This window comes from Chrysemys picta, chromosome 3, assembly GCF_011386835.1.
Source record: "Chrysemys picta bellii isolate R12L10 chromosome 3, ASM1138683v2, whole genome shotgun sequence".
Classification (NCBI taxonomy): Eukaryota; Metazoa; Chordata; order Testudines; family Emydidae; genus Chrysemys; species Chrysemys picta.
Window position 1 is genome coordinate 101,026,555 of NC_088793.1, and position 144,179 is coordinate 101,170,733.

Genomic DNA, 144,179 nt, shown 5'->3' on the forward strand with positions numbered 1-144,179 from the left:
TGCCCACTGAGGTGAGTCGGGGGTGGAAGTGTCACTCCCTCCCTGCCCTCCCGGGGGCTAGCACAGGCCCTGCCATGCAGGGCTGGCATGAGACGCCTGGCTTTGCTGCTCCCACCTCCCCTCCAGGTCCCCCTAGGGATGTACACCCTGCAGCTTGAAAACCTCTGCACTAAAGCAGTATCTCGAGCTATTACGCTGCCTTTTCTGGGACTGTAGCGAACTGTTAGCAGAAAATATCCCAGTAGAGGAGCTCCTGTGGAGGGTGGTGCTGCACCTGAGAGCAAAGCAAGGCCAGCTTCAAAAGCCAGACAACGAGACATGCGGGCAGGGGACTGGACTCGATGACCTCTCGAGGTCCCTTCCAGTCCTATAATCTATGAATCTATGAGACAAGACTGGCCCCGAAAACCTTCCTCTCCTCCTGCTGGGACTGAAACCAGGGAGTAAAGAGTTAACACTGTGGCAGGGGTCCCTTTACCAGGAAAGACGGGAGGAGCAGTTCCCATCGTCTTCAGCTTGACTGAAGCCCCCCGCTATGTCTCTGCTTCATTGTGTCCAGAGCTGGGGGGCAGGGGCTGCAGGGGAAGCCTGGCTTTTCCAGCCGCAAAGGAAAGCAGCGTGACTCTCCCTGGTAACCACCCTCCTCCGCCCGCGTCTGTTCTGAGCCACGTTATCTCATTCCCGCAGGCGCGACGCGTTTAGCCACTTGGGACAGGGGGTGGAGGGCGGAAGGGCACGGAGTGGGGCGCCGCGTCCTCCTCGGTGAGAGGCGAGCAGAAAACGGGGCAGCGTAAAGAGGCGCGGAGGGAAACGCCGCCTAATACCAACGGCACCCACAATGCAAGACAGCCGCGGGCCAGGAAGCCGCATTGGTTGGAGAGGGAGAGCGGGGGAAGCCGCCAGGCGTGCTCCTGGCCAGCAGGGAGGCGGGGCCGGCCGGGGGCTGCTCTGTCACCCTATTAATAGCGGCGTCCGAAGACAGCGCCGCTGGCCAGAGCCGCGGGGACCATGGAGGGAGACGGGGACGCCAAGGGGAGCCTGCCCGGGAAGCGCAGCCTCAGCCACGGAGCGGAGCAGCAGGCGGCGGCTGTGCCCATGATCCCAGCCATGGAGCTCGCCCAGGAGCCGGAGAAAGCAGCGCTTAGCGGCAAAAGCAAGAACCCCAACACCTATACAGTGCTCTCCCTGGTAAGAGGCGAGCGAGGTGCTAGGGGCTCTGGGACAGGTGCCTCTAGGGGGCCGGGTCCCGCTGCTCTGCAGAGGGAGCCACGAATAGCCACAGGTAGGACTTTAGTCCCCTGCTGCAGCTTCCTGGTGCTCCCCTGCTACACTGGCCATAAGGAGCAGGGCAGCCCCGTTTATTGGTTACAAAGCCCCCCCCCCCCCACCCCCCCGTGAGAGCTGAAATTCTGCAGAGGAATAAAAAAGCTTGCTGCTGAGCAACCTCCGCTCCTCTGTCTTTGATTCAGCACCATTCCCCCCTCAACGAGCAATTAAACCATAACATTAAAGAACACATAACGAGGTGGTGCTTTAATGTGCATGGCTGATGGAGCCAGTGTGGGTAAGTTAGATATACCCAGGCAGAAATGCCAAGTGCCTCACTTTATCTTGCATTCATTTAACTCTGGATTTAAAAACATCTTGTGCGAAGGGATTTGCCATGTGCTTCAACAGGGAATTAAAAAAAAAAAACTTCTGTCACAAGCTGAGCTCCTTGTAGTCGGAGAACAGGAGGCTGAGCCATGAACTGGGGTTCTAATAGTTGCTCTACTCATTGCCTGACTTTAGGGGAGTCAGTCAGAGCTCTCCAGGGCCAACCGGGAAATTGACCCATTGTTGACAATGGTTGTCTGCGGTGGGTCATCCTGTTCTGTAAACGGTTCAACTGTTGGGAGGCACGGAACAGTTTTCAGCACTACCGACTCTTCAAGAACACTCCGAGTGGTAGTGCTGAAAACAGTTTCATCCTGCCTCGATTAGTAGTCCAGCGAGTGTTACACAGTTCTATCAGAAATTATTTTATCTTCTATTTTTATACGTAATAGCCTATCTGAAAGAGATTTCCCCCCCCCCCATCTATTTTCCCTGTTGCATTTAATAGCACTCATTTTCACTGCTTCCTCTCTGAACTCGGTTGGTTTTTCCCTGTTGTGGGTGTTTGGCAATGCAACCTGGGAGAGGAAAACAGACAAAACTGTGACTGAAAAATTTGTAGTGGACCAGAAGGTGCAATACCAGAAACTACTTTTAAATTAATTTTTGAAGTTATGCCAATTAGAAGTTTATGGTGTCCCTTGAAACCATTTTCAGTCCTGTTTCAGGGAGACCCATTGCTGAGAGTGGTTGTTAGTAATGTGTCAGTTCCCTAGTACAGTTGCATCTCCCCTGTTCTCATTTTTGCCATCTGTACAATGAAGATAATAATAACATTCATACCTCACAGGGTTGTTATGAGGCTAAAATGATTAATGTATATAAAGAGCTTTGGCATCCTTGGGAGGAAGGCACTATAGAAATACAAAATATTGCTTTTGCTTGTGTGTGCATAAGCAGTAATTTTTTAGTACAGTATGTTAAGGCCTACAGCTTTGAGGTACCTTTTCAAATATATATATGAACTTGCACCCTCTTTGATAATTAGTGCTAACATACAAACACTGCTGACACTTTAAAATGAACTGTGTGCCACCTCACAATTGCCTTTAAAAATCTTTAGCTGTTAGCTGTACATTGATCATATGCATACCTGTCTGATGTGTGAACTGTGCATAATCACTTGAGTCTTTTTAAGTCTTGTCGTAGGTAGTGTAATTATATTATATGCTAAATTCACCCCAGAGTTTTGGGCAATTTTTTCTGCTGTAGAACTTACTGGCAACCCCACTGTGAAAAGCCTTCTCTGTGTGTGTGTGATGGAGGGGGGAAGGAGGTGTGGCACTGGAAGGTGGTTACAGCCATACTCTGGGGTTAACTATAGAAGGTCAGCACAGCCCCAAAATTGCTTGGTGCTTGCTGGAAAGGGCTGATGGTAAAAACTTGGCTCACTTTTTCAAGGCACCTGAGTCAAAGCAGGGACTTGAACCTAGCTCTCCCACATCCCATGTGCATATCCTAACCACCAGCTTGTCGCATATGTTGGGGTGTGTGGGTGTCCTCTCATTCTGTTTTGACTCCTGTTCAATCTATTCCACTTTACATTAATAATTAAATATTAATTGGTCCAGAGAAGAAGACACTGACTGTGTACTCCAGTGGTTATGGCATTCACCTAGAACAGAGGTTCTCAAACTGTGGTCCATGGACCACCAGTGGTCCACGGATAGTTCCATCTAAGGTGCATGCCTGGGTGGCCGCACACAAGAGAATGACAAGCCACCCACCTAGATTAGTGGAGCTGCGCAGTCGTGGCTCCACTAATTAGGTGCCTGGACCCTGGAGAAGATGCACATGTAAGGTGAGGTGGTGGCCTGGGGGAAATACGGGGTAAGTAGGAGGGGGCAATGGGGTGAGAAGGGGTGGGGGGACATGCAGGGCTGCGGCGGCCAGAGAAAGAGGCAACTTTTCCTAGCTCCAGGGTTGCAGCTGCCAGGGAGAGACAACCCTCCTTCCCAGCCTCAGCTCGGGGGCTGCTGTGGCAGGGGTGAGAGGGCACATCCATCGCATTAGAAAGGTAAGACTACTGATAATAAAATATGAGTTGTGTGCTTTTATTTGTAGTACAAAATAACCTTAATTATTATTAAGGTTTTTTTTTATATAGTGCTTTTATCCAAAGCGCTTTGCAATAGTTAGCTAACGGTACAAACAACATTTGGAAAGATCATTAAGTGGTCCCAGATGAAGACCCTGCTCTCAATCAGGTGTCTAACTTGTGTGATACTCGCTATTGTATTATCTATTTTTGTTTTTTTTTCATAGAAACATTTCATAACATTTCTGTTCTGTCCTAATGCCGAATGGGAACATTTTTGATATCTCAACATTTTTCATGGAGTGGGAAAACTTTCCCACCCAGTTCTATGCTTACCAGCTTTGGTGAACAAGGATGGACCTAAACATGCTTGAAGGTAACGTGTGCTTAAGTGCTCTGCTAAATCAGAGCCCTATTTGCTCAAGCAGTGTTTTCCCTCAGACTTGTCACAGTATTCATCCCTCGCTGAGGATTACATACATAGAGAGTCTGAAATTTTAAATGAAGCATTTTTGAGTAATCCAAGCACAGATATAATTTTGGGTTTTTTAAAATCTCTTTAAAAATATGACTTGCCCTTCACATTTGCTGCTGTTGCTGACACTCTGATAACTCAGAATAGTCACACACAATTTACAAAACTTTCCAAAAAAATGGGGGTGATGTTAGACTGAGAAAAAGCATGAGTATTTGTAGCCAAAGGGTCCTGAAAAGTGGTGTTAGAAATGAAAGTCTCTCCCTTAAACATGGCTATAATGGAGAGATTGTGTCTCTCCAGTGCTTTTAGGGAGAATATTTCTAGTTGTAGATGTAACAATATGTGTAATGATTTCATACCCAGCTGTGCTAGGATTTTTATAAATACTGAACAATGCATTTGATTCAGGACTGATGATCAGAGAGCACTTGCATTAAGGTTTTCGCTTCTTCAGAAAGCAACAGGGCTCATTTACATTCTCCTCTCTCTAGCTTCAGGTTACTCCCACAGATGTCAATGGGAGTTGTGCATACATAGGGCATCATGTGGCTTGCCCCAGTCACAAGAGTGCAAGGCCCAAATTACAGAAGAACTGCATAGGTTCTGTGTGGAGGGGAACAGGCTATGGGGACTCTACCTGTGGGGTTGGGGTGGTGGTTTTACAAGCCCTTATAAGATGCAGAGCAGTACTTAGCAAAGGCACGCCATACAGGAATGTACAGTGGCTGATGGAGGTTTGTGGACAGAATAAAAAGTGGTGTGGAGTTACACCTCCGTGAACTGGGACTGTATTTGGTTCATTGACTATAAATGTGGGGAGTTCTGTGCTTTGGATGAAAAATATCTCACATGGACCATCCATATGAACCTGAGTTGGAAATGGTCTTTAGCATAAATAGAGGGCCAGATCCTTGGCTGGTGTGAATTGATGTATTCTCTTGACTTCTATGGATGTATGTCAGTTTTCTCTAGTTGAAGATCTGGCCCAAAGAGTGAAAAAGTTGTTGACTAGTGGCCAGATCATTCTGTCCACTAATGGACTCAGAGGACTCGGATCAGGGTGGAGGGGGAAAAAATGGGGAGAGACACACTTCTGTGGCATTGTTCCCCTTCCCACCCATTGGTGAAAATCAAGTCTCCATGCTTTTTATTGATCTGTCACCTGCCTTTGATACCATTGATTATGAGTTGTTGTTGACTTGCCTGCACACCCTGATCGGGCTGCTCTTCAGTGGCTTCATTGTTTTCTTTCAGAGAGATCTCCATGGGTAATTGTGGGCAATTGCTCTTCTTCCCAAAAAGCTCTCAAGTGTGGTGTGCCACAGGGTGCCATTCTGTCACCTTGCTCCTGAAATAGAATTATTCTACTTAACTGCCAGGGGGCAAATTTGTCACGTACACATGGGAGATAGAAGAAGGGCAATATGCAGCGTCAACTATATCTTAACTCAGGAAGTTCCTTCGAGAGGAAATGTAGCCAAACTCCAAACCTGGAGACAATGGAACTTTCTGTGCCTGCGTCCTGTAGATAACTAACTGCTTGGTTTGCAAAATAACACAAGGGGGAAGCAAGTAGATGAACAATAAGGGGTCATAAGAGGGGCAGATTCATGTAGCTTGCTAATTATTTATGGTAATGATAGCAAATTTTGGCCAATCATAGAGCGATAGATTATCATAGTCAACTGCATATAATGCTTAGGTGTAAGTGTTTTCTTTGTTCTTGCTGACTTATGAGCTCAAACCCAATTGCAATTGAAATAAACGGATCGCCCCTCCCGGGGCTCCTTGCTTGATTAGCTGTGTCTGTCTCTCCTTATTCCTCAGCTGGAATGGACAGGAATTTCTATGACACTCCTGAGTCCTGTACAACATGTATATGGACCATTAATAAGGTTAATGAGACCTGAGGTTTGTGTCTTCAGTTTGCTGATGATACCCAACTGTATGTCTCAGTCTCCACCAACTCAGATGATGTGCCTCAATCAGTGTCTACCAGGATGAGGGTGAGCTGGCTGAGGCTCAATCCTGACAAGAATTAAGTGATAATGGTGCTTTGAGGGAAACAGATTGAAGAAATGGCAGAAATAATAGCCTCTTTGAGGGAGTTCATCTACCATTAGTGAGCAGGGCTGGAAACTCAGTGAACTCTAGACCACAAGTTACAATTTGATGATCATACTGCAGCAGTAATCCAGTCAGCTTTTTGCCACCTATGTCTGGGTAGGTGGCTGCAGCCTTTCATTTAGGATGCAGACCTTGCCATTGTTACCTCAAAATTAAACTATTGCAACGTGCTCTACATGGGGCTGCATCTTAAAAACATTTGGCGATTGAAGCTAGTACAGACTGTGGTGGCTTGTTTACTAAGAGCATCTTGCTGGGAGCACATGATATCAACTCTCAACCTTTACTAGCTGCCTGTTGGTCTCTGGGTTTAGGGGGTTGGTTATGACCTATGAGGCTCTCAGTGGCCTAAAACCGGCTAGCCTAAAGGATTACCTCTCTTCCTATACCATACTGACACAGCTCAGGTCAGCATAGAACAAGTTGGATCTCTCTCATTAAAACAGAATAGGTGGCAGCATGCTCTCTGTGAAGGATCTGGCACTCTGGAACTTGCTTCCTCCCGCCATGGTCCAAAGTAGCTCAAATCTGGTGACCTTCTGGGCATTAGGCAAAAGATACCTCTTTGCTAGGGAATTTGGAGAGGGCCAAGGGTGTGCTTCCCAGGACGATGAAGGGTGGAAAAGATGGGGTTTTGTTGGAATACTAAATGTGTAGGTTGCTTAGAATCTTGTATAGGCATCTTTTTAATTATTATTTAAATCAAATTAAATAAATATCACACAGAAGACCTTCCATGAGAACCCAGTGGGGAAGGGAAGGAGTTGGGGATTGCTAGGTCTTCCCCTAGAAATCCATGGAAAAAACGTATGTAACCTAGTGTTAAGATTATGCTGTCAGGTTGATTATTTTCTTTCCCCCACTGCAATTGGGGATGCACTGGGGGTCACAACCAATGGAGGTGTACATGGGAGGTTACTGTGACTGGGTGAGCCAGGAAGCAGCACAGGGGCTCCAAAGAAATGTCCTTGGCCTCTCACAGAGCACCTGAGTTTGGGTAGATCTTTGGACTGAGTTCTAATTCTATGGGGAAGCCTCTCCAAGGAGGATCATCACACAGAAACCGAAGTCCAAACTATGGATTTTCCAGTCCTGCACTTAAAACCGACCTACACAATGTGTCTTGGTACTTAATAATTTAGAAGTAAGAAAAAACACGATTGTGAGGAGTCACATTGGGTTTGAGCCAAAAGTCCACTGAAATCATTGGGAATTCTCCTCTCTCTAGCTACTGCCATTGACTTCAGTGGGCTTTGAATTATGCCCTTGGGGTATAATTGTCAGTTCTGCTCCAGTAGCTCTGATTAGAAGATTCAACAAAAGCAACCCAGAGGCAGTGTGATACAATGTTTAGGGGACAGGGCTGGGGCTCAGGAGACCTGGATTCTAGTTTGGCTCTGCCACTGACCTCCTGTGTGATCCAAGGAATGGAAAACCTACCTTATGGGAGGAGACTCAAAGAGCTTGGCTTGTTCAGGCTAACCAAAAGAAGGCTATAGGGAGATACAATTGCTCTCTATAAATACATCAGAGGGTTAAATACCAGGGAGGGAGAGGAGTTACTTAAATTAAACACCAATATGGACACAAGAACAAATGGATATAAACTGGCCATCAAGTTTAGGCTCGAAATTAGATGAAGGTTTCTAGCCATCAGAGGAGTGAAGTTCTGGAACATCCTTCCAAGGGGAGCAGTGGGGGCAAAAAACCTGACTGGCTTTAGGACTGAGCGTGATAAGTTTATGGAGGTAATGGTATGATGGGACTGCCTACGATGGCATGTGGCCCATCAGCGACTGCCAGGAGCAAAAATCCCCAACTGCTGGAGATGGGACACTAGATGGGGAGAGCTCTGAGTTACTACAGAGAATTCTTTCCCAGGTATTTGCCTGATGGGTCTTGCCCACATGCTCAGAGTCTAACTGATTGCCATATTTGGGGTCGAGAAGGAATTTCCCCCCAGGTCAGATTGGCTGAGACCCTGGGGATTTTTTTGCCTTCCTCTAAAGCGGTGGTTTCCAGACTTGTTCCACCGCTTGTGCTGGCGGGCCGGGCCGGTTTGTTTACCTGCTGCGTCCACAGGTTCGGCCGATCATGGCTCCCAGTGGCCGCGATTCGCTGCAGCAGGCCAACGGGAGCTGCTGGAAGTGGCAGCCAGTACGTCCCTCGGTCCGCGCCACTTCCAGCAGCTCCCATTGGCCTGGAGCAGCGAACCGTGGCCACTGGGGAGCCGCGATCGGCCAAACCTGCGGATGCGGCAGGTAAACAAACCAGCCCGGCCCGCCAGGGGCTTTCCCTGCACAAGCAGCGGAACAAGTTTGGGAACCACTGCTCTACAGCAAGAGTCACGGGTCACTTGCAGATTTAAACTACTGTAAATAGTGAATTCTAACTTGAAGTCTTTAAACCATGATTTGAAGACTTCAGTCACTCAGCCAGAGGTTAGGGATCTATTACAGGAGTGGGTGAAGTTCTGTGGCCTGCAGTGTACATGATCACAATGATCCCTTCTGACTTTAAAGTCTATGAGTGAGTCTGTGAATCTTGGGCAAGTCACTTCCCCTCTGAGAATCTGTTTCCACTCCTGTCCTTTGTCTGTCTTGTCTTTTTTTTTACTGCAAGTTCTTTGGGACAAGGACACTCATACTATAGGTTTGTACAGTGCCTAGCACAATGGGCCCCTGCTTTCCGGTGGGGCTTTCAGGGGCTACTTCAATACAATACATAATATTAATAGTAATGTTGTTGATGTCCACAAAATTTCTAAAGGATGCCCCTGAAAAGTAATAAGTAGACAAAATAGAAGGTCAGAGTAACTAATGCTGGGATACCAAATGGAGTTTAAAATTGCTATTTCAGACTACCCATTAAACCTCCAGGATATGCTGAATTTTGAAATTCTATGTGCTCTTATTGGGGGGGGTCTCAGTTAAAAATATTGCTGGTCTCCTGAAGTATTCTTTTATTTTGCAAGTAACGTGAATAGCAATATGTTGGAACAAGGACATTATGTAATAATTTTTTTGCCTTTGTTTTTGCAACATGACAACTTTCCTGCTTCAACAATAATTTTATGTTTGAATTTTAAAGGTGTTCATTTTTTTTATTGTAAAAAAAATAAATAAAAAGTACCAGTTTCAAATTGAATGGGTCTGCCGATTCCTTTTTTATTATATTCCCCAACATGTCTACGTACACTGTTACCCACTCTATTTAATTAAAATGAGAAAATCTTAACTTTTAGGAGTTTTAAGAACACAGTCACTTTTGATTTTGTTTTTCTGGTAATCTCATTTTCCAAAGGTGGCTTTGAATATAACATAGCCTATAGAATTTGTTTTAGCTCCTCATTAAGCTTATAGAAATCGTGTGTGTGGTGTACAATTTCTATTCTTTTGGATAAGAAGGTGTGTGTGTGTGTGGTGGGTATTGGAGTTGGGTGTTGGAGAGACAAGAAGTTAAAGAGTAAACTTTCTCCTTCAGAGCAGGGAAAATCTAGGAAAGCTAATTGTTCCTCTAAGTTATGACCCTTTTTAGCTCTATTTATTTTTCAGTTTTTACTTGCTCAAATGAAATAGCTTTCCCACATATCTGATGGTAAAGGGCAAGTACTGATGCAAAGTTGAAACATTATTTGAAGGAGTACTGCTTAGAGCTGGGGCTTTGTTTATATTTAGAAAGTTGATTGGTTCATTGGATAGGGTATTAGTCTGGGTTCCGTTTCCTGCTCTGCCCCAGCCTTCATGTATGACTGTGGGAAAATTAGTCACTTAGTCTCTCTGAGTATGTCTACGCAGCAGTAAAAGATTCATGGCACAGTGATGGCTGGCCCAGGTCAGCTGACCCTAGGGTGACCAGATGACAGAAGTGAAATATCGGAACGCGGGGGGTGGAGCAAAAAAAAACCAAAAAACCACTGCCGGAGAACAGGGGGTAAAATTGGCGGGGGTGGGCCAGGGAGGCGCGGCAGCCAGCAACAACAAACCCCCGATTCGTTTTGTATAGTGGGACTCGGGAGGTACTTTTCAACCTAACATATACCCCAACACACCTATGACTGAGACTCTGCTCCTCTCAGACTGGTCCTCCTCTCCTCTGGTCCTCCTCTTCACATTTTTAAGCCTTCGTTGTTTAGCAGAGAGCAGAAACCAAAGCCCCACACACAGCCACTCTGTTCAGGAGAACACACAGCAGTACTTGTGTATATCAACAAGAGCCACTCAATCTGTGGTGCATTTACAAATGCCTCCTTCCACCCAGATCCCCTCCCTTCCAGGGGAAGAGACTTCAGCTCTGGAAAGAGCGATTGCTGGGTCTGCAAGACTGCCCTAACTCCAGAGAGCTCCTCCGCCCCCAGAGGAGGGCAGGGCAGGCAGCATGGCTAGGGGGCTGCTCCTTTAAACCCCATCCCGGACTGGAGGCTTTTGGAACCGGGGTGCCAGAGGAAAGGGGGCCGAGCAGGTGAGCAGTTACCTAGAGCGAGTGGCCGTTGGCTCCGGAGCAACGCAAGCTGCTGTTGCTCAGCTACAAACTGAGCCGGGCTACCATCCCTGCCCCCCACCCAGCAACCAGAGCCGCCCTCCAAAGAGCTCCCTCCACTGGGTGGGGGCAAGGGCAGGGGTGCTCTCTGCCCGCTGCCGGCGCCTACAAGCCCCGCCCCTGCCTCTGCGTGCCTGGGGAGTGGGGCTGCAGCACTCTGCAGGCTCCTGCCGGCCGGTGCCGGGAGCTCAGCTGCGCTGCCCCAGGGCCCGGAAGAAGCGGGGAGCGGCGCCGGCTTGCCGCGGTCCCCCAATATCGGGACATAAAGTGTGTCCCGACCAATGTAAGGTTGGAACATGGGACAAGTCCCCTAAAATCGGGACTGGCCCGGTAATATCGGGACGTCTGGTCACCCTAGCTGACCCAGGCTCATAGGGTTTTAAAATTGCAGTGTAGACATTCAGGCTTGGGCTGGAGCCTGGGCTCTGACACTGTGTGAGGTGGGAGGGTCTCAGAGGCCAGGCTTCAGCCCAAGCCTGAACGTTTATACTGCTATTTTTGGCCCTGCAGCTGGAGCCCTGTGAGCCGGAGTTAGCTGACCAGCTGACCTGGGCTCTGAGACTTGGTGCCGCTCTACAAGGCAGCACAAATGGAGGGAGGGGAGACAGCATGGCAGAGAGAAACAGACACACACACACCGTGTGTGTGAGAGAGACACGCATTGCCCCTGTAAGCATGCTGACCCCACTCTAAGTACACTGCCTTTTTAAGTAGATCAGCATGTTGAGACAGCAGCTGCTGCCAGCAAATTCCCTCCATCCTGAGCACTGTCCTGTGTTCCCCCCCACCTTCACCCCCTGCTCTGTGGAGATCCGGTAAAGGAGCTGGGGGGAGGGTAGGAGGGGAAGGAAGGGGGACACCCTGACATTAGCACCCTTCTTCCCTCTTTCCCTCCCCCCCCCCCCTGCACAGCAAGCAGGAGGCTCCCGGGAGCAGCTCCAAGGCAGAGGATAGGAGCAGCACATGGCAGTGGGCGGAGGGACACCTGAACTGCTGGCAATTGATAGCCTTCTGGGCGGCTGCCTCACAGGGAACTTAGGGGAGCTGATAGGGGGGCTGCCGGCCCACCCTGGTTCCAAACCCCCACCAGCTAGCTGCAACCGGCTGCTCTTTCTGCAAGCAGTGGACAAAGCAGGCAGCTGCCAAACAGCGTTATAAGGGAGCATTGCGCAACTTTAAACGTGCTTGTTCTCTAATTGATCAGCAATGTAACAACGTTAACCGGGGCAACATTAAGTGAGGAGTTACTGTACATAATTTTATGCTGGAAATTCATGTAGTAATCTTAGTAACTGCTGGTGGATTTAAGTCATCAATTTAGGAAGTAGAAGCAATAGTTTTTGATGACCGGTCACACAGCATGAAAAGCTAACTATGTGTAGCGAATCCTTGAAATAATAGTCACAGTTAACTGTTGTTGAACAATCCAGATGTGGAAATGTGTTCTCATACACTATTTGTCTAGATAACAGTGATAAAACTGCCTGTGTTTTGTCCATATTAAAACTCCTATAATTCTTACTGTTAGTGGAGCTGCACTGGTGTTAGAAATGGTGGGAAATTTTAGGAAAAAATGACTAATGTAGAGAAGACTGTTTTGCCATAGAGCACTGTTTTACCATCTGAGTCATTGGCCTAACTGTATAAACTCTTTGAGAGAGGCAAAATAGGTGAGGTAATATCTTTCTTGGACCAGCTTCTGTCCGTGGAAAGTTCAAGCTTTCAAGATACACAGAGCTCTTATTCAGGTCTGGGGAAGGAAGCTGAGCTAAAAACAAGTTGGAACAGATTCAGGGTGGATTTGATTTGAATCATGATTTAAATCACTAGTCAGGAAAACTTGATTTAATCGTGGATTGTTACATAAAAGTGCATTCTTGTTGGTTGTTATAACCTTAATACATATTCTTCACAACTCAGAGATAGATGTAGGTTTCATTTTTAGAAGGTACACATTATACATTTTTAAAGTGATTTATTTTGAAAACTTTTCAGATTAGTTTTACAGCTATAGCAGAAAATGAATGATTGTTTGGTTATTTCAGATATTTATGAAGTCATTGGAATGTGGAGGATTTTCTTGCCATGCTGTGTTAGGAGGAGAACATGACCAGATAGACATTTAAATTGTTTTATTTAACTAATACAACAACGTTATGTATTCTGGATTTTTTTCTTCAACAGCAAACATAATATTTTAACAAAACACGCATATGAATTTTTGAATTTAAACATTCAAGTTTTTTAAAATCAGGTTTGTTTTTGTTAAAATTGTTTTTAACTAAAATGTTAATGGAATATTTAAAAAACAAAACAAAAAAAAATTAAATTGACTGTCAGCCAGGTAAACATGAGAAACTTAAAATATTGGTTTCTGCAGCTAACTCAGTTGTCTTCACCTTCATTTTCCTGTTTGTTCATAATCTGGAAAAGAAAAACAAGCTTTCTTGCTTTTTCAGATCCCAAACATTTTCTCAGTTTGGAACGAATTAGCCCAAAGGAAGAAAATATTCTACACGGACAGAAGAAGCTCCTGCTGTTAAAAGTAATATCACTTTAGCAGTCTCTCAATCCAACTGCTTACGTGACTTCCACCAGTTCACTGGTGTGACTTTCTTTAAAACATCATCAGCAAACATATATTTCTTGAATGGTTCACCCTTAGCTCTGAAGTTTTATAGTTGGCATTATGGAGGGATGATTGCTGGCTGTCTATGTCATAGCCAACTCCTCTTCTTCGTCAGTTAAGGTTTGACTCTGGTACCGAGTATTGAGAATATTTGCAAGAAAATGAGCTGGAGATAGTGCTTGTCCCATTTGTTTTTTTTTAATGCTTGTAATTTAACTCTGTCATTGCATATTACTCTTTTAAAGATCTGACTCAGTTCCTTCCAATAAAACAGTTATTTCCCTGCATTTTGTTCGAGGCTACAAAAATAGGTTTCAGGGTACTCGGCATGTGTTCAACATGTCTCTTAAGCCCAATATTGAGACCTTTGGCTGTGATAGTGCCATCTATTTTTTCACAATTTTGTTCACAAACTATCATCAGATTAGGCCAGTTCTTAATATAGTGCTCAAAACAATCCACTATTGAGTGCCATCACACATCTTGTAGGAGAGTTAGCTTGGTTCCTCCCACTTTTTTCAGAGCAGCTTCTGCAAAGTGGTTGTTATGGAAGTATTTTGCAATTTCAACAACATTAGCCTTTATTTCTGGAACACTGAAGTCTTTGGCTAGGAGGTGCATCAACTGAGCACTGCAGCCGTATGTTACTAGCTTGGGACTCTCTTCACTCTCTTCTAAACAATTTCTTTTCATCTTGGATACATTCGCAGCATTGTCTGTGACCAAGCTGCTTACTAGACATTTGATATTTTTCCCCCCACAGATTGTTATAGCTTTTACTGCCACTTCTTGTCAGTATTCTGCTGTTTGTGCATTTCCTGATGTATCCATTGTTTCTGTAAGGAAGACATTCCCTTCTTTTGTTGTCACACAAGCACATACAACAGGATCATTGCGGACATTGCTCCACCCATCAAGACTCGGGTTAATAATTACCCTCTAGGCCTTTTGCACACTGCTCAATTTCTCTTTCATACACTTTATCCAGCAATTTGCCTGCGACATCTGTTCCGTTGGGTGGACTGTATCCTGGTCTTATTGACTGAACCATGTTAATGAAGTGTGGGTTCTCAATCATACGGAAAGGAGAGTTTGTTGCATAAACAAACCAGGCAATTTTTTCATCAATTACCTCTTTTTGTAATCTGCTGGTTCTTATCACAAACTTATCTAAAGTTGTTTCTGGATGATGGAGATTTTTTTTTTCCTTTTTGCTACAGGTGATCTACTGTGACTATGTGACATACATGATGTGACTGAAACACTATGATTGGCAGATAACTCTGAAACTATAGAAAATGATAGTGATCTTGAAGGTGGAGAGTCTTCAGAATCCTGTATGTTGAGGATGTACAAAATAAGTCAATGCAGTTATTTAATTATTATTACCATACTGCTCATTTAGTATTACTCATTGCATTCACTGACACTCAGTGCTACTTTAAAGGTGAAATTGTAAAAGGAAGATCTACCAATTTCAGCTATTTATTTTTTATCACAACTGCATCTAAAATGACAGTACCATAGAGTAACAACTATATTTTTTGCTCAAACATGAGGATTCAAGAATAACCAGAGGGAAGACAGGCAGTCCTTAAGAAAGAAGTATGAAATAAAAAAAGTTTACCAACCTGAAGATCCTGCATGTTCAGACATGTTCCTTTCATCATCTTCAACGTAGCTTCCTCCTGAGAAGGGAAACTTCTCATGATGTTGTTTCATTTGGGCAATCATGCCTTGCATTTCATTGTTGCACTGTTTGCATTTTGCATGGCAAGCCTGTCTTACCCACAGGTAGAGGAACTTCATTAAAATATTCTCACACTGGGTCTCTTTTATGGACTGCTGTCTTTATAGGTTTTCCCTTCTAGTGAGAGAATGGTATGGTAGATCTCAAATCAATGAAGGCTGTACTCAGAAAGACCTCAAGACTTCTGGAATATGCTGCTCAAACAGTTTCACTTTTGTTTCTACTGCCTGTCCCTCCCTTCTCAAATTTATCTCCAGACTTCTTCTCCTTGTCCAATCTTCTATTCATTGAACTCTTGAAACTTTGCACTTTTAGAGAGAGGTAAGGGATTGACTCCGTGTACACAAATTTGCAGAGGGACAATAGAGTTGAGGTCTGTTATTTCTCACCTCTCTATATTATTTATTTAAAAACATTTTTGCTGTTAAGAAGCATGTTATCTGTGGAGAGACAAATCCAAAGTTTGAGAACGGCAAAACTAAGCATCTCTGATGGTATCTTCTAGACTGAGCACTGAGTCCCATTGGGTAGATAGAAAGATTAACCTAAATAATCTATACAGAAGCCCCAAATCGATGAACCATTAGGACTCTTTTACAAAACTTTTTTTAAACATTACATGAATATATTGTCTCATATTATAGAATTAGAATTTATAATCCCTATTCCATGATGAGATATCTTTGAGCAATAATGTATCTTAATTAAAACTATATTTAGATAGGTTTTTTTCCTCAAAAAGCATTTTATCAAAAGAATCCAATTTAAATAAATAAAAATCCGATTTAAAAAACAAAATCATTGATTTTTTTTTTTATCCACCCTGGACAGATTGTTGAGCAGAAGGGGAAACACAAGTGGGAGGTGGTCATTTGAAAGGAAGTGAGCAATTGGGGGTTAGATTGTTATGTATAAAGGGTTTGACGTGGGCAATTAAGGGTATCAGGCAGTGTGGTGTGTTGTAATGAGCCATGAAACCACTGTTTAAATCCTTTGAGTAAGGCCATGTCTACAGTACCACTTTTGTCAGCAAAACTTATGTCACTCAGGGGTGTGAAAAAACACTCTCCTAAGCCATATACGTTTCGCCCCCATATGTGGTAGTGTGCACAGCGTTATGTTGGTAAGAGAGCTTCTCCCGCCAGCATAGCACTGCCTGTAGGGGTCTGTTTAATTATGTTGACAGGAGAGGCCTCTCCCATTGGCATAGAGCAGCTACATGAGAGATCTTCCAGTGACGCAGCTGCATCAGTTCAACTGTGCTGCTGTAAGATCTCTGGTGTATACATAGCCTTAATCAGAGAAATAGGGGGCAGGGGAAATGAGAGGGGTGGACAAGGTGGGTGAGGTAATATCTTTTATTGGGCCCACGAACTCCACAGAGCTCTTCTTCAGCTCTGTAGGTGTACAAGTTTCATGATGTAATCATAAAAAACCAAGAGAAAAGCACAATAGCAGCATTTTAGAATGCCTCTTACATAGGGGTGCCAACAGTCCCTTATAACAAGGGACGTCCCCTATTTTTTCATCTCTGTGCGACAAGATCAGGAGTTGCTGAGCTTCAAAAAGCAGCAAGAAACACCCCAGTGAGTGTAGGTGAGTACTGTTTATTATTAATAAATACAATTAATAATAATTATAATATTGGTAGGAGGGGTGGGGCAGGAGTGCTAAGAAAACAGTCCCATGTTTTTGAAATACAGTGTTGGAAATACATAAGGCTATATTTCTAGAGTATTTTATTAATGTGCAGTGTAATAATATATAGGATCAAAATCACTTATTATATATGCAAAACACGGCAAGGTTCAAACTAAGAAGGAATGTGGTGGGCCAGATCTGAGGCCCTGCTCTGGCTGTTTTGCTGTGCTCTGGCAATGCAAAGTGGCCAACCCCGCTCCACAGGGATTCTACCTTTGTCCTCAGTGGGTATAGACCAGCTGTAGTGGTGCCTATACCATACTTTTGGCCTCTGGGCGGTGGGGGGGATGACCAAAGGAATTCCTATGGTTTGCCGATGCCCTGCTACTAGAATGACCCCTGGGGATTATGGACAGCTGGATGTACTATAAATCAGAACAACCTTCAGGCTTATGCTGGAGACTGGTTTTAGGACAAGAAGAGTGTAACGGTGACTTAAGGCCACATTTCCTGTTACTTCTGCCTCCATTCATGCACAGAATGCAGCTTGGCTGGACTAGAGGTATAGGCTCAGCGTAGGACTGGCAGTACATTTACACATGCTGCTATGTATTATGTTATAACTATTGAAAGTAGGTGGTATGCAATGCTCTGTTTATTCTTTGGTTATGATTCACTATTGTTGGAATTTAGGGTGACCAGCTGTGTCTGGTTTTCAACCGGAACATCTGTCAAAAAGGGACCTTGGCGGCTCCAGTCAGCACCGCCGACTGGGCCATTACAAATCTGGTTGGTGGTGCTGTTGACCTAAAGCAGGCTAGTCCCTACCTGTTCTGGCTCCGTGCTGCACCCCGGAAGTGGCCAGCAGGTCCGGCTCCTAGGTGGGAGGGCCATGGGGCTCGGTGCTGCCTGAGCTCTGGCTCCGCACTCCCGTTGGCCGGGAACCACTGCCAATGGGATCTGCAGGGGTGGTGCCTGCGGGCAAGAGCAGTGCACAGAGCTACCTGAGTGCCTCCGCCTAGAAACTGGCAGGAAGCCTGCCTTAGCCCTCACCGCTGCGCCGCTGACTAGGAGCTGATGAAGGTAAGCCTGTGCCCCAATCCCCTGCCCCAGCCTAGAGCCCCCTCCCATATCCTGAACCCCTCTGCCCCACCCCCCCAGCCTGCAGCCCCCTCCTGCACCCCAAACCTATATCCCCAGCCCCGCCCCAGAGCCCACCCCCCCGACGGAGCTCTCACCCCCCCGGACCCCAACTCCCTGCCTCAACCTGCAGCCCATTCCCACACCCTGAAATCAGTTTGTCATCTCTCTGGCTGCCAAAGCTGTCTCTGACGTCTCTGTGTTTAAGTATGTAGAAATCTTTGTATGTCAGTAAAAAGAAGAACAGGAGGACTTGTGGCACAGACTAACACGGCTGCTACTCTGAAACCTTTGTATGTCAGTGTCTCCCACAGGTAAATGTAAAGAAATGCCCCATCATACGAAAAGTTATCACTCATTGGTAAACTCCCTAAAGGCTGTTTATAATGGCTCACAATGACTTCAGGTACTTTTTAAGGGTTCTTCCCCCTTGAATGACCTTAGGTGGAAATAGCGTGCAATAATAGTCTTGGAATGTTCAGTTTAGATGCTAATAATAGTTTTGGGAGTGTTAAGTTTAGATGCCAAGACTCCATGTTTCTTTGTGAAACAGAACTAACAACTATGTACATCTGTTAAAATAACCCTCCCTTTTCAGTTCAAAGGAGGTTGTAGACATGCAAACTTCAGCTTGCGCCTGATGTTTTTGCATATTGCTGTAAAGATAATCCAGCCACTTCAAATGCATTGCTTTAGGGCAGTCGTTCTTAACCTTTACTGCAGCCTGCACCCCTTTGGTTCTCAAAATACGTTCTCACACCACTTATCAAAAATTAAAATGTTCTCACACCCCTTAAACCTAAAAATATGTTCTCGCACCCCTTAAACCTAGATATTTTTGTTTGTATATTCCAGTAATCGTTAAAAAATGTATAATGTTAATAAATACATAGGTTTGATGAAACAAAGTAGTTGTACTTACATGCCTGAGCTTAATTTGTGTTTTCAATGACTTACCTTCTAAAAATATCTGGCATGTCTCGCACCCCCAGAAAGGGAATCTTGCACCCCCAGGGGGTGCGTGCACCCCAGGTTAAGAACCACTGCTTTAAGGTAACCAGGATTACCAAATGTGTAGCTCCCACACCTCTGATTTGCAAGTGCTCTCTAGTGGTCAGACAGAATCAGTGTGTTGACTTTAACACCTGACCTCCAACCTCACACTCTCTCCGTTCCCAAGATGATAGATTAAAAGTAGACATTTAATATGGGCCAACAGGGGAATATGTCTGAAGATGCTTAAGAAAAATACTTAGAAACCTGAAATAAATATAAAATATTACATTTACAACTGTTTGATACATTAATCCAGGGCTTCTCAAATTTAATTGCACTGCGACCCACTTCTGACAAACAAAAATTATTACAGGACCCCAGGAAAGGGGACCAAAGCCTGAGGCCCTCTTCCTTTCCCCCCCCCCCCCCCACCATGCCTTGGCAAGCGCTGAAGCTTGAGGGCTTCAGCCCTGGGAGATGGGGCTTGGTCTTTAGCTTCAGCCCCAGGCCCCAGCAAGTTTAACGACAGCCCTGACGACCCCATTAAAATGGGGTCATGACCCACATTGGGGTCCCGATCCACAGTTTATCTAAAGAGTGGGTGTTCAGTGAACTACCCAGTTCTGACACAATATAGGACTGCCCCTCCCTACACATCTCTGTGGCTCATATGCCTTTTCACCTAACTTCAGTTCAGTAAATTTGATTGGTATGATGCAGATGTTGCCAAAGAATACAGAGAATACAGAACTATCAAGTATCTTCCTGTTTTGCGATATAAAACTGTTGAGCCATCCATCCATTCAATCTCCTTTCGGAAGTTACAATGAAGACAGATAGACTTTGCTTTGTGTTAAACAGGTAACTCCCCAGCTTCTTCTACACAACATGATCATTAAAGGCTACCTCTCTTCTATGGCAGGTTGCAGAACAGGTTTTCCTCTTTGATATGACTTATTTCTTATTCTTATTTGTTTCTTATTAATAATTTCTATTGTGCTATGTTTGTATTTATATTTTACGGATAAATAAAAGACATGCTACCTTCCCCAAAGAACTTGCAATATTAAGTTCCACCTGATGTGTGCTACACTGATATCACAAAGCAGTGAAAACCTAGTGGATCTCCCCTTCTCAGGATTTCACAAGTGTTGGGGAATTCTCTGGGTGGTGTAGAGCTGGCATAGGAGAGAGGATGAGACCCTCCGGACTAGCCCATATAGAGATGGCATGACATCTGGAGACAGTAAACCATGGAAAACAAGGATTAAATAAATGAGGCTACTTTGTTAATTATGCTTGTCTTGGTTGGAAGGCTGGGGTTGAACTGGGGAGAGGTTGAGTTTTGCTGGGGACAAAAACACTGAGAAAGAGGAAAGACTTTAGGGTAGAGAGTGAGAGGACCATTAGGTACATGGTAGGTACAGGAAGTAAGGAAGGACAATAGAGGGAGAGTGGGGAGTTGGAAGGGGAGGGAAGGAGACATTTATTTCAAAATGACTATAATTAACTATGGTTTTAGCAGATTTCTTGGGATTGGAATCAGGATGGGAAATACTAGAGAGCTGTCAGCGCAAAAGAAGGGGTAGAAGAGAAAAGTGGAGAGAGAGAGGAGGAAAGATAGAGGGGTAGTGCTAGGACAGGGCAAAAGAGAGTGAGATTCTGAATGAACAGGGAAGCAAAGGAAGTGTGGCAGGGGGCAAGCAATGGTGAGAAACTTCTCTGTAAATCACCCAGTAGGACACTGTCTGGAATCAGGACTTGCAGCTGAACCTGAGACCAGCTAGCTGACCTACAGCCAAACACCCTGATCAACCAGACTTCCTGAGAGGCATCACCAGGTCTGCTCTTAAGCCCAGCACCAGCCCAGGCTGGTGGCTGCTCAACATTTACTCCTGTAGCTGCGATCACTTCTGTGCTTGCCTTGTTCCTAGCCATACTGCTGCCCTGCCCCAGCCCACTCCAGCCCTGCTTGTTTCCTGACTCTGGCTCTGACACTCAGCTTTGACTCCTGGTTCCTGACCTGGCTTTCATCATTAGGCATGACCACCCACTGCTTGGCCCATGATAGTGGTGCTCTGGTTCAGGATGGATAAGCTCCTTGGAATTCCAGGGTGTCATGTCTGCAATATTCACATTATCCCTATCTTAGTCTCTGTTCCTGCTTCTTTGGAGTCCATGGTGAAACTCCCATTGACTTCAGTTCTGCAGAATCAGGTTCTTAGTGAGTGACATATGCAAAACTGCTGCCTAATCGTGGTGTCACTATGCCATCTGTCAAACTCAAAATAAGGATCTTTCCAAATGTCTTCTGGATTACAGCTTTTGCATCTATCCAATCATCTGTTGACAACACCCATCATGTTTATAGGCTAAGGCTTTTCCTGTGTCCTCCCACATAGAGGAAGCAGTGAGATGACAGAGATTCATCCTTAGAGGAAATATTGTTTTGTTCCAAAACAAACGCATACAAATGCCTTAAAAAAAAACAGCATATTTTTCTTACTGTCCCGTTTTGTTTTGAAAACTTTCTCAAATACTGTTTATCATAGCAACTCTCTCTGGCATTTCAGCTAAATTATATCTGGAAATTACAGGACATGACAAGGTCAAGGGGCACTTCCACTGATGCCAAGCTCTGTTTTTTTTTTAAACTTTATTTACCTTCTGCTTTTGACTAGATTCATATGATGCTTCTCCCCAACAACCAAACCCCCCCCCTTTTTTTTTTTAATTTTCTTTATATTTTTGGAATCTTTAGTTCTCATGAAAGGTGCTAATTTGACAACTCTGTACACTGTTTATCCAGAGACCAGCCACAGGGAGCCATAGTGTCCTGGCAGTGAGCCTCAACCCTGATCTGGAGACAGCATCTTGATGAGTAAGAGAGCTGTTCAGGGGCCTTGCCTGTCTGGTCCTTGGCCTCTCTGCTGAGATTGCCCTAATGATGGCAGTTTTGTGGGTGTTATGAGACCTTTTCCTCAGGCAATGCAGTGGGGACTAAAACTTGGCCATAAGTGGTATACTGAGTAGCAATTGTAAATGTTGAGGAAATGGGGGCATGATCCAAAGCCCACTGAAGCCAGTGAAAAGGCTCCTATCGTCTTCAGTAGTCAGACTCTTAATTCAGATCCACATAAGTTACTAAATATTAGGGGATAAGAATTATCTTTGGCTGTGTTGGAGTTGGCTGGCAGTTTGTGGGTGAAATGTCCCATTACCAAGCTACTGAGACATCCAGCCCTTTTCAGCAAGCCTTACTTTTAAGCTATGGGAAGAAATACAGTAGCCTTAGGATTCTGTAATAGAAATGATTGCTATACAACATCACAGGCATGAAAAAGTGCTTTTTTTATGATGGTGTAACTTAAAAAGATAGAGACTAATTCAAAAAAGCCCAGTAAATAAATATCCAAGGTGATGGGTGAATGCAAGTTTGCAGATCCTCAGTTGGTATAAATTAGCGTAGTTCACCAGCTGAGGATCTGGCCCAAGTGTTTTTCCATGCTATGTATTTACTGTGAGTTTCTGGCTTGTCTTAAACAGAAAACTATTTTTGTAATGTGTTTGTGGTTTGTGGTGCTGTGAAGCTGCCCAAATTTGGCATGCCTGAGGACCCCAGAACATGAATCAGTGCGATTCAACAGTAACATTACTATTTGAGTTAGACTTCCTGACCACAGTGAAGGACTCATTTACTTTGGTGACCAGGATCATATTGTGGGTACTGCTTGTTAAGATGCGTTCTAGTCATATTATTTGGAGGTACAAGATGGGGCGGTTAGCTGCCAAAATAACACCAATGATTTGTGGATCGTGTTGTGGTATTTATGCCTCGTCTAGGTTTTATCTAAACATCTTCAGGTTGTTTTTTTTACAATTACAGAATTGTAATATTACCACTTTAGAGCTGGCGGTCCTGCACTTACATTTGTTTTGTAGTATGGCTTTGATGCCACAATTAAATCGATTGATTGTTTCTAAATGTTTCTTTTAATTGAATATGGACTTGTATTGTCTGTTAAGTGTCATTAGTCAGGGGCTGTGTAATTCTGGCATATACTGTACTGCATCCACGTATTCTTTTTTAATGTTGTTTCTTAATAGATTGGACATCATAAATCCAGAGTGATCTCTGAATTTTTGTAAAGGGAAATCATGCTTCACCAATAACCTAGAATTCTTTGAGGGGGGTCGACAAGCATGTGGACAAGGGAGATCAAGTGGATATAGTGTACTTAGATTTTCAGAAATCCTTTGCAAGGTCCCTCACCAAAGGCTCTTAGGCAAAGTAAGCTGTCACGGGATAAAAAGGAAAGTCCTCTCATGGATCAGTAATTAGTTAAAAGATAGGAAACAAAGGGTAGGAATATATGATCAGTTTTCAGAATGGAGAGAAGTAAATCGTGTCCCCTGGGGGTCTATACTGGAACTAGTACTGTTCAACATATTCATAAATGATTTGGAAAAAGGGGTAAAGAGTGAGGTGGTAAATTTTGCAGATGATACAAAACTACTTAAGATAGTTAAGTCCAAAGCAGACTACGAAGAGCTACAAAGGCATCTCAAAAAACTGAGTGACTGAGCAACAAAATGGCAGATGAAATTCGGGGTTCATAAATGTAAAGTAGTGCACATTGGAAAACACAATCCCAACTATACATATAAAATGATGGGGTCTAAATTAGCTGTTACCACTCAAGAAAGATCTTGGAGTCATTGTGGATAGTTCTCTTAAAATATCCACTCAATGTGCAGCGGCAGTCAAAAAAGCTAACAGAATGTTAGGAATCATTAGGAAAGGGATAGATAATAAGACAGAAAATATCATATTGCCTCTGTTTAAATCCATGGTACGCCCACATCTTGAATACTGAATGCAGATCTGGTCTCCCCAGCTCAAAAAAGATATTGGAATAGGAAAAGGTTCAGAAAAGGGCAACAAAAATGATTAGGGGTATGGAACGGCTTCTGTATGAGGAGAGAGTAAAAAGACTGGGACTTTTCAGCTTGGAAAAGAGACGACTAAGAGGGTATATGATAGAGGTCTATAAAATCATGTCTGGTGTGGAGAAAGTAAAGAAGGAAGTGTTGTTTACTCCTCAACACAAGAACTAAGGGTCACCAACTGAAATTAACAGGCAGCGTGTTTAAAATAAACAAAAGGAAGTATTTCTTCACACAATGCACTGTCAACCTGTGGAACTCTTTTCCGGAGGATGTTGGGAAGGCGCATACTATAACAGGGTTCAAAAAAGAACTAGATAAGTTCATGGAGGATAGGTCCATCAATGACTATTAGCCAGAATGGGCAGCGATAGTGTCCCTAGTGTCTCTGTTTCCCAGAAGCTGGGAATGGGCAACAGGATGGACCACTTGATTACTTGTTCTGTTCATTTCCTCTGAAGCACCTGGCATTGGCCGCTGTCGGAAGACAGGATACTGGGCTAGATGGACCTTTGGTCTGACACAGTATGGCCATTCTTATATTATTCTACAAATTCAAGGGGTTGCCTTCCTACTGACTGTGTTACCTGTTACTCGAATATCTATAGCTAACTATAAAAATGTTTTTCTTTTAGTTAAAGAGCTCATAGTTAACTGAGCCATGAGCTTGTAAAGTATTGAAAAGATTTTCATCACAGCATAATACATAAATAATCCATAACGTTAGAGTGCAAAGGACTAATTCTGTAACTTGTTTCCTTGACGACTACTCCCCTCCCACAAAGCAGAGTTTCATCAAGTAGATAAAGGCTACTCTTTACCTGAAATATTTACATGAAATTTGAGACTGTTTCCTAAAACTTTTTTCCCCTTCTGTTTTCCACCTGTTCTTGCCACCCCAAAGCATTTTCTGAAGTAAAGATATTTTTATTGGCACATTGTTGCCTTAAACTGTTTTCCTTTCCAGTGTTCAATGTGCAGCACATTATTATGCTATTTACTAGTGCACTTACGGAGTTGATGGGTTCCCTCTAATTAGTATAGAGTTGATAGATGATAATATATGCACTTTTCTTAAAGATTTTATGGACCTGATCCAATGCTCAGTGAAGTTAGTGGGACTCTCTGGACTCAAATGGATATTGTACCTGGCCCTAAATATTTGCGCATCCACCACATAAATCTTGAGTGATAAAGAAGAGTTGTAATTCATTGAGGATCCAAAATCAAAATGTATGAAATGGGCTGTGGTCAATCAAGTCTGACACCTCACAGTAGGTTACCACATTTCAGGCTAACACTAGTAATAGTAACTAGGAAGTGGAAAGGCTTGTTATGCCTAAAAAGAATAAATAAATGGAATACTTAGTCTTTGTTAAAGGACATGCTGCTTTTGAGGTTTATGGCCAATGGGATAGCTTAGCTGCCAATGTTTTAACACCCTAACGGGAGGAGCGGATGGAATGAAGAGACCCTAAAATGATGGATTTTGTAAAACTGGAAATTAAGAAGCTGTTATGGCAAACCAGCTAACCTGTGTATAACTCATAGCAGTTTAACGAGAGACATTGCAATTGTAATCAGGACAATTGACTTGTGTGTGGATATCAAATAAATGTTAATTAGGCTAGCAACCTCTAATTCAGGGGTCGGCAACCTTTGGCACCCGGCCTATCAGGGTAAAGCTGCTGGTGGGCTGGGCCAGTTTGTTTATCTGGAGCGTTTGCAGGCATGGAGCCCTGCAGCTCCCACTGGCCACGGTTCGCTGTTCTTGGCCAATGGGAGCTGCGGGAAGTGGCGCAGGCTGAGGGATGTGCTAGCCACAGCTTTCAAAAGCTCCCATTGGCTGGGAACAGTGAACCGTGGCCAGTGGGAGCTGCGGGGCTCCGTGACTGCGGACGCTCCAGATAAACAAACCGGCCTGGCCCGCCAGAGGCTTTACCCTGATGGGCTGGGTATCAAAGGTTGCCGACCTCTGCTCTAACCAATTTGCTTGTATTGGTAAGAATCAGAGTAGATACTAAGTGTATTTGTCTGAGGTTACCTACTTCCTGTTATAAGAAACTAAATTAGCTTGTAGATGCTAAGTCCCTTTCATGTCTTAATTGCCTTTATATTATTCATGTGATTGTGTTCAGTTAACCTGAAGATCAAAGATGTGAGACACTGCAGGAAACTCATAATATTACCTATAGCAGGGGTCAGCAACCTTTCAGAAGTGGTGTGCCTAGTCTTCATTTATTCACTCTAATTTAAGGTTTCATGTGCCAGTAATACATTTTAACATTTTTAGAAGGTCTTTCTATAAGTCTATAATGTATAGTGAAACTATTGTTGTATGTAAAGTAAATAAGGTTTTTAAAATGTTTAAGAAACTTCATTTAAAATTAAATTAAAATGCAGAGTACCCCGGATCGGTGGCCAGGACCTGGGTAGTGTGAGTGCCACTGAAAATCAGCACGTGTGCCATAGGTTGCCTACCCCTGACCTATAGTGTCTTCAGCTTCTCTATCCCTGTTATAATGAATGACAGGCAGTTCCCATATATAAACCAGTGTAACTAGATTACCTGTGTATGCGTAGGAAATGGAATGTTAACTTCAAAGGATGGGTCAGTGTGTGCTCAACAAAAAAGGAGCTACAGTCACATGCTGTGCTCAAAACACTTGACAGCCTATTTCAGCTACAAAAAAGAAACCTCTGGCCTGATTCTGCATCTCTAGTATGCTGACCTTTAAACAGTAAAGTTTAAGATGTGGGACTAAGATCTTCCAAGAAGTTACTTGGAATACCCTGGAAAATGCATGGAAAGCCTCTAACAGACTCTACATTCTGACCTGTTGAAATGAAATTGGATTCTGACCTGTTGAAATGATTCAAGAGAGACTTTTGTGCAAACCAGAAAAGTCACCATCAATGCTACAATTCTGATCTGAGAACTTGGCAATCTCTTGTAACGTACATGATTCTTTAACCATTCAATAATTCTTTTTTTCCCTTTTATTAATACATCTTTAGTTAGTTACTAAGGGTTGGCTGACAGTAGGGGAGAAAGAAAAATTGAACTCTTGCCATTACAGGGGCTGGCTCTGTCCCCACTGGAGCGGGAGGGGTCTCGGGCAGAAGGGGTGGGGTGGGGGTCAGCGTGCCCAGCCAGCCCATCTGAGCTGCCTGGCCCGCGCCGCCTGGGGCTCCAGCAGCGATTTAAAGGGCTTGGGGCTCTGGCTGCTGCCATAGTAGCAGCAGCGGCGGCCAGAGCCCCGGGCCCTTTTAAATCGCTGGTCCTGGGGCAGCTGCAACTTTTGCCTGCCCCCACCATGTTTAAAGCCTTCTAGGGGAAGGGTGGGCAAAAGGGGCAACGACATTAAAGTGCTGTCACGGCAGCGCTTTAAAGTCAGCTGTATGAGCCGCTACCGGTACTCTTTTTACCGGTACACTGTACCGGCCCGTACCGCCTTACTTTCACCCCTGGCTGACCACATAATATTTGGGTAAGATTTGAAATACATATTGACCTGGGGGTAAGTGTCTGATCCTTTGGGAATGGTAGAACCTCATGTATGGTGAATTGGGTTTTCAATAACCTCTCATCATATAAGACCAGTTTGTCTGGATGGGAATGAAGGGCTGGAATGCCTAAAGGGGACTGCATTTTAGCTTCTGGTAAACCAGTGTGGTTCTACAGAACCCCGGTTACTGACTTGATTAATCTAATTATAGAATAAATCACCAATTTTTGGTATGTGTCTGCCCTGTTTCTTGCAGTCTGCCCTGAGTGTGGCATTCTCAGTGTCTTCCATTTGAGGCACCAGTCACAGAAGCATTTAAAAGTCAACTTTTTCATTTTGGGGAAGGAAAAGCATTGTAAGCAATTGACATAGGACAGTATCTGGTCCTAATATTTTTATAAGGAAGATGAAAGAAGTAAAGGCCCTGTCCTGTAATCTTGATTTATGTGAATGGTCTCATTGAAATCAACAGGATTACTTGCACAAGTAAAGGCTACTTGTGTGAGTAATGGCTATGGGATTGGTCTCCTAATCTGTAAATTTATCAGCTTCTGCAGGCTTGTATGACTTAATATAGACTGGATAATTAAATTTTCATTACCTAAAAGAGGGGTTTCAAAATGACCTACAGTGACATTTAACTCCGTTTTTATTTTCTTTCCTATATTACAGGTACTGTCTGCCTGTGTGCTAACCATAATCCTAGGATGTATATTTGGACTGAAGCCTAGCTGTTTAAGAGATGGTAAGTAATGTGATTCTCCAATATAAATAGTCTGAGCAATTCCTTTTTAAAATTCATCAGGAGGTTATCAGAGAATCATCCTTATGTTGCAGGGAAAGACAGTTGTGTGCCTTACCTGAAGTAGTTTCAATTGCCAGCACCTTAGTCCGAGGACTTGCCTGTGGGAATTCCTGTGGGTCTCTGCTAGTTCATTGGTGTCTTTCCCTTTCACACACCCCTCCCCCGTCCCTCCCACTATAAGGTTTGCTCAGAGAGGAGACTGGGAGGTTGTATTCTAGGAACTGGAACAAATGAGGAAACAATTTGACTAGTGAAATGAGTAAATCCTCCATCAAAGAAATCCAAGAGGGAGTGGATTGTGACAGATTCTGACCAGACTCAGAACACAGAAATGCCATTGAGTTGAGTGTAAGGCCTTTTCCAGCTCAGGCAATAATCCTGTGATGATATTTACCCTGATACTCCAATTACTGTTAAATCCCCACTGGAATCTGTTTGATATTGTTCTACCATTTTACTCAGGCTTTGCAGAGAGAAACAGGATTTTTTTCGTGACCGATTAATTGATCAGCAGAAGGAGATGAGGTGGACACTTGTTTCAGCAGTTGACTTCCATCCTCTATTTGTCTTTCTCTTTTAGTAACTGTGAAATACTTATATCAGACCTTGTAGATGGGGGTTAGTACATGTGATTTTATTTATGAGTAAATAAAGCAGCTACCTATATACACCTCTACCCCGATATAACGCGACCCGATATAACATGAATTCGGATATAACACATTAAAGCAGTGCTCCGGGGGGGAGGGGGCGGGACTGCGCACTCCGGCGGATCAAAGCAAGTTCGATATAACGCAGTTTCACCTATAATGCGATAAGATTTTTTTGGCTCCTGAAGACAGTGTTATATCGAGGTAGAGGTGTGTGTGTGTGTATGTGTGTGTGTGTATGTGTGTATATATATATATATATATATCACCATGATATCTAACTTTAGGCAACCACAGGATATTGGAAAACTAGAATAAACACATCTATCTAAATAGTGGTACAATAAAGCTGTGTCATTTCCTACAATGATCTTGATCTTATTGATGTTCTAGGCATATTGACCAATTCAGGATTAATGTTTAGCCATTGACATCTAAATTCCCACCTCGTATTCCCTACCAGCATCCTAATAGCCACACACTGCTTGTTTGAAAGAAACAATAGAAAAGACATGAAGGAATGTTAATCATAATACTTTTAGTCCTTAATCATACCCCTATCTGGAATAATTATAATGGTACAAAGTCTGTATCTAGAGCAAGTGCTAGTTTTCTGTCCTTTGCAAATATTTAGATCTTGTTACCATTGTTGTTTGAGTTCTGCCCTACTTTTTGCTAATAGCTGCTAAGTTCCTAATACTGAGATTACTGAAAGTAATGACACTGTCCAATATTTCAGTCAAAACTTGCAAAGGCCGTTGCTTTGAGAGGACATTTGGAAGCTGCCGCTGTGATGGAGATTGCGTCGAACTTGGAAATTGCTGCTTAGATTTCCAGGAAGCATGTATACAGCCAGGTAAGAGTGAAAACATTGGGGAGACAAAGGGAAGCAGTTACATCATCTACTTTATAAATTACTGCCACCGGCGGGAGTGCTAGTGAAGACAGGTCATCATCAGCTCCTGGCTGTTTAAACACCATGTTGCTGAGACCTGCTGTAAGAACACTGTGGTTAAAATGCCATTGATCTGTCTATGCTAGTGATTCCACGATTGCTTTCATTGATGAAGCATATGGTTACTAATATTTTAATTTTATTATTATTATGGCAGCAAACCTGTATCTGGCACAGGCAGCACTGGCTGGCATGGGGGGAAACATGGGAGGGCCCCTCCCATTCTCTGCTCCTTTATGCCCACTCCCCACCCAAATGAAAAAGGAAGCACATAGAAGCTCTGGGGAGACTGCTCTCCCTCCCCGCTAGAGCTGAGCAGTAATGGGACTTTCCATTCATTGAAAAATTCTGAGATTTTGAAGTATTTTTGTTCCATAGCAAAACATCTCAGATTTTTATGTGCAGTAGCTGCCTGGCCCAGCAGCCGCCCAGTGGCCCTAGAGAGCGACATGTGCCTGATTCAGGAAAACACCTGAAAAAAACCTGATACAAACTATGAGCTTGATCTGGCTTTCATTCCAGTAACCAAGAGTTTCACCATTGACAATAGTGAGAATAGGATTGGGCACTGTGGCCTCGATTCAGGAAAGCACTTTAACATGTGCTCCATCACTACTCAGGACAGCTCTTGAACTGAACCATTATGGGAAGGCCGGATTAAGCGTGCTTGCTATGAAAGATATAAATTGCCACTACTTTGGGAAATCCATACAAGGCTGCCTTTTATTGTCCTTCTTGATCTGTGGCAATATAATGATACAATGTCATGGTATCACTTATAAGTGGCTGTTATTGCTTTGTGCTCTGTTATGCATGTGTGGACTCCTTAAAACTCATCTTTGCTTGTGGATCAGGAGGCAGAATTTAGCCCTTAATTTTTACATTACTCTTGCATGTAGACCTTACCTTAGACCTTAGTCCATCCTGTGCTTTGCTGCACATTGGGATACCCACATTTGCCATCCTGGCCTGTCAACTGCCCTTCTCTCCAAATCTCCCCATTTCATGAGGTGCTTGATGTCATTCAGAACTGTTCGTTTCCATGTTATTCATGGTCTTCCTCTCTTTCTTCTTGCGTTTTCTGGCTTTCATTCAAGAGCGGTGTTTGGTAAGCGTTCTTTTTCCATTCTCAGCACATGTCCCAGCCACTGATGTCTTCTTTTGTAGATTATTTGTGAGAGGATACCTTGTTCAGTCATTTTTATGACTTCTTCATTCGTCTTCCTATCTCTGTTATTCCCAATATTCTTCTCAGACATTTGTGATGAAATGCATCCAGCTTTTGCATATCTTTCTTGGTAAGTTGCCATGTCTCACAGCTTTATGTTGTGATGGCGATAACAAATGCTTTGTACACCATTCAGTTTTGTCTTGAGGGAGATGTTTTTGAGTTGCCAGATGTTTTTGAGTCTTCCAAATGCAGCGTTTGCCTTCCCGATTCTTCTACTTATTTCCTCGGAACTAGTACCATCTTGTCCACCTTCTCCAGTTTCTCTTCTTCCATTTTGATTTCTGTCCTTATAGTCCCCATTAACATGACTTTACATTTCTTTGCATTGTATCTCAAACCTATCTTCTCCATTACTTCTTTTACTTGGTTTGTGCATTTCACTGATCAGAGCAATGTTGTCAGCAAAGTCTAGATCAAATAGCCTTGAATTGTTCCATTTTAGGCCATACGTAACAGTGTCATATTGTTTTAATCCATGGTTGATGACTAGCATAACAAAAAAGGAGACAGGATGCACCCCTGCCTTACACCTGTCTTGATGCTGAATGGATTACTCAATCCATTTTCCATTTTAATGCAGCATTTTGAGTTGGTGTAGAATGCCTTTATAATGTTAATTAATTTTGTTGGAATTCCTTATTGTTCCATAATTTTCCACATTGTTTCTCTGTTTACACTATCAAATGAAATTGATGGCAAGACTGCCTTGGAATTCAGTTGTGTTCTCAATAATCCGTCTCAGGGTGAAAATAGCGTTTGTGCCCAATCTCCCTTGTTTAAATGCAGATTGTTGTTCACATAGGATGGTGCCAGTGCTGATCCCAAGCCCGGATCAGAAAGGAGGAGGGTTGGTCAATGGGGCGGCTTCCCGTCACCGTTGATATATTTAAAAAAAAAAAAAAGTTCTAGCTACAGAGACTACTCACATAAACCTGCGTGTAGACAAGAACTAAAAATTGTACTTTTTGCATTTGATTTCTGCTTGTAGCTCATATATGGACCTGCAATAAGTTCCGGTGTGGAGAGAAGAGGCGGCCAGAGAATCGTTGCTCCTGTTCAGATGATTGTGTGGAAAACAAAGATTGTTGTGTCAATTATTATATAGTTTGCCAAGGTAAATTCCCATCTTACCTTCCCAACCACACCCTTCTTGTTTGAAAGGAACAATAGAAAAGTTACAAAGCAATGTTAATTGTAACACTTTTAGTCCTTAGTCATACTGTTAACAGGAATAATGATAACAGTACAAAACTTGTATCTAGAGCATGCCCTAGTTTTCTCATTTTTTTCAAATCGTTAGATTTTGTTACCATTGTTGCTTGACTTCTGGCCAACTTTTGCTAATGGCTGCTAAGTTCTTACTACTAAGATTACTACAAGTAATGATGATGCCACCTGAGAAGTCCTGGCCTTTCATCCTAACGGTGTGAAAACTGAAAGAAATATTTTTTGCCCCCCACCCCCCTTTTTAGAAATTGTGATGGACATTTAGCAGATCAATTTTATTTAATTTAATATGAGAACTTGTACAATATTTCTTAATGTGACTGTACCTATTTTAGGAGCGAAAAGTTGGGTTGAAGAAAAATGTGAGGACATTAATGAACCCCAGTGCCCATCAGGGTAAGGATGGTCTCTCTCTATTTGGAAGTTTGCATTTAAAACAATATTTTTAAGAGTAATGTTATCTCAGTTTACAATCAATCAAACCACTCCTTACCTTATAATAGTAATTATATTCCATTATTATTTATAGTGTACCAGTAACATTACAAATATAGTTGTTTTTATTGGTAAAAGGTTCAATATACAAGCACCATTTTATAACAATCTCCCATAAATGTCCAATCCTGTAAGGTGCTGGGTGCTCACTTCTTCCATCTCAGAATCATGCCGCATTGGGTCTTTTAAGGTAACAAATTTCTTGCTGTGGTATAAATGGTAGATATTCCAGGCTTTTGAACTAAAAACAATTGTGCTCTGTGCAACCAGCTAGAGAGGCATGGGGGGTCAATTGAAGTATTATTCAGGGCTGTCAAGTGTCATGCATCTTGCATGCCCTGTCATCCCTGCCTGCAGCTCAGCCTGAATCTTACCTCTGGCTGACCTGTAAACTGCAGCAGCAGTGGGCCCTTTTGGGTGCTAGAGGCAACTGTGAAGCATGGAGACGGGAAGCCAGGTGGCCCATAGGACTCCTGTGGCTGCTTTCCCAGTGGGAATTGAGCATGGAGGGGTCAAGCAGTGATGAGAGGAAATTAAGGGGTGGCAGCAGCAGCTAGTATCCCCAGTGGCAGGGCCAGAAGGTAATGGGACTCAGTACTGACTCCAGCCAGACACAGCTGCCCTCCCAGACAGCACAACCCCAGCACCCTTCAACTCCTACTACAGACCTACCCCAGTGCCGCCTAAGCAGTAGTCAGGCAACTACCCAACTACCCTATACATGCTCCAGCACCCACCAACTCCAGCACCCTAGAATCCATCCACCTAATCCAGCAACCCCAGCTGCTGTCCCTATAAGCATTAGGTTTTGGGCAGTTCCATGTTCTACATACCACCACTGCTAGGTGGAAGGTGTATTGACCATACGTGGAATTTTATGATCATATGCAAATTATCTACAGTATGCAAATTAGTTCCTTAAAAATGTGCATAAAATGTCACCATATGGAGCTGCCAAGATTTGTGTAGCTTCTATAGTTCTTATAGGCTGATCAGAAGCCAGAGCAATGGCATAAAACATAGGAGCTACCATTTATGGTTTGTGCTTTTTGTTCTGGCAGTTTTGAGTTTACTGCATGGAAGGAATGCTCAGCTAGAGACTTTTACCAAACTAGTGTCAATTGGTGTTCAACCAGAAACTCTTCCATAAAACCCAGTCCAGAAAGGTGATGTGTGTTCTAGTTTGAGTCAGACAGACAGAGCCCCCCACCAATGATAACAAATGAAAACTGCATGCCCCATTCCTAGAGTGGGGATAAACAAGAATGCAAGTGCATCTTGCTCAGCGCTCACTTTGAGCTAATAGAATTGCTCTTGGGTCTCTACAACAACTGGACTTTTTTGTATTTTGAGTGTATGTCAAAGTGTTTCCTAATGTACCGTTACTTACTTGGTGTTTCCTTGTCATACTTGCATATTTTGTGCTTTTAAATCACTCTTAATTCTTTGTTTTGGGTTGCATTGGGTGGGTTCTGATGGTCCAGAGTAGAATAAGGCTCTGATCCTACAAATACTTAACATGTGCTTAACGTTACTCACCTGAGTAATCCCACAGACTTCAACGGGACTGATCACATGCTTAGAGTTAAGCATGTATTGAAGTCTTTGCAGGATTTGGGCCTACATGATTTATGCAAAGGCATAAATTATTTTTTTCTGAAAAGAAAAATCCTTGTCTTTTCCTGTGGTGGTGGAGAAAGAATGTGTCGGATATCCTTAAGTTTCAGGTTAGGCTATCTCAAGGGGGCAAGATATATAAATACCAATCTTTTCTCTGGCTGATTCAGAGAAGGGATTTGAATCCACATCTCTTACCTCTAAGGTGAGTGCCTTAATCAGGCTATAGAGTTACTCTTGCTATTTGGCACAATTGACTTTTAAGCATTTATACAAAGTTGACCAACTCCAACGGGAGCGAGAGCAATCAATTAACTGCAGAATGACCTGTTAAGAGTGCTGTCCTGGAAGAGAGAAGATCTGAGTTCAAGTCTCTGCCCCAGAGTGGGCTTTAAACCCCCATTTATCATGGCCTAGGCAAGTATGTTAACCATTGGGCTAAACCTTATAAAAGAGCTGCAAGACAAACTTTGCTGACCTTGAAAAACTTTTCTCCAGCAGAAACCATCAGGTCAAATTTATGAATAGTTTCTAGTCGACTGGAACTGCATTTTTCAGCAAACAAATGAAAAATTTCTGCCCATCTGTAATTGTGAACATTAATGAGTATCTGTTTAGCTCTTTACACTGGAAAAGCAGTGTAAAGATATTAAATTCCATGTTTTTCTTTTACTCTCTTATTTCTAATTGTTCAGGTTTGCAAAACCCCCAGTTTTGTTGTTTTCTTTGGATGGCTTCAGAGCAGAGTATTTGCACACCTGGGGTGGACTTCTTCCTGTTATTAGCAAATTACGTGAGTAGATTCTCTGTCCAAGCAATAACATGACACTTAATTAGAAAAATCTAAGCTGTCCATTGTTTTAAGAGTACAAGGAGAACTCTTTTAAACACTTCACCAGGAGCTGGCCAAGTATTCTTTGGGCTCTCAGTGAGAGACTGAATATGGTTGAGCAGCCCTTTCTGTGGTTGAGCAGTGATAGTTTTGCAAAATAAAAAAGCAGTTAGATGTGATGTTTTGACTCCATACCATTTCTGAAGTATGATTTAGCCTGTAGAGTGACTTGTATTTAGATGGGGAGGTGACAAAATAATGGAAAGAGGGGTAGAAAGTATTTAAATATTTTGAGAAGGAAAGCGGGGTGGAGAAAATATGAGAAATGACTAATAAAATGCAAGAGCTGATGCATGGAGTAGGAAAATGATGATATTTGAGGGAGGAGTTTCATTTTGTTAAATGAATGAGTGACTAGAAGCGGCCATAGTCTTAGTGCTTTTTTCAACAGGTTTTGTGGTGTTTTACAGAATATAAAGTTTAGTTGTTTTCTTTTTTTTTAAAGCCCAAGGTTTTTATCCCTTATAAGGATAATTGAAACATAAGGCATACAACCAAACTCTTGACCACTTGTAAAAATTCCATGGTACTTCTTGCCTGATAGCAATGTCAGGCTTGCTGTGCTGTCCAAATTACAATCTGGAGTGACTACATTCTGTTTATCTAAAAATAACAAATGAAAACATTCTCTCCTTAGATATTAAAAATGTATACACTTGGACTGAGATTGAGATGGAAATAGGAGATAGACTTGTTGAAAGTCTCTGGGTAAGGATAAAAGGGGTAAAAAACAAGTGATGTCATGGTAGGGGTCTATTACAGACCACCTAACCAGGAAGAAGAGGTGAATGAGGCTTTTTTTAAACAGCTAACAAAATCATCCAAAGCACAGGACTTGATGGTGATGGGGGACTTTAACTAACCAGACATCTGTTGGGAAAATAACACAGCAGGGCACAGATTATCCAACAAGTTATTGGAATGTATTGGAGACAATTTTTTATTTCAGAAGGTGGAGACAGCTATCAGGGGAGAGGCTGTTCTAGATTTGATTTTTGACAAATAGGGAGGAAGTAGTTGAAAATTTGAAAGTGGAAGGCAGCTTGAGTGAAAGTGATCATGAAATGATAGAGTTCATGATTCTAAGGAATGGTAGGAGGGAGAACAGCAAAATAAAAACAATTGATTTCAAGAAGGCAGACTTTAGCAAACTCAGGGAGTTGGTAGGTAAGATCCCATGGGAACCAAGTCTAAGGGGAAAAACAATAGAAGACAGTTGGCAGGTTTTCAAAGAAACATTAAGTGCACAAGAGCAAACTATCCCACTGCGTAGGAAAGATAGGAAGTATGGCAAGAAACCACCCTGTCTTAACCAGGAGATCTTCAATGATCTAAAAATCAAAAAAGAGTCCTACAAAAAGTAGAAACTAGGTCAAGTTACAAGGGATGAATATAAACAAATAACACAAGTATGTAGGGACAAAATTAGAAATGCCAAGGCACAAAACGAGATCAAACTAGCTAGAGACATAAAGGGTAACAAGAAAACATTCTACAAATACATTAGAAGCAAGAGTAACGGGCCTACCCTGTCCTTGGTCTTCCTCAATGAGCGCGGAAAAATAGCAACAGGAAATGTGGAAGGTGCTTAATGACTTCTTTGGCTTGGTCTACACTACCCCCCTAATTCGAACTAAGGTACGCAACTTCAGCTACGTGAATAACGTAGCTGAAGTCGAAGTACCTTAGTTCGAACTTACCTTGGTCCACACTCGGCAGGCAGGCTCCCCCGTCGACTCCGCGGTACTCCTCTCGCCGAGCTGGAGTACCGCAGTCGACGGCAAGCACTTCCGGGTTCGACTTATCGCGTCCAGACTAGACGCGATAAGTCGAACCCAGAACTTCGATTTCCAGCCGTCGAACTAGCTGGTAAGTGTAGCCAAGGCCTTTGTTTCGGTTTTCACCAAGAAGGTTGGTGGTGATTGGATGTCTAATGTAGTGAATGCCAGTGAAAATGAGGTAGGGTCAGAAGAGGCTTAAAATAGGGAAAGAACAAGTTAAAATTTACTTGGACAAATTAGATGTTTTCAAGTCACCAGGGCCTGATGAAATGCATCCTAGAATACTCAAGGAGCTGACTGAGGAGATGTCTGAGCCTTAGTGATTATCTTTGAGAAGTCCTGGAAGATGGGAGAGATTCCAGAAGACTGGATAAGGGTAAATATAGTGCCTATCTATAAAAAGGGAAATAAGGACAACCCAGGTAATTACAGACCAATCAGCTTAACTTCTGTACCCAGAAAGATAATGGAGCAAGTAATTAAGCAATCAGTTTGCAAACATCTAGAAGTTAATAATGTGATTAAGTAACCGTCAGCATGGATTTGTCAAAAATAAATCATGTCAAACAACCTGATAGCTTTCTGTGACAGGGTAACAAGTCTTGTGGATGCGTGCATGTGTGTGTGTGTGTGTGTGGGGGGGGGACGGGGGAGGGAGCGGTAGGTGTGGTATATCTTGATTTTAGTAAAGCTTTTGATACTGTCCCGCATGACCTTCTCATAAATAAACTAGGGAAATTGAACCTAGATGGAACTACTATAAGGTGGGTGCAAAACTGGTTGGAAAACCATTCCCAGAAGCATAGTTATCAGTGGTTCACAGTCATGCTGGAAGGGTATAATGAGTGGGGTCCCACAGGGATCAGTTCTGGGTTCGGTTCTGTTCAATATCTTCATCAATGATTTAAATAATGGCATAGAGAGTACACTTATAACATTTGTGGATGATACAAAGCTGGGAGGGGTTGCAAGTACTTTGGAGGATAGGATTAAAATTCAAAATGATCTGGACAAACTGGAGAAATGATCTGAAGTAAATAGGATGAAATTCAATAAGGACAAATGCAAAGTATTCCATTTAGGAAGGAACAATCAGTTGCACACATAAAAAATGGGAAATAACTGCCTATGAAGGAGTACTGTGGAAAGGAATCTGGGGGTCATAGTGGATCACAAGCTAAATATGAGTCAACAGTGTAACACACTGTTGCAAAAAAAAAAAAAAGCAAACATCCTTCTGGGATGTATTAGCAGGAGTGTTGTAAGCAAGACATGAGAAGTAATTCTTCTGCTCTATTCCACGCTGATTAGGCCTCATCTGGAGTATTGTGTCCTGTTCTGGGCACCACATTTCAGGAAGGATGTGGACAAATTGGAGAGAATCTAGAGAAGAGCAACAAAAATGATTAAAGGTCTAGAAAACATGACCTATGAGGGAAGATTGAAAAAAATGGGGTTGTTTAGTATAGAGAAGAGAAGACTGAAAGGGAACATAACCGTTCTCAAGTATGTAAAAGGTTGTTACAGGGAGGAGGAGGAAGAAAAATTGTTTTTCTTAACTTCTGAGGTAGGACAAGAAGCAATGGGCTTAAATTGCAGCAAGGGCAGTTTAGGTTGGACATTAAGAAAAACTTCCTAACTGTCAGGGTAGTTAAGCACTGGAATACATTGCCTAGAGAAGTTGTGGAATCTCCATCATTGGAGATTTTTAAGAGCATGTTAGATAAAAACCTGTCAGGAATGCTCTAGATAATTAGCCCTGCCACAAGTGCAGGTGACTGGACTAGATGACCTCTCAAGGTCCCTTCCAGTTCTATGATATTCATCACAATGAGAGCTGACTGGAGGGTGACAATTCCATATCACAGCAACTTTCAAAGTTTTGAAAATGTTTCAATTTTGTACTGAACCAAATCAAAATCTTTCAAACACTTTAGTGAAATAGAATTATGTCAAAAAGTCCAGTTTTGATTAAAAGCTGAGCTTTTTTAAGGTCCAGGGCACTCCTGATGAGAGGGACTAACTTTCACATTCTCTAGTGGGTACTGGCCTGAGATGTGGGTGATCCAGGTTTGAGCCTGCTTTGCCTGACTCAGAGCAGAGCTTTTCATCCCAGATCACTCTGAATCGGACAGAGCGGGCTTGAAGTTGGGTCTCCCACATCCCAGGCCAGTGCCATGCCATCAAGCTAGTGAGGGCAAGAGTTAGTCTGTCTCTGGTCACTTTGGACCAGAGAGCCTTGGACCTTGGAAATGTTGTGACCAGCTGAAGTCACATCCTATTATGTAAAATAGTGTGGGGATGTTGTTCAGCGATAGACACCTTTTACCTTATTGGTGTCTGCATTTAATTTGCAGGTTAAATGATTTATGGTATGTATATGCTGGGATGTGGAATATAGCCCAATTTTGGCTGTCAATGCATGGGGGCACAAGGAGGAGAGGATATGATGCAAGGAGCCTTAGCCTCTCCTTCATGCCCTGTGCAGAGGACAGCCACAGTATGGATAGGGAGTGCAAGCCCTGTGCTAGCCAGGAGCCAGCAGTAGCACTATCTGACCCAAAGGGGGATGAAGTTGGGGTAAACAGGCCTCACCTCCACATTGACCAGCAGAGCTGGGCCAGCACGAGAGAGGAGATACATAATGGACCCTTTCAAAGTTTGAAGCTCCTGATGTAGTGTGCACAACTGTGGGCCCTTGGAGGAATTCTGGCAGAGTGTCTTCATCTGCTACTGTTACAACAATGACTACTCAGCTTCTCCATGATTTAGTCAAAGGACTGAAGCCTGATGAAAGCCATTGATGTCAATGGCAAGAATCCCATTGATTTAAGTGGTCTTTGATTTTGGCCTATAGTTTGTAATGAAACATTCTGGAATGGTAGGTGCTATATGTAAATTATTGTCATTTAATATTGTAAATCAATGTGTTGCTAACTTAATTTATTAAGCGTGTTATGAAAATAATAGCACCACATAGCCTCTGATCTGGCAAATAGTTACACACAGGAGTAACTATGCAGGTCAATAGTACTATTGGAACTACTCATGCATATGTATTTGCAGGACTGGGACCCATGGATATAAAATTCCTATTCATTCCACTTAAGAGTTAAGATTTAAATAGCCAAATTGGGGTCATTAGAAGCCCCCATAGAACAATGTCTCTGTAGCATTCATTATTAGATATGGGGAAAAACATATTTTTTTCTACTTTATTTTTGTAACTAAGATGTTATTAAAATATGTATAATTACTGTTGTGAGTGGACACAAATGCTAGGTCCATGTGTTACTAAGCCAACTGGGTTTGGGCTGAGACTAGTCATTGTTCCTAGCTCTGGTCTCTAGGGCATACACCCAGGCTCTAACCTTTTTTCTGAGCCCTTCCTTAGGACATGGGACTCCACGTTCCAGCTGCCTCAGACCTCCCAGGCCTCCTAGTTGCTTGCACACACTCCCTCAGAGTTCCACCTAGCTATGGGCACTGTGGCTTCTAGTTTAACCACCACAGGACAACATAGCAGGAAAGCAAAGAACACAGGCTTAGCAAAGAAATTTCTTAACCACAGTCACTTTACTCTTTAACAGCACTAAAGCGACAGATCTTTGCAAATTCATAAGTCTGAGATGCACTCTCCCCTAGATTGATCTCACCCCTTCTATGAGTCCGAGGTCTTGTCTGCATTTCAGGCTAGCCAGATTTCCTCTTCCTCCAGCAGTCTTCTTGCATGTGGTGATAGATGGCCCTACTCACAGAGAAGCCCTCTTTTATAAAGTCTTGCTTCCTTTTTGGCCATGTGCTCCACTGCTATGCTTATCCCTTCACCCTCTGGGCTCTTGTGTAGAGAGTCCATTGTTCCTTGGCAATAGGCTGGTAACTGAAAGACCCTCAGTGGCCCTAGATTGTTGTCTTGATGGCTTCTTAGAGATCACATCTTTCCTGGGCAGGGTAGCTTACTAGAATACATTGCAATAAGCTTGCTTTGAGCAAGGTTAGACATGAGTTCATCATATAACAAAAAAATGGATGTCCTAATCCAAAATGGAGGTGACAAATTGGAGTTCACAGTTTGACCCAGATATATCCCACTCTGTCACATGTACATTTTGGTTTGGGAAAAGGGGGTTGCATATTTCTTTTGACTCTTCAATACATCAATTTTCAAACAAATCCTCTTTTTGTCTTCAACTTTATCTGGCTTTGAAATATGGGAAGTGAGCCAAGTAAGATAGAAGACAAAGTAAAGTCCTTGCCAAAATCCCCATGGATTTTGGTTAACAAATCCTGAAGATTTATATTTTCAGGCTTTAGAAAAATAGCATCTGGGGAGACAGCTAGGACAAGTTTGGAAATGCTTGAAGGGGTCGCTATGTCCCAGAGCACCAGAAAGACTTGGTAGGGAGGATGCCTTTTATTATACTCTAAAAAAGGAATATTATGATTTTTAGGAGAGGGTTTGGCCTGTTCTTATTTTATCTAAATTTGTTTTTCTCCAGTTGGTGCCTAGTCCAGAGCACATTGAAAGCAACATGAGACTTTTTCCAGTGGATTCAATGTATCTTAGATCAGGTTCAGCGGAAGTAGCAAAATAACATGTTGGATATAAAGATTTCTTGAACTCTGCCACCATCTATACTATACTGAACGTATGGGAGAGAATGATCCAAAGTGCATGCATAGATTACAGAGCAGAAAATCAATCTGATGAATCATTAACTTTATGCTTATCTTTATCCTTTACACAAGGGGTAGGCAACCTATGGCACGGCACGCGAGCTGATTTTCAGTGGCACACTCACTGCCAGGGTCCTGGCCACTGGTCCGGAGGGCTCTGCATTTTAATTTAATTTTAAATGAAGCTTCTTAAACATTTTAAAAACCTTATTTACTTTACATACAACAATAGTTTAGTTATGTATTATAGACTTATAGAAAGAGACCTTCTAAAACATTAAAATGTATTACTGGCATGTGAAACCTTAAATTAGAGTGACTAAATGAAGACTTGGCACACCACTTCTGAAAGGTTGCCAACCCCTGCTTTACACAAAACTTTTGGTCTTTGTGTGGTATTTTTTTTATACTTTAGTGAGGGTTATTGTCCTAATTTTCAGAAGAAGAGAACACCTATTTAGGTGCTTGAGTATAGATTTAGGCAACTTGCTTAAGGAATCCAAATTTGACCATTTTGGCCTAACAGGAATGACTTTTCATTCTAATATATATTGTCAGTGATTTTTTTTTTTTAAAAAGAGACCCGCAATTCTATGTCAAGAACATAAGTTTGAGGTTATGCCTAGAGAACATGATAAACACTCCCTTTTATGGGATGTGTATATAAACTGAAAGCAAAGTAAATCGCAATTTGTGACATACCCTTAAGAGAACTGGGGCAACACAGCATTTATAGCCTTCAGTCAAAAGCTACTTTGCTTCTGGGAACTCCCAGACTGAAATCATTATTAGTGCTCACACTGCACAGCACTCTCACCAGCTGCCAGATCAGTGTTCTAATTGGAACAGCATAACTTCTTTGGTCATTCCTGTATACATTTGCACCAGATATTGTTCAAAAGGCCTGATTCTGTGACAATTGACTTCAGTGATCGAAGATCAGCCCCATAAGGAGTATCTAGAATGCATTTCTACCACTAGCTGTTAAGTCAAATGTGACTTGTTCATTTCTGACAAATACAGTAGCTCCTCAATTAAAGTCATCGCAGTTAATGTTGTTTCGTTGTTATGTTGCTGATCAATTAGGGAACATGCTCATTTAAAGTTGTGCAGTGCTCCCTTATAATGTTGTTTGGCAGCTGCCTGCTTTGTCCACTGCTTGCAGGAAGAGCAGCCCGTTGCAGCTAGCTGGTGGGGGCTTGGAACCAGGGTGGGCCGGCAGCCCCCCATCAGCTCCCCACTCCCCTAAGTTCCCTGTGCAGCAGCCACCCAGCAGGCTACCAGTTGCCAGCAGTTCAGCTGTCTCTTCCCCCACTGCCATGTGCTGCTCTTGCCTTCTGCCTTGGAGCTGCTCCTGGGAGCCTCCTGCTTGCTGTGCAGGGGACGGGGGAAGAGGAGGGCTAATGTCAGGGTGTCCGCCTCTCCCCCTATTCCTTCCCGCCCCGCTCCATATAGAGCAGGGTGGGGACAGGATGGGGCTCAGGACAGAGAGAGCTTGTTGGCTGCAGCTGCTGTCTCAACTTCCTGATCTTTTTAGAGGCAGTGTACTTAGAGTGGTGTCAGCGTACTTAAAGGGGCAATGTGCATCTCTCTCTCTCTCTCTCTCTCTCTCTCTCTCCCACACACAGGCTGTGTTTCTCTGTCTCTGTCTGCCATGCTGTCTCCCCTCCTTCCATTTGTGCTGCCTTGTAGAGTATGAGGCTACATTAACAACAGCGTGTTAACCCTTGAGGGCTCAGCCGAATGCTATTCCATCATTTAGCAGTAAGGCATTCCCTGGGAAATATCGCACCCTCTTCCACCCTCTAACTTCACCACCTCCATCAAGCTTCACAATCATCATTGCTGTGTACAATATTAAATTGTTTGTTTAAAACTTATTGTGTGTGTGTGTATATATATACAGTATATATAGTTTTTTTGTCTAGTGAAAAAAATTTCCCTGGGACCTAACCCCCGCCCCCATTTACATTAATTCTTATGGGGAAATTGGATTCGCTTAACATCATTTCGCTTAAAGTCGCATTTTTCAGGAACATAACTACAACGTTAAGCAGGGAGTTACTGTATGAATTCTAGAATGTTGAAGAGTGCAAACTCTACAGGGGTATGATTTTTAAAAGTGAATGTATACATAGTTGAGTCTTGTGAAATTTTTTCACTTTTGTAACTTTACATTTTTCCCCCTAGAAAAATGTGGAACATACACTCCCAACATGAGACCAGTGTATCCAACAAAAACGTTCCCCAATCACTACACCATTGTCACAGTAAGAACTTCTGTGTTTTTCTCTCTAGAAGATACATTGTTCTGAATTTATTCAATTCCAGGGGAAACAGGATTTGTGGATTATTAAACCCAAGAAGAACAATACTTAAGATTTCCCACAGGACTATGAAAATGTAGATTCCACACTTTTCTTCTTTTCTCTTCATGCTAAGAGCTGGCTTAATGTGTGACAATCACTATATAAAGACTACTTATGCCTGGTTAGATTAACTTGATCCTGATAATTAATAAAAACTATCCAATACCAGGTGTAAGAATTCCTGTGGCATTATAAATTAGTATGCTTCTTCACTTTGTGCATTGGTATGAATTTGGCATAATCCGCTGAATCACAGTTTTGGCCAGGGGAGTAGAAGCAAGCTAGGTTCTTTTATCATTCCTTTTCTTTGGGAAGATATGTGCCTTATGCCCCTCCCATGGAACAGAAATTGTGACATTAAGTAAACATAGATGAGGTCTGAAATGGAACCAGCAATCTGAATATCTCATGAGTTTTGAAGGTGTGAGGAGATCTAAGGCTGTCTGGGATTCAAATCTGGTTCAGAAGCAGCCCAAGGGTGGAAGGTGTCACAAACAACTGATCTCTAAAGTTTCTCCCATCTTGAATATATACAGGAGAAAATAAACCATTTTTTTTTAAAAAAAGCTTCCAAAACTGGATTGTGTCTTACTGCCTTCTATGGTATATCAGCAGACTCCTTTGAGCTTCATGGTCAGAGAGTTTAGAACTCAAATTAAGACTGATGGAATCACAGCCTCACTGCCTTCTGCTCCTGACTCATCAGTGCTGTTGCCTCTTTGGGTGGCATGGCAGTGGATGCTGTTATGTGCACAGTCTCTGGATCTCTACTTATTTTTTAAAAAGTTGTTTAATGCCCCCCTCCCCACAAGACACACACTCCCAAATTTGAAGAGGTGACCTGGTAGAAAGAGTTTTGCTCTGTCACCGTGTAATGGGGTCTCCCCTAACCTGGCATCAGACCATCCTCTGCCTCAGTTCTCCCACTCTTATGAAAGCTGGGGAACTAACTCTCCAGATAGTGTGTAAATAAAGCTCCCCACTGTCACTATGCCATTCCTTTTTCTGAGGCATGTATTTATTCAATCACAAACACAGTTCAACATCAATCAAAATAGGTAAACCAGGCACACAGCAGGTATCCCCAGTCTGGCCTTTCACCTAGCTGGAGTGGTAAGCTCCCTTCCGGCTCCTTTCTCTGTCACAGGGTCTCCTCAGAAGCCTCCCTACTCCTTGCAGCTCCCCACCATTGAGCTACTTGTTGGTCTGTTATCTTATGGAGGCATCTAGTCACAGGTGGGGATCCTCCCAACTGCTTCATGAACTCCATCCCATTCTGTGGCAAACCAGCTGTGCTACCCTTAAGATGTCAGGCTAAGGTTATGCCTTCCATTTAGGCTCTGTTTTGCCTAAATGCCTTTAAAAGAGCATAAGAGAAAACTATAGCAAGTAGGCTATAAATTCAGCCAGAAGAGGTCAAGCCAAATTCAGACTTAGTGTAAGTTAATAGACTTGCATCCACTTACACAAAGTCTGAAAAATGCTGCATTACCTTTGAGAAGTGTCAGTCTGTATTTGATCTTTGTAGCAGTGAAATGTGACCCTGTTAGATCGTTCTGTGACTTGTGGCATTTATAGTGACGTATACATAAGGATTTCTATAAAAAAGATTTTCTTTTTTATACAATGGCACAATCTTAATTGTAGGGGCTGTATCCAGAATCCCATGGTATAATTGATAACAAGATCTACGACCCCCATAGAAATGTTTCCTTCATGCTTAGAACTGAAGAGAAGTTTAATCCGCAGTGGTACCAAGGACAGCCTGTAAGTATTAATAACTAATATACTGCTATGAGACAAAAGAGATAGTGGTTATGTTGTTTAGTTATTTCTCAGGAAAATGGTGATACTGAGAAACAATGTTACAGAGAAAACAACAAGGAGTCCTTGTGGCACCTTAGAGACTAAAAAACTTATTTGGGCATAAGTTTTTGGGGGCTAAAACCCAGACTGGGAGTGGTTGGGTCATTACAAAACCTAAACTTAATTTCCCCAATACTAATTTCTCCCTACTGTTTCTCACACCTTCTTGTCAATTGTCTGTAATGGGCCACTCTCTTACCACTTCAAAAGTTATTTTTCCTCCCTTGGTATCCTGCTGTTAATTGATTTATCTCATTAGACTGACCTCACACTTGGTAAAGCATCCCTCATCCTGTCATGTTTTTATACCTGCTCCTGTATTTTTCACTTCATCCATCTGATGAAGTGGGTTCTAGCCCACGAAAGCTTATGCCCAAATAAATTTGTTAGTCTCTAAGGTGCCACAAGGACTCCTCGTTGTTTTTGCTGATACAGACTAACATGGCTACCACTCTGAAAAAAGTTACAGAGAGCATTTCCAAGGCAGCCAAGAAGCGGTCACTGAGCATAACTACATGATTACATTGTTGCAGCTGTAAAATGGATTTGAAATAGCTTACATATAAACTGCAATAATGAAAAAAATAGGTGGCAGGATTTTTGTTAATTATCTTATTTATATGATTTTATGGCAATTATCCCCGTTTAGAACATTTTCATTATTTTCAGCCCCCTCTCCAGCCCCCCTCCAAAAACTATAATTCTGTAGAATGGTTCCAGTCCAAGATCCCTGTGGATCCTAAGTGGGAAAGGCATCTTGGTACAGTCCAACTCCTCGAATACTGAGAGCTTGAAAAGTCATCTAGCATTTTCACACACTCCAGCTGCAGTGACCCAAAGATTCCCACCCTTCCTCCTTTGCTCTTTTCTGCCTGGGAAATAATGCATTAGAAAGAACTAAAACTAACAGTTTGTGTGTGTTTTTTGCCTTTCTTTTTTCCATTTCTCTGGCTTTTATGTCTGTCTCTAACTCTTCTCTCTCCATCCTCTGTCTCTTGCCATTTCTTCCTCCCCTCCAGCCTATGCTACTTATCTTCCCTTCACTAGGTCTCCCATTTATCATCCTCTCCCAACTTAGTTTCAGCTTCCTCTTTTCACCCAACTTGCCATATTATTGCCAACCTAAACATTCAAAAATCATGAATTAGGCCTCAAAAAATCATGATCTTGGCTTAAAAATCACGAGATTTTTCAAAAAAATACGTTTTTGGTTTTTATTTGCCTTTTGGGTTTTGAATCTTTAGGTTATTCTCAGGTCACCTTTTCAAGCTTTTCTCCACAACCATGAATGCTAGAACTTTGTTTTTTTTTTAAATGAAAGTGGAAATTCTCGTGAAATAACAGAACTCCAGGAGCTAGGGCTTTATGACAAACACTAAATAATTATACTTGTCCTCATCCCACAGATCTGGCTGACAGCTATGCATCAAGGTCTAAAAGCTGGTACATTCTTCTGGCCTGGATCAGATGTGAGAATTAATGGAACTTTTCCAGACTTGTATAGAAAGTACAATGGGTATGTAAAACATCATGTTTTGTGTGTGTGTGTGTGTGTTTGTGTGTGCCTTTGGTAGAGCAATAAATTAGGGGAGAGGTAATCAATTATTTTATGTCAAGGTCCACATGTCTTGGTCATGGTCCAGACTCCAGAGAAAATAATACAAAAATAATAACAATAATGATGATGATGATAATAAGTAAATAAAAAGATTTCGAAGTCTGTTCAAAAGCATCTGGCGGTCCGGAGTTGGCTCGTGGTCTGCCCATTGACTACCCTTGAATTAGAGTGCGAGAGAAATAAAACATGTAGGTTGGTTCTGCTTCCTTTCCTGGTTTGGATCAGCTTTCACAAAACGATAGATGACAGACAGAGGATAAATATCTTCCTGCTTACTAATACAGTCCTGCACATTGTGAAAAAGCAGAATCCCACTAGCCAGAGCCTGCATTTTCCATGATGCATGTTGTGTAACTGGCTGAAGAACCTATTATGCTATAACATGGTATGGAAAAGTATGTTTATAGGAGAGGTATGCAAAAAAATTGCCATTTGAATCTGGTGATGCTTTGATGTCTTCTATTTACACTTAGTGCAAATATTTCACAAATACCTAGATTCTAACATTGATCACTCAATCTGAGCTCTTCCCTTACATGAAGTGGGAAAATCTTTACATGATATTGTCTATGTACTTGAAAAACTATGTAATGAGATAGTTATGGGAAACATTGCACTGTCAAATTAACCTTATTGCAAGTTTTCAAGGTATTTCACAGTAAGGCAGTAGCCTTTATGGTCAACTGTTAATCATACCTATGAATAAACATTTCTCTGCAGTGGAAAAATTATGTGCATTTGAGAATCATCATTAATAATATCAAAATCTTCCCTGAGGTCCTCAATCTTCTTCTTCTCAGGTCCTATTTTTCTTGTCAGGTAGATTCTTACTGTTGGTTGCTTGTGGGACATTCTACATGTTTCTCCAGCTAGTTGAACAGGATCACTTGGAATTGCATTGTGTCATTCAAGCTACAACTGTCATCAGCAACAAGTGGTGCTGCCTCAGTAACATATAGGCTGTTTTTAGTGGGTGTATACTAATCTATGATTGTCAGTCTACTTCAGAGTTTTGATTCCAGATTTTACCTATGTATGGTCATTATAAACTTGGCATCTGGGCTCACATTATAAACACCAGGATGGTTTTAAAAATATGGTATATGGGACAAATCCTTCTCTTCTTATGTGAGCATGCCTGGTGAAATCAGTAGAATTGCTTGTATGAGGAAGGCAGGCAAGATTTAGGGCCTTATCCAAACTCATGGAAGTTAGAGACTCCTGTTGACTTCAATGGGCTTTAGATCAGGCCCTTAGCCTTGTATTGGTAAAATTTGCCATCATTGTAGTACTCCAAATAATTAATCTAGATATATTTAAAGGATATCCAACTTTAATGTTGCCAAGTGATTTCAATTATGGTTGTTGAAATGAAGACAGGTTTCGTAATTCACATGAACATAATTTTCAGTTCTTTGAAATACAGTTGCTATTGTATTGTTCTGATACAGTTCAATCCCATTTGAAGAAAGGGTGATAGCTATTCTTCATTGGCTGCAGTTACCTAAAGATGAAAGGTAGGTATTAAATTTCAAATGTAAAGTTCGTGTTTACAGTGTTAGAATAATGAAATAATAATTAACAAATACAATGCAATGTAAATGTTGTTTATATTTAATATAATACCTTGTGTGCATTATTTCAATAACTTCATAAAAACATAAGAACGGCCATACTGGGTCAGACCAATGGTCCATCTATCCCTGTATCCTGTCTTCTGACAGTAGCAATGCCAGATGCTTCTGAGGGAATGAACAGAACAGGGCAATTATCATGTGATCCATCCTCTGTCGACCAGTCCCAGAATCTGGCAGTCCAAGGTTTATGGGATTGCATCCCTGACTATCTTGGCTAATAGCCATTGATGGACCTATCTAATTCTAATTATCTAATTCTTTTTTGAACCCAGTTATACTTTTTGTCTTCGCAACATCCCTGCAATGATTTCCATAGGTTGACTGTGCATTGTGTGAAGAAATAGTTCCTTTTTGTTTCTTTAAACCTGCTGCTTATTAATTTCACTGTGTTATATGACAGGGTAAATAACACTTCCTTATTCACTTTCTCCAAACCAGTCATGATTTTATAGACCTCTGTCATATCCCCTCTTAGTCATCTCTTTTCCAAGCTGGAAAGTCCCAGTCTTTTTAATCTCTCCTCATATGGAAGCTGATCCATACCCCTGGTCATTTTTGTTGCCCTTCTTTGTACTTTTTCCATTTCTAATATATCCTTTTTGAAAGCGGGTGACCAGAACTGCACAAAGAATTCAAGATGTGGGCGTACCATGAATTTATGTAGTGGCATTGTGATATTTTCTGTCTCATTATTTATCCCTTGCCTAATGGTTCTTAACATTCTGTTAACTTTTTGGACTGCCATTGCACATTGCGGATGTTTTCAGAGATCTGTCTATGATGACTCCAAGATCTCTTTCTTGTGTGGTAACAGCTAATTTAGATCCCATCATTTTTGTATGGATAGTTGGGATTATGTTCTCCCATGTGCATTACTTTGCATTTATCAACATTGAATTTCATCTGCCATTTTGCTGCCCAGTCACTCAGTTTTATGAGATCCCTTTGTAACTCTCCGCAGTCTGCTTTGGACGTAACTATCTTGAGTAATTTTGTATTGTTTGCAAATTTTACCACCTTTTCCCAGATCATTTACGATCAACAAATTAGTTGTTTCAAGTCTGTTTCTAAGCAAATTGTCTATTTCTTTCCCTTCTTTTAAAATGTTTCCTCACTAAATGATGCACAGTTGTTTCTATTATTTAATATCCATTGTTGAATTATTTTTTTCTGGACTATTTTTCAATGTGTATGTAAAATATTACATTTTTGGTGCTGTTTGATATAGACCACACTTTTACACTCTGTATTTAGAAGAACCAGATACCTCTGGCCATCATTTTGGACCAGTCAGCAGTGGAGTAAGTAGGCAGTTTTGTTTTGTTTTAAAGCTCTGTATTGAGTTAGTGATGAGGCTTTGTATAGCATGTTAAATTAACACCCATAAACTGGAGCACTCATCTGCAGTGTACTTACTAGAACAAGGACTTTGTGGGAGGGTGAACATGCATACTACTAACATGTTAGTTTTACTAACATACATAGTAAAAGGGCATATAATAAATATGCTATTTTCAATGCTAACAAATTAGGTACTATCTTTTATTTATAATTTAAAATTGCAAATGCGGAGGAGGTTGTAAATGGTGTATCTTGTCTCCCTCTCCCCTTCCCCCACTCATCATATGCTAGTTCTCCCTTTTGACAAAAAATACTAGAAATTTTTGGAAAGGAAAAAAAAAAGTTTTTAATGAACATTATCAGTTTAGGGAAAACAAACAAACACTTTTCTTTTTTTTTTTTTTTTTTAAAAAGTGGATGGGGGAGGTGGGGTGAATGAAACATTTAAACCAGCTCTAATCTTAGTCCACTTCTGTGGATGGCTATTCACATTGTAACTGGCATGGTTGCTGGCTGTCTCAGACTACAGTTAGGTGGATATAAATGATATCTCCCTCCATGTCAGACTTTGGCCATTTTGGCATAGGGCAGGGGTTCTCGACCTTTTTCTTTCTGAGGCCCCGCCTCCAACATGCTATAAAAACTCCATAGCTCCACCTGTGCCACAACAACTGTTTTTCTGCATATAAAACCCAGGGCCGGCACTAGGGGGAACCAAGCAGGGCAGTTGCCCGTGGTCCCATGCCACAGGGTCTACCACAAAGCTACATTGCTCAGGCTTTCGCTTCCGCCCTGGGTGGCAGAGCTCAGGGCCCCGGGCTTCAGCTCCATGCAGTGAGGCTTTGACTTTCTCCCCTGGGCACCAGTGAGTCTAATGCTGGCCCTGTTTGGCGGACCCCCTGAAACATGCTCATGGCTCGCAGGGGGCCCTGGACCCTGATTGAGAACCACTGGCATAGGGGAAGCAGATATTACCACTGTCTGTGCTGTACCCATTCAGTAAATAAGAGAAGCCTTCATTTTCCGGGATGGGTCAATATTACATCCTTCAGTAAATGCACTTACAAAAACAAGAAGAGGTTGAAGGGGGGGAAAAAACCATTCAGTGATTTGGGAACATTAGAGAATGGTACTATCTTGAACTCAGGAAAAGTTTTGGCATCTATAACTGACTTTTCCAGATTTTACTGGAGCTATTAACAGCAAGAGGCTTTCAATTTCTCTTGTGGGGGGCTTTCACTGAACACTGTTTCTGTGATAATACTGAAAGATCAATGTAGTTCTTTAGTTGATTAACTGCCAACGAGAGCTCGACAGTGGTGTCTCTGTCTCCCTTCTCCTCTCTCCCGCTTCTTAGGTAATATAAAACTCAGTTATCCTTATCTTTGGTTAGTAAATAAAACAACATAGATTACATATGTCAAAAACACTTTGAAAAATAAAAACCACTGTAAGGACATCTGAATAGCTCTGTAAGAGCATGATTCTGCAACCCTTACTCACACTGAGTAGAATTACTTATGCAAGTAGTCCCATCAAGTAATGTAACTAGCTGATTATAAATATTAATTGCTCGTATTGATTACTTATGCATCTAAATTATTCTTGCAAGTAGTCCCACAGAGTCCACTGTCACTAAGTACTAAACGTGAAAAAGGTTGAAGAATTGAGCTATAGGATGGCATTTCTTTTGGTTTAAAATTAAATTTTCAACCAATGATTAAGACCCCAAGTCACTAGTCCATCCCTATGTTCCCAGTTAAAATGATCCAAATGACAGAAGTGTATAATTTATTTGAAGATGAAACTGATTGGACTATCTTTTTATAAGAAATTCTCATTTTAAACAAATAGCTCATGCTTAACCTGAAGTGAAAACTTGGGTCTGTCCATGAAATCCTTATTCCCATGTATAGTTCAACTGAAACCTATTGGAATACTTATGTGAATAGAGTTTTCAGAAAGAAGTCTTTTATTTGTATATGGGTCATACTGTGTCTTACATTTTACATTCACCAAATACAGATATATATATTCGTTTCTAAATGCTTAAAATCTATTTTACATCACCAAATTTCTATTCTGCAGGTCATTCTTGCACTACAGAGAGTGGACAACATAGTTGGGATGCTGATGGATGGTCTCAAACAAATGAATTTGCACAAATGCCTAAACATTATTCTTCTATCTGATCATGGTAAATTGATGTGTACACAGTGGCAAAATGAGGACAGACACATGCATGGAATTAAGTGGCAGGCTGCAACTTTTATTAACCTTTAGCACAGGGAAGGGGCACTACCTGCCCATCACCCACACTCTTCTATACCAGATATTTAATTGATTCCAGTGTGGGGGTTACAGGGCTTATTATCAATATAACCCTTAACTCGAGGTAGGTTCTCCTCAGCCTACCCCCCAGGACTCTGTCCTAGCACCATCCTTGCTGCAAGAGGGACAGAGGATGCAGAAGGGCGCGGACCTCAGGCGTGAAGGCCACTAAGTCTGACCTTGGCCCACAAAGGCCACAAGGTCTCACTCGATCCCATGAGCTCAAGGCCCATCACCAAAAATGCCATTTTTTTTTACTTCTGGGAACCATTCATTTTATCCTCTTAACTGCACTGGAAACCTGCCACAAACTGTGATGAATTAACAACTCAACCCAAGTACTTCCGTTATATATTAATCACATTCCTGCCTAATCCACTGTGGTTTAAAGGTGCCTCTAGGAAATCGAAAAACTCCCTGGTCCTCTGCCAACTGGCCCATGGGAGAAAAGATTCCTTCCTGACCCCTAAATGGTCAATCAGTTGGACCCACAGACTCTGTAAGGCTTGCTTCCCATTCCTAGTTTAAGGAAAGTAGGCTGGGGCTGATGGAATGGAGCCAAAAGAGGCTCCACACAGTCCCCACTCCAGGTTAAATCCTGCGAGCTGGGGAATGCTGGCCAGTCAGCATCTCTACCCTCCCAGCTGGCCAATGGCTGCAAGAGACTAATGTCAGGCGAAGTGACTTTTGGTGTCCCTCAGCAAGTGTTTCCCTCTCTCACTGCTGGGACTGTCCATTTTCACCAGTGGCTTCATCAAGTTCTCTCACACATTGAAGCAGGTGGTAGCATTTTGTTTCCATAGTAGACATGCTTAAAGTCCGATGTCAGCTTTTGTACAGAAGAATATTCTGGACCTGATTCTCATTTACACCCCAGCCCCTTTATAGCTCTCTGTTTGTGTAAGTGGGCCTTAATGTAAATTACATTTTACAGTGCCAGAGCAGTGTAAAGGGTCCTCATTGTACCTGAGAATCAGGCCTTTTATTGTTAATTTGTGGAGTTGGTGGGGGGGAATGATATAATTCACTTTCTTTTCATATGCTGCACCTAACTCTCTCTTTCCCCATTCCAGCTTAAGTGACTTCAAAGCAATAGATTCCATTATAATTAATAAAAACTAGTTATATTCTTAAAACATCCTGTTTTTTGTTTTTCTTAAGTAGTCCCTGTGGTGTGCGTATACAGACTGCACAAATGAAGCTGAAAGCCACAGCCATGGCCTATTATTTCCACTAGTTGCCTCTGACCTGTCTTTTACTGCAGGGCTATGTGTATAAAACTTAGATTTCTGACTACAGCCCAGAACTGAAAAGTTATCCACTCTGCCGGTCCAACCCCCACAGTATCCTTTATTTTTCTCCTTCAGTAGGGAAAATGTATTGCAGTTTTCTTGTGAGAACTGTCATGAGGGAGTGTTACTGGGCTGCTGAAAGGGTAGATGTTTATGTACCGTATGAGTTCACATTTCCTTTCAGCTGTTCAGATGTCTTGTGGCTTTCCTGATTAAATTATCACCAAGCACATTTCCCCTTTGTACAAAACAGCTACATGTTCTGTTATTAGGAGTATTGCAGATTTGTACCTACCTATTTTAAAAATAACACTTTTCCCTTTTGCAGGCATGGAAACAGCTAGCTGTAGTAAAACAGCATATCTGAGCACATACATGGAGAATGTTCAAGATATCACAATAATTCCTGGCCCTGCAGCTCGCTTAAGACCCCAAAATGTTCCAGATGAGTATTTCTCTTGTATGTAGTTGATAAACTAATTTGTGTTACTTGATTATCTATTTCTAAACTTTTTAAAATTAAGTGAGGATTAATTTGTATAGAATGTACTGATATTCCTCAGATTCAGTACAAGCTTACGGAGAAATTGAACCATAAGGGTTGGGGAAACTGTTATGACCTAGAAGCATAAATCTTCTGCTCTTAAAGGCATTTAAAGACCTAGTTCAGTTACATGTGTAGCTGGGGCTCTTAATCTCTATATGGTTTAGCCAAACACAAGTTATTGGATTCAATACAGGGGTAACTAGGAGAAATGTAGTGGCCTGTGATATACAGGAGGTCAAACTAGATGACTTAATGGTCTCTTCTGGCCTTAAACTCTATGAATCTTTCCTAGCCTGGACCCTATCCTTTTCCAAGGAAGGTTGTTGGATTAATTTTTTTTTCTTTTGGTGGGATTTTTCCTTGGAAGTTTATTAAAAACATGTTAATATAAACTTTACCAAAGCTAAGTTATGTCAAGAAAACTCCAAGCTATTAGACTAGCACAACAGTTACTGCTTCTTATGTGCACATTGCAATAAATTCTGGAATGTCAGATTCTAATTGGCAACATCCTTTTCTGTCAACACCATTTAAACGATAAATATGTGAACATTAAAAGTAAATAACCAAAGTGATTGGAGAGAAGAGAATGTGAAGGAAACCTCCCCTAAAAAGACAGCTAGTTAAAAAGTATAGCTTGAAGATTTTCTTACTGATTTTGTTTTTACTATTGGTTGCTTGGTTTTCAAACAGGAAAAATAAGTTGCTTACATTTAGAAATGATTTTTAACCTAGATGACTGCGTTATGTGGTATTGAATCAGTATTCCATATTTGGAAGCCTTTTATTTTGCATCTTTTTTTTTTAAACTTTAGGTGACTAATTTTTACATCTGACTCTTCCAGTTGATTACCAACGTGTTACCAGACAACTTACAGTAAGTGTTGTCTTTAGTGTTGGCTCATGCTTCTTAATTCATATTGACATTTATTATTATTTTTACAGTAGCAGTATGCTTGTCTCCTTATATAATATATGAAAAGAGAGGGTCACCGCCCCAAAAGGTTACTACCCAATTCTAGATATGACACAATGACAGGAAGAGAAACAATAGGGAGAAAAGTGGACAAAGGTTACAGTAATAAGGGTTATAAGAAATAGCCAGCAGGATTTGTCAAGAACAAATCATGCCAAACCTACCTAATTTCCTTCTTTAACAGGGTTACTGGTCTAGTGGGTATGAAGAAAACAGTAGCAACGATGTGTCTTGATTTCAGTAGGGCTTTTGACACAGTCCCACCTGACATTCTAATAAGCAAACTAGGGAAATGTGGTCTAGATTAAATTACAATAAGGCGTGTGCACAACTGGTTGAAAAACTGTACTCAAAGAAAAGTTACCAGTGGTTTGCTATGAAAGTGGGAGGGCATATCTAGTGGGGTGCCACAGAGGTCAGTCCTAGGTCCAGTACTACTCAATAGTCAATATTTTCACTAATGACTTGGAAAATGGAGTGGAGAGTATTCTTATAAAATTAGTGGATGACACCAAGCTGGGAAGGGTCACAAGCAAATTGGAGGGTAAGATTAGACTTCAGAACGACCTTGACAAATTAGAGAACTGAAATCAACAAGATTAAATTCATTAAAGACAAGTGCAAAGTATTACGCTTAAGAAGGAAAAATCAAATGCACAACTACAAAATAGGGAATAACTGGCTAGGTGGTAGTACTACTGGAAAGGATTTGGGGGTTATAATAGTTAACAATGTAATGCAGTTGAGGAAAAAGGCAAATATGATTCTGAGATGTATTAATGGTAATGGTATATGTAAGACATGGGAGGTAATGGTCCTGCTCTACTCAGCAATGGCGAGGCCTCCGCTGGGGTACTGTGTCTAATTCTTGGTGCCACACTTTAGGAAAGTTGTGGACAAATTGGAGACATTCCAGAGGAGAGAAACAAAAATGATAAAAAGGTTTAGAAAACCTGACCTATGAGGAAGGTTAAAAAAACTGGGCATGTTTAGTCTTGAGAAAAGAAAACTGAAGGGGGACCTGGTAATAGTCTTCAAATATGTTCAGGGCCCTTCTAAAGAGGATGCTGATCCATTGTTCTCCATGTCCACTGAAGGTAGGACAAGAAGTAATGGGCTTAATCTGCAGCAAATGCGGTTTTGGGTAGATATTGGGAAAAAGTTTGTAAATATAAGGATAGTTAAGGACTGGAATAAGCTTCCAAGGGAGGTTGTGAAACCCTAGAGGCTTTTAAGAACAGGTTGGACTAACATCTGTCAGGGATGATCTAGGTTTACTTTGGTCTGCCTCAGTGGAGGGGGCCGAAGTTGATGACCCTTTGAATGCCCTTCCAGCTCTACATTTCTATGATTGTGACCTCAGTGACTCACTTTTGGCTGATACTTGACTTAAGTTTTGTTTGTCATTCATTAGACTTTTCTATTTTTAACGCCTCTCTCAGCTGACATTGCATCATACTCACTGTCCAGAATACCCCAGGCAGAAACCTCCTTATTGGCCTCATCAGGATTTTCTAGTCCCTTCTGTCCCCACCTCTGACTCCAGGCATGGTGGGAAATGGTGTCAGAGGACTCTGGTAGCTATTATTGTTGTAGTTTGTAGGGTAGGACCCCCTAAGTGGCTCAGTCTGGTATTCCAGGAGCTGGCAAACTCGAAGTGGGGATTACATAAAGGAAAAGGGAATGTTGGTGGGGGAGAATATTTAAATACCTATGGGTGACCAATATATTAAAACCTTTGTATGTGTATGATTTTCCATAATAGAGTGTTGCAGCATTCTCAGACTGGATAATTAAACACCACTAGACTTTGACATCCTGTTCATGTGACGCCTCTTACATAAGAGAGACCTCAATGAATAAAGGTCTTAATACCAGCCAGTGTTATCAAGTCCAATGTGGTCAGAACCTCATCAGAAAAAGGAGCAAAAAAATTAGATAATTAAAAAAAAATTAGTTGACAGCATCCCTTAAATATAACTGTTAAAATGCATATTGACCGATTCTCAAATGTAAGTAACTGATATTTATGCACCATCCAATAGGTCTTTGAGTGTGATGGAAAGACTCCCATTGACTTTAACAGGAGTTGGACAAGACCCTTTGTCGTTAAAGCACTGCTAAGCACTTAGTTTCTGATGTTCATAAGAATTTATGCATGATGGTCATGACTAGTTTTTTTACACATTATTAAATGTATATCTTAATTTAAAAATTTCAGTGCATAGACCCAGATCAGCATTTCAAAGCATTTATGAAAGAGTTCTTACCCAAGCGTTTTCACTATGTCAACAACGACCGAATTGAACGAGTACATTTTTACTTAGACCCCCAGTGGCAACTCGCTCGGTAAGTTACCATTCATCAGTATTTGATTATACAGTAAAGAGTTTCTTGACTTGTTCTTTTGCTTTGGAGGAGAAAAATTAAAACAAATGAATGGTTCTAGATTGACAGCCATTGGAGACTGAGGTCTCTGTTTATCCACTGAACAGGTGTAGCACAAAATAAGCTTTTTCCTACAGTGCCCTTGTCCCTGATTTGGTGGGATCACCTTAGTCTATATAAATTTCTCCTTGCTAAATATGCCTAAGGTGTTGGTGGGTTTTGTGATGTGGATACTTGTCAATTAAGACCCCATTTCTGGAAAGCACTTGAGTACCTGCTTAATTCCCAAAGCATGTGCTTAAAGTTAAGCATGTGTATAAGTGCTTTGCTGAATCAGTGTCTGTGAACTGCAGTGAATCAACTCACTTCTCACAAGCTATTGAACAACCCTATTGTACTTTTAACTACTAGCAGTCCAGGTGGAAACTTTGCTGGGGACCTAGAGGTGAAATTTCCTTAGCCATCCCCAATTATGTCTTGTTCTCTTATTTCACTGTCAGAAATTACATTGTTTCTTCTGACCTATATATTTACCATTGCCAGAATAGTAGTATATTGTGTAGTGGTAATAAGGGTTTAATTTAGAAGTGGGTCAGTGGTCCATATATACCATATTGACATTTGAAGAGAGAACCTATCTGGTGTATGTCTTACGGCTTTTAAAATAAATAAGCAAATGTAAAGCTAACTAATTTTACTAAATTCCCTAAAACAGTAAACAGTAAAACTGTTGAACTGAGGTTGCAATGGAGATCACAGGAATTAATCAAGGAATTAACAATAGTATACACTGTAATCAATAAGTCAACAAGAAGACAGATTGAGATAAACTACTGATCAAATTATTGCATGAACACAATCATAATCAAACCATGAAACCAATATAACACTTACCCTGGGCACTTACTTCTCTGTTGCTGCTGGCAGCAAAAACTGCCTTCAGAGCTGGGCATCTGGCCAGCAGCAGTTGCTACAGCCGGGCTCCTAGGCACCCCTCCCCCCCGCAGTCACTGCTCCCCAAGGACTCTGCCAGCCCCAGAGGCAGGTCCCCCCACATAGGCTGTGAGCAGCTGAAGGGTGGTGGGGAGCTGAGGAGCAGCCACAGCCCCAGGGTCCTGAGCAGCAGCAGCAGGAATAGATGAGGGAGCGCCGTGGCTTCCCGCACTACGGCACCAGCCAGTGCAGCAGCCATCCCATGCTGCCTAACTCTGGCTTCCAGCCTCCAACCTGGCCAGGGGTCAGGGCCTCGGGGGAAGAGGCAGGGCTGGTACTTAATTGAGGAGGAGCAGGGGGCAGGACTATGGAGAGGGGTGGGGCTTCCTAGCAAGGGAGGGTGCAGCCGCCCCTCATTTTCTGTGTAGTCCACCTCAACCTACCCACTGGGAAGAGACTGGCGCTACCCATGACTTGCAGAGATTATATCTGCAGATGACAGCCTCTATTCTTCAAAATTTAAAGGTTTACTCCTGCAGAGCTTACAGACTCTGTAGGCCCCTGGGGTGTAGACTTCACTTTAGTTAATGTCTCCTTTTATATGCAGACAAACAAAGCTACTGAATATATTTTTACATAAATACATTTTGTAACGTAAGTATTATTGGTTACATACCCTGCGACTTCTTTTAAATAGAAAACCATTTGAAATCAAATATTGCAGTGGTGGATTCCATGGCTCAGACAATCGCTTCATGAGTATGCAGGTAAGATTCAGAAGATGGTAACGCTTATGATAGTTTAATTCACCTTATTCACAGGTTGCAAGGGATGATTTTCGTGCATATGTTTGTTTAATCCAGGACACACCCTGTGATGGGGTGTACCAGGCCTTTGTGGCCCCCTCCTGTAGGCCATGCTGTTCTGCCACACCCTGCCCCAGGAAGCAGTGAGGTGGGAGAAAAAGAGAAGCAAAGATGGGTTCTCCTTGCTTGCTTAGAGAGGCCTCAATGGAGCAACCATCTTGGAAGCCACAGCCAAACTGAGCCCAGCAGGCTGAGATAAAAGGATCTGTAGAGCTTTAGCGGATCAGTTCCTGGCTGGGATGAGAGGAGTGAAGAAGGGGGATGGAGCTAGAGAATAACCTGTGGATGCTGGCCCTGAGATAAGGATGGAGATAAAGGGCCTGGCAGGAAGAGGCCCGCGGAAGTAGCAGCTACGGATTAGAGTAAATATTACAGTATGTGGTTGCAGTTTATAGGGTCCCTGGGTTGGAACCCAGAGTTCCCCTACTAGCCATAGGTAAAGTGTTATAAACCCCAAGAAGGGGACAGGTCTTATTTGGGAGCCCGAATAAAGGGCCCAGAGCTAGGACTGATGACCCTAGCAAGGGCAAATATGCTATATAGTTATTGGACTCTTTTGAACCCCATCTGGGGTATTATTTGGACTTTGTGTCTTGGCTGGAGGGCCAAGTTGCTGAAGACCATCAAGGTCAGCTGGCAGCCTAGAGTGGTCAGGAAGGCATTTAACTTGTAAGAAAAGGGGAGAGTAAAAAGACTGAAGATATGAGCACTCAGCACAAAATCAAGATGCTGAGAATAAAATGAATCAAGGATAAAGTTTGCAGATGACACAAAACTTGAGGGAATGGTAAATAATGAAGAAGACAGGTCACTGATAAAGAGCAATCTGGATTACTTGGTGTTAACTTGGCACAAGCAAACAATATATATTTTAATACAGCTAGGTACAAAGAATGTAGACCATTCTCACATGATAGGGGCTCTATTCTGGGAAGCAGTGACTCTGAAAAAGATTTGGGGATCACCAGTTGAACATGAACTCCCAATGCGATGTTGTGGCCAAAAGAGCTAATGCAATTCTTGAATGTATAAACACGGACTCTTGAATAGAAGTAGAGAGGTTATTTTACATCAGTATTTGACACTGGTGCAACCACTGCTGGAGTACTGTGTCCCGTTCTGGTGCCTACAGTTCAAAAATGATGTTGTTGATAAATGGGAGAGGGTTCAGAGAACTATTAGAGGATTAGAAAACTTGTCCTATAGTGAAGAGAAGATTAATGGGTGACTTCATTAGTTTATAAGTATGGGAAAGAAATATTTAATCATTGAAATATTTATTTGTAACTTGAAGCTAGACAAATTCAGATGGAAAACAAGGTGTAAATATTTAATGGTGAAAGTATCAGAGGGGTAGCCGTGTTAGTCTGAATCTGTAAAAAGCAACAGAGGGTCCTGTGGCACCTTTGAGACTAACAGAAGTACTGGGAGCATAAGCTTTCGTGGGTAAGAACCTCAATCTTGCATCTGAAGAAGTGAGGTTCTTACCCACGAAAGCTTATGCTCCCAGTACTTCTGTTAGTCTCAAAGGTGCCACAGGACCCTCTGTTGCTTTTTAATGGTGAAAGTAATTAACCACTGGAATATTGTGCCAGGGTTTGTGGTGAATTCTTCATCACAGACAATTTTTAAATCAAGATTGGCTATTTTTTAAAAAGCTATGCTCTAGGAATTACTTGAGGAAGTTTTATGGCCAGTGTTACACAGGAGGTCAGACTAGATGATCACAAGTGTCCCTTCTGCCTTGGAATGTATGAATGTTTCTGTTCATTTCTGTGCTCCTTCTATAGAGCTGGAGTTAGTAAATACAATGGAAATTTGACTCTTACTACAGAAACCTGTACCTGCCTTCAACAATTATGTATTGTTGAGATCAAACTGTCCTAAAAGTCATAGTTAAACATATGTAATTGACTTTACCCCATATTTGTATTCTTCATCTAACCTGGCCAACTAGCCTTCCCAATCCCCCCCTCTCACAAGAGGAAAGATTGTTTTCTCTTTCTGCATGAAAACTGCACACCCAGTAGATCACACCCATCTTCGCAGAAGCGATATAATACTGTTTCCCTTCTATATCACCTTCCTCGGCAAGATCTAAAAGCTCTTTGCAAACAATGATCACAATCTCAGATTCAGTCACTTTCTCAAGGTCACACAAGCTCTGTGGCAGAGCTGATAAAAGAACCCATGTGTAGCTTTCAGTCCCTTTGAATTAACCATAAAACAATGAGTGCCTCAGACTAACGGCTTGCAAATAAGCTGTTCAGGTGACGTATGCCAGTCATGTTGGGCCAACTGTTACACTAAGTTCCTTTTAAGTGATTTTATTTAAGTAAACATTTGGAAGCGGAATTAATTTGCTCAAAAGGAGGGGACTTTCATACATCACAAGGTTTACATTTGCTGAAGATAACTTTTAAAGCCAGCTGTGAATCAAACTCAGATTTGCTCAGACTTGTCCACCTCCCCCATCTTCTGCAAATGCTTCTTCTACCTCTTAAAATTTCTTCCATGATTAGCCCTTTGTTGTCATGTGACACATACATCTTTAAAAAATAAATCTGCACCTAGTTCAGTCCATGGCACACTGTATATGTTTATCATCAAAGATGCAGTGATTAAAATGTAAATGGATAAAAGTGATTTCAGTTTATGTAATAATATGTACACTTTTTTTACTGTAATATTCCTTAAAGACAAAAGTAAATTGGAGTTTTGTTTAAACTGTAGGCTCTCTTTATTGGCTTTGGACCTGGATTCAAGTTCAAGACTCAAGTTGACCCATTTGAAAATATTGAAATCTATAATTTAATATGTGGTAAGAATAAGCAATCTTTTTTTCCCTCATAAGCCTGTGAAAACCTCTTGGGCATAAAAATAAAAATCGTAATAAACACGTGTTTAAATCTCTGATGAAGCTTCTCCCTTAGAGCCTAATGCATTTCATAAATTTGAAGTCATGTGTATTCCTCAGAAAGATCAGACCCCTAGAGTAAAAAAGCAGATTAATATGAACTCTCTTTCTGATTGGAACAATTTAACTTTTCACATAAAAGAATTAAAACAATCTGTCCTGCCCCTGCCAAAAAGTAGCCTTTCTAGATTACTTGATTGATGTGTTTCCTGCTTTCCTTGCGTGCCTGTGTGCTCCCCTACTGCACATCCTCATGTGATTTATTCAGGACACTTGTCTCTTTATTTCCTGTAACATTACTATTTATTGCACCCGCAACATCAACCTTAGATCTCTTTCTGTAAACTGGATGCCTCGTTGGCTCCTTTGCTCTCCCCTCATATTATGGTATTTCTTCTTTCCTTTTACTTTTCTCTGTTCTTGGTTTCCTTAGCTCACCACTGTCTTTCATTGTCTGTCTATAATCCTCCACATCTCTCTCTCTACCTGCTAGTTCCCTCTATGTCCCCGGGGGTCTCCACCTGTCTTTCCACCCTCTGAAGCATAGTTGCCAACTTTCACGCAGTAAATAAGCACCCAACTTTCACAATAAGCCAAAAATCAAGCTAATCCCATTTCAAAACAAGGCCAAACCAAGCCAATCCCTAAGAACCCCAACACTCCGTGACTAGATCCTCCTGGCATGCAGTCTTGGACTGTGATGGGCCTGCTGTGCACCTCGACTCTCTCCTCCCCTTGCCCCTGCTTGCCATCGCCCCCTCCCATGCCACTGTTTGCCAGCAGCCGATCAAAAAAAAAAAAAAAAAGCTACAAGCCAAAAACTAGTCAACAAGCAACTCACAAGCCAAAAACAAGCCCAATTTCTGCATTTTTTTTCATGGGTTTGGCATGTCTGCTCTAAAGCCTCCCCTGAAAACTCCTTCTTTCTTTTTTTCCTCTGGAATTCTATTACCAAAGGCCTTGATCCAGAAAAACACTTAAGCCTGTGAATAGTCCCACTGAAGTCAGTGGGAAAGCTCTGGTGCTTAAATGTTTTAGTGGGTCAGGGCCATCGGCAGGAAGCCGCGTCCCTTTTTCTCTTACTTGCACATACGTTGTTGCTTCCTTTTGGGACTGTTGCTACTATCATTGATGAAGGATATAGTAGACCAGTCACTAGTTAAACTCCACTGCAGCTATGCAAGCTTCTCCCTTGAGCTATCACCTCTTATAGGGAGAGGCAAGAGTGGAAGTCTGTATTGGCAACTCAGAGGAGCCAGTTCAGCTGTAGGCCCTAGTGCCTTCAACAGGTACCCATGCCAGCATCTCAACTTTCAGAAGATAATTGATCAGGAGTTCCCCCAAAACCTGGGTGCTCAATAGCCACCAACTTCGTGCACCAATTATTAGCCACTATTTCAGATTTGGAGGCTACAAGTTCAACTCCCACAAGGTGCAAGTTTTGTGTGTGTTTGTTTTTTTTTACATAGGGGAGCATTGTCCCTTCTCTCTCCACTATCAGGAGGCAGGTGGATGAGAAATGGTGTCTCCCTCCTTCACTACAAGTGACCATCACAAATGGTAGCTGGCTGTGAAAGCAGCTACATAAATCTGCCACCTGACTTAGTTTGACTGCATGGAGTAGTAAGACAGAAACAGGCAATGCTGCAATCATGGCACCCACATGAGTATAGTCACAGTCAAACTGTAATACTGCCATGTATTTTTTAGTCAAATAAAATTGTTAGTCTCTAAGGTGCCACAAGTACTCCTGTTCCTTTTTATATATTTTTTTGGTTCCCCCTTAATGTTCAGTTTGAATTGTTTGTAGATTTGCTTGGTATAACACCAGCTGACAACAACGGTACTCATGGAAGCCTAAACCACCTTTTAAAGAATCCTGTTTACATTCCAAGACATCCAGAGGAGGAAAGTCATCCATCTGTATATCCGCTCATGAAAGCCACCTCTTCATTAGACATTGGTTGCTCATGTGATTTGGCGGTAAGTAATTCAGATGGATAAAACTGCTGAGCCAAAATAATTTGTTTGTAATTGTGTCTGAAACTGTATACTCCTGACTGTGATCACTACATTCATAATTTTGCCATCTGTAGGCCTGATAGAGTGCCCATTGACATCAATGGAAAGATTTCTATTGATTTTAATGAGCAATAGGTATAGAGGGCCTGATCTACCTTTTCACGTAGGACCAAATGCTGCCATTGGAAGGCAAGGTTTGACAGAGAAGCACTGAACTCTTTCCTTCTTGGCTTTATCATATGGGAATCTTCCTCCTGTGGAGGATAGTTGTATATAAAATTGAAGACTTTATTTTCTTAATTTAAACCTTGATTATGCATGCTGTTGTTTGGCAGCCCTCCAGTTGACTTCACTGGGAGTTCCTGTGTGGAAGGCTTGTGGAACAGAGCGCTTGAATTTGTTAACAAAGGGTTTTGTATATTTATAGTTGAGAACTGTTGGCAGGGAATCGTGCTCTATACAACAAATAGTAGCATCCTATGTTTGTTTTATAGGGCTTGCCCATAAGGGATTTTCAGCAACAGTTAAATCACACTGCATCAGAAGGTAAGCATTTTATTTTATAGGAGAAAATAGTGTGTGTGTGTGTGTGTGTGTGTGTGTGTGTGTGTGTGTGTGTGTGTGTGTGTGTGTGTGTGTGTGTTTTAAGTAAAAATATTTTTTATTTTATTTAAAAGTTTGACCAATGCCTAGATTTATCCTAAGTCCTACTCAAGTACATGGGCTGAACAACAAATCTTATCTTTTACTGGTATTTACCTGAACTATTCATCTTTACAAATAGATCCCTCTGTCTTGTAAACTGCTGATTTTTAAAACTCTATTACTATGCAGTATATTTTTATAGAAATGTAGTGTATATTTGAGGCCATTACTACATGGTTGCTCTGTTAAATACAGAACTGATATGGCATATAGGGCAATCTACTTCTTGATTATCTAGATATACTTGAATTCTCCTATGGTAGGTTTTGAATTTGACAACATGGGATACATAAGAATTTCATGAGGAAAAATTAGCTAGGAAAACCCCGCAAATGTTGATGCCTGCATATATGATGAAACATAGAAGATCTTTAGACAATCTACAGTATTAGTCATAAGAATAAAATAGGTTTATTTACATGGTCAACAGTATATCTGCATTACTGTGATTTGTAATAGAATATATTCTGTTATGACCATATTGAAGCTTTTTTTTCCCTTTTAAATGAGCCATTGACCAATAGCTGGTGACTAAGTCATCAGAACTAAAACCCAACTAATGGTCATGTGGAATGCATCTGCTGGCATTAATAATATCAAAAATGGATTCAGGTTGATTAAAATGTCAGAAAGTTCAATAAGTTGATATGGACCTTGTTCTGTGTTTGTATTCAAGACAGAGGTGACATCACCACCTCCCATGAAAATAAATTCTGTGCCCATGAGTAACTCCTATTAATAGCTATAGGGTTATGTCCCCATTGAAGGCAGGATTAGACATTTTTTGTCCATTCATGAATAACTGGATGCTTTGGCAGATATGTGTAGACTGCTGTGGTGTAGGCCTTGGGATAAGAGTTTTTCATGAGTCTACTCAACAATAACAGCAGATACTTTAAAAACATACCCCAGAACCTCTTAAAATCCTTGCTTTCAGTATTTCGTAGTACTCATGCAGATGATCAACAAAATGAGATCCACGTAGTAACTTTTTAGGCCCGATCCTGGGAATTTTGCTTGAGTTCCCAATTCAGCAAGATATTCAGTGGGTAGTCCTATTGAAGTTAGTGGGCCTATGCCTTGCTTAAAGTTAAGCATATCCTTAAGTACCTTGCTGAATGGGCCTGAGTAAAGACTGCAGGATCAGGCCCATAATTCCAATTGACTCACTTTTGTAAAGATGTAAGTCTAAGAGCCTGATCCTGCACCCATTGACACTAATGTCATTGTCTTCAATGGAAGCAGGACCGTTCTACACATTTAACAGTTTAGATAACAATACTCCAGTAATTCAGATCTTGATATTAAAAGTTATAGTGACTACACTTATCAAATACAGTAGAACCTCAGAGTTACGAACACCAGAATTACAAATTGACAGGTCAACCACACATCTCATTTGGAACCAGAAGTACACAGAGCACAGACCAAAAAAAGAAAAAGAAAAAGAGAAAGAAAGAGAGAAAGAAAGAAAGAAAGAAAGCCAAATACAGTATAGTACTATGTTAAATGTAAACTACTAAAAAAATAAAGGGAAAGTAAAAAAAAAAAAAAAAAAAAAATAACAAGGTAAGGAAACCTTTTCTGTGCTTGTTTCATTTAAATTAAGATTGTTAAAAGCAGCATTTTTCTTCTGTATAGTAAAGTTTCAAGGCTGTATTAAGTCAGTGTTCAGCTGTAAACTGTTGAAAGAACAACCATAATGTTTTGTTCCGAGTTACGAACATTTCAGAGTTACAAATAACCTCCAATCCTGTGGTGTTCGTAACTCTGGGATTCTACTGTACAAGTGAAAGGAGTCACTACAGATTAAAAAAAACCCACAGTGATTATTGTGCAGAAAGCAAACAGATAAATCCTTTCTGGATTGTAAAGAAAAGAATAGTTCATAGCCACACAGGAAAAGGAGCCACACACAATTACAGTGGTGCAAAAACATTAAAATGTTAATTGTCCTGAATTATTCTGCACTGTATGGAGAAATTAGGCACACTTTTTATTAGAGTGACTGTAATTACACTGTACTTTAGTTGCATTGCAATTACGGTGTAAATATATTGTAATGGCACTTTTTCCTGCTTTCTCGGGCCAGTTGGTAGAAAAAGGGTGTAAGGAACAGTCTCTGGCTATGACAGTAATTCATTGTGGAACTAAATGCACATCCTTATGAAGGACTAACCAACATTTCACTAAGTCATTGATTAATGAAAGGACTTCAAAGAGAGACATTGAAATCAAAGTCAATTATATGACTTACTGCTTCAGTAAAACTGAAGTCTGTCCCTATCCTTTCAACATATTCCAAACCTATCAACTAGTCATTGTTTCTCCCTAAACACTAAGAGCGGTGGGTTCCAGAAGAAACACTTGAACTGAAACACCCACCCAAATTTTGGGGAAATTTAGGACCATCTCTAATTTTAAATGGTTACTCTATACTGGCAAAATGCATTACTTCCTCTTTGAGTTTAATTCTACTACATATTTAAATATCAGATATTGGTTATTTACCAATCTATTGCATGATCATGGAAGTGCTCTGCAGGCTAGTACCTTTCTCTTCCTCTTGTCTTAATCATGATTTTTCTGTGTGGTGGTTGGAAATTGTGGCAAGAACTTGCCATCACAAGAAATATGAAGGTGCACTGCAGAAAATCTCAACAAATATGCAAAGTGTATAGAACTTGTAATAAACCCTGTTTCTGCTCTAGTAAAGAAGATCGAGAAATACAGTTTGCCTTATGGGAGGCCCAGGGTTCTACAGCAGAGAAGCACTTATTACCTCCTTTACCATCACCAGTATGTGAGTGGATACAGCCAGGATCTCAATATGACTTTGTGGAGTGCTTACACTGTTAGCAAATACGTAAGTATTTGCTGGCTTCTGTAATGCTTTGTTCTTCCTCCTGTTACCCTTTTTGGTCAGAGGTTGTTTTTTTATTGTTTTTTGTAAACTGGAATTTCAGGGCTGGAAGCCGCTCTGCTTTTGAATGTTTGTTGCCCCAAAATTCACATAATAGCTGCCCATAGCATATGTCCCATGAAAACACCCACAGGAAAGGGAATGTGGGGAGGAAAACATATAGTGGATGGACTGTGGCTCCTCTCCCTTCCCTGAAGTGAGCTGCAGTTCTGCCTCCAGAAACCAGCAGATCCCCAGAGACTGTGGCAATCTCCAGTAGGCAAAAACCATTGGTGGAGAGGCCCTGTGAATCCACTCTGGCTTTGGGTCTCTGGATGGGCCAACTCCTTGGCAGAGTGGGTCCATAGCCTCCATGGTAGTGGCTGCATCTGGAACCCCCACATTAAGAATGGTTTCATAGTACCAGGGGCCTTTTCTAAAGGACATCCTATGTAGTTTCTGTGTGGCTAGTGTATAATGAGAAACCAGGTAGGTCCTTGACCTGTTCCTTCCCTTTCCCAAAGCAGGAAGCCCATCTATGACTAAAAGGCTAGAAGGGACCATTAGATCACCTAGTCTGACCTCCAGTATAAAACAGGCCATTAAATTTTACCCCGTTACTTCAGCATTGAGCCCAATAACCTATGTTTGACTTGAGATACTGACAGTAAATGATGACAAAGAACCAAATCCAATTCTTAAATATTGGATGAGGCTAACAATAACATGTTGCCAAATACACTGATCCCAGAGGTCACCTTCTAAATACTCACCACTGAAATTACAATAAATATTCACATGAATCCATGGCAAGCATCTTTAAAGTAAAATAGACTGAAACACACATGATGGTATAGAAAATTACTTTATTTCATAGAAATATTTTTCTTAGAGTGGCCTTAGATTAAAAACAATTTAGGATCAGCAGAGAATGTTATTCAGTCTGATTACTTGGAGAAATTGCAGGATTTTCAATAAATATTTGTTATTTAAAATACTACGTATCATACAAAAATATACTTAAGAATAAGCTACAGGGAAACAAATACTTCACAAAAAATAAAATCCAGGACTGCTAAATCACTTCAATGCCACAACACCTCCTGAAGGCTCTCAGGCACTTCTAACATGCACATCTAGGTTTTCTTTTGATAAGGGAAATTCTTCCCACAGCACATGGAATGCCTCAGTTCTGTCGTCTTATTTATAAGATACTCATATGAAGCAATTTTTGCCTCATCAAAATGACGCAAGAACATTTAATCCTTCTTAAACTTAGTCTCCTCACACAACTAAGGACAATTGCAGACAATTTTTTAGGGGTTTGTAAACACAAATATGGAAGTGAACCATGATGGTGACTCAGCTATTTGTACAGCAAATTATTATTCTTTTTCTGTTCAATAGGATAACCGGACTGCCTCTGTGGAAAACTTGTCCAACTGTTTACATGTGGACATTCGTATCCCTTCTAGTTCTAGCAAGACTTGTTCATTTTACAAAAATCACCATCAGCTGAACTACGGATTCCTTTTCCCGCCAAGTAAATTCTCTGTCGTCTTCACACAATTTGTCTGAGTTCTGTCATCCCTATGTTTTGTTCATGCAATAGTGGAAGGGGGCACTCTTTGTAATAAAAAGATCCAGGGAATTAACTGAAGGCATGAGGTTGCTACTGCTAAGCCATTTTCAGTATAGTCCATTTCAATCTACCATTTATGCTAACATGCAAGGAATAGGAATCTCCAAACTTTACTTTGGGAGTTGGCAGGATGCCCAAGATGTTCTTACTCCCACTGTCACCAGCGACAATTCAGGGTGTCTTGAATAAAGCAAAGGAGGAAAATCACTTGCAAAAAATATACAGCTAGACCAATATTGGGTGAAATCCTGGCTCCACTGAAGTTGATAGAAATTTTGTCATTGACTTTAGTGAGGCCAGGATTTCACCAGCTGTGAAAAGTGTAACTGGCTAGGCCTGCCCTTTTAGTTACAGTGTATTGGTTCACTAGATGAAAACCTTTGCATCAGAACATTCTTCATCCCTTTAAACAACAGCATGGAATTATCTCCACCGTCCTTCTAGAGATTTGCAAGGTAGTCAAGTTTCTAACATGGCACCTCACGCAGAAAGGGGGGAAGAGTTTATGAACTCTGAATCAAGTCTTATGAACTGGGAAAATACAAATAGTGCAAGTTTCAAACTTTCTTCCTAAGTGGCGGTTACTATTTAAAAAAACCCCACATTTTGTGTACAGGAATGCTCATGTCAAATACTAGGGTGTAGCATTCAGTAGGAAACTTCCTTCAATCAACTAGAATGGACCTCATTTTATATCTGAAATACAGTATTGTCCCACATCAGGTCTTCAGTAAAATAATTAATTGTTTGCACTTAAATATTTTGGGCCTAATTCTCTAACACTTTGTGTAACTATTTATACCTGTGCACAGTGAATGTGAAACACTGCTATTCTGCTCCAGTAGCATTTTACCCCTACTTTGCACAGATGTAAACGGCTACACAAGGTGCTGGGCAGGTATTATTGGTATTATTTGGTATAATTTCTTTTTGATTATTTGAGCATCTACACTAAGTTTTGGGTGCTAGGGCAGAATCTTTTAGGTTTAGATAGAGCTGGGCCCTTCTAATTTTTTTCATCTATTCTGCAGGCAGAATGAGTTGGTAGTAGGCCCTAAAACTCAGTGATCCAGAGGTGACCAGTGAAATCTAAAAGTGTGCACTGATTTTTACATTTTCAGGAATGTGTCCACTTTATATTTGACAACTGCACTTACTGGAGCTGCTGCCTAGATCGCTTCATTCTCTATGCACCTGGTCCAACACCCATTTAAGAGAATGAACAGACCCCCGCATTGACTTCAGTGAGGGCAGAATCAGGCCCCAAGTGCATTTACTCTTTTGAAATAGGTCAGACCCACAATAACATTTTTAAGTTGATCTATTTAACTTCCATGTAGCTGGCATCTTATGGCTTTACAAGTGACCCTACAAAGTAATGAATAGTTGTTTATCATTCATTTCTTTTAGATCTAAGAAAAGACACAAGGAAGAGTTCCTATGAAGTCCTACTTAACAGCAACATTGTGCCTATGTATCATGAGTTTAAAGGTAATGATGTACATTTATTTACACGCAAAAGCATTGCTGATTTGCTTGTTTCCAAATCATTGCAAAAGATTCCAGGCTCAGCTGTCTCTGTAAATTAAGTCACAGCCAAGATAATTGGTAACAATTGGGTCAGACTGTGAACTCCTTGCTTACATGGACGAGAAGTTACTCATTTGAGTAGTTTCACTAAAGTCAGTGGAATTGCTCATGTGAATAACTGCTCGCCACGGTGAGTTTGGGGTTCCCAGTCTCTGGTCCCATGTGAACAAAGGTCCAGAACTCATTTCTTAATTTAACATTTTACAATGTTTTGTTGCTTATTTTTTGCTCCTGTCTGAATTTCACCTGTGTGTATTTTGGGCAGAGTGTCTTTAATGGACATGGATAAAGTTAAATAATTGACACCAGTTCCCAGTTTAGGAATGCTTTCTAGGCTCAAAGATGGTCTTGTACCTGAGTTTCTTATCTGAAATCTAGTCTGCTGTAGTAATAAGGGCAACAATCTCACATCTAGCAGAGAAGGGATGTGCAAGCTTGACATGCATGAGTGAGATGGAGCATGAGGTGCATGTAGGGCACAAAGGGATTGAGTTGGTATCTGAGAAACTAGGTACAGAACTACTCCCCCTGCTAAGCAGGTCTGCCTCAGCCTAGTACAGTTATATTTCACATGGGGAACATAAGATGGCTCACTCTTAACTGGGACATCAGTCTCTCAGAGGTATGGGGAGAACTTTGGAGACTAACAATAAACACCTCTTTTCTTCTATCTTCATCATAGCTGTCTGTATACTGATAAATACACAGTGCAATTATTTTCAAAAATTCTCCCCCTGACATAACCTTTTTCACTACCATATTGTATTCCAGTGTTATGGAACTATTTCTATGATGATCTGCTGCCAAAATACACTCTGGAAAGAAATGGTGTCAATGTAGTCAGTGGCCCCGTGTTCGATTATGACTCCAATGGGCTGTACGATACTCCAGAAAAAGTGAAGAGGTGGGAATTTTCTCCTTTCTAATGCTGATTTTTTTCTTTCCTTTTTTTATCATTTCATAATAATTATGACACTAGTTGCCAAAAAAATTATCTCCCCAGAGGAGCTCCTGGATACAGGATACATCAGCTAATGTGTAGCCAGTCACATAGCTCGAAACACATCACTTTAAAGCTAATAGCCCAACAAAAGAGAAGGTAAAAGGAAAAAAACACCCCAGAAGTATGGAATCACAAACCCTGTATGGTAGGTCCACCCGGGAGCTGTGGCAGCTGTACAAATGGGGTTTTACCTAGAACTCCATGAGACTGTCTCCAGTACTGAAGGAAACAGGAGCAAATGAAGGAGCCCATTGTCCTTGGTAGTCTGATTCCTTCCTGATTCAGAGTAACTGGCTAAGTTCTATTGATAGACTTCTCTGTAAAAATTTGCTATTTTCTTATAGTTGGCAAGATTGGTTCAAAATAACAGATGAGCTGGGCATTCCTTTAACTGAGCCAGAGCTCTGAACTTTGCCAATAATCTACTTTAGATTCTCACCTATTTTTATGACAAATCATGGTTTCCCCTTTTTGAGACCATCACTAGACCTACTCTTTAGACCACAAGCCAGCCAAACTCGGCTTGTGTGACAGCAGTCTAGAATGCCCTTCAAAGCTCAGAGTATTCTACTGGCATATTCTAGTGCTAAGCTTCTGAAGGTTTCCCTTGGGCCAAGGAGGTTAATAAAACCTGTTTGCTAAAGTACACCAGGTGTCATTGTGCCTTTGCGCTACATTAATTTGATAGTTTTAGAGGAAGTAGATCTAAAACACCACCTCTTTGCATTTCAGATTAACCCGTGACCCAGAAGTTCTGGTTCCAACTCACTATTTCATTGTGCTGACGAGTTGTAAAAATATTTCCCAGACCCCACTGCAGTGTGAAGGGGCTCTAGATGCCTTATCTTTCATTGTACCTCACAGGCCAGACAACAATGAAAGCTGTACAGTAAGTAGCCTTTGTTTAGCACCATGTATATATCTGAAGCCAGGCCTGACTCACACTGCAGACAGAGCAGTGATGAATTAGTTAATGGCTGTAAAGTCCTTTGAGGTATTTTATAATGATGTCCTAGAGTGAGATTAAACAATTTCATTTACAAAGGTGGGTTTATAGAAGTGTGGTATATCTATTTACGTGTGAAAGTAGCTATGTTGTGTGCTTTGCTCTTTTGAACAGTAAAGAGTGTCTGGGTTACAGCTGGTGGGTTTGAAACACAATAGAGTGAGAGAATCTTATTATGACACTTCAGCAGAGACATCTATAGTATCAGCACCAAATCACAGTAGTTGACACACAAATCCATTACTGTTGACATGATTACCTCCTCTGCCACTGGATTTCACATTTTTATAACTCAGTAGGTTAAAATCAGTTGCATTTTGAGTTTACAAGGTCACTTTGCTAAATTAATACTGCCTGTTATACAAGACAGCCAACTTTAATTTTAATTTTTAATATTTGATAATGGGCTCTTCAGTCTGGCAGAGAAAGGCATAATGATCCAATGGCTGGAAGTTGAAGCTAGACAAATACAGACTGGAAATAAGGCATAAATTTTTAACTGAGAGTAAATAACCATTGGAATAATGTACCAAGGATTGTGGTGGATTCTCTATCATTAACAACTTTTAAATCAAGATTGGATGTTTTTCTAAAAGATCTGCTCAAGGAATTATTTGGGGGAAGTCCTATGGTCTTTGTTATGCAGGAGGTCAGACTAGATGATCACAATGGTCCCTTCTGGCCTTGGAATCTATGAAACTGTGAAAACAAGATCAGGTGCTATGTTTAGCTATATTTGTAAATGCTTGATATCCACTGATCTTTTCAACTTCTTGGTTAGGTTGTGTGAAAATTTGTTGCCTTAACTTCTACAAAACAGCCTTCCACTAGCATATTGTATGTGTAATCCTTGGAACAGAATTCTGCAGAATATCCCTAATTTTTCTCTTGTTTCTCTATCCCAACAGAGACACAAACGTGACTTTTTGTGGGTTGAAGAGCGAATGAGGTTTCATACAGCCCGGGTCAGAGATGTAGAACTTCTCACTGGACTCAGCTTCTACCAAGACAGAAAACAGCCAGTGTCTGATATTTTACAGTTAAAAACATATTTACCAACTTTTCCCATGGAGTGAAATTCACAACTCATTTTGTAAATACACTATTTTATCTACAGGAAAAAAGTCTTTAAATGAGCTGGAACACTTACTGAGAGCCGTTGACCATATTGAGAATTGGAAAGAATCTGTGCCACATTCGTATCTCAGGGATATTTGATGGACTAAGTATAACACAGAAAGACCTCTCCTGTTGGTCTTACTCCCACTTGAATGCGGTAGAATTGTGTCTGTTATTAAAGCCGATCTGCCAGCATTTGAACTTTATATACAGAAACACGGAGGATAAAATTATAATGGCACCTTCTAAATCTTTTTAATTACATTGGAGTGGAAGAAGTTTATAAGGGAGGGATTATTATCAATATTTTGATAAAAATAGAGACAATTGGCAAGTATGTTAAAGTCCTGGAAAGCCATTAAAATCCTGACTAATGTAGCATACACAGTGGTTCCTTTTCATTCTGGCTTCTAAGGGGGGGCAGAACGTCTAGTGAATTAGACATTGAGCATTGTTCTATTAAAATATCATTCAATATACTGCATAAAGCTATATTGCATGTGTTATGGCATCCACCCCCAAGTGGGTCATCAGTAGAGGAAGAGCGTAAGACTTTCAGCACCATGGCACAGGCCTCTAGCTAAAGCAATATCTTTTTTAACTGGTAGCAGTAGTAGGTTATTATCCTGTAGTAAACCAGGAACTAAAGAGAAATGTGCAGTTACACACGCGTTCTGTGACTATGTCGGATGTGGTGCTTCAGAGTACATGTATAATAAGAAATGAATCAAATAGAATCTAAGAACAGTTTTGGAGAATTATCTCACTCCAGATGAACCTAGATTTGATTAATACATTTTGTTTCTTAAAGGTTCAAGGTGGTTTTTAGAGTTGGTGGAATAAATTTGTCATTTTAAGGAAAACTGACATTTTTGGGGGGAAATGCCATTGCCCAGAGGACCATTGCTTTCATTTTCATTAAGAGTGAAAGATGATCTTCCCCCCCACTAACATTCAAGGCTGATTTTTTTTCCTGAACCCCTTTTCAGCACAGTACGTCCCTAGAGAGGCACCAACTGACTAGATCCCATCTGCATTTCCAGCTGTGTCCTTATTCCCCAATTTACCTAAATTGCTGTTCACTTACCTTGCATGCAGATACAAAGCCAGATGCAAAGCCACCAAGGGCAGCCAGCCAGCTGTCTTGGAAGCTGTAGTACTGCACAACCAGCTACTGGTGATGCAATATGCCATCACTTCCATAATATTCCCACTTGGTCTCCTTTGGTCTATAAAGACTAGACTCTCTACATAGGATTTCTTTTATAATCAGTGATATATTTCTACTTTTTTAAAACCACAAACTACATTAAAAGAATGTAGAGTCTGTGGCAGAGCACTAGAGAGAGAGAGAGATTTATGCTCTTGTTTAGCCTAGGAATGTAGGAGCTTGATCCAAACCCCATTGAAGTCAATGGAAGCTTTTCCAGTGACTTCAGTAGAACTGGATCAGGCCCCTAGACTTTCTCCTTTCACTGGGTATATTTTCTCGAGCTCTTCTGTCACAAGCATAACATTCTCCTAAAGTAGTTTCACTGTGTGAAGTGCAAGTGTGTTGCAGCAACATTGCATCATGACATTGCAGCATTATTTAGTGTAACGGCTTTGTAACATCAACTTTGACAAATAAAAAGCATAAGCTGTTGCAGTTTGTTTCCTTTTTTATGCCAGATACCTTGGTCAGTCAAATACAAACGCCAATATATGGATCTCCTTCTTAACAGGGTCAGATTACAGCAGAGTCTAAGAGTCCATTAAAAAACGGTTTCTAGCCTTTATGGGGCATATCCACAGTAGGATAAAATTTACCTTTTATCCTAGTATAGACACTTTTATGATCAAGAATTTCTCTATAACCACATAACCAAAGTATAAACAAGACTGTTTCTCTTCAGCGCCTACCTGTAGTTTATCAACTTCTATCCGCTTCTCTTTACTAGAACATACCAAATCCCTATTAATAGATCTTCCCCTAAGGGATGTCTCTGAACTGTGGGATCCTCCACACCTATCAGCTTTCCTGCAGCTCTTGGGGCGGAGACGAGAGAGGAGGCTGGATTGGGAATCTGAAGAGGGAGAGGAGACTGGAACTGGTTGGGCAAGGAGACTGTGAACCAGATTGGAGGGGGTCTGAGACTGGGAGATGGTGGGAGAAATGGGGTGGGAGGACCAGAAGTCAGTTGTCTGGGGAGGAACACTGAGATCGGACAAAGAGCTGTGGAGTGGGAGAGATTGGGACTAGGTGTAGGAGGGGAAAGGAACTGGGAGTGGGTAGGGGATTGGGATTCAGCGAGCCTCTTGGGGGAGTCTAAAACTGACTGGGGAAAGAGATGGGGACTAGGCTGAGAAGCCTGAGGAATATAAACTCGGACTGGGCAAGTAGCTATGCTGGGGAAGAGACAGGACTAGGACAGGTTGGAGTGGCAAATGGGGGTCAAGTTTGGGAGGGGGGAATGGACTAAAGAATCTATCCACTAGAGCAGAGGCTCTCAAACTCTGAGGCTCCCCCAACATGCAATAAGAACTCCACGGCTCACCTGTGCCACAACTGTTTTTCTGTATATAAAAGCCAGGGCCGGCATTAGGGAGTAGCAAGCAGGGCAATTGCCTGGGGCCCCACACCACAGGAGGCACCATGAAGCTAAGTTGCTCAGGCTTTGGCTTCAGCCCTGGGTGGTGGGGGTCAGAGCCCCGGTCTGTAGTCCCGCGAGGTGGGGCTTTGGATTTCTGCCCTGGGCCCTAGAGACTAGAATTCTTGGTGACCCTCCTGAAACCTGCTCATGGCCCCACAAGGGGCCCCAGACTCCTGGTTGAGAACCACTGCACTAGAGGACACACTCCTTTAGAGACTGAAATGGAACCCAGGATTTCTGAATCTCACCATACCTCTGAAATCAATAAATATCTGTGAAACCTTCAGGTGAATTGTGGTCCACACAGAGCAGTGGTGGGCAACCTGCGGCCTGCGGGCTGCATGCAGCCTGTCAGGGCTAGCCGCCAGATCATTTACATTTGCACAGCCGCCCGCAGCTCCCAGTGGCTGCAGTTTGCTGTTCCTGGCCAATGTGAGCTGTGGGAAATTCATCTAAATAAACACATGGGGTGAGATTTTCAAAGAAAATGCCTAGTGGATTTGGACACCCAGCTTCAATAGATTTGTAATAGGAATGGTCAACCCAGCCCCTGTAGGTGGCTTTGAATGTTCCACCTTTAAAACAGAGCAGACATTAGCAAGAGGTTGCTTCCTAAAAGGGTCATATTACCCAAGGCCTGTTTAGCACTCAGACCCTTCAACTTCATACAGGAGCTATGAGCTAATGAGGGAACATAAATTATCAATACAGGGAATTGTTTTATTTGACAATTTAATATGGCAACTTTAGTGGCTAACTTTTCTATTGTGGTTGTTTTAATAATATATATCACATTGGACCCTGAGGAAAAAAATATGTGATAAAACTAAACAGCTCCCAACAGAATGTGAACATCCTACTTTTGAATGTTAATGCCAAGTGCTTTAGCAACCAGACTGAAATATGTTAGCTAACAGACTTTGACAATCTTGGTTAACAGAGTTATACTTTTCATCTGTGAATGCCAGGAACCACTGTCAATAGTATGGAAAAATACAAATTGTATTAAAATTCTTTAAAACTCGAATAAATGTAATGGATTGTCAAGATCACCATGGATCTAACATTTCATGACAACAAAGTTTGGAAGACAAAGTTTGCAGTTTGTCTGTAAATTTCTCCCGCAATAGGGCACAAATTACCATAAATGTAATCCCTTTTGTGACTGTGAAGTTGGCCCACAAGAGCTGCAGAACTGTGCTCCAGAATTGTAGCTTTCTTTTAAAAAAGAGTTTCAAGTCCTTATGATTATGAAGAGAACCTGCCCAATGTGATCTGGATGTAAATAACACAGCAATATCGTCCGAAGTCTGCACATAGCCAGAAATATTAGCCGTAAGTCTTAATTGTACTCTTTTATCTTAGTGGACCATTAACCCTGAAACCTACAGATGACAGTTTAAAATGCCATTGTCTTTTTCATTGGTGATTGTTTTAGCAGAAACTAGCATGACTGGCTTCCTGAGGATGCCTCTGACCTAAGGGGGAATCCCTAGGTACTTCAACAGATTGCTAAAATAATGCACTACATTTCCCATCATGCTTCAATTCCTGGGTCAAAGTTCAAGAACCACAGAGTTCTTCTCCAGATACATAAAGTTCACTTTGCTGCTGTTTTTCCTTCCATGTAGGATGCTCTAGGGGCAAAGATAAGGTGAGTAAAACGGTTCCTAGATTTATCTTGTGATGTAAAATATAAACAGTTTAAAATTAACAGAATAAGAAAAGTGCCTTCTTGAAACAAAGGGCATTCATGGTTTGCTTACACAGTACTGGTAACATCAAGATTTTTTTGAATCTCCTTTCTGAATCTACATATCTATGTAGTCATCCACTACCATCAAACAGTATGTTATCATTTCAGGGCTTAAACTCTACCTTAAATGCATGCAGACAAATGTGGTCCACTCCACTAAGCGCTTGTAGTGGAGCTTCATTTATCATGTAACTAGAACGGGGCAAATAATGGATTTTTTTGCTTCACTGGCTAAGCCAAAAAACAAACAAACAAAATAGGGTCAAATGAAATGTTTCATTCTTCTTCGAGTGCTGTCCCTGTGGGTGCTCCACTCTAGGTGACAGTGCGTCCCAGCACCGTTGATTGGAGATTTTCGGTAGCAGTGCCTGGTTGGGACGCACGCGCTCAGCTGTTGTCTCGCAGCATCGTTCGAGTCTGCCTTGAGTGCACACGTCCCGCATCCCCCAAGTTCCTTCTCAATCATCCTCGGCTGAAGACAGGACTCGGGGCAGTGCTCATCTCTTCCCTGGTTACTGTAGGAAATAAGTAGAGAAAAATAGAAATAGTTGGCTAGACATTTCCCAGTTCTCCCTTTCCTTTAGCATAGTTTGTTCATTTAAAAAAAAAAATCCCTCAAGTTAGTCTCTCATTGAGACTTCCCCGGCTGCTCATACTTTTATGATACCAGGTCTCCAGGCTTTAAGAAATGTGGCTCCTGCAAGGAGTCTATGCCGCATTCTGACAGGCACTCACTCTGCGTCAAATGCCTCGGCGAGACACACATCCCTGCAAAATGTCTCCATTGTACCATCTTAAAAACTAGAGCTCATCATAACAGAGACTTGCAGCTAAAAATGCTTCTCATGGAGAAAGCTCTGCAGTTGTGTACAGAGAAGAGCAGTAAAGCCTCTCCCTCATGCTCCCATGCCAAGTCAGAACCGACCAGGAGCGCGGCTTCACCCTCTCACACGAAGAGGCAGGAAGCCCTAAGGTCTCCTCTCAGAGACACTCAAAAGGGTAAAGAATCTCCTGCAAGGTCTTTACCTTTGGTGCTGACAGCACCGAGAGCAGGTACCTCTGACCACCCCAGCACCTCAGCAGCGGCTCACGCGGGACGCAAAGGCAGGGACCCAACTTCCCGCAGCGGGAAGCTCTCCTCGGCACCGGTCTCACTGGCACCGATGATGGACCTGGTACAGGCAGCACATCCCACCCCGGTACTGACAAGAACATCGGCCCCGAGCCTTCCCGCCACCCCCAGAGCAGATTCGGAACCTCTGCGGGGCTCTTACAAATGTTTCGCGGCTCCTGCTGAAACCAAACAAAAATCACTCTGGGCTGCCGCTCACACTCCATGCTCTGCAGCACACAAGCCTAGGGAGCAGCAACAATTTCTGCACCAGGAGGATATCTCTGTGGCCCCTGAGCCTGACTCTCCGCTCCTAGACACGGAGCGCTCACTGTTTGAACAGCAGCTCTCGCCATCTGACCTGGCTACTTTCACTGACAGTGAAAATGACATACAGCAGCAGGCAGAGTTCTCCCCACCTGAGTCTCCCCCTCCACCGGAGCCGTACATATACCAAGACACAGCCTCAGTTTCCCACTTTGTCCCCCAGTGGGTGGGACCCCACTTTTCCTACCCGGTACCCTGGCCTCAGTGGTACCCGTGGTCGGCTCCTGCCACCGCTCCTCCTTGAGCCCCTTCTACCAGATCACAAGCTCATCCTACGCCTATATCCCGAGGTCCATCGACATCTAGAGCTCCTGAATCCCCTCTTGAAGAGGTGGGCTATGAACCCTTCCCGGATTTACCAGCTCCTGCCTCGCCATCAGCTGCAGAGAACGCCCTCATGCCTCCACCTTTACAGAACATGGACGACTTTAAGCAATTCTAGGAACTTTTCGAGAGAGTGGCACTCAGCCAGGACATCCCTTTGGAGGAAGTCCAGGTGACACAACATAAACTCCTCAAAATCCTCCAACCCTCTGCACCCTCAAAGATTGCACTACCCATAAATGAGGCCCTCATAGAACCAGCTGATACTCTCTGGCAGACCCCTGTCTCCATCCCACCAACATGCAAGAAAACTGAAGGTAAATACTATGTGCCTACGAAGGACATCGATTTCTTTTTTCCCACCCAGAACCCAATTCTCTTGTGGTGAATGCAGCGACGCACAGAACAAAGCAGCCACAATACTGGCCCACTCTGCAAGACAAGGACCTCAAACACCTTGACCTCCTGGGCCACAAGGTTTATACCTCTTCCACTCTACAATTTAGAATTGCAAATTCCACCCTCCTTGCAAGCTATGACTATGACAACTACAACAAGCTCTTTGATTTTGCCTCCCATATCCCGGAGGACAGGAGAGCGGACTTTAAGTGAGTCCTCGTCAAAGGATAATTGGTGTCTAGGACAGCACTACAAGCGTTCATGGACATGGCAGACACAGCAGCCCGCACCACTGCCACTGCAGCAGTGATGCGCAGGTCTTCCTGGCTGTCTGCATCCGGTATCCCCAAAGATCTGCAGACCAAAGTGGAGGATCTTCCCTTTGATAAAGATGAACTCTTTTCCAAAACAAACGATGAAGTCCTTCACACTATGAAAGACTCAAGGGCTGCTTTGCACACACTGGGCATATACCCATCCCTCCCCAAGAGACAACAGTATTAACCTTATCAGAGGCCCCAGGCCCAACAATATCACTGACCCCAGTCCAGACCGTATGATACTGGGAGAAACCGCAACAGACCTCTTAGGTGCAAACAAAACCATGCGCAACCAACTACTTCCCACCCATTGGGAAACAAACAGCAATTTTGAAGTGCTGGTCGGGGGTCTGCACGACCACCCCTTGACTCCGCTGCCTATTTGCCCATTTGGCTACTGCCTCCAGGCTTTCCACCATGTCTGGCAACAGACCACGCAGGACCGCTGGGTCCTGGAAATAATTCAGTCAGGTTATTCCATCCCTTTCCTATCTTCCCCACCCACCCTTCCCCATCCCTCTTCAGCGACCCCTCTCATGAGCACCTCCTCTGTGTAGAGGTGGCTCATCTTCTCCACCTAGATGCAGTGGAACATGTACCAATGCAACATCAGGGAAAAGGGTTCTATTCCCACTACTTTCTGACCCAAAAGAAAAGCGGGGGATGGAGACCTATACTAGACCTACTGAACAAATTTGTATGTGTACAAAAATTCAAGATGGTCACATTGGGCACAATAATACCCATGCTGGAACAAGGGGACTGGTTCACAGCCCTTGACCTACAAGACACCTATTTCCATATATCCATTCATCCAGCACACAGATACTTCCTGCAATTCACACTCAGACACGACCACTTTCAATACAGAGTACTTCCATTCTGTCTTACCACAGCACCAAAGGTATTCTCCAAGACCCTAGCTGTAGTTGTAGCCCACCTCTGCAAACACGGGATTATACTTTCCCTCTACTTAGATGACTGCCTTATCAAAGCCAACTCCTAGGATGAGCCGTTAAAAGTGACGAACTTTACCATCTCCCTCTTCCACAGTCTAGGCTTACAAATAAATTTCCAAAAATCTACCCTGATATCTACACAGCAGATACCATTCATTGGAGCTCACCTGGACTCAATTCGAACCAGAGCCTCGCTTCCGCACACCAAATTCCTCACTATTACGCATCTCATATGCACAATCTCTGTTTGCTCCAGAATACGGGCATGGAGCTGCCTACAGCTTCTTGATCACATGGCAGCCACCACCTTTGTGGTCAAATATGCCAGGCTGCACATGAGATGCCTTCAGGGTTGGCTCAACTCCAACTACAAACCCAGCAGACACAGTTTCTGCATAACACTGACTCCACCAGCGAACGTATTGGCCTTCCTACATTGGTGGACAAAACCAGAGAACCTATGCACGGGTGTTCCCTTCCACCCACACTCCCCAGTACTCATGCTCACCACGGACGCTTCCCTGATAGGTTGGGGAGTGCACCTAAGCGAACACAAGGGTACAGGGCTGCTGGTCCCTATCAAAGATGTGTCTGCACATCAATCTTCTAGAACTCAGAGCCATCAGGTACGCTTGCCTTCACTTTCTTCCCACCATAAAGAACAAATCCATCCAAGTTCTGACGGACAATATAGCATATATGTTCTACATCAACAAGCAAGGGAGAGCATGATGTCACTCCCTATGCACAGAAGCCATCCGATTATGGAATTGGTGTATACAACATCACATAGAAATCACCGCTTCCTACCTGCCTGGGTGTAACAACACTACTGCCGACACACTCAGCAGACACTTCTCCAAAGAACATGAATGGGAATTGCACCCCACGATACACCGACAGCTCTTCTCCCACTGGGGCACTCCGTCGATAGATCTGTTTGCTACTCTTCAAAACTGCAAATGCCATCTATTTTGCTCCAGAGTGGGACTCGGGAACGCATCAGTAGGGGATGCATTCCTCATTCCTTGGAACAACTCCCTCATGTATGCTTTTCCTCTGATCCCACTGATACACAGGGTTCTATCAAGATCACAGAGGACAAGGCCCACATCATACTTATTGCCCCAGTTTGACCCAGACAGACATGGTATCCTTACCTGCTACTCATGTCCATCCATCCTTCCAGGACTCTCCCCGACAGGCCAGATCTGCTCTCCCAGAACTGCAGTCGGCTTCTCCATCCGCAGCTCCAGAAACTCCATTTGACGGCTTGGTTCCTTCATGGTTTCAATCCCACAAATTAACCTGCTCGGAACAGGTCCAATACGTCCTCCTGCACAGTAGAAGGGACTCCACTCGTAAGACTTACCTGGAAAAGTGAAAACGCTTCTCCATCTGGTGCTTCCACAGACGCTTGACACCCCAGACTGCAACCCTCCCTGACATCTAAGACTACCTTTTTGAACTAAAACAGGATGGGCTTTCGCTCAGTTCTATCAGAGTACACCTCGCGGCCCTTACCACTTTCCATGACATGCTGGACAGCTATTCACTTTTTGCCTACCCTACCATGAAAGGCTTCCTCATGAGCCTGCAAATTCTCTACCCTGAGATTCATTCACCAGTAGCCTCCTGGAATCTTAATCTGGTTCTCCCTGGCCTCATGAAACCTCCTTTCGAGCCTCTGGTTACCTCATCCCTGCTCCATATGTCTATGAAGGTGGCTTTCTTGGTTGCCATAACGTCAACGAGAAGAGTTAGTGAAATAAGTGCCCTGATGGCCTACCCTCCCTACACCATTTCTCCAAAGACAAGGTTACTATGCGACCCCACCCCAAATTCTTCCCCTAAGTGGTGTCTACCTTCCACCTTAACCAGCCAATACACTTACCTGTATTCTATCCCAAGCCTCACATGAATCCACAGGAAGCGGCATTACATACCCTCAATGTCCGATGGGCTCTTGCATTCTATCTTGACAGAACTAAACCATTTTGTAAATCCCCTAGGCTATTTGTTTCCACTACCGAGAGATCAAAGGGTGATGCTCTCTCTAAGCAAAGACTCTCCAAGTGGATCTCGGACTGCATCAGATCCTGCTACCAGACCCAGAATGTTCAACCACCAGAGAGTGTCAGAACTCATTCTACTAGAGCAATGTCTTCATCCGTAGCCTTCCTCCACAATGTACCTATTACAGATATAAGCAAGGCAGCCACATGGACATCTGACCACACGTTTGCCAAACATTATGCTATCACACGGGATACCATGGTAGACACCATAGTTGGCCATACGATACTGTCTACTGTCATTACTGCCACAACTCCAAAATCCCACCAACCATAGTGGGTACTGCTTCACATTCACCTGGAGTGGAGCACCCACAGGGACAGTACTCAAAGAAGAAGAGAAAATTACTCACTTTGCAGTAACTGAGGTTCTTCAAGATGTGTGTCCCTGTGGGTGCTCCACTACCCACCTTCCTTCCCTCTACTTTGGAGTACTAGTCTGACTTCTCCACGGTAGAGAAGGGCGTCCAGCACATCCCTCAGCCCGTGCCACTTCCCGCAGTCCCCATTGGCCTGGAGAGGTGAACCGTGGCCACTGGGAGCCGCAATCGTCCGAACCTGCGGATGCAGCAAGTAAACAAACCGGCCTGGCCTGCCAGGGGCTTTCCCTGAACAAGCGGTGGACTGGCTTTGAGAACCACTGGTCTAGAAAATAGGGGACCTTATGTAGCAACCTCTATTAATGACCAGCAATTGGTTTCTGAAGATTCCTAAAGTGGACAGTTTTTTTAAATCTGCAGGTTCTGTATTTTCTGCAGCTCTAAAGGAGAGACAGCAGTGAAATATAAAGTACATATCACAAAACAAAGCATGCTGTTTTATCATAACCAGTGCAGCTAACACTCAAAACAAATAGTATGTGATAACTCCATTAGAAAATACTTTCTAATAACTATACAGTTAATTTATGCCATTAGTGTAATTCTCAGATATATTTCAGTCCACAATTTTCTACCAGTGGTTGTAGCTTGAAGAATAAGCAACATATTATACTTCTTAGATGTCTTAAAAGAAAAGAAAAGAAAAGAAACAGCAATTGAGCTATTGTGTTCCAAACACATTTCTAAAGTGTAACTTTTTTTTTGCTTCTTGATAACCAGTGTGGGGGATCAGAAGCACAGTTTGTGACTGGTTGGGAGGTTTAACTTCAGTGTTACCCACCAGCTTGGGAGTATCTGCTCTCCCTTTTGCAGCCTGCCCTGACCTTGGCAGGTCCAGTGAGGGCCACCCCGGGCCTCCCCGGTCACAGGGCAGAAGTCAGTTCTGAGAGTGTCAAGTATCAAGTTCAAGTATCGGGGATAGCCGTGTTAGTCTATATCCACAAAAACAACAAGGAGTCCAGTGGCACTTTAAAGACTAACAGATTTATTTGGGCATAAGCTTTCGTGGGTAAAAAATCTTACATTTGCATCTGAAGAAATGAGGTTTTTTACCCACGAAAGCTTATGCCCAAATAAATCTGTTAGTCTTTAAGATCTTGTTCAAGTCTGTCCCCACCCAACACTGAGATCCTAGGAGCATCCTCAAGGAGCTGCTGAGTCTCAGATGGCCACGCAGGCTGTGTCACAGAGCAAATCACAGCAAAGTTCGCTCTGAAGGCAACAGAAACAGCCTCGAGCTGTTTTCCTCTACCTTAGTGCAACCATTGCACTGAACATGGTTCAGCCCTTTTGCAAATATGCCATAATGACCACAAGGTGTCAGTGTAATCTAAGAAGACAAGCTACTGTTCTAGTATTTGAAAAACTGCTCAACTGTAATCTCTTGAATCATAGGAAGATATTGAATGAGAGGTCACTGAAAAGAGAGATATAGCACGTGCTACGTACATAGTATGGGTTAGTTTAAGGATTTGAGGAGTTATTGCTTTGATCTTGAATCAAGGTACTAATATGAAAAATAAGTAAAAACTAGGTTAGAATATAGTGTATTTCTACTACACAGGATATAGAACAACATTGTATATCAAAAGTGCTCAAATATTGCCCCACCAAGGGCTGCAGTAACATACCTAAATTCTCACATAAAATAAAACCGAGCAGATTGCACTTGCCTTCATCTTTAACAGGGAAGGGCAGCCAAGTGAGACTACAGGTTCCTTCATTCTCCTGTGAGGAGCTGGATCCTCTTGTAGAAAGGTGCAGTTGTGTTAGCCCCGCAGGTCAGAACTTGGCTGCCTCTGGTGTCAGTCTATGAACAAAACACAAATTCCAGAATCTGTATAATGGGTTCTGATGAATATAAGATATATTTAAAAAAACTTTTTAGAGAACAAACAGTGAGTACCATTGAGAATTTGGAACAAATGTCTCTTATCTCTCAGAACCTTCTCCAAATGAAACATTAGACAGAGGTCTTATCAGCAGGCTTTGTTGTGGTTACTCATTTGGACTCAGTTACTATGGTGTAGCTGCCATGCCTGTCTGCATCCAGTCACTTGCTAATAAATGTGCAATTCATTGCTTCTAAATTGCTTTGGGATTTTCCATAAACAGTCTCTAATTTTCTCTTGAAACAAAAGGTACCTAAAAGCAAAATAAAAGAACTTTCATTTGTGTTCTGCTTATTAAAAACCCATCTACAATAGCTGCACCTAAAATGTTTCTACTAGCTTCTACCAGTTTGATGGAATTTCTTATACACCTAAGGGGAATACTGTTAGAATGTACTAAATTTTATCTTATTAAGTAATAATTACTGATATACAAACAAATATTAAGTTATAAAGAACTCTATTCTCTAGCTTTATCTGCCTATATTACTACACAGTATTTATACAGGAAGCATAAGGTTATTGCCATAAGAGGCGTACAGTCAAAGAGTTTGTCTACATAGAAAGTATTGCCACTTGAATTATACCAGTTTAGGTAAAGCAGTGAGCCTCCCATAGTGTGGGTGTAGTTATACTGGTATAAAAGTGCTTATACTGGTATAGTTTATTCTAGGCCATGTCTATGCCACAGAGCCGTGGCCAATATAACGATGCCAGCAGAGCCTCCTCGTGTAGATGAAGTATAAGCAGGCAGATGGAGTTCTGCCAGCATAGCTACACCACCTCCCTAAGGACAATAGCTCAGCCAGCAAAACTTCATAGTGTAGACCAGGCCCCTGTTCGGGAAGTGAAATAAACTATATATTGTAAGGTACCTTTATGCTGTTACAACTGCATCATGTGTCTGCACTAGGATTTATACCAGCATAACTGCTGGATTTTAAAAAAATCACACTCCTAGCAGACAGTAATGCCAGTGTCTCTGTAGTATAGACTGCTCTAAGAGTCTGCCCCTGCATCCCTTACTCATATGAACAACCCTGTTGTCTCCACCCCTAACTCATTTTCCAATACTCTGTAATATTACTAATGAAATGTCTGCATTTTCTCTTCATGCCTTCTTCATGTCTCCCTTTCCACCCTAAAGTTGTCCCTTTTGTTGTTCTCTTTATCTAATTTGAGTCCTGGTCCCATTGAGACGATGCAGTGGTAATAATGCCTGTACCCGATCTACACTAGTGGTTTGACTAGTGCAAGTGCTGGTGCATTTCCACCACTGCTAGATCTCTAGCGGGAGAGTAACTGAAAATCTTCAGTGGAGATGAAGCCATACAGTGAAGAATTTAGGAACTGCTTGAGAGTCTAGAGGATGTTCTGCTCAAAGATGGTATTGAAATAGTGACTGCAATGAAAGAACTTTTTGCTCATCGGCTGCATCTTGGTATGGGTATGTGGTATGCACAGAGGAGGAAAGGAGAGATTTCCATTCAGTGACACCATGCTGAGAACGTAGTAAAGCAACCCTTATAAAACCATGTAAGCTTGTCCATGGTGCAGCTTACACCATTACTACCACCAGGTTGTGAATTACACTTACAAATTTACTAGTCTAGACAAAACCCAAGATGAAACTGATGGAAAAATCCAGTGCAATTCATTCAGAGGCAGCCACAAAAATAAGACAATCTAGCATGCTTCATTAACTCTTACAGAGACAAGGTGAGTGAGGTAATATCTTTTATTGGACCAAATTCAGTTGGTGAGAGAGACAAGCTTTTGAACTACACAGAGCATTTCAGGTCCTTTTAAGCTTGAAAGTTCCTCTCTCACCAACTGAAGTTGGTCCAACAAAAGATATTACTTCACCAACCTTGTCTCTGTAATATCCTTTGAACAGCACAGCTGCAACACTGCCTCCGTTAACTCTTGGCATATCAGATGTCACAAATAGATAATTTAATCCAATAGGTGCAGATAGCTATTTCACCTTGGCACAAGTCTAGCCTTAGAAGAATGTGTGCAAATGGACAAAGGGCAGATGCTATTTCCCCCCCCTGTAAATCGCTCACATTTCCATTGTGCTGTGTCTTCTCACATATATGGTACCCGGGAGAATATACATTTGGAAGAGAAGTCAAAACAATGGTACTTTGCCACTGAAAACAAGAAACTCCACTGCTGAAATAGCTTTAGGGGACAATTCAAGAGTAGAATTTTTAGTGAGATGAAAATAAAGTAACAAAGGCCTTGGTTGTGCTGCGTATGTGCAGAGCATCACAAAGGCAGGCATGGAACTGCATTGTGCCAAAGGGAGCCTTAGCTGTACCCTATTCTGGGGTGCAGCTCCTACGTCCACACTATGAGGATGACTGTCAGATGGGTAGACCTATGGGCCTGCCTCTTCCCCTGTCCTATCTTACCCTCATTGGGATACTGTGGAGTCCTAGGAGAGTAGAGACAGAGCAGTCTACACGTTCCCTCAAAAAAAGGGGCTGCAATTCTATCTGACTTTTACCTGGTGGGTTGGGGGAGGCTGTTCATGATCTTGTTTGCCCTCATTTCTTTCCTCCTCTGCCCTGCAGGTAAGGCCATGCACAATTTGTTCAGAAGTTCTCAGGGTGTTTAATGCTGGCTTAAAATGCTCTTTAGTAAAAAAACTACACCACTCCACTCAGCAGTACCTGGTAACACATTTGGAAGAAAAGCCAAGAAACAATGTGTCATGTATATTGAACTACCCCCTCACTCCTAACCTCTCTAGCTCAGCAAGGCACCCAGCTTGCTCCATGCATGGCTGTGACTTACCTGTTCTCTGTTGATAAACAAAGGACTTCCATCTTTGTGGTGGTCAGTCTTCACCAACACTAAACTAACTAATAAATCATTGAGCATAGAGTCTAAAAAAGGATTGGCCATTTATATAGATATCAGAAACAGCCACAGTTATAATATAAGGGATTTAAACACAAAAACCCAAAACAAACGGTAAGAGTTCTGAAAGGCATCTGCACTACTTGTGCTTCAAGGCACGAACCAAAGTTATAACTTATTCCATAACTAAAACCCTGTGTCTTTGTCTGAAACAGCTGGTACTGGCCACTGTCAGAGACAGGATTTTGGACTAGATAGACCACTGGGGTGGTCTAGACTGGCAATTCCTATATTCCTAAATGAAAAATAAATACAGGGTTTGGTTTGGGGAGAACAAACGATTTTATCCTACTTCATCTTCTGGTACATTATATTGGGCCAAATCCTGAAGTCCTTACTCAGTTAAAAGTGAAGCCATTGGGTGCCTTGTCTGATTAAGGATGGAGTAAAGACTTCAGGATTTTTCACACTGTAATTTGAGAAATAAAGGGATATTTAGCACTGTAACATATTACAGTATCATTCTTTAATAATATGTCTAACATTTTTCTGGATATTACATATCTCTAGGGTTAAAGCTTGAGTAGCATATTAATATTTCAAAGGCTTATTTTCTGAATTATATACAACTACATTTTGCTTATCAGCCACAACAACTTCTCAGTTGCCTAGTAGGTTATAATTTTAGCCATTCACAATATGTTTTCCTATGTAATTCAGCTAAATTTCCAAATTCTTGTGTTCATCTCAATAACGTATTACCCTGCTTGTCCACTAGATGCCAGTCTCTGTCTTTTCCTGATGTGGAAGTACAGCATTAGATGATGCAGAGAAGAATATCTCTGAGACTAACAAATTTATTTGGGCATAAGCTTTCGTGGGCTAAAACCCACTTCATCAGCTGCACGGAGTGGAAAATACAGCAGGCAGGTATATATACACAGTACATGAAAAGATGAGAGTTGCCTTACTGAGTGGGGGGGTCAGTGCTAATGAGATAATTCAATTAAAATGGAAGTGGGCTATTCTCAACAGTAGAATACTAAGGGAGGAAAAATCACTTTTGTAGTGGTAATGAGGCCAATGTAATCAGGGTGTCCCATTTCAAACAGTTGACAAGAGTAACAGTAGCGGGAAATCAGTAAGGGGAAATTAGTTTTTGTAGTGACCCATCCACTCCCAGTCTTTATTCAGGCCTAATTTGATGGTGTCCAGTTTGCAAATTAATTCCAGTTCTGCAGTTTCTCGTTGGAGTCTGTTTTTGAAGTTTTTTTGTTGAAGAATTGCAACTTTTAAGTCTGTTATTGAGTGTCCAGGGAGATTGAAGTGTTCTCTGACTGGTTTTTGAATGTTCTAATTCTTGACGTCTGATTTGTGTCCATTTATTCTTTTGCATAGAGACTGTCCAGTTTGGCCAATGTGGCAGAGGGGCATTGCTGGCACATGATGGCATATATCACATTGGTAGATATGGAGGTGAACAAGCTTCTGATGGTGTGGCTGATGTGGTTAGGTCCTATGATGGTGGCAAGGGACAGCAATGCCTCTCTGCCATGTACATTGGCCAAACCAGACAGTCTTTATGCAAAAGAACTATGGTAGTCTAACCCAGCTGAGGATCTGGCCCCGTTGTATAAATCAGTTACACGCTTTTTTTTTTTTCTGAAAAGGAAAAAGTTCGTGTTAGCTGCTGAAAGCTAGTAAAAATCTTTCTATACCTTTCATAGGATTAACTTAAAAAGACAAGCAAATGTTTGGAGTGCATTTCTCTTTCTGACCCAGCCAGTTTTGCCTGAGTGATAAATGCAGGCACCTCGAATCTAAAATCTTGTCTACACCAGAGAAAATGCACAGTGCTATGAACCTTTTGGTTCTTATAGCATGATTATAAAATGCCTTGCATCCCTACCCATAAGTGTTTCCAGTGGCATATATACCATATCAGATTGGACTTGCTCTTGGCAAATCTAAATACCATTTCAGTGCTAATGGAGATAGCTTGCTGGTGTAACAGGACAAACAGTTAAATATTCCTCTTCTTTTTGTCTTGCAGTGCACCTGAAGCTTTTCAAGATCTTCCAGAATTCACTGCTTCTGGCATATATTCTGGGAGCTATGGGGGAAGTACCCAGAGGCCACTGAGACTGAAATGGCTTACATTAGAGCACACCATTGTTTATGGGGGGCAAAACTGCAACAATGCAGAACACAAGTCAGCATGATGAGTGTGAGCATACTCTATCTATGTTTCATTTGGGAATGGTTCAACTTCCTAGAGTAGACATGGCTTAAGGGTAATTAGCAGCTGAAGGGCCAGATCCTATAATCTCTCTCCTAAATTCCTACAATCTGCTTCTGCTCACCTAATGGTCAATCCGCAATACAATTACAGCTGTATCGAAATCCAATTGCCAAGAGTTATCTTCTGACACAGGAACAATACAGTTTCATTCTTCTAGTGCAGATGTGACATTAATCATGTTCCTGAATTCTGTTAAAGCATTGAATGTGTCAAGAGCTTTAGCACACTTTGGGGAAAGGTTCCCTGAAGAAATTTCTGGTATTTCCTGGTTCCAGTCAGACTGAAAATACTGTAAGAATGTGGTGGTTTTTGGTACTTCCATTTATGGGCATATGTGAATTAGAGGGAGGGGAACAAGTGGAAAATGGGACCAAAAAATGTTAACTGAGCTACTTTTCTCAGATTCTCCTTGGTTTTGGGGCAAAGCCTTGCATTGGTATTTCATCCTAACTGGCTGGACAATTTTTTTTTTTTGTAACTACTTCCATATGGAGGCATATAAAGTATACTACCTCATGAATGAGTTAAAGCCACATTTTAGCTTTGTTTCTAAAGAAGCTGGGGATTCAGGGATAGGGTACAAAGTCAGGAATGTGGGATCAAGTTACATGTTGTCATGGAATATTCCTGTTCTTTTACTTGTTGTGTGTCGTTAATTTTTAGCATAACAGCTAGAGTGCTTTCTTACAGCACAGTGTTTGGTAAAGACGTTACGCTACAAGAAGGAATGCAAATGACCTAACTGCTGTTTGCTATTTCTAGTCGTGTGTCCAAAAGCCAATTTTCTCAATTGACTCCCTTTCTTTGTGATTCAAACAACTGGATTCTGTTCAAAAAGCTTATTTGTTCCTATGTGGTTACAGATCATTAAAAGTGGCTCATTCTTGAAGAGGTTCTTAATAGGTGTCTTCTGGATGTTTGTTAGTTATGAGGAATCTGACAAAATTCCATCTGGAGAACAATGCCTGCCTCATATGATGGGGATGTAATCCATGTCTGTAGTTCACATCTGCATTGTGTTAGAATGCTGAGCTGCAAACCATGTAAATGCATCATGGATGCCCATGGAACAAAATACTGAAATGGGGAAAGTAGCTCATGTTTTTTGACAAGTCAGTTGACACTCTGGTCTACAGCCATATAGATTGCTTCTTCTAATGCCTAACTGAGTAATGTTCATTAAATCAGTGTCAAATAAGTGGTGGCATTCTAATTACTATAGTATTAATGTAGCAGAACATTCATTGGAATGAATATACTTAAATACAGTAAACAAAAGTTTTTTAAAAATGCTGTCACATCAAATCCATGTGGTAGAGCTTTCTGAAGAAGCAAACTAGATGGAAACTGATTTTTTTAAAATTATGTTACTTCCTTTTTACCGCCCCATTCCTAGAACATGATTCCTGTTATGGTCACTTTCTGCTTTTACTGATCTCTAAATCATAAGCATGAGGGCAGAAAGCAGGGAACAATATTAAGGTTGGGTGGCCTACATTTTAACCTATTTTTACTCTTAGGATTCCATATAATTTAAACATGCACTTCTTGATTCCAGAAAATGTGTGTGTCTTCGGAAGGAAGTGCTACAACAATACGATGCATAATTACATTCCCATGAGGCCCTGCAACAACGTATTCAGGATACTGGGTTTCTCTATTAATATGGCTGCACCGATCTACGTTACAAAATGGCAGTCGTGATCTTGGGGCGAGAGAAATGCAGATCTTAGTGTATTACAGTTACATATGACATTGTTGACTTTTTACATAATACGTAAGAGGAGAGCCACAACTTGTCAAGCAACTTATAATAAGCATCACTTTTGCCACTTATGACCTCTAGTGACAACAGTAAGTGTTCATTAGAAATGTAACAACATAGGGAATTTTCATCCATTTACAGTATTTTATTTTTACTAAATTTGAACTTTTTTTTATTAGGAACACTAACAATGTCAAACACCAAACCTCTAGGGTCACTACTCCCATCACCTGCTTATTAGACAGTGATTATCTTTTCAACTTTAGAGCATTTACAGTGACAACTGTGGCTGAAGTCCAGGTATGTTTTTGTCTTTCAGGTAGAAATGACAGTTCTGCTATTATTGGAGGAGGTGGGATGGAACTGAGTTAGTGGTTGCCTAAACAGTCCTTCTGGTTATGTGAATGTAGAGTGTTTCCAGAGTGAACAGAGAGCTGCTACACCATATTCATAACCTGCAAGGAAAATACTGGAGAGTCAGAGGAACTATTAGAGGCAGAGGATACCCAAAATATTTCAGATGGGCACAGAAAACCACTTCCTCATACCAGCTGCATTCCTGACATTTTTGAGAGGAAGGGGAAATGCTTCTGGGGCCCTATCCAGTGTCTACTGATCTCACTGGAAAGAGTCTCATTGACGTCAACAGGCTTTAGGTAACCCCAGTTAGTCTGTCATTAATGCAGACTTGGTGTAGTGTCCAGTTGATCCAAGTTCCAATTGAAATCAGTGGCCATCTGAGGGTGCTCAGCATATTGCTTTTTTTCAGCTGACACTCTTGTCTAACTGCCCCAGGGAAACGCTGGACTAAACTTGGCTTCCTGAAAGTGATTGTTAGAAAGTACCTGGATATCTGAAACAAGAAAATGCTTCAAATGCTGAAGTTGGTTTTCAAGTTCCTACTTTTAATAGGCAAGAGTATAAAAATGTATGTTACTCTGATGACGGAATTAACACAGGGTTGAAGTTCATAGCTAGTATTTGGGGTACAGATGGCTCATCTCTTGACTTACTTGGTTTTGCTTACCTAAGATGGGTTTTAAGATCCCAGCCGGCACCTTTTAATAATACCTAGCTCCCTTCATCAGTTGATCTCAGAGTGCTTTACCAAGGAGGTCAGTATCACCATTTTACCAATGGGGAAAACTGAGGCACAACAGTGAAGTAACTTGCCCAAGGCCACCCAGCAGACCAGAGGTAGGACCAGGAATAGAATCAAGGTCTCCTGAATCTCAGTGCAGGGCTCTATCCATTAAGCCACATTATTGTCTTCATACAAACAAAAATCCCACTGGCTCTTCAATGGAAGTTTTACCAAAGTAAAGACTTCTTGATTTGACCCCAAAAATGAGACACAGTTTCAATTTAATGATGCTTTAAAAATATTCCCTATAATTTAGCTCAGAAGGAATCTAGGTGCTTAACTATTAAAAAAGTCCAGTAACACTGAACAGCTTACATAGATGTTGCATAGCATAGTGCTGAGATACCATCATGACAGACATAAAAACCTAGATAGCTGAAGTCTAAAGCCACTTAGTGCTATAACATACATGCCCTAGTTACTGATGAACCAGCTGTGCCTTAACAGTGTTGAGTTCAACCCTCCAGGACCCCTATTTAAAGTTTGAACGACTAAATGCCCCCTCCCCCATCTTTCATTGACCTATCTGTGATTATGAGCTGGCGAGTTTATTGTATTGAAAGAGATATGAAGTTTAATTCTCAGTGTATTGATTTCTGGGGAACAAAAACCAAAAAACCCACCAACAAAACATTGATTTTTATATATCACAAAATAAACCCTTGTATTGACGAATATGTAGGAAGGGAGGGGGATAGTGTTGGGCAAATGAAATTCCAAGTCATTTATATAAAAAATATAATACTTTATTTTCAACTAGAAAGGTGCAAACATGTAACTTTTGGTCACACTTCTCAACAAATAAACTGTTCAAAGAACAGCCACGGTCAAAGAAAGAAACAAATGCTCTCAGGTGGATAAACTGATCAGCTACAAAAGAGCCATTCATTTTACTTAAAGCCATTTGTTCACTAAAGCTGAGGCAACCATATTTTTACCATACAAATGGAGGTTTCCCAAGGATGCAGGCACCTCATCTTTAGCAAACAATCTGTCTTGATTTTGATTCACTGGTCACCCTAACTGAACAATTTCCATTAGAGGATCTATTTCATGCTTTGAATGCATTGTCAGACAAGCTTTACGTCCTACCTATTTCTTTCAAAACAAACAAAAAAAAGCTAACATTAAAGTATCAAAGCATTAACAAAGGCACAAAACTTTAAATTAATTTAGATAACTGTACATATATATACAGTATTTACAATATTAATAAAAATCTAGCTTGTTACAGGCAAATTAACTGCCACAAGCTGTCCAGTCAAATAGACATGATTCTGATTCTTCTTGAACAAGTCATTTGAATCAGTGTCAAAGCTGAAACATTACAGTCCTGACCAACAGAACACATTTTACTTAGCACCTTGCTGGGTAATGATTTACATTCCCGCCATTGCTGTCACTCAACCAGTGTCAGCACACATGCTAAGGGTCTCTTCTTCAATTGCACTACTAGGTGGAACACATGTTACCATACTAAGGGAACATTGATCTTCCTGCATATGCCCCCTAGTACGCCCTAAACACCACTCCATGAACAGTGTCCTCTGAAGCTGTGCTTTGCTGTGGTCCCATGAGCCATTTTACTTTCTTCTTCAAACCAATGTTTGGGGTCGGAAGACAATTTGTCTTAAGTCACATGGAACAGTCTGAACTTTTTGGAAACAGATTTAAATACTTTGTGCTATCGAATCATGTTTACAAAATGAGATGCCAATCAGGTCAAGTTGAGAGCCTAGTGTCTCCTGCTTTATGCCATGTCTCCATACATCTTTCGGTAGTACAGAGACTCAAAGATGTCATTGTCTCCAGGGCAGTTGTAGTGGCATGCACAGGTCTTGATGAACATCATTCTCCTCTTCATGACCTCACCGTCAGGGCATTTGAACTCCACAGGAAGAGTGGCTGTTCTGTGGGGGGTGCAGCAACGTCCATCAGTGCAGACCCCACAGAATTTAGCTCGATAGGTCTTCACACTGGTACAGCCGGAGAGCTCAAACTTGATGGGCTTGGAGATTTTGGGGGTGCGAATACACTTTTTGCCTTTCTGTGGGGCAACAAATGAAAAAAGTTTAGAAGCCTTATTTAAAAGATTGTACAATTTCCATTCATATTTCTATCCATTAATTTCATCCTGTTATTATATGCAAAGAGGTTAATACTCTGATCCTCATGAAGGTTTCACATTCAAACAAGACAGTTTAAATAGTGTTCAAATTGTATTATACTTATCTAATGGCTAAAATAGGTGCATTTATGTATAACAATTCTTAAATATTCACTACTGGGATGAGACCTTATATAATATTTACTTGGTTCTGAAAGTGGATAAGTTAGAGCTATACATCTTCTGTAAAACTGGGTCTATGCTGAAACATCCTTAGAAGTGTATATAGATGGCATATTTACCTTGATGTTTTCCTCCAAGTCTGCCTCACAAGGTCTGACCATGCAGAGTCTGCTTTGCTTCTCCAGTCTGCAGAAGGCATTGTCATTGGTGACTCTGGTGGAGATGCCCATTCCACAGGTCTTTGAGCAAGCACTCCATTCCGTGGTCTGGACCAGGCAGTTGGCACGCATCATCATTGCCTGGTCAGGTCCATAAGTGTCTTCTGGTCTGTAAGCTGTGGAGCACAGGTCAACAGGATGAGATTGTGGCAGAGAGAAATAGTGCAGATGCTATCCTCTCAGTGTATTAATGTTGCACAAACGTAGGATCATATTTATCCTTGGTGTGATTCCACTGAAGGCACTGGAGTCACATCAGGGCTGAATCTGGTCCATTAGGATAATCATCACTGCATTATGTATTTCAATCTACTGCATTGGCAGGCCAACAACATTCATTAAGATCTCAACTCACCAGCTAGAGCGGGTCCAACCGCCGTCTGTTCTCGGAGCTCATCGCACACCCATTCCTCGCAGCACTTCCCAGGGAGCTTAACTCTTCGTGGGGAAGGACAGTCTGGACTGGGCAGCCGGACATCCATGCTGCACAGGGGCACGCACCCCACCGCCCCGTCGAGGCAAGTGCACTGGTATTTGCAGCTGCTCTGGAAGGACTCCCCGCTCCTGTACACCATCCCTCCGAACACACAAGGGGCGCCGTCCCGAGCTGCAGACAGTGAGAGGGACAGCCGGACATAAGCACTCCGGGAAAGGCAGCAGCCCAGCCATTCGCGTTGCCACTGTGGGGAGGGCGCGCAGCAGGAGCTGGGGGAGCCGTAGTTTCCACGGCTCCTGCTGAGTGGGAGGAGGCGGGAATGACAAGATCACCGCTGTGCAATGGAGCTGTGCCCTGTAGAGAGAACACACTCTCCCATGGAAGGCAGCCAGAGGGGGGTTGGGCATGAATTGGACGGGGTCACTTTTAAAGGCTCTAGCACCCCAGATCTCGGCCCTCCCCGCTCACTGCCGCCCCCGGCGGGGAGAAGCAGAGCCCTCCGGACTCCACTTACCGGTGCACACGCCGATCTTGCGGTTGGCCGGCGAGCCGAAGTCGCAGAAGAGCCCCTTGTGGTGGTCGCAGGGGTCCCGCTCGGTGCACAGCTCGCCCAGCTGCTTGGCGCACACCCTGCAGCAGCCGCAGCCGTCCTGCACCAGGCTCACCCCAGCCGGGCACATGGGCGGCGGCCCCGCCCCGCACTGACACTGCCCGCTGCAATCCTGGCCGGACACCTCCTGCAGAGAGAAGGAGACGGGAGGGGGTCAGGGGAGCCCGGCTCGCTGCGCTTCGGATCCCCGCGTCCCCAGCGACCCTCCCTCCAGTCCTTCAGCTGGGGAGGCGGGCGAGGGGGGAGGCACTTACCGAGCAGAGGAGGGCGACAAGCAGCGCCACGGCGAAGCTGCTGGGTCCCATTCGTGCGGCCATGCTCGGCAGCGGCTCTCGGCAATAGACGGGGCAAAGGCTCCTCGGCTTGTCTGTCCTGCGGGCGGAGGGAGTTCGAGTCAGTGGGCCGTGGTGTTGAGCTGGGTTCCCTGTCTGCTGTCCGATCGCCTCGCGAAGTTCCCGTCTCTCTGGCAGGAGAGTTGTTCTATGGGTCTGAAGCAGGGAGCCTGGTTGCTTTTATACACTCCAGGCGCCCCGGGCTCGCCAATCGGCTGAATGGAGTCCTACACAAACAGCGACATTCCTGACATTCCTCCCCACCTTCCTGCCTCATCAACTCGCACCGGATTGATCCTGACCCCTTGACACTCAGCATTCCTCCTGTCTGCAAAAGCTGGCACACTTCAGCACACAAAAAAGGCGCTGTATTTCCATCACCAAATGGCATTTCCCCCCTTCCAGCCTCATACTCCTGATTTTATATGATGTAAAATACTTTTTAAAATTATTTTTAGATGACAAACCTCTGTTTCAAACTACTTTTGCTTTGCCCACCCTACCTCCAAATTACATAAATCGTATTAACAGGCACTTCACTACAAGATACAAACTCCTGGGAATTCTGAACCAACTAAGACGTCTTAAATATCTATCGGGACTGGATACATTTGAATCACCACCAGCAGCCCTGGTAACAAGAAAGGAGCTGTTTTAAAACCCACAGGAGTTCAGAAGAAACTGCATGTAAAATCTGTTATAAACTCAGAATTCTTCATTACGGAAGGATAAACTTTTTCATACTAACGATTGCTGCTGCTGCTTATAATATTATCTGAGAAGGTGTAATTTAGAGGGAAAGTTACTGGTGATCAAGTTTATTGGCTTATAATAGCTGAGACTAATTTGCTATAATTAAAAATTAACCTTTTACTTGGATGGGAGGTTCCATTATTCTGTCTTTTAAGGAAGCACATTCTTTGATATTAAATTATTCCAGAGAAAAATACTCATCAATAGTAGATAAGAATCTGTTGTTCGATTCAACACAAGCGATTAATGCTGTGACAGGCAGCTACTTCAAGTGGGGGGGGGGGGGGGAAGCAGGGAGAAAGGTTGTGGGGATGGTTGCTAGGAACAACCATGGGAATTCTTTTTCTTTCTTTTTTTTTTCTTGGCTAGAAAATACAAGACACTACTAATTTTAAAAGGTGGATTGCTCTCTACTGACTTATTTAGAGAGTGGGTGACTAGCCTTCCCTAGATACACACTTTTTCAACGTTGGCAACCAGTTTTGGAGCACTGAACACTCTGGGCATTTTGTTACTACCAAAAAAAGTCATAATTATATCATGAGGATTGGTTATAAATTGAGTCTGTGTGTTACTGAATCATACTGAATATTTGAAATGTGTTCCTTTCCCAATAGATGTTCTCTATGAATAGAGAGAGTGCCTATTTACCCTGAAATACTTGGCACAATGAAGTGAGGCTGAAGTGTGGAAGAAGTGTCTCTTATTTCCCACTGCCTGCTTGCAGCTGTCATCGGTGAGTAACACATTCCTAGGGCATCTCTGCTTCCCTCTTGCTGATTATGCCTCGTAAGATTAAAAATCAGTTTGGCTTGTCACCAAACCCTGTAGTTCTTAAGTATCTTGGTCCTTATTAAATAATCATGAACCACGTTGTTCTTATTTATTTCAGCAGGAAGGATGGCTTCCCAATCCGGCATCATTTGTCTGTGCAGTGATGTCATGTTGATTGACCCCAGCTTTAACACAATGAATGCCAGCATGTTGACTTTTGACCTGTTTAAGTATGCTTGTGTTTATTGAGACAGACAGAGTTAATGCACTTTGTTAGGCAAATTGAAGTCTAGTTGATGGATATTTTTAAAAAGATGTTTGCATATAACCACTCCCTCCTCCCACACTTTCACACTTGTGATACAGCAACATGGAATTACAATTTTACTAAATTCAGAAAGTGATCTCATCTCTTCTACTGAATTTTAACAGACTGAATCAGTCCAATTCCATTATAAATAACATCAGTCGCAAATGGTTATTTATGTTATCAACAATTCACACTCTGGGCCTAATTTTCAAATATAGTGGCCTTTATGAGAAACCTTAATCCTACTTTTGGATGCTCAGATTGATACTTGGGCTAAATTCTGTCCTCAGATACATACAGCACTGGCTTGTTGCTTTTCTGAGGGCAACATTTGACCTTTAGGCATGTTAATGGCCATTCTATAGACCCTATCCAGTTTTTATGGAAACGAATGGTAATCTTTTATTAACTTTAATGGGAGTTAGACTGGGCTGTAGTACTGAGGTGCTGATCTGAATGCCCAAATGCAAGATTTGATTGTCCTGTTTAGACACTAGCATATGAAATTTGGGTCAGTTATGTGGTAGCTGATCTGTGAAGAGTGGTGAAATGATAAACATAATCTCTCCTGTGTGTGTGTGTAACTTCCATTAATGTCACTGGGGAGACTGGGTATGTGTGGAGGGGAGAATGTACCTCAAAATCTCTCTAATTTAAAAATCCAATATTCTATATTGTACTGCAAAAGTGTATTTATCTTCTGGCACTCCTCTTTGCCTTCAAATTAAGGTTCTTGGCACTCCTCTTTGCCTTCAAGTTAAGATTATACCATTGCTTCTGCTAAAAATCCCAATTTTTCATAAAGAAAGTATATCTTTGCTATTTAAAAAAATCCAGAGGAATAGTTATGGTAAATATTACATTTCCAAACTTCTGAAGCTTCCCAAAATCCATATTTACCTAAAGACTGTGATGACCCCAGTACTGGGTAAATAATATGCATACCAAACTATGTATAACATGCATACCAAAATGCAAATGTAACCAGGTAAACAGACTGCCTTTTAAAAATGCCTAAATATGGTAGGAGATCATCAGAGAGAGGCTCTAGACATGTTTCATAGCTTTCTGTGTAAGATTTTTTTTCAGAGAAATAATTTTTTTATTAAACAAAAACCTAAGAAGTTCATTGACAGAAAAAGTATGTTTTAAAGTAACAAAACACCAGAAAGCAGGAAATCCAAAGTGAAGGGCCAAGTCTGTCCTTAATTCAAATCACATAATGGGCCAAATACAGCTGTCCTCATCCATCTGTTGTTCATTGTCTTCAGTAAGAGTTTGGCTGCAGGACTAATTCTGTGCTCCCTGTGTAAATTGGGAGTAACCTCACTGGAATCTAAGATGTTTCATCAGTGTAAATATGCCCAGAATCCAACCCTGCAGAATTTGGCTTCATGTTGTTTTATTTCTTTCACTGTTTATAAATGACTCATCAAGTGTGTGTATGTGTGTGTGTGTGTGTACATGTACAGGGGAGGAAGTAAAGTGGAAATAGGGGCTTCTTATAACATTACGCTTCTCTTTCCTTATTATATAATAGGCTATATCCTTATTGATGAACAGTATGTCATGGTTTGAAGAACTACATCTTGGAGTTGATTCATAAAAGGTTAAAATGCACTAATATTGAGTTATATACAGGTGTTTATACAGCAAATGCTTTTTAGCCAGTATATTTTTTCTGGTGAAATGAAGAATTCACTATGTTGGCAGCACAACCCTATTGACACAGCTATACCCGGTATGTGTGTGCCTACATCAGCTTCAGTTGGTACAGTTCCTTTGGTTAAGTCTTGTAAAATGTACAGGTGTGGATATGCTACATTCCTTCCCTTATGTTTTTCCTTTTTTTTTCCTTCCCCCCAAAAAGTTCACTTGATCAAGTATCAGACATACTGAAACCTGGCAGGACTACAGGAAAGTGGCTAGACTTGGAGTGTTTGTGTACTTAAAGAAGGAATCTTGCACATTTTCAACTTTCAGTCTCAGATATTTTCTTATAAGAGCAATTGGAAGTCTGAGCCAGCCCTCAAAGCGGAAATCAATAGCTCCCAGAGAAACATACCCAAGGAATGTGAATCTGATCCAGGAACCATACGCAATGCACATACAGTACTGTCTTCCTTATAGGAAGTCTGGCCGTATATGGACATGTGTACCCTGAGCTATTTTTCATCATGATGGTCTTGTAGTTGGCTATAGACATTTCTAGTTTGCCTCAGGTTTAACGATGTACATTAATTTCCTTCCCCAAAAGCCCTCCAGAATATTTCTTAAATTGTAATAAATATTATCCTAAAATCCTAAGGGATCCAGTTAAACTTACAGCAACATGTATTTGTTTAAAATAAAGACTTGCTGTGCTACTGCAGAAGTGGAAATGAAGTAAAAATAAAAAGCTCTACTCTGTCTTGAATTTGCTGCCCTTCTGTTTGTCTTTCTTAGAATTCATGTGATGACTCATTCTGTATATCCACAGGTATAGAAAGTGCTCAGGTACAATAACTGCTACAGATTCACAACTTTTTGCGGCGGGGGGGTTCATGAGCTAGTGAATTTGCGAAGGCAGAGAAAAATGGAGAGAAAACACTTCTTTTTCCTAAGAACTGTCAAGCAGCTTTTCCATGTTTTCCATCTAATTTATTCCATCTGTATAACTATAATACTGTGGGCTAGATCCTCATCGGTGTACATTTTCTTAAATGAAACTTCACCAATTTACACCCGCAAATCCTGCCAATGAGATTTTACTTGTTAATGGCATTAACTCTTCTTAGAAGCATACAGGCAAAGAGAGACTGGATGGTGTGGGGGATGGCTTCTGACCTCCAAAGGTGTTTATTACTAAATTGCTGGTTCAAATCTAATACTAAAGACACAGAGTTAGATTCTATGTTGATGGAACTTCTTTTTGAAATCAAAATCACCAGCAGAGAATTTGGCCTCAAATTGTTACCCCGGAGACCAGTTGTGGAATTAAGTAGTGTTCAGCAGCATGAGTAAGGCTATGCCATAATGTGTAACTCCCTATTCATAGACCTGAGTTCATTCTTATTCCTCAGTCATAAATATTGTCACTTAAATATGTGATATTTTATTACTTGAAGTGTCACTAGAAGGGTTGCTTTAAACTTCTGGCTTAATTTTCTGAAAAGTCACCACTGTTTTTCATGGACATGTGTGGTCTTAAAGTGGTAAAGTGATTACTGGAAATAAAATAATCTTAATCATGAGAGTATTCCAAACATATATAAAACTGTCTATGTTAAGTCAAGATTACCTTTAAAGTGAACTGAAAGGCATTTTATCTGCCAAGACCCAGGTCCAGAGCATCTGGATTTCCCCTGAAACATCTGATGGCACCATTAACAGTGGAGGGAGCTGCATTCATTGCACTAATGTAGATGTCAGAAATGTCATTAGTATTTGACGGGAAAAACAGAGCCCTTAACACAGGTCATGGCATGTGAGTGAGGAGGGAATTGACTCTCAATTATCAGGCTCTATTTATTCCCAGGTTTTGCTAGAGGGTATAGGATTTCCAGCAGTTGTAAGCCCAACTAGTGTGGGATTGCAATGACTCAAAACAATCCCTCCTCACCCTGCTTTGACAATGGCTTGAACAGTCCAAAAAAGTGAGTGGAGCTGGCTGAAGATGGGACATGCTATACCCGGTATGTGTGTGCCTGCATCAGCTTCAGTTGATACAGTTCCTTTGGTTAAGCCTCTGGATTCAGTTCAGTCCCCTAGGCAACCTTTGATGCCCTCTCCTGGAGGAACCCCTGGGGAGAGTGGTGATGGAAACACTACCTTCCCTCTCCTGAAGGCTAATGCCCTTGATGGCACAGCAGGAGAGTGCCCCCCTTCCTGATCTCCTACATCAGCAAATCAATCCCATTTTGTTTTAAAATGCATTTGCTCACATTTTCTAAAGTTTGCACATAAATTCTATTGGGGCCAAATCAAGGGTATTTTGCTGAGTTAGGCATGTAGGATGGGCCCCTTGTTGACATAACATCCTAGGAGTTCTTATTTCATGTACAATATTATTTTTAGTTCATTTTTAAACTTTAATGTCTTCCATTTGCAATATAAAGGATGTTGTGGTACGCATGAATTTCTCCTGCCGCTGTTCTTGTATGCTTCTTCTTGGTCCTGAATCACCCATTCTGGTATTACTGGAAGTCCTAGCATGTTGTAATAAAAACAGTGAGACTTGGTCACATCCCAAGGGAGGTCTGAAATCCATTGTGATCATTTTACTGCTCTGCATACCAAAGCCATTATGAATTTCTCTCTCTTACCCTTGCTGCAGGAGTGCGATTAGGACAATCTCATACATATTTGAGCAATATGCTCATCTGACAGAATGTTGAAAATAAAGGCCAAAATGTTTGAATGTGTGTCTATACCTAGGCACCTCAGTCCCTACTTAGACACTTAGGGAAAAGTGGCTAAGCTTCCAGAAAATTTTGCCCAATCAATAAACTATTGAGCCACAGAATGACAGAAAGTCATTGGGTCACCCACTCTGTCTCTGTCATTGAAAAAGAACAAGAAAAAGAAGAAAAACTGTTGCAAGAACTGATGGTTTGACAGTTTGATGCATAATGACAGTTCTGTGGCATCAATGAGACAGGAATGTCTGTTTTCAGGAGCTCTATCTGTGAATATCAAATTAACATACAGCAGTAACTTCCGTTGTAACTATAGAATTTATGTGCATATGTAAAGGTGGGAAAGTCTTATATGGACAATATGCTTATTTCTAGTGTTTGAACAATTTTGTTGATTGAAAATGATTGTCCCACACCCTCATCACTCTGGATCCTTTTTTTCTTTCTCTGTCTTAATAAAAATATACGGTGTCCCTTTAGGTCAAGTGATAGAGGCCGTCCTTTTGGAGGAAGGGCACTTGAACTCCATCCATAGAGTCATAGATTCCAAGGCCAGCCCAGAAGGGACCATTGTGATCATCTATTTTCGCATTTTGTGTAACTAGACTTGGAAGGATTAGGGTATTTTTACTGGTAAATATCAGTAAACATCAATTTCACTATACACACACAAACCCATGGAAACATATGTCCATCACTAATAGTAGAAATTTACAGATAGGCAAAGTAAGAAAAATGCTTCTTGAGTACTTATTAGAATTTGATTTTTATATCTTTTAACATGTGATGTTGACAGTTTATATTAGTAGATCCTTGTAGACTGCTGCAGTTTTAATTCTGGTTATAAAGCTTTTAACTTTTTGAAAACAAAGTCTACTGTCATTAAAAAAATGTTTTTTGCTGTGTTGTTGTAGCTGTAATGGTCCCAGGATATTAGCGAGATAACGCGGGTGAGGTGATATCTTTTATTGGACCAAATAGTGATAGCGACAAGCTTTTGAGCATACACAGAAGAACAACTCTATGTAAGCTTGAAAGCTGGTCTCTTTTTACCAACAGAAGTTGGTCCAATAAAAAATATTACCTCACCTACCTTGTCTCTCTTGTTAAATAATTTATTGACCCGCCCTGGTGTGTCTGATCCTCCTCCCCACCCTCCATAATTTCCTATAACTGTGAAATTTAAATTGGTAAAAATTGAAGATAATGCTTAAAAATAAACATCTATATTTTCCATCAAAATTATAAAAAAATAAAAATAGAATTCTACTAAGCCTGTTTATAACACAAGCCAAAGAACTCCCCCAGAATAATTCCAGTTGCAACTAGAGCATATTTTTTAGAAAAATATCCAGTCTTAATTTAAACATTGTTAGTGATGGAGTGTCCGCCACAACCTTTAGTAAATTGTTGCAATAGTTAATTACCCTCATTGTTACAAAAGTATGCTTTATATCCAGTCTGAATTTATCTAGCTTCAACTTCCAGACCTATTTGCGCTCTGCAGTTCAGAGTGGCCAGAAGAATAACAAGCAATAAGTCCTGGAGTCACAGATTGTTTACTCTGCCTCCATTAGCTGTTACTATCATACTCACTGACTCTGTGGGTGCTCTGGGGCTGAGGCACCCACAGAAAAAAAAATAGTGGGTGCTCAGCACCCACCAGCCACCTGCCGATCAGCTGTTCGGTGCCCCCTGCTGATCAGCTCTTCTGCAGCAGGCAGGGGGTGCTGGTGGGAGGGGGAAGTGTGTGTGGGGGGAAGAGGCGGAGTGAGGTGGGGCACTGGGGGAAGGGGTGGAGCAGGGGCGGGAAGAGGTGGAGTGAGGGTGGTGCACACTTGGGGAGGAGCAGAGCGGGGGAGGAAAGAGGCAGCTCAAGGGCGGGGCATGCTTGAGGGGGCGGAGCAGGGGAAGGAAGAGGCGGAGCGAGGGTGGGGCATGGGGAGAATGGACGGAGTGGGGGTGGGAAGAGGCGGAGTGAGGGTGGGGCCTTGTGGGAAGAGGCGGAGTGGGGGCAGGCCTCGGGGCAGATCGTGGGTGGAGAACCCATCCAGAAAAAGGAAAGTCGGAGCCTGTGATTAGGAGTGTAGGGTTTATGACTTACAGCTGAATAGTTCTGATTTCGTCTAGCAGAGGGGCAGTAGTGCATCCACACTATTACCAAACTTTGTAATCTTGCAGCCAAGACTAGATTACTGCAATGTGCTCTACTTGGGGTATTTCTGAGACACTCTCAAAAACAGAGGCTTCAGCTAGTGAAAAATACAGCAGCTTGCCACATTTGGAAATGAGCAGCTCTGCTCAGGTGTTGTGTGTTGGTGTATTGTTTGCTTCTGAGTGCAGTTTAAAGTATTGTTACCTATTAAGAACTAATGTTGTGCTCAGGGCTGTATAAGACACAACACTTCCTGCCCTGAAGATCTTAAAGAAAATGCAGATTGGCTGGGATTGCATTCAGACAGTCCTAAAATGTTCTGGTACCAAGTAATCGGATGCTCTACCTTTTTTGTTCCTGACTCTTCCTGGTAACTACAGTCTGAATCCCTCTTACTGTTTGATTACTTAAACTGAACTCTCTGAAACTGGCTTGGTCTCTGCACTGGAGGGCCCACAGTTTTGCAGTCTGGTTCCCTCTGGTGATCCACAGAGACCAAATTTGAGAGCTTCAGGGTATACTTAGGGCCTGGCCAGATTATCTTTCAATTAACAAATGGGGTTAAAACTGCAGCAGTCTGTGAGGATACTAATTTATGTTGTTGTGAAGTGGGGAGATGCCAAGGAAAATGGCAATGTCTATGATCTGTGTGTGTAATATATATTACACGTATATGAGTATATCTTCTTATGGTGATCCTTGTGAATGCCAGCTCTATTAGTACTCAGTATATTAGTGGCATCCAAATTGGTTGTCCATCATCACATAGAACCTTATGAAAATCATTGACACTACATTATTTTCAATGCTTTTATAGTGTGCCTCAGCAATAGTGTAGATGAACTGTTTTCATGAATCTTTTATAACTAGGAATGTCTTGGTTGGGAAAGCCCTCTGTGGTCTGGGTCCTAGTTTTCTTTGAGATTGCTTCTCTCGTTGTGCTCTTCCCTAACAGCTGAGGTGGTTGAGCTGGCATTTCCCTGATTTATACATTTGGGGTCTGGGTGTCTTCAGTGATCGGTCCTTGTCTCAGGAATTCACTTCCCTCCCTGGTCTGACACAGCCTGAGCAAGTTGACCTTGGTGTAACATGACAAGGCTGGTGTGTTTACTCAAGCTTTACTGAGGTGGTGGTGGAGTTGGATTGTTGTATGTGCCTTTAAATTGTATTTGCATGTAGAGACATTGATAGGAAAACTATGTAAATTAACAAAAGCACATAGTGACTGCAACACATTAGCTTCTTATTAAGATTGTTTAATTTTCGGGAGAATGATTCCAGATGATTTAGCTGCCAGCATGGTTGGCTAGTTTTGCAGCTAGTGATCTGTGGTATGCACGCTATGTAAATAGATCTCTGCAAGTGACGCAGATGGGGAACCTAGGATGTAGCCTAGGACATCCAAGGTTATGTTGATGGGGCTTCCTTGTTGACCTGCGGATGTATGGGAAATTTAACAACTAAAGGATCAGGTCTCAAAACCATCTTATAACCATAATCTCACCAGTGTCTGTGGGGAATTCATTCTCAGACAGTTTGTCACATACAGTCGAGGAAAGTAGAGTGTGGGAGAAATATGCACGGGGAGGAGGGGAAACATGAGGTACGTTTCTAAGAGATCTTGATTTCCTACTGGAACTCAACCAGAAAAAAAGAGTTGTCTTTGATACCCATTGGGTTTCCCCTCCAATTGTATTTTACAGTAATGGTGCAGAAGACTACAGTTTACACTAGTATTACTACAGACACCATGGTGATGAGTGTCCTTTAATTAATAAACATGGAATATTTAAAAATAATGTAACAATAACACCAAAGTGTTTTTGACCAGTATTGCTACTTAAAAAAAAACAACAACCTTGTATAAGAAATAGAAATAGAAATATAAATGGGCCTGAACTTCACAGGTTGGAATCTAAACTTTCACAATATTTGGAGTTTCCATCTAGCATTTTGGTTTGACCTGTATGGAAAATGGATTCAGTTGTGAAGTTCAAGTTTGCTTGGGCTTTTGCTTGAGGTCCATTTCTAGCAAAGAGGTGCCCTCTGATGAAAGAGCATGTTGAATACAGTACAGAAAAAAATATGTTAATTCAATGGTGTGGTTAATATTTATGATTATTTTGGATTAAATTGTGGTTGCTCTGGGATGTTCATTTATTCCCTTCTATTGTTTTATTACCGTGCACTTACATAGTTCTTGTATTCTTCAGATCAAGACAGACACTAATTAATTCTCACAATATTCCTTTGAGCTAGGGACACAATGATACAAACTGCTTTTACAAATTTCAGGTGAGTTTTAATATCCTCTGTAAACTAGCTGCCTCTGTGTGAAGATCATTCTTAAGGAAAAGGTGTCATGTAGGTGTGGAATTCTTGGGAACAGCTATTTTCTCATTTCTCTGGCCCATACTTCCTGAGACTCTATTCAGACATTTGTCTAATTCTTTCCTTGTAAATAGTGATGGTGCTGTACGTGACTCACTAAGTGTGCCTTGGATTTCTTTTCTTCCTTTCTTTTTTTTTTTTTTTTTTGCCATCAAGCTGCCACAGGGGGGAGTATAAGTTTGGAAAGGGCCATGCTAGTCTGTTCCAATCTGATATTTCACCAACTGTAATGCATTCCACTTTAATATTATGTGCCAGTGAATGGGTTTTATTAAGGAAATTAGATATAACTCTGACATTAATGCAGGACGATTGGTCTAACATGAGAAATGACGAACAATGCCTGCTACAAGCACCAATACTGAATATTGTGTCCAAATTGCTGCAGATGCCTTTCAAGAATACAAAGAAAATTATGGTAAGGAAGTCCTTGCCCTTAACTTGGACACCGAAAATAAAGTGGGAAAAATGAGTGAATTCTTCAGATACAATCTGTCTAGACTTGTGGTGGAGGGGTATGCAGCACACTATTCAAATGTTGTTGAGGAAGTAGCAACACATTCATAAAGCACATTGAGAAATTCAAAAACTCTTTCACAGCCACCATCAACCTAATGGTTGACTTTAAAAAAGAATGGAGGGTTTGGCTTCCAAAGGACACTTGAAAGACTTTTCAGAAGATAGTGTTTCCATGTTTGAACTTAGCCAGGGTAAGTATATTGAAATTCTCATGAAGCGCAAGGATATCTTTGGTCAAATCATAGCAAACATTTTACATAAAAAGGAAATCTATAGAGGCAGCAAATTTACAAAAAACCTGAAAGCATTTTTATAGGGACTTGACACTATTTCAGAGTCTCACTGGAAGTCTGGCTTGAGCTAATTCAAGTTAAAATTAGAAGCACAAAGACAAAATAAAAAAATAATTCAGAGCAGCTATGTAACCTTTCCACTAGCCAACCCAACTGATACCAAATACAAAGATCTTAGCGTGAACTCAGAACTGAAAGAGAATGAAATGCGTCTAATGGAATATTGTCCTCTGTTCTTCCCTTTTCTCATAGAATTTCAAATTGAAGATCCATATTTCTTCCCTAAATCTTTATTTGTAAAGGAGATTGTGTCACAATCTGCTGTACCAATGTGATAGAAAACAACAGAAATAAAAACTTGAGAGACAAGACAGTTTAATTCAAAATTTTGTCAGTTTTCAAAATTTTTGTGCTCCTGTCCAGCTAGCTCATTATCATGCATGTACTTTTTAAAAGCACATTCAATTTAGTTTGTCCAAAAGTTCACAATTGGCCAGGTGCTGAAAAGGCAATAAATTGGTAACAATGAGGTAACATCTTTTATTGGCCCAAGTTCTGTTGGTGAAAGAGACAAGCTTTCGAGCTCCATAGAGCTCTTCTTCAGGTCTGTGGAACTCAAAAGTTTGTTTTCTTTCACCAACAGATGTTGGCCCAATAAAAGATGTTACCTCATCCATCTTGTCTCTCTCAGATCCTGGGACCAACATGGCTACAACAACGCTGTATGTAAGGGCAGATATTAAAGAGTGATGGGTCTAACTAGTTAGAAGCCTAGATACCTGATTATTGTGTTGTCATGTCTTACAAAATTGCAAGGTTTTTTTTTCCATTCTGGACAATGTGTGCCTTTTGAATGTTTGAGGAATAAATATGCTTACAAAGTGAACAAATTGTGTGTTTTGGGTTTCATTTCATAAACTTTTCATGAGTATTTCAGGGGTTTCATCACTTTATTTTTTTCAGAAAAAAGGTGTTGGTTGTTGGGCGATTAGTTGGTTGTTTGATGGAGAAAATCACAGTAATCCTATTTCTGGGTTTTGCTTCTGAGAAAGTATTGTATAGTAGTTAGAGCACAAGCATGGGAATCAGGATTTCTGGTTCTTTCACTGACTTACTGCTTCACCTTGAGCAAATCATTTAGCCTTCTGTATCTCAGTTTTCTCCATCTGTAAAATGGGGATAAATAAGGCCTACGTAACATTCTGGCTAAATGTGTTTATGCCCCCACTGGCATTTGTTCACATAGAAGATAAGAGTCTACTACTGCTATAATGTAATAGTTACTCTTTTAGCTCAAGTAGTAGAGATATGTGCTTCTGGTTCTGAAAGTCACAGGCTCAATTTCTTCAGAGAGTCTATTGTACACCACTTTTATGGAGGCGAGTCATAATTTGGTAACATATTAAAATGTGTTATTCATTTTATTATGATAAATTCCAGTAATAAAAACATATGCACTGTATTTGGAGTCTGAACTAGTTGATGAATGGATGAGGTGTCTGATTTTATTCCTGGAAGGCCTGTCGATACAAATCTTGTCAAAGCTGTGTTTTTTGTTCAAAATTCATTTGGGAACCTGGCTTTTCTCTAGGAACAACATGTAGTACTAAATTCTCACTATTTAATTATTAAAAATATTTTAATATGCACAAATAAGAAGCCAAGTTAACAAAAAGTCTGTCATATACAGGCATGGTATTGCCAAGAGCCCAAGTTACAACAAGGTTAGCCCTTTAAATAGCCAAGTTAAACAAGACTCACAGCATACCCAACACTCCCAGAATTAATGAACTCATGCTTGGGAGCTGTGGGGGGAACCAGGATGGGAATAGCAAGGAAGAAGAAGAGGCAAATTAATTCTGAAAAGTTAGATTAGTATTACTCCTTGCTATATTTGCACAGTATGGTGCTGAACCGGCACCATTGAAGCTAATGGGACCTTTTCCATTTGACTTACATGAGAGAAGGGCCAGGCACAATGAAGCATTCAAATAATGATTTCTCCTCCTTGTAACAAAGATTTTTAATGAGAAAAGGAAAGGTGTACATAGTGGAATCAATTTTGTGTTACAATTATTCAACTTATGATGCTGCCACTTACGTTTGTTTTTGTTTTTTTTGAAGTCTCAGTGTCGGCCATAATTTCAAGAAAATTGGTTTAGTATTTCTTGGTTCTGGACTGTAACAAGGGGTCCTAAACAAGGATGATAACAAAACTTCTCTAAAAAAGGACAGAAATTTTTTGCTGTCGATGTATGAAAATGGCAACTTTAAACAGTCTATTTTTAGCTATTTTAGCTAGTTAGCTATTTTTGAGTTGTGAGTATAAACTTTACATTTGGTAAAGAGTGTTTTTTTTATCACCTTTGCATAGTTACAGAAATAACTTAATATATTTTGCTTAAAAATTCTAAACAAATTCAATTTTGAGCTGAGACTAAACAGAAAGATACTTTATCCCTAAAGAAATGTTTTTATGGAAGTGAGGAGCAGCTGAAGAAAGTGGGTGTAGGCGTTTATACAATTAGAAATACACAAACTAAATCCAGATATAACTAATCAATCAGATTGAACCCCAAAAAACAAGCTACTGGACAATAAATTCCCCTTTGCCTAATTCATAACCCTCAGCCCAGCTTCTTACCAGAAGCATGAGAAAATAGGTGCACCTTAAAATATGGCACTGCAATAATACAAATGCCCTGAATGTCATAGAATCATAGAATCATAGAATATCAGGGTTGGAAGGGACCTCAAGAGGTCATCTAGTCCAACCCCCTGCTCAAAGCAGGACCAATTCCCAACTAAATCATCCCAGCCAGGGCTTTGTCAAGCCGGGCCTTAAAAACCTCCAAGGAAGGAGACTCCACCATCTCCCTAGGTAACGCATTCCAGTGCTTCACCACCCTCCTAGTGAAATAGTGTTTCCTAATATCCAACCTGGACCTCCTCCACTGCAACTTGAGACCATTGCTCCTTGTTCTGTCATCTGCCACCACTAAGAACAGCCGAGCTCCATCCTCTTTGGAACCCCCCTTCAGGTAGTTGAAGGCTGCTATCAAATCCACCCTCATTCTTCTCTTCTGGAGACTAAACAATCCCAGTTCCCTCAGCCTTTCCTCATAAGTCATGTGCTCCAGACCCCTAATCATTTTTGTTGCCCTCCGTTGGACTCTTTCCAATTTTTCCGCATCCTTCTTGTAGTGTGGGGCCCAAAACTGGACACAGTATTCCAGATGAGGCCTCACCAATGTCGAATAAAGGGGAACGATCACGTTCCTCGATCTGCTGGCAATGCCCCTACTTATACAGCCCAAAATGCCATTAGCCTTCTTGGCAACAAGAGCACACTGTTGACTCATATCCAGCTTCTCGTCCACTGTGACCCCTAGGTCCTTTTCAGCAGAACTGCTACCTAGCCATTCGGTCCCTAGTCTGTAGCAGTGCATGGGATTCTTCCGTCCTAAGTGCAGGACTCTGCACTTGTCCTTGTTGAACCTCATCAGGTGTTTTTTGGCCCAATCCTCTAATTTGTCTAGATCCCTCTGTATCCGATCCCTACCCTCTAGTGTATCTACCACGCCCCCTAGTTTAGTGTCATCTGCAAACTTGCTGAGAGTGCAGTCCACACCATCCTCCAGATCATTAATAAAGATATTAAACAAAACTGGCCCGAGGACCGACCCTTGGGGCACTCCGCTTGAAACCGGCTGCCAACTAGACATGGAGCCATTGATCACTACCCGTTGAGCCCGACGATCTAGCCAGCTTTCTATCCACCTTACAGTCCATTCATCCAGCCCATACTTCTTTAACTTGGCGGCAAGAATACTGTGGGAGACCGTATCAAAAGCTTTGCTAAAGTCAAGGAATAACACATCCACTGCTTTTCCCTCACCCACAGAGCCAGTTATCTCATCATAGAAGGCAATTAGGTTAGTCAGGCACGACTTCCCCTTGGTGAATCCATGCTGACTGTTCCTGATCACTTTCCTCTCCTCTAAATGTTTCATAATTGATTCCTTGAGGACCTGCTCCATGATTTTTCCAGGGACTGAGGTGAGGCTGACTGGCCTGTAGTTCCCCGGATCCTCCTTCTTCCCTTTTTTAAAGATGGGCACTACATTAGCCTTTTTCCAGTCATCTGGGACCTCCCCCAATCGCCATGAGTTTTCAAAAATAATGACTAATGGCTCTGCAATCTGACCCGCCAACTCCTTTAGCACCCTCGGATGCAGCGCATGCGGCCCCATGGACTTGTGCACGTCCAGTTTTTCTAAATAGTCCCGAACCACTTCTTTCTCCACAGAGGGCTGGTCACCTTCTCCCCATATTGTGCTGCCCAGTGCAGCAGTCTGGGAGCTGATCTTGTTCGTGAAGACAGAGGCAAAAAAATCATTGAGTACATGTCCACTGATTCTACCAGAAGAAGTGGAGGAATTTGTTCCATGGTTGAAAATCCCTCCCAGAAAAACACCCTGCCATCAGGGAGTAGTTAACTTGAGCACCTTTTCTTGCCACTATTGCAATCGCATAGCTACAGACTCAGAGGCAGTCTCTGAGCCAGTGGTGTGCTGCCAAAATTTCAATTAATCAGTGATCCATGCAACATTTTTGGACAGAATATTCTTCCTCTCACCTCTGCCAAAATGTTCAGTTTGCTCCATATGATTTCTATCCCATCCCCATTAATTTTACAAACTCTCCTCTCTTCTGACTGTTAATTTTTCTATCCCTGCCACCACAACCAGCCTTCTGGGCCAGTATCTCTCCACACACTGTGCTTCCAGGCCATTTTTTGGCTCTGTGCAGCTACTTCCAAAGGATGCCACCGGGGTGCATCAGGGCTCTGGGTTCACCTCCTTGAAGCGCTACAGACCTGTTCATCCTGTCACAGGAAGGTACAGTAACTGAGAGAACTGTGCTTGCCAAGCAGGAGAAGTCACTATTCTTTTTTTTTTTTTAATAATCTTTGGAGACTTTTTATGGTCTGTCAGTTGCACAAAGTAGTGATATCTTAAAACAGAAGTGAAAATTATGAGGGGAGATTTTCAAAGACACAAAGGGCAATTAGGTGCCCAACTCCCACTGACAGCCAATGGGAGCTGGGTGCCTACATGCCTTTTTTGTCTCTGAATATGTCCCGCTAACAATAATCTTTTAAATAAATTGAATTTAGGGATCATATAAATATGATTTTTCTCACTGACAGAAACAGACCTATAGAAGCTATTATGGTCTGTCAAGTAAATATTTCTTTTACATGTTATACCCCTAGATTAATGATTTGTTTTGAGCCAGTAAAGGCTGTTATGTAAAAACATACTTGGCAAAACATTTGTATTGCTTTACATTACTGTGGGTGTTTGCAACCCTAAGCCTATTATTATGAATGATTTACTCTGTGAAGCCTGGCTGGGTTAAGTAGTGTAAAGACCCAGTTCCTGGATATAAGGGCTGGGAGTCCAGAAATCTGGGCTTCTATTCATAGAATCATAGGACTGGAAGGGACCTCGAGAGGTCATCTAGTCCAGTCCTCGGCACTCATGGCAGGGCTAAGTATTATCTAGACCATCTAGATTATCTAGTATTATCTATTACTGACTCTGCCACTAACGTGTTTGGAGGTTTTGGACAAATGACTGAGTGGCCAATACTGTGAGGTACTACCTACCTTCAGCTCCCATTGACTGTTACCTCAACCTAGTACAAGTTTCCCAGACTCCACCTACAGGATTCCATTGTTCTTCATTATCAACTGGAGGAGAGTGACATTTGAAAGTGTAATGTATTTTTTAAAATTTATTGCTGAAGCTTCATCATCCCTAGATAATACTTTGCATTATATGTAGCACTTTGTCTTCCCTAGGTTTACAGATGAGTTTACTGAGGTAAAGCGAGTCTAGGAGCCAGTCCTACAGGATCTCACAATGAGAGGCTGAGAATGTTCTGCGTTTCTCAGGCGGGGCTTTACATCTTGCAGGGTTGGCATTAACCTGCCTGGGCCTGATTCACCATCTACAAAATATGTGTAAAGCTGACCTAAGTGGCCCTGTGGAACTTACCCATCATAGGAAGCATCCCCAGTAGTCCGAGCTGACTCTATGCCATTCCTCCTCAGTATCCCCAAGCCGGGGGACATAGCAATGGCATTTCCAGGGAAGTCGGAGTGTGGCTAAAGGTTCCAACATGTCATCTCCTCACAGCTACCAGTACGGCCCATAAAGGCTGTTGATAGCCAGGTGCAAGATAGGGCAGCTCACAGGTGAGCCATTCTTGTTCACTCCTTGCCCCGTGTCAGACTCTGCTTGGGAGTAGGGATGAATATGATCCTCTGTGCCTCAATGATCCCATCTGTGAAATGGGGATATTAATGCTTATGCAGCCTTTGAAATCATTTTGAAATCTTTGGATGGAAAAGTGCTCTGTGTAATGCAAAATATTATCTTGAGATAAGAGAGCTGCTATCAAACACATCAACTTCCCATGCTTTCCCTCCTATTGAGAACAAAGGGTAATAGAATCCCACAAGGGAAGGCCTGTGAAGCATGGATGGGATAAGAGTTCAGACCAGCTGCTGTTTCAGAATCACCATGACAGATTCCCACCAACAAAAGTTGAAATGGGAGCAACCCATGGTGCCTGATCTGCCTAGAACCTTCCTAGTGGTGCATAAATTATTGATTTCCCCCTCCAACCTCTTCCTTTTATGTTTTTAAATGAAGCTTTTGCTATTTGTACTTGTCTTAAATCCCATCTTTGTCAGAAAGACCTTATCTGCAAGTCACAGAAAATACACAGGGTGCTGTCTGACAGCAGGATCTGGTTTGGATTTAGTGTTCCTTTTAAAGTGAAACAATAAAAAAAAATCATGGGAATATGTTTCAGCTTTCCATTTTTTAATTCTTTTTTTTTAATCCCAGTTTTCATTTTCAAAACCATTTGGATCTGAAAAGACATTTCTTTTTTATCTGTTGTTGGAACGCTGTCTTCTCACCCTATTTGGATGTTAAGAATCTCTCTCATTTTCCACTTCTGGAACAGCCATACAGGGAGCAGTGTTTCTTGTTCAAACCTTTGTGATTTAGGGTGTGTTTATTCGTCTCTCACCAACTGGTTGTTTTTTGTTTTGTTTCCGAGATACTTTCCAGACACTAATATGTAGATGTTGTTCGCAGACAAATTCTGTGGGGAGGGGGAAGGGGGGAGGAGTGGAGGAGTTAGTGACTATGTTAAATCTTTCCAATATATCTAAATAGTCAAGCAATTAAAATAAGGTATTTTATACCATTTATTGAGCTAGGGTAGGATTGTGATCCTAGGCCATACTTTCAGGGTGTGTGTGATTTATATATATTAGGCTAGTGCCCAGAAGCTCTGATCAGGATTGGGGCCCAGTTGTGTAAGTTGCTACAAAAAGTGCATAGTAAGATACTGTCCCTGAACTGAAGAGCTCACAGTTACAGGCTCTGATCCTGCAGGTTGTTCTGCACAGATCAAGGGATCTAAGACACAGATTGGCAGGAGAAGGGGGGCAGGGTGAACAAGAAGATGCCATGGTTACTAGGTATATAGTCATATCCTGAAACATGAGGTTCCTCATTATCCACCTTCAAATCCCTCTTCAGCGCTCTCCTTTGCCTTGATTCCTACAAAAAACTTGACAACGGTTGGGCTGCTGGTGTGCTGTGACCTCTGCCTATCGTCAGTGTTGTCTCATTGTTTCCGTGTACTCCCATGTCTGTCTGTATCCAGCTGTTGTTTCTTGTCATATTCTTACACTGTAAACTGTTTGGGATAGGGACGGTCTTTTTGTTCTATGTTTGTACAGCACCTAGCACAGTGTGGTCTTGGTCTGTGACTAGGGCTCCTAGGGGGTGGTGATTGAACAATAATAATTTTAACATCACGGGTCGGTTATTTTGAGTTTAGGGAAGAAACTGAAGTTGAAATGGAGCAGGAGAATGGGTGGGTGGGAGACTGTAGGAGGAAGCAAACTGTAAATGGAGGTGGAGGAGAGAATTATTGGAGGGGTGGCTGCAAAGGAGAAAAGGAGAACATGGGTGAAGAAGGTTGGTGTAGTAAATAATGTCCCTAATAAATTTATTAAGGTTTACCATGACTTAATTTCCACACAAGCATTCCTTTATTAGTTCAAAGGCCACTTGGTACTGGTTACATCCAAAATATCAATGTATGCACATACATCCTCATATTTTCTATCCTAGTAACAATATAGTTATAAGCATTGGCCAACATACTTACAAGAGGTTCAGGCCTGAGATACACCTTCCATTCATGGTGTGACTCCAGAGGGGTAAGGAAAAGCTCTGACAATGAACCCTTAGAAGACTTTGCTTTTTATATACCATAAAAAACAAGTGGTGTTATTGGACTTTAGCCAAAGACACACACACACACACGTGTCTTAGGGCTAAACACTGCACCTAGTACCCAATTAACCATGTTTTCTTTATTTCTATTACTTCAGCCCAGACCTTCAATAAGATAACACTGGTATTTCCAGGATCACTACAAATTTAACACAAACATCTTTTCTTTCTCATGAACCCATACTTTTTAGTCACGTACTTTTAGCTTATTACATATACTAACATCCAAACGTAATGTAAAATCATAGTTCACCCATGTGGGCCTATATTTCTACAGTTGGGGCTCTAAGGAGTAGTGGTGGTAGTAGAGAGGGGAATGCTGCGGAGAGGACCAACCACAATGGTGGAACATAAGGACAGATTTTCAAATGAACTCTATACCCAACAGCTCCGGTTGTGACAGTTGTGACTTAGTGTGCTGAGCAAGTAGCTGGACACTTATTTTGGTGCCTAAATGTAAGTGTTTGTAAAGTCTGCTCAATAGTGTCCAAGTTCTAAAGGTCAGTGATTGTAATAATGTCACGAAGGCTATGGGGTAGAGAGCATGCATGGCCCTGGTGGAACTGCTGCTGTCTGTGAGTGGGGGAGCTTCTGGGCCAGGGCTTGTTTGTTTCCATTCCATGGGGGTTCTATACATCTAGGTAACTCTGGCTTTTGTACTAGAGCCCATCACCATAGTTATCTGAATGTCTCCCAGGTTAGTTATATTTGCATAGTGAGATCCCCGATGGATTTCATGGTCTTCAGTTCTTCTCCTTTCTACAGGTCTGGTGGTTGAAATGTGGGAGGAGACTGTAGAAACAGAGAGAAAGGAGGTGGGAGGGGATGTGTGTATCTGAAGCAGATTTTTAGCTCAGTGTGAACAGTGAAGCAGTGCAACAGTGGCAGATAGAAACCAGTATTGTGATCCTAAGAGGTACCTTGGTATGGTGCAGTAAAATAAAATATGTGTTTGTAGTTAAGATATTCTGGCACTTTAAGACCCTGTTCCAGAAATATTGGAATGAACAAAGGTGCAGGAAATGGTGGAATCTGGAAAAGAGAAAGTGATGCGGATAATTAGTAGTTGGATGGGAAAAACCCAGGACGCTGTCTTTTTAAGGGTCCTTTAGCATAGAGAGGACACAGATCCCCTCTCTCCCAGCCAATCGGGATGAACTCTCTGAAGAGGGGCAGTATATACGCTGCCTTCTACTTCAGACCAGGAGAGCTGCCAAAAGGAGAAGGAAGCCTGAGCCAGAAAGTTGAGCTCCAGATAGAAAGTGCTGGGAATGTTGGCTCCATGAAGAGCAGACTGGGACAGAAGAAAAGCTCCATGTCTGGCAGAAGAGCCAGAACTGAGTCTGAATCTTTGTGTTGTGATAATGGGTTTTATTTGTGGGACTTTGAGAATTATTTTTGAACTGTTTCATGATTTCCAGCTGAATTTTGCAGGCTTGATTGTTGTGGATAGTTCAAATGAGCACATAAAATTTGGATGCTTATCTGAATTGATTTCAAATCTCTTGAGGTTGCTCATCACTGCTGACCACTGTAAAACAACAACAAAATGACTAAAACTAATATAAATTCTATTGTATTTTTGCAGACTATTACTTTGTAAAGGGCCAAATTGGCTTTCAGTTCCAAATTGAAAGTGTGCATTCCATATTTAAGCCCCAACTTAATACATCTAGCCAAAAGATATTCGTCTGAAAAATGGATTTATAATGAAAATGCTGACAAACTCTGGACTCTTCTAGTGCTAGTGCGAGCCCAATAACTATCATAATGGTTTTCTTTAATACTCTTCCATCAAATGGTCCAAGAAGTAGTTCCTCTTTGGTGCAAACATCAAAAACATGGACATTTTTTAAGCTTAGACAACATCTGTGTTTCCATAATTTCTGTGGGAATGGAATTATTAAAAACCACCTTCTTGGCTACAGTGCAGGCCATTGCATGCAGTTTCATTATGTACCATATATCTAGTTTAGGGAACCAGGAGTCCGCATATTTCATTTCTCAAATCTTACTGTAGGTGAGGAGCATACTTCAGAACTGTGTTTTTGCTTTGATAATGCCTTCAAGTTGATTCACTTTTCAACCTAGAAATCCTAAGTGTTTTCAGATAATTAATTTACTGTCCAATGATAATGTTTTACTGGTATCTATGCTGTTTATTGTCCCCAAACAGAGCTGATTTAGAACCGGTTCAGTTGGCCTTGAAAACCATTGTGGCATCTGGAAAAGCTTACGTTGACTACTGGCTGCAGTTTAGTTCTTTACCTATTGGGACATGCATCCAGAATTTGTACTGAGGTGGGAATGCCCCAAATAAAATTTGCACTTTATTTGGAATATGTGGGTGTGGAAAACGAGGATGTATTAAAAACATCATTGTTTCTATTGTTAGCAGAATCCATAAAACATAAGTTGGAGTTAAGGGTCCAATATAATATCAATGTAAAAGCCTGAGAAGGCTTGACTGTGTAAGGTAACTATTCCATATTAAAACATATTTCCATATACTATTGGAAAGTAATTTGTGCATAAAGCAATCCCCCTTAGAGGAACACTGAGGAAAGATTTGGATTGACTCATGGAATCTAATACACAGATGGAAGCTAAGGACTTAGTTTTCCAAAAGAAGGAACTAGATTTTCCCTGAGTAAAAAGAGTGTAAATGCTATTTACACCCCTCTTAGTTCTGCTTGATAGTTTGCAAAAAGGACAGACCAATGTACTTAAGAGCCTGTCTTCACAAAAGAGAGCAGGCAGGCCCTCAGAAGGAGCGGCCTTATTTACATGGAAACTCCTGTTTTACGCAATGGGAGGAGGCTGGTCCAAGAAAGGGGTGGTATTTTTATTTACAGCTAGTTCTTTCCTTACTGTTAGGAGGATGTGTGGAAGGTGTGGTCTCATTTGCATGGTGCCTAGACTGGCACTTGCACAGCTGACTCCAATGCTTGCCTGCAACTGTAATTTTTTTACCCCTGCTAACATTAGAAGGAATTGCTGTGAGCAGAATAAAACCGAATGTATGAAAAATGTTATTATTGATGTTGTCTTGCTCCATTTTTTACAATGTGTACATTCCTGCTGGTGTACACTTGAAAAGAGACAGACAAATTCCTTGTATTTGTGTGTGGGGAGGAGGTTTTATATGTGTGTGTTTTCTGCCAAGACAAACAGATGTTTTGTGTGCTACTCAGTCTGAGGCGGCTAGAGCTGTTTCGGGGTAATACAAGATTTTTTTAGTTCCAATTTTTTTTTAAGTGAATTTACAGCCTGTGAAAGGTGCTGGATTGACAGCTCTGGGTGAAGGCCTCTCTTTATTCACTGTTTCCTGCACCTTGTAGAGTCACTCACACCAGTGCTAAGTGGGTGTAAAACATCACCTTTCTAACTCGGTAGCAACATTTTTACACTCACTGTTTGAACTAGAGTCAGTGATTCCATAAGCTGCAGAGCAATGGCAAATTGGGCCCAGAACAAGTACAGTGCAGGCTGCCCAACCCCATCAACCCTCCCTGAAATCTATCATATTATTGACCTTATAGGCCACCTCTAGGAGTTAGAGAGGAATCCAGTTTCCTGGCCCTTTCCATCACTGGTCTCTGCCAACCCTGCAAACCAGGTTACAAACCACAGTGCTGATGGTTCAGAGATGTGGACACTTCTTGATTAGGAGCTGGACAGAAGGTACCATGCCAAGGTCACCCAAAGTGTGATCAAATGGTAAAAACTTTAGTCACTACTGACTGGGGATGAATTTGAAGCAGTAAACTTAGGGTATGTCTACACTGCAATTAGACACCTGTGGTTGGCCTGTGCCAGCTGACTCGGGCTCACAGGGCTTGGGCTAAGGGGCTGTTCAATTGCAATGTAGACATTCAGGTTCGGGCTGGAGCCCGGGCTCTAGGACGCTTCCACCTTGTAGAGTCCTAGAGCCATGGCTCCAGCCTGAGCCTGAATGTCTGCACCACAATTAAGCAGCCCCTTAGCCTCAGGCTCATGAGCCCGAGTCAGCTGGCGTGGGCCAGCCACGGGTGTCCAATTGCAGTGTGGACATACTCTTAGAAAGTCTTATGAAAGGCTCCCTATTCCAATTAGTTCTGTCACCCAGTTCCCCATCACTCCTGACCCTGCCCTAGTCTCTCTTTTATTGGCCATTATTAATTTGATGCCACCCTGGCATTTCCCAAGCAATGAAAAAGGCGAAGGAGACCTATCTCTTGTAAATTGTGCAGTGCTAGCTCTTTGTTTTAAACAGAAGATGGAAATACCTGAATCTCTAAAGCAGATTGATGGTTGGTCCAAATGCATGTAAATAAAGATCACCACACTCTCCAGAGAGAACAGACCTAGTTCTACTCTGGCCACCAGTGGCAGATAAAGGTAAAATCCTTTTTAGCATGAGGATCTGGGCTCTGAGTATAAAGGTAGACTCCATATTTGGGACTGTTGAGTACTGAGGTCCACGGAGTTGCCGTCAGCAGTGTAGAAGCAGCTGCTCACACCATGGCCTTGATTCTTTGTTACACTCTTCCTCTTCTCAGCATAAGGACAAGAGGATTAGGAGAGAATTATAGAATCATAGAAATGTAGGTCTGGAAGGGACTTTGAGAAGTTATCAAGTCCAGCCCCCTATGCTGAGGACCAGGTAGACCTATACCGTTCCTGACAGGTGTTTGTTTAATCTGTTCTTAAAAACCTCCAATAATGGGGATTCCACACCTCCCATGGAAACCTGTTCCCTTGTAGTTAGAAAGATTTTCTTAACATCTAACCTTGCTGCAGATTCAGCCCATTATTTCCTGCCCTACCTTCAATCGACATGGAGAACAATTGATCACTGTCCTCTTTAGAACGGCCCCTTAACATATTTGAAGACTGTTACCAGGTGCTTGCTCAGTCCTCTTTTCTCAAGACTAAACATTCCTGATATTTTTTAAACATCCTCATAGGTCAGCTTTTCTAAACCATTTATCATTTTTGTTGCTCACCTCTGGACTCTCTCTCTCCAATTTATTCACAACTTTTGTAAAGTGTGGCATCTTAGAATTGGACACAGTACTTCAGCTGAGGCCTCACCAGTGCCGAATAAAGCGGGACAATTACCTCCCGTGCCTTGCGTACAACACTCATGTTAATACACCCCAGAATGAGAGAAGCCTTTTTCATAGTTGCATCATATTGTTGACTCATATTTAATTTGTGATTCACTATTACCCCCAGATCCTTCTCAGCAGTACTACCACCTAGTCAGTTATTTCCCATTTTGTAGTTGTGCATTTGATTTTGCTTCCTAAGTGTCATACTTTGCACTTGTCTTTATTGAATTTCATCCTGTTGTTTTCAGACCAATTCTCCAAATTTGTCAAGGTAATATTGAACTCTAATCTTGCCCTCCAAAGTGGTAGCAACCCCTCCCTGCTTGGTGTCATACTTTAATTTTATAAGCATTTATAAGCTTTGCGACCAGAGCTACTAACAGGGAGTTTCGCAAGGGAGTTTGGAAGGGGAGTGGGAAGGGGGCAAGGTTCACTTGCTGTCCTTTAAAACCTGTAAACTAAACTATATTCAAAACTTCTTGATTTAAACAATATCCTTTCATTAACTAGGTAGCTGTAGAAGAGAATGCAAGCAGAAGCCAGGCAGCAGAGTGGGGGCTACCCAATTTATTGTGCTGAGTGCAGCATGTATGATTACCTACCCTGTGGGTGGGTGGCGTATGTGTGCATTCTGTGCAAGGAGCCCCTGGCCCTCAGAGACCGCTTACGGGCTTTGGAGGCCAGGTGCCGGAACTGGAGGAGCTAAGTGAGGCAGAGGGGTATGTTGATGAGGCTTTCCAGGACACTGTAGAATTGTCTCACCTCCAGTCAGACAGCCCCTGCGCTGTTGAGGAGGATGAAAGGTCCATGGAAGTAGAGCAGTCAAAGGGAGCAGAGGGAAACCATAGTTGGGACCCTCCCTCCAGATGGTGTTGGGATATCCTCTCGCACTGAGGTTACCTCTCCTGGGGAGGGAACTCCAGTCACTAGGAAAAGGCAGGTGTTAATAATGGGAGATTCAATCATTAGAAACATAGATAGCTGGGTTTGGTATAGTGACTTGCCTGCCTGGTGCAAAGGTTGCAGCTCTCTCGAGGCATCTAGATAGACTTATGTGTAGTGCTGGGGAGGAGCTGGTGGTACATGTAAGTACCAATGACATAGGGAAGGGTAGGAGAGATGTCCTGGAGACCAATTTAGGCTGCTAGGGAAGAAACTGAAATCCAGGACCTCTATGGTGGCATTCTCAGAAATGCTCCCAGTTTCATGCGCAGGGCCAGGTAGGCAGGCAGGGCTTCAGAGTCTCAATGTGTGGATGAGACGATGGTGTAGAGAGGAGGGGTTTAGATTCATTAGGAACTGGGGAAACTTTTGGGATAGGGGAGCCTATACAGGAGAGATGGGCTCCACCCAGGACCTGCTCCAGGGGTTTTGCTGCCCCAAGCGGCAGAAAAAAGAAAAAGAAAAAGAAAAAAGCCACAATCGCAATTGCGATCGGCGGCACTCCAGCTCCACCGCACCGCTTTCTTCTTTGGCGGGAATTTGGCGGCAGGCACTTCCCTCCGAGAGGGACCCGCTGCCGAATTGCCGCCGAACAGCCCGACGTGCCACCCCTTCCCTTGGCCGCCCCAAGCATCTGCTTGCTGGGCTGGTGCCTGGAGCCGGCCCTGGCTCCACCTAAACCAATGTGGAACCAGAATGCTGGCACTTAACATTAAAAAGGTTGCAGAGCAGTTTTTAAACTAAGAGATGGGGGAAAGCCGACTGCTGCAGAGAAGCAATTGGATTGGACAGAGACTTCTTTGAAGAGCTCAACAAACATGTGGACAAGGGGGATCCAGTGGACATAGTGTACTTAGATTTCCAGAAAGCCTTTGACAAGGTCCCTCACCAAAGGCTCTTATGTATATTAAGTTGTCATGGGATAAGATGGAAGGTCCTTTCATGGATTGAGAACTGGTTAAAAGACAGGGAACAAAGGGTAGGAATAAATGGTAAATTCTCAAAATGGAGAGGGGTAACAAGTGGTGTCCCCCAAGGGTCAGTCCTAGGACCAATCCTATTCAACGTATTCATAAATGATCTGGAGAAAGGGTTAAAAGTGAGGTGGCAAAGTTTGCAGATGATACCAAACTGCTCAAGATAGTTAAGACCAAAGCAGACTGTGAAGAACTTCAAAAAGATCTCACAAAACTAAGTGATTGGACAACAAAAAGGCAAATGAAATTTAATGTGGATAAATGTAAAGTAATGCACATTGGATGAAATAACCCCAACTATACATACAATATGATGGGACTAATTTAGCTACAATGAATCAGGAAAAAGATCTTGGAGTCATTGTGGATAGTTCTCTGAAGACGTCCACACAGTGTGCAGCGGCGGTCAAAAAAGCAAACAGGATGTTAGGAATCATTAAAAAGGGGATAGAAAATAAGACGGAGAGTATCTTATTGCCCTTGTATAAATCCATGGTACACCCACATCTTGAATACTGCATACAGATGTGGTCTCCTCATCTCAAAAAAGATATACTGGCATTTAAAAAGGTCCAGAGAAGGGCAACTAAAATGATTAAGGGTTTGGAAAAGGTCCCATATGAGGAGAGATTAAAGAGGCTAGGACTTTTCAGCTTGGAAAAGAGGAGACTAAGGGGGGATATGAAAGAGGTATATAAAATCATGAGTGATATAGAGAAAGTAAATAAGGAAAAGTTATTTACTTGTTTCCATAATACAAGAACTAGGGGCCACCAAATGAAATTAATGGGCAGCAGGTTTAAAACAAATAAAAGGACGTTCTTCACACAGCGCGCAGTCAACTTGTGGAACTCCTTGCCTGAGGAGGTTGTGAAGGTGTAAGAGCGTTTAAAAGAGAACTGGATAAATTCATGGAGGTTAAGTCTGTTAATGGATACTAGCCAGGATGGGTAAGTAAGGGTGTCCCTAGCCTCTGTTTGTCAGAGCGTGGAGATGGATGGCAGGAGAGAGATCACTTGATCATTGCCTGTTGGGTTCACTCCCTCTGGGGCACCTGGAATTGTCCACTGTCGGTAGACAGAATACTGGGCTAAATGGACCTTTGGTTTGACTCAGTATGGCCATTCTTAAGTTCTTATGTACTCTCTGCTCTGTTATCCAAGTAATTAATGAAAATATTGAATATTGAATAGTACTGGACCCAGGACTGACTCCTGTGGGATCCCACTAGCTACTTCTTCCATTTTGACAGCAAACCATTGATAAGTCCTCTCTGAGTACCGTCTTTCAACCAATTGTGCACTCACCTTATAATAATTTCATCTAGACCACATTTCCCTAGTTTGTCTATGAGACTGTCAGGTCAGACTGGGTCATAAGCCTTACTAAAATCAAAATATGTCACATTGACTTCTTTGCCCTCATCCACTAGGCCAGTAACACTGTAATAGAAGGAAATGAGGTTGATCTGGCATTATTTGTTTTTGAAAATCTGTGCTGGCTATTCCTTAAAACCCCTATTATCCTCTAGGTGCTTAAAAATTTGATCACTTAACAATTTGTTCTGGTATCTTTCCAGGTATCAAAGTTAGGCTGATTGGTCTATAATTCTCTGGGTCCTATTTGTCCCTCCCTTTAAAGATAGGTACTATGTTTGCCCTTCTCCAGTACTCTGGGACCTCACCTGTCTTCCATGATATCTTGAAGATAATTGCTAATGGTTCTGAGATTGCTTTCAGCTAGTTCTTCAAGTACCCTAGGATGAATTTCATCTGGCCCTGCCAACTTGAATACATCTAACTTATCTCAACATTCTTTAATCTGTTCTTTCCCCATTTTGGCTTGTGTTCCTTCCCCCTTGTTGTTAATATTAAATGTATTGAGTATCTGGTCACCATTAATCTTTTTAGTGAAGAGTGAAGCAAAATAACCATTAAACACCTAAGTCTTCTTGATGTCATCAGTTATTAGCTCTCCTTCCCCCTAAATAGAGGATCTGCACTTTCTTTCATCTATCTCTCACTCGTAATATATTTAAAGAACCCTTCTTATTGCCTTTTATTGCCCTTGTTAGGTGTAACTTATTTTGTACTTTAGTCTTTTTGATTTTGTTCCTACATGCTTGTGCTATTCTTTTGTACTCTTCTTTAGCAATGTGTTCATGTTTCCACTTTTTGTAGGATTCCTTTCTGATTTTTCAGATAATTAAAGAACTCCTGAAGGAGCATATTGGCATCTTACTAGTCTTCTTATCTCTCTTTTGCATCGGGATGGTTTGTAGTTGTGCCTTTAATATTGTCTCATTGAGAAACTGCCAGCTTTCCTGAACTCCTTAGTATGTTTTTTTCCCCACAGGACCTTACTTACCAGTTCTCAGAGTTTGTTAAAATCTGCTTTTTTGAAAATCATTGTTCTTACTCTGCTACTTTTATTCCCGCCTTTCCTTACAATCATGAAATCTATCATTTAAGCCACCTTTGTGCTCACTATATTTTGGACTCATCTGAGAGCTTCCAGGCCTCCTGGGACAGGAGAAGCAGAGAAGAGCTGGAGCACTGAGTTTTGGCTATGCACATTTCCTCTTCCAGCCCACCGTCTCATACCTGCTACACTTGGGACTGGGCAGAGCAAAAAGCCACTTTGGCAGCTCTACGCAGGCCAGTGCATTCCCTTTAAAGCCCCTTTATACCAGCAGAATGGCAAAAAGAGGCAGGGCTCAACTGTGACTCTCTCCTATATGTCTGTTTCCTTCATCACTAAGCCTGATCTACACTATGACATTACGTCGATATAAGTTGCCTAGTGTCAACCTATTTGTGCCTGTGTCTACACTCAAATTTGTCTTTTGCTGACATAAGTGCCCTGTTATGGTGACACAGTAAAACCACCTCCCCAAAAGCTGTGGAGTCATGGTCGTCCTACTGAAGTCGACGCAGTCCACTGTAGATTACAGCACATGTATCACCCCTAACAGTGCTCTAGCAGCTGTCGCACAGTGCCCCATTCCCTGTGACAGTGACTGCTCTGCTCCCCCCTTAAAACCTCTCACATATTTTTGAAATGCCTTTTCCTGATTGCCCACCTTGACAAACACACCTAGCAGCATTCCCTGGTTATGTGCAACTGCCCAAGCAGCCACGCTGGCTCCACGTACTAGACGTGCTCCTGCCTCGATAAACAGGAGGTATTGGAGCTCCTGAGCCTGTGGGGAGAAAAGGGTGTGCAGGCACAGCTACAGACTAGCTGTAGAAATGTGGACATCTACAAAAGGATTGCGGGCAAAGGGCACAACAGAGATCAGCAACAGTGCCATGGGAAAGAGAAGGAACTGCGGCAGACATACCACAGGACCAAGGAGGCCAACAATTGATCTGGTGCTGAGCCGCAGACTACTCTTAGAATGAGCTGCATGCCATAGCTGGCAGAGACCCCACCAGCATCCTGCAGACCACTCTGGATTCCTTGGAGGAGCCTGAGACAGAGACCCCTGCACAGAGAGGAGGAGGACAGAGGAGGGGGGAGATGCAGCTGACGGGGTCCAGCCATGCCACAAGCCAGGACCTGTTCAAGAGACCACCACACTCTAGCCAGTCTCAGCATTGAGCATGGACAAGCCCACTGAAATGGAAGGAACCTCAGGTAATGGTGTGCATGTATTTTCTCTTACAATGTTTAAATTTAGACGGTGCCTGGCCCATCCCCAAGGTATCAGGACACAGGTATTGACATTTAATTGTTTTACTCATACAAGAAGAGGTAAGGGTACAACAGACAGAAGTAGGCTTATTTGCTTTTCATTCCCTTCTAGGGTTAGGCTGTTTCTGTACAGAGGGCTATCTCTTGTATCCTCCTGAGATCTCGATGAAACTTTCATGGAGATATTCTCCAATCCTTTCCCGAAGGTTTTCTAGGGATGGCTGCCTTATTTCTTCCTCCACAGTAGGACACTTTCCCATGCCACTCCACAACAAGTTCACAGGCACCATTGCAGTACACAGGCTATAGTGGCATATGGGCCTGGGAATCTTCAGGATGCCAGCAGCCGCTGAGATTTCTGTGACTTTGTTACCCTCAGGAGTGAGATACCGGCTAAAATTACCCATGTGGAAAATACTGCCTATATTCAGTTCCATTGCCCTAAAGCTGTATCCATGGAATAAGGACCCAAATATTATTGTCTCATGCAACCAGCATTCCTCCCTGTCTACCATTCCTGCTGGGCCATACTAATCATGCCTGGGGCTGGAGAGCTGTGCTGTGCAGAAGTGCTTTAAAGCTGGAGTCTCAATAAACATGTCTTACTGAAAGTTATTATGGGAATAAGAGAAGGGAGTGTTGAAACTTATCTTTCCATTTCTGTTGTGACTGTAAATCCAATGATACATCTGTCTGTTTTATCTGCCACTATAGACTTGAGAGGTAACCCCTCCACACCAGCAGAACACCTGACCCTGATGAGGAGGAAGAAGAGGACGAGGGAGGGCGTGTTCAGCAAAATCCTGCAAGCCAATGATGCGTCGGACTGCAAACAAAGGGCCTGGAGGGTCAATATCGCAGACAGCATGGAGAAGGAGAGAACAGAGAGGAAAAAGGACTAGGAAAAGGAGAGGGAGATGCACTAGGACATAGTGGGCCTTTTAAGGCAGCAAATACAAACGCTGCAAAAAATGCTGCTTGACCTACAGGTCCAAAAATCTTAGCATCCCCACCCTTTGCTGTCCTTAGAGAATTCCATGCCAGCAGCTCCCTACACCCCTCAACATTCCATGTGGCGTTGCAGGCCACATCCATACCTTCACCACTCCATGCCAGGGGACAGCAAGGAAAACCACAGCTTCACACACACAGACCTGTGAGAATCACAACTGGTGTATGTGCAACCACCGCAGACTGTTTGTGCACCAAAATGGACAGAAATGTTTGCTGCCTCTCCAATTTCAAAGTCCCATTCTGTTAATTTACATGTATAGATTGCATCACATTGTCTGGGGATTTTTTTGCACTGTTTTTGTCACTCCATACATTTATATTTTTTGAAAATAAAATGACCTTTATTAATTCACAACACATATTGCAGAATGCCTAATGGTACTCAGCATCCAGTGTAGATCATCACAGAATTCATAGGTTCAAGAAAACACCTGGTCATATTTATGAATGTATAGTAAACACTGTATAATTCCTAGCTTCAGAAAATACACAGTCCCAGTTATACATGTAGAGCAAGCACTACACAATTCCAACCAGCACCCAAAGCTCCAGGCCCAGAACACTACACTGATGGCCTGTTAAAGCGCTCTTCCCAAGTCTCCCTCAATCACATAGCTAGCTCCACACTGGACTCTTGTAATGGCCCTTGTGTCTGGCTGTTCAAACTCAGCAAACAGCCACTCAACCTCCACCCTGGTGGCAGCTTTCCCCCCTCTGCCTACAGATATGAAGCAGCAGTCAGGACCCAGCAGGCAGCAATAACCACTGGGACAGTTTTCTCACTGAGATCTAGTCTAGTGACTAAATACCAGTGTCCTTTCATTCTACCAAAAGCACATTCAACTGTCATTCCGTACCTGCTGAGACAGTAGTTGAATCTTTCCTCGGTGCTGTCAAGAGGACCAGTGTATGACTGGCAGAGAAGCAGGGGGTAGGCTGGGTCCCCCAGAATCACTCCTGGCATTTCAATATCACCAATGGTAATCTGCCTGTCAGGAACAAATGTCCCTGCTTGCAGCTTTCTGAATAGTTCTGTGTTCTTAGAGATGTGAGTGTCATGCACCTTCCCTCACCAGCCTACACTCATGTCGATGAAGCATCCCTGGTGCTTGTATAACCATAGAAAAGTACGCTTTCTGTCGATGTACCAATGGCAAGGTGGGCTGGTGCCCAAATAGGAATGTGTGTGCAATCTATCACCCCACCGCAGTTCAGGATCTAGATTGTTGCAAATCCATCCACTATGTCCTGGACATTACCAAAAGTCACAGGCCTGCGTAGCAGGAGATGCTTAATGGCCCTACACATTTGCATGACAATGCCCCCCCCCCCACTGTGGCTTTTCCAGCTCCAAAGTGATTTCCCAGTGACCGGTAGCAATCTGGAATTGCCATCTTCCAGAAGGCAATCAACAAACACTTGTCAACTGTCCGGGCAGCTCTCATTTTGGTGCCCCTACGCTGGAGGGCTGGGCTGAGCTGGGCACACAGATCCAGAAGTATGGCCTTTTGCATCCAGTCTGCAACTGTTCCATGAATGCCACCACCAAAACCTTGAATTGTTTTTTGCTATATCCTTCAGCAGTCTGTCATCAAAGAAATTGTCATGTTCCATCATTGTTGCGGTTCCTCCTGCAGGTCTGCAAGTACAGGAATATTTTGCATCCTTTATTTGCAAAGTTCATGAGAATAGTGCAGAACTCTGCAGGCTCCATACTTCTGTCAGAGATGGCACACACCAAAAAGTGCCATTTGGGTATGTGGTATTTAAAAGCATGTGTGTGAAAATTATGGGCTACGGATGGCACTACGGGATGGAGACAATCGTATGTTGGGAACTTGACACCCTAGCTTGCAGAGATCTCGGAGGGACTCAATTCTACCCCCCCAGCACATAGTGAAACTTTCCCAAAAGACATTGCACCAGATGGTGGCATGTGGCACATGGGGATACATACCCGTAGTGCACCACATTTTGCATTGATGCAAGCATTCCTGGTGAGTATGTGCAACACAGATACAAGCAGCCAAGTATTCATGTGCACAAATGGTGGCTGTATGATGGCATAACTTGTGTTAACGAAAGCTTATAGTATAGACGTGGCCTGAGTGAATTAGCCAGTACGTAACACTCTCTGCATGAGAACTGGTGGAAGGAGTTGGCACTAATTACTGAGATCAACACATAGACCTGGTGGAATTATGAGCTTCTATGGCTCCTCCTTCCCATGTAAAATTGCAGGAAGGTGCTATAGAGCACAAGCAGGGGAGAATAAGTTGCCACGGTCCTCCCCATACACTTCCAGAAAGGAGGATGTGCTGGGGATAAGAAAGCCCCAGTCAGGCCTTGGGCTAAGGGAGAGTAGCATTCTAGTCTTTTCCCCACCACTCTGAGGCAAGGAATATGAGGAGCTGGGAGGAAAAGCTGGGGGGAAAGGGGAAGGTATTTGGAGGAACACTGAAGTTCTGGTGGATCAAGGCTCCTCCTCTAGCCTTAATTCTAGCAGGATTTTCAAAATCACCCTAGGCACCTCTCTGCATCTTTAGGCACTTAAATGCCTTTAAAAATTTGGCCTTGAGCCCCTATCGCCACATGCACATAGACGTGATGAAACTAGAATCCTAACAATAACACAGCATACTCTCTCTCCCCCCTTTAAACCACAAGTTGAGGACTTCAGTAGCTCAGACAAAGGTCAGGGGTTTGTTACAGGAGTGGGTAGGTGAGATTCTGTGGCCTGCGTTGTGCAGCAGGTCAGACTAAAAGATCATAATGGTCCCTTCTGACCTTAAAGTCTATGAGTCACTGGAGGAAAGCTAATAAAATATTTACTTTCTTTCTCCGTCCTCCTAACCAGCATGTTGCACTGTGCCTTTGTAACCCTCTTTGCTGAGGTATACAATAATAATTGCAGGCATTTCACTACAGTGGGAAAGATGCCTGGGATCAGGTCTCTGAAATCTTGTTATTGGCCAACTGCTGCCTGTACTCTGGGATTGCCAGCGTCATGAGACACATTCATCAGGTAAGTGTTTTTCTTTTAAGCAAACCACACTTTTAAAGTTACTTATTCAGATTGCAAAACAATTTAACCTCTGAGGTCAGATCCTTCTGCTAGTTTGAACTGTATGACAGTGGACGTTAATGATGTTATGCCCATGTACCCAAAGGTGCCAAAGTCCCATTTTCAAAAATGACTTAGGGGCCAACTGGTACTTAGGCTCCTCAAACATTTAGGTGCTTTAGAAAATGTTACCGCTGCTCCCTGATCTTAGTTTCCTTCTTAAACATTCTTCCTCGGGTCTGCCCCCTACCCTGTTTCCCTGAGCTCTTTTGCTGTGGCTGGACCTGGGTGGGCAGGTGAAGGTGCCTACCCTTAATGATAGCTCCCTTACTGACTTCAAACAGCAATTCAACATGTTCTTTAACACATCTGACTCCCTCAGCCCAGGTAGCACAGGCATAAATAGCAGTGTAGATGGTGAGGCATGGCTTAGGAGTGTAGAGTAGAGTGCTCCGGACACCCGAACCCCTAGAATATGTGGCTTACACACAGGGCCGGTGCTTCCATTTAGGCGACCTAGGCGGTTGCCTAGGGCATCAGGATTTGGGGGGGCAGCATTTTGCCGCCCTCTGCGGCAATTTGTTCCGGGACCCGCCACCGAAGTGCCCCGAAGACCGGGAGCGCAGAAGGCCCCCCGCCTAGGACGCCAAAAACCCTGGCGCCGCTCCTGCCTACACAGCTCTCTGTGTGCCCAAGGAGAGCCTCCCACGTCTACATTGCTGCTTTTAGCAGTGTAGTGTCATGCTGCCGGAGCCTTTCCCTGCTGCCTCCTCCTTCCAGAGCCACATATAGCTACACACAGCAGTGACAGGCATGGACATAGCCTACCTTTCACTGCGGTGTGTAGCTACACATATCCTAAATGCCACTGCAAGTGTAGACAAGGCTTTTGTCTGGCTAGCTGTAAAATATTCACCTTCCCCACAGATGAAATATGCTATAGGGGCCTGGTTTTAAAAATAGAATCCTGAAGTGAGACTCCTAAATCCACATGTAGTCACCTAAATCGGTGGCCTGACTTTTGCAAAGCACTGAACGCCCAAGCGCTAACTCCTAATGAGGTCAGTGAGAGCCATTGGGTGTTCAACGCTTTTGAAAATGAGGCCCTAGAAATGCAAAGCAAACTTCTGCACATGCATGGAGTCCCACTGAATGGTGCTCACTCTGCAGGGCAGCATGCAGGTATAGTGGCCCATCCCTGAACCCTGCACAGTGCAAGATCAGGGCTCAAGTGTGTGATTTGATGGCCTGTTGGATTAATCAGCATATGTCACAGAGCTAGCTAGCTATAACTATAGATAGCACTGAAACCACATCACAACCAAAAGGAATTTATTTGAAAAAGGTGGAGATGTAGGATGTTGAAATGGAAACTACATTTAAGTCTTAATTATATTAAAAAGCTTTGTCCTGGGGGGACCTGAAGGAAAGGGAACTTTGGTTAAGTTTGATTTTGAAAATTAATTCAAAGACATAACTAATTGTTTTCACTGGAGATTTTAGTTTTTCTGCAGAATATTTAATATTAAAATATTTAAAGAGGAAAATTAATTTTCTCATGGGACTCTCAAGCTTTCAATATGACAGCTAAAATGGATTATTCTTAAGTGCACAGAAAATCCAAAGGAGAACTAAAAAAGTTGACATGCTCCCTAAGGAGGACCCATGACAAGCAGACAATTAACCAAATCCCCATGATCATTAGCTTAAAGATCCACATAATGGCTTAATTGCTTTGAGTTGCTGAGAGTGTGGCACTGCAGCCAGATTCTTGCTGTGAAGTGTGTGATTCCCAGAGACATCCATCAGGCTTCAGTGAATTGACTTTCCATGCTAATTGACCTAGATGTGCTTGATTTTTAGCTCACTATCTCCACTTCATTCAATCACCAATGTGAAGGAGGGAATGGGGAACAGGACTGTTTATCTCTCATCCTATATTAAAAAGGAAGCTTTCCCTAAAACATTATTTTGTGGTGCTGTGTGAACTGCTCAACTTGAACTGCAACAACAATTATTCTGCCTTGGTTTGTTCTTTATCATCCATCGATCTAACATTATATCTTCTCTGGTGCTCCCACCCTCTGCTCAGCCAATCAGGGAATAGGTGAGATGATGTTGTTTCTATCTCACCAATCAGAACTAAGAAACGCAGCTGGAAGTTCCAATGTTTCAATATTTTACTCTATAGAGTGTGTGTGATGTACTTCCCCAGGGTGCAACCTGGAACTGCGGTACTGCTGAGTCCGCTGTCTTACCAACTGGGCTCCCTCTCATATTGTAATGCTGTGACAGGCTGCAGACCCCTCCAGGTCCTACGCTTACAAAGCCATGTTCAGGCAGGGACACACCCAGCTGAGTTACATGAATGTTTTCGCCAGCCATTCATGAACCAACAATAGAGCGGCTCAAGCCAATTCCCCACAGCTCCCCAGCCTACGACCCCAGAGCTGTACCATCTTGCCCTCATCAGAAGCCTGACCAATGTAAGTTTATTACCCAGTCTGCCCCTCCCTCAATATGAAGAGGACAATGCACCAGCCCTTGTTCCTGAGCAGATTTCCCTTTGCACTTCAAACAACACACCATTTTAAGTAAAAAAATATAAAACAGATTTATTAACTACAGAAAGATAGATTTTAAGTGATTATAAGTAATAAGTGTATAAATCAAAATGGATTACCTAAGAAATAAAACCAAATCTCAATCTAAGTTCTATAAACTAGACAGGATTTGGATCAAGCAGTGTCTCACCCTGACAGAACAAACAGTTCCCCAGTCTTCCATATACAGGCTGGGATTCCTCCTTTCCCACCTGGGATCACGTCCCCAGTTCAGACTTTGTTCCTAAAGTGTTTCCAGGTGTTGAGCTATGAGGGGAGTGATGCCAAGTGATGATGTCACTTCCCCCTTTTATAGCTTCTGTTATGTCAAGGGAACGTCATTGTTCCAAGCAAAGTCCCCAGCACAGTTTGTGGAAACGTACCAGCACAAAATGGAGTCCAGTATCACATCATCTACTCACATGCCCTTGCATGCTTTGATGAGCCATAGCAGCCATTATCCATATAATGACTTGTTCTTAGGAAAACCCATCAGGTAGGGATAAGCTTCTTCTATGGCCTACAGTGTTTTTTAATGGGCCATCATCTTGAATGGTTCATCTACAATGCGTTGGTTAGATTGGATGTAAACTGCCATGTGGGTGTCACCCCAGGAGCAGTCACATTTGAAATACTGGTACATAGTCAATATTCAGAACTTCAGGTACAATGACAGCACATACCATCCAAGAGGATATTAATGTTCAACAGATCAAGACTTTTAGAATGATACTTTACAAGGCATACTTTGTACAAAACATATCATAATTATGTAATCGTGGTAAATATGGGCGTGTTGCTTTAGGATACAGAATGTCAGAGCGTGATAGAGAAAAGAATGTAATAAATTGGAACAATTAATAAATCAAAGGGAATCATGGTATGGTAACTGAATAGCAACAAATAGAAAAAAGGGTTAAATTGCTGAATAAATGTTTAGAGGAGTGGGAAAGCCCATTACAGCGTTATCTACACATTGTGTGTGTATGTGTAAAAATACAATATTTTTTTTTTTACTATTCACATCTATAAATTAATTGTCAAATTACATATTTTTGTTTTTCAAACATAAGGGACTAAATTCTGCTACATTCCTGCAATCCCACTGGAGTCTTTCTTTTATTATGACGTGTTCTCCCTGGCTGTGTGGAGAATTCCAAAACCTACCATAAAGAGCACTTTATCATTCCAGAAAAAAACAGGCAGAAAAGCCTGTATATATGTACATTAAAGTCATAGTGGAACAAATTCTGCTTTCACTGAAGAAAATGGACTTAGTTTACATTTACACCGTTGTCACTGAGAGTAGAAATGTTGCCAGTTAGCTGTATTGTGTACTGACCAGCTGAATAATGTCATGTTCAGTGGAGTACACTGACTTCATTAAAGATCGTATTCCATATATGGTCAGGTTTCATTGTTTTATATAAGGGATCCCTTCCAAATTGCTGATTCATGCTGCTGAAATATGTCTGGTGATTTCTCTGAACTAGAATGACTGTCGAGATCCATGGAGATCAAACTGTGGAGCCACATATGGACTCAGCAATTTGGCAACCGCAGACTAAAACTTTGGCAGTGTCATATTCACAACCCAGATGTTGGATGGTTTGACCACAGCATGCAACATATTAGAGTAGAGTTGAAGACTGGCTAAATGTTATAATTTACTCTTCTGAATTTAGATACTAAAGGCTGGTAATGTCTTTGATGATTTTCTCCAATCATTAAGGGCCAGATTATTTGCTATACATACAACCCTGTACTCTACCCAAAGAGGAGATCTGAAAGGAGAAATCCCTCCTTAAACAGCCCACTAGACACAGTGTGCCACCTTTAGGATAGATGCTCCTTTTGCCCTTCCATTTTCCCCATCACATACGTATGTAAAGTCCATACCCAATTTGGCCCTAAATCAATGTTCTGATAGGGAATTACATAGATCTGTATAGTATTAACAAAAGTGATACCAGGGTCCCTCTTGCTGAGTGCCACCTCTGAGCAGTAGGACTTTGTGGAGTCCTATAAACTAGAGATGGAAAGGTCAGTGGTGCCTGGTCTTAAATTTAATTAGTTCATCCTTATATTAAGGTTCTCTTTATAAAGGTTAATAAATTCTTACTAGACGTTTTTAATAAATAGTTAATCAGTTATTATTGAGGCCCTGCTTAACTTGCCCTATTGTGGAAATTGAAGATTCCGCAATATTAGGCTTCCACCGCTATTTTGACACAAGGAGCCCGCTGTGCGTGGGGCTGAAAGTGGGCGCTGCGGCTGCCCCAGGGCTAAGAGCAGAAGTGCTTACTGTCAGTCCCAGGCAGCAACTGTCAGTCCTGAGCTGCTTTCAGCTCCAGGCAGCTGACAGAGGGAGCCCCCACTCTCAGCCCCAGGCCCATGGTCTGATCCAGGCTGCCCCCACTCTCAGCCCTGGGTGGACGACAGTGGGAAATTGCGGAAAACTAATGGACTTTATTACCGCAAATAATAAGATCCATTATTACTTTTCCACGGCTTGTCCACAACTCAGCCGCAATTTTTTTTAGAATCATCCTGCAATTCAAGTAAGGCCTTGATTATTATGGATTGTTATAGAGTCCAGTAGATCAACAGGTTGCTTATAACCATGGCTTATACCCATCTAGAACACCTGGTACTGATATGCTTATAAGCATATATAACATGTATTACTCATGTCTGTAACATACTTATTGCCTCTATTAATCCTTTATTAACCGTTTATAAATAGAAACATGGCCTTTAATTCTCTTGCTTTTTTCCTTCCTCAGTGGTTTGAGCATTGGCCTGCTAAACCCAGGGTTGTAAGTTCAATCCTTCAGGGGGCCATTTAGGGATCCAGGGCAAAAAAAATAGTCAGGGATTGGTCCTGCTTTGAGCAGGGGGTTGGACTAGATGACCTCCTGAGGTCCCTTCCAACCCTGATAGTTTAGTCTAGTCTATGGGCAAAGGTCAGGTTGTTGGGTGCCAGATCACTTCTGCTGATGTATCAGATTAACTCATCTAGGGCTAAATTTTCCTCTCAGTTACTCAGTGTAGCCCAGTGAAGCCAGTGAGACTAGTCTCCTCTCCATGGTAAATTTTGGGGAATTATCCCACTATTGCATTAGTATATTTCCCCTGTTCTAGCAATGATGGGAGCAGTAGTGTAAACCAGCCCCAGGTACTTTTGCCACCATGTTGTCTAAGTCTGCTCAAAGCCGATCTATACAATACTGTGTTACACATAGTGGTATAAGTGCACCAATGAGATGTTTCTCAAAAACTGACAGGGTAAGCACAGTCTTTGAGAGCAAAATTCTGCCCCTTGTGGATACCATTGGTGCTTAGGTACCACAGTGATTAGTACCTTAGAAATACTTAGGGTACGTCTACACTTACCGGAGGGTCCGGCGGCAGGCAATCGATGTTCTGGGATCGATTTATCACGTCTGGTTTAGATGCAATAAATCGATCCCGGATCGATCCCGGAAGTGCTCGCCGTCGACGCCGGTACTCCAGCTCACCGAGAGGAGTACGCGGCATCGACGGGGGAGCCTCCCTGCCGCGTCTGGACCCGCGGTAAGTTCGGACTAAGGTACTTCGAATTCAGCTACGTTATTAACGTAGCTGAATTTGCGTACCTTAGTCCAAAGTGGGGGGGTTAGTGGGGACCAAGCCTTAGAATAGATAGAGACAACTTCTCTAGATTCTAGATTCTCATCTTCATTACCATGCCTCAGAATAGCCATGTCCTCAAATCTGAGCAGTTATGCATCCACAATAGACTGCATCCGCTACATATTAAATGACATCCCTTTTGTTCTGTATTCAGAAAATGTTTTGCACAAATAGTATAACTTCATACACATGGTACAGAATAAGAGGTAATAGTCTTGAAAGTTCAATTCATGTATCAACACTTCTTCATGACTATATTACTTAATTAGTCTTCGCAGGTTATTTGCTTATGTCCACAGAAAATACAATGACCATTTTTGTTTGGAGAACGATAGAATGATCAACACAGTAGTAAACTAATAATTGAATTAATCTAATTTATTTAATCTAAGTTCCAAAATGGAAACCTGGACAGAAAAAAAAAAAGCAGAATGCACAGAGAAAAATACATTTGCTAAGTGCCAAGGAGACAAGCTTTCAAAGTGCACAGAGCTCTTCTTTAGTGCCAAGGAGTTCATTTTGAGAATTTGAACATTGTGGATTCAACATTTCTGACAGAACTGCTTATTTTCCTGTTCACATTATGTTTAAGGACTATCCCTTTAAACCTATCAGAGGGAAGAGAATTTATGGGATAGTTTCCTTCATCTGCCAATCAATCAGACTGAGCAGTTGTATGTGGAAAAGGAGGAGGGGAAGAGGCAAAGCTGAACAGAAATTACATTAGGAGCTTTTATGAGACAAGTTCATTGTCAGGTAGCAAGAAAGGAGCCTGGAAAAGGAATGGGGCTTGGCTAAGACAGAAAGAGGGGACTATAGAAGAAGAAGAAGTTGCCTTCTAAAGGTCCCAGCCTAGAAACAAAAAAAGTTCTGTAGCACTGGAGCTGTTAGAGTTGTCTTGAAGGCAGGAGGAGTGCAGCAAAAGAAGCCTGAAAGTACCAAGGGAGGATGGAGTCTCTTTGTGTCTGTCTCTTTGTGTGGCCTACTGTGTGAGTCTCTGGTTGTGATATGGTTGAGTTCTTAGTAGGGACAGACTAGATTAACCAGACAGACCAAGCTCAGGGAACAGAACAAGATGACTGGTAGAGGAAAGAGCCACAGACAAAGAACTTCACAAAGGAATTCAAATCTGGCAAATTGAATTGGCCAAGGAATCTATAAATATAACTATCTGTTGTTGTTGTTTTTTCAAGTCACAGGTGTGTAGAATGAAATATGGTTAACACCATTCAAGATAATTTCCATTTTTCCAATGAAATGAACAATTTACATGTTAAAAAATGGGTTGACAAACACGTAAGGGAGTTGAATAGAGCTTTCATGACTGTTTCAAAAGTATTGGACATTATATGTATATGGGCCAGCTCTTCAGCTGGTGTAAATGTGTGTAGCTCCATTGACTTCAGTGAACTATGCCAGTTTACACTAATTGAGGATCTGGAGCACAAACTGGTGGAGATTCTGTGAGCCTTAATTCTAATATGGAGTGTTGATATCATGCAAACACATCAAATAGAAGAGTTACCTTTTATGTATCAGTCATGTGTATGTTATTTATTAATATTACTTTATTTCTGTTACAACAGTGCCCCCAGGCCCAACAAAGATTAGGGCTCCGTTATACTAGACATTGCTCTGAAGGCAGTCCCTGCTCTGAAGAGCTTCTTGGCCATGTGTCACTTACTCTCTCTGTGCCTCAGTCTTCCCATCTCTGAAATAGAGACAGCAAGATGTTCCTACCTGGCAGGAGTGTTGTGACTCCACTTCATCAGCATGCATAAAGCCCTGCAAGCTGAACTGATGCGCCCTATTTGCATCCTGATAAGATTCCTCTTTTGTGTCACAATAGGAAGAAGGGAGTGGATGGGCATGAGGACAAAGCAGCAAGTGGAGTCCCTTCTGCAATGTAGACATAAGAATTAAAATATTTAATGTTATGTTAATGAAAATTTCACACACCCGGAAGTTATAATTTTATTGGCCAGAAACCTCCCAAATTTTAATAGTGTAGTTAGCAATATTGCCGATCCCGAGCATTCAAAAATCTTGACTCAGGTCCCTCAAAAGTCATGAGATTTTTAAACCAAAAATATGTTTTAGGTTCTCTTTAGCTTTCTGAGCTGTTAGGGCTCACTCAGCCCATGTTTTTAAGCTTTTCTCCCCAGTCATGAGTGCAAGAAACTTACATTATTTACAAAAAATGAAAGCTGAGAGTCTCATGTAATCTTATGACTCCAGGTGCTGGGCCTTTAACAAAAAATAAATTTAGACTTGGCAACATTGAGTTAGGGTTAAAGCTTACTTCAACAACACTTCATGGGGGCTAGATGACTTGGAGGTTTGATAAAGCACTATAGGATCTTTCATCTCTGGGCTGCTGATTCAAACCCAGCCTACATCAACCGTGAATGTAAATTGTTACCATCTAATGGTTGTTAGGAAACTGGTGGTACCTATTTACCATGGGATAGGTGTCAACATCTCAAGCCAACTCCCACTCAGGTGACATTAACTCATACCTTATTGGCCATCTCAGCTGAGAAACCAACGCTGGAATGGTCATGGAGACTAAAGGATCCTCTTACACCTAGTGTAAGTCAGTTGGGTTAAGTCAGAGGAAGCTTGCGCTGTGGCTGACTGTAATGGCTGTTCTGTGGATAAAGAGAGAGGACTTTTGTTTACAGGGCCCAGATAATGCCCAGACTTGATGGGGTTGCACAGGGTGCAAGTAAGGACAGAATTTAGTGCCAAGGTTTTCACAAGCGCAAAACCTGAACATTAAAAAATATATTTTTAAAAACATTTAGATCCTGCTTCTAACTGTTCATTATTGTTTATTTATATTACAGTAACGCTCAGTCTCCCAGTGCTGTGACCTTGTTGTACTGGATATGGTACAAATAAGTGAGAGGCAATCTCACTCTAGGATTGACAATCTAAATTAAGAGAATATCTTGGGCTCTCAGACATTATTTTTCAAATGTCTGTTTACATTTCACCTTTATGTCTGAATTCATTAATAGCTGCTTGACAGGCATGTGAATTCTGGGGCTTTCTTGCCATGCAGAGGACATATACTGCATGTTGTACTAGGTTGTTCATAAAGACTGTAGTTTCCCTAGTGTTATTTGGGGTGAGTTTTAAGGTGTTAGTACAAATTAATCCAGCAGAAAGGGAAATAGCATCAACACCCCCTTTATATCTAGAGGCTATCAATGAAGGACCTGTTGTGTCATAGTAACTGGATCAGAAGAGGGCATGCTGAATTGCAATGGCTCATTAGCTCATTTGGGCCTCACTGTTTTCTCTGCACACAGTATTCTCACAGCAGCTCAAATAAAAAGCAGATGTTTTCCTTGCCATGGTCCAGAGTCTGTGCAAAAGAGAATCCTTGCATAAGACCAGTGCTAGGACACCAAACAGTTATACCAGCTTCTGTTTGACGCTATAGGGCTGCCGGAAAATCCAGCCACGAGACACCATAGGTAGCAGTTCAATCTTTGTCAGTGAAATTGACCCGGTGTAGGAGCATACTGTTGCGAGGTCATGAGTGAGCCTACATACTGTAATGTATGAAAGGATTTCTGTACAATCTCATTGCCAGCAAAAGGGGTTTCAGGCAGCTGGAATGATAGACACTGCAAGAGCCTTTCTCCAGCAGAGAGACTTGTAAGTGGGGATGTTTAATAGACCATGGAGAAATTAAAAGGAAGGATTAGACAGCTGGTAGGGTCAACTGCACTTTAATAGTCACAAGTGGATAGGGTAGTTCTGTAATTAAAAATACTCCTTTGCTCAGTCTCCTGGGCTCAGCATCAGAACCATGCCTGGCTCAGCTCCACGGCATTCTTCAGTTGGGCAAGTCATAAGAAAACTTTAAAAATACTCCTACAAATGGTTGAATTTAAAGGAGCTGACCACTGAGGGAAAAAGCCTTAATTATGAGGCCATTTTGAATAAATATACTTGATAACTATACACTATGAACAGCTACTACCTAGGGCTGGTTGGAAAAAAAAAATTGCAAATGATTTCAAAATTGTTTCCATTGTGTAGTGTTAGAAATGACCTCACTTTCTTTAATGTGTTTTTAATTGACATTTTAGTCTATAATGCTATCAAAACCATGGTTT

At 42.0% G+C, this 144,179-nt stretch overlaps 2 protein-coding genes and 1 long non-coding RNA gene across 6 annotated transcripts; 2 read left to right on the forward strand and 1 right to left on the reverse strand.

Moving 5' to 3' along the window:
- The first annotated feature begins 662 nt into the window (after positions 1-662).
- On the forward strand, positions 663-76,495 carry ENPP1 (ectonucleotide pyrophosphatase/phosphodiesterase 1). Of its 3 annotated transcripts, none has more exons than XM_008176600.4 (25): positions 663-1,188; positions 28,123-28,195; positions 29,645-29,761; positions 32,080-32,205; positions 32,654-32,714; positions 35,126-35,223; positions 43,971-44,050; positions 45,797-45,916; positions 47,422-47,531; positions 49,085-49,150; positions 50,499-50,571; positions 52,700-52,808; positions 54,563-54,694; positions 55,627-55,658; positions 57,979-58,106; positions 59,776-59,845; positions 62,678-62,765; positions 64,672-64,844; positions 65,378-65,429; positions 68,300-68,454; positions 69,898-70,033; positions 71,543-71,623; positions 72,494-72,626; positions 73,458-73,614; positions 74,640-76,495. In XM_008176600.4, exons 1-25 carry the CDS (start codon positions 1,009-1,011, stop codon positions 74,805-74,807), a joined length of 2,718 nt encoding a protein of 905 aa, XP_008174822.2. In that variant the 5' UTR covers positions 663-1,008; the 3' UTR covers positions 74,808-76,495. The 3 variants fall into 3 exon arrangements, with proteins under 3 accessions (XP_008174822.2, XP_042704107.2, XP_042704108.2); XM_042848173.2 differs by having other exon boundaries at positions 870-1,188; positions 68,300-68,391; XM_042848174.2 differs by lacking the exons at positions 72,494-72,626; positions 74,640-76,495 and having other exon boundaries at positions 870-1,188; positions 73,458-73,596.
- A 19,337-nt stretch (positions 76,496-95,832) lies between these two features.
- CCN2 (cellular communication network factor 2) lies at positions 95,833-99,393 on the reverse strand. Its single transcript, XM_005280285.5, has 5 exons — positions 98,917-99,393; positions 98,567-98,789; positions 97,972-98,223; positions 97,518-97,732; positions 95,833-97,155 (listed from the first exon to the last, which is right to left on the reverse strand). Exons 1-5 carry the CDS (start codon positions 98,977-98,979, stop codon positions 96,859-96,861), a joined length of 1,050 nt encoding a protein of 349 aa, XP_005280342.1. The 5' UTR covers positions 98,980-99,393; the 3' UTR covers positions 95,833-96,858.
- On the forward strand, positions 99,386-103,247 carry LOC101931328 (uncharacterized). 2 transcript variants are annotated; one of them, XR_010599654.1, is made up of 5 exons: positions 99,386-99,681; positions 100,365-100,483; positions 100,640-100,751; positions 102,372-102,440; positions 102,702-103,247. It is a non-coding gene; the product is annotated as an uncharacterized LOC101931328 (long non-coding RNA). The 2 variants fall into 2 exon arrangements; XR_254694.5 differs by lacking the exons at positions 102,372-102,440; positions 102,702-103,247 and having other exon boundaries at positions 100,640-102,270.
- Positions 103,248-144,179: the final 40,932 nt, after the last annotated feature.

Coding starts and splice junctions, on each gene's coding strand:
- ENPP1 (XM_008176600.4), top strand. CDS start 1,009: ATGGAGGGAGACGGGGACGCCAAGGGGAGCCTGCCCGGGAAGCGCAGC. Junction 49,151..50,498: donor CAGTTACCTAAAGATGAAAG/GTAGGTATTAAA, acceptor TGTTTGATATAG/ACCACACTTTTACACTCTGT. Junction 64,845..65,377: donor GTTGCTCATGTGATTTGGCG/GTAAGTAATTCA, acceptor TTTGTTTTATAG/GGCTTGCCCATAAGGGATTT.
- CCN2 (XM_005280285.5), bottom strand. CDS start 98,979: ATGGCCGCACGAATGGGACCCAGCAGCTTCGCCGTGGCGCTGCTTGTC. Junction 97,733..97,971: donor GGTTGGACCCGCTCTAGCTG/GTGAGTTGAGAT, acceptor TGTGCTCCACAG/CTTACAGACCAGAAGACACT. Junction 97,156..97,517: donor ACTTGGAGGAAAACATCAAG/GTAAATATGCCA, acceptor GTTGCCCCACAG/AAAGGCAAAAAGTGTATTCG.